Genomic DNA, 141,028 nt, shown 5'->3' on the forward strand with positions numbered 1-141,028 from the left:
TTTTTATTCATTTACCTGTTTTTGAGTTTTCTTTTCGTTTTACACTCTATAAAGTAATCAGTTTGCCACGCCCTATAGGCAATGCCACGCAAGGTGCACAATTTATCCTCTTCCACTATTCCTAGCCGTAGCAACTGATAGACAAGCCTTTGTAGAGTTATCAGCAGACAATGCATTTCGTTGTTTAATGTCACCAACTTTAATTTGTCCGATAAGTAGCGCCATCAATCGGAAACACAGGGAACCCGGGTGTGCAATGTCTTTGTTTGTAAAGGACGAAGCCCGAAGTCACACCCAGTGCACGACTCATGTTTCACCTTGGCTTGGCCAACAAACTGTATATCTGGGCCATAGGAGGTGGGGCTATTCAACTACTGAAGATACAACAATAACGATTACTTGCCCGCAAAGTCGTGAAAAGGTTAACACTTTAATTAGAAGAAAACCTTTTGATGTCTTTGAAGTCCCAATGTCGTGTACCGCACACACGGAAAACTGGACTTTTCAAGCAAGCTTCAGGAAGAATGTCAAATATGCACTGAACAACGCGTCACTGCCGTCGCTCACCGAACTTGAAAAAGTAGGGCAAGTTTGAAAGCGCCCGAAGCTAGTGAGACTATACTAGAAAATGACGGGGGGGGGGGGGCAAGAACCCAGAATAGCCAGCCGATACTGACCGCCCGTGCGATGATTCAAGGTCGCGTAGCCCTTATGGGGGAACATCTTCGTATCATTGAGGAAGAAGAGAAAGCTAGGTGGGGCGCGGGGCAATCCGAAACAGTTCGGTACCCTTTCGAATTAATAGCAGTTATAGCGATTTTATTCTTTGGTTTGGGAGCAATTCTATTCGTTCGTTTGCGCCAAACCGGGGTATCCATAATAGCCTTGACTCAACGCATAGTCGAATTGGAAGGTCGGTTGACTATTCATGAGGCCGAAGTGGAGGAGCGTTTAAACTGTGACCCGACCCGTTATATTTGTTTTTTTTTTCTCTCTCTCTCTCCCCTATTCTTTTCAATGCAATTATTTTGGTGTTTCTTGTGTGCCATTTCTTTCTCTTCTCAATAGCTATTTGTAGCTGTTATTTTTGTTTCATGCTTGTTTTATTGGTAATTTGTATTTTTTTTTGCTTTAATGTCTATTGGTTTGACCAGTAACCCTTCTAGCATTCTGTTATGAAATTTGTTTACATTGAATTTGTCATTCATTTGTTTTCATTTACTTTTGGCTGAAAATTGTTTCTTTGCATTGATTTTTTGCCGAAAACGGCTCGTGTCTCTTCTGTTTTCGGTTTTTTTTTTTCTTGTTCTTCGTCGTCATAGTGCGATCGGGACGAGTCGCAGGCTGAAGGGGGGATGTAGCGTTTACGCATCATTCGTAAGAGAACTCTCACCATCCGTTATAGCTGTAACGGATAGACAAACGACCGACGGAAGTGTCATTCGAGCGTCATCCAATTTCTGACACATCGGATTTGCCGACTGACTCTTTCCCACGCCTGGAAGACTATAAATGGGACTGTAGTGTAGACCTTCGGGGCCAGTAGTTTAATAGAACAGTCGTGTTTACTTTGTGTAGTGCTTGAGTGTTGTAGAGATTCAGAAATACACCGAATCCATCGACGATAACTCGTTACAATATGTATCCAACCTAAAGTTTAGTAAACATACCTAAACCAAAGTAACACAGTTTCAAATTGAATTTAATGGTTCTTTCCTCAAAGCAAATAGATCAACTGGTATCTCACTATCTAGCATTGGATCATTTCTCATGTTTCTTGCATTCATCACTGCGACAAGAAAATCAAAACGAGCTGTTAAGAAATGTTTAGAAGCACCAATCAAGATTATTATGGTCAAATGGTGTACAAAGGTGTGAAGGGCTTGGTGTCGGAACACGATGATTTCAATAGCCAGGTGTTGGGTGCTGGTGTTCGAGTTGTACCAACAGCACTAGAATTCGGAGAAATAAGAAAATGGCTTGCTTCGTCATCAGCATTTAAAGAGTCACGAGAAGTTGTTTAAACTACAAGTTCAGTTGAAGTGTGGTTGCAATTCTTATTAGATATGTCTCTTTTAATGTCTCCCACTTCAATATCATTTTCACTACTGTCAGGTGCTAATGTTTGTACAGCTCTTAATAAACCAAAAAGAAACGATTTTGATATTTCAAAATAAAAAAATTAGAATAAAATTAAATTACGCAAGGGTTATGAATTCAAAACTTGTCCCAGGAATATAATCATCCCTATTAACTGTTAGTTCACGTTCGGTCGATGTCTCTTGGTTTTCGGAAAAGTACGGGATGGCAAACCATAACCAGTTTTACTTTCCACACCTCCCTAACAAGTTATGTGCAGTTAATAATACATGAATTATTGTAAAACTTACGAGAAAAACTTGTAGCTGTAACCACCTGAATCATATTTAAAAAAAAAAATTTTTTTTCAAAACTATGCTAATACATCTTAGTATGTATTGGCTTCATAACATGTTCTACACCTCCACCTCAATAAAGACAGAATTTAATAAAATTATAGAAGTGAAACAAAGACAATATTTTTTTACCTGTATCAGTCAAAGATTTCTTGTGTTGAGCTATGTTTAGTTTGGCAGCATTCTTCAAATTATTCCGTTTCTTTTTCATTTCTGCGCCATTTTTTGGCTTGTCATGAGAGCACGAAAGATTTATTTCTTCTAACACTTCCTCCCAAGCTTTTTGTAGGCGTTTTTTGGTTACTGTAGCAATGAATTTGCTAATCACGTAACTATATTTAAAAATAATGATTACAATTTTGTTGGGACAATAGTTTTTGAAAAAACTTACCTTTCGAATAATTATTTCTTCAATAAGAATTTCCATCTGTCTTATTTTTCGCCGTTTATAAACACTTTTGTTTACACACAAGTTTTGTTTTCATACAGACGACGTTTATGTCAGAAAATTTTAATACGTCCCTCCTACTTGGCTAAATAGTGTACTTCTCTTTCTATTTACTGTACAAAGTATGCCTAAAATATTTGAAAATATCCCGTCGGAATTTGATTAGAACTACAAAGTCAAGTTCACATTTAAGCTTACTTCAAAAAGTCTGCTGTGGATGACTGATCTAGTTAGTTAACTTTAAAATTGAGTCCCTATTCGGAATACGGCTCCTGAACTGAAATCGGAATTACTACTTGAATTAGACTCGGAATCTGACATTTTCACTTGTTTGTAATCTTAGGATAGGATTTCAAACTATGACTGTGTTGGGCAAGAGCCGAAAAAAGTCTTTAAAAGAATAGTAAAAGGGGCGTATTTCAATATTCAAGGCTGGGTCCAAAAAAAGTCTACATTCAAGGTCGAGAAAATTTAATTGCATGGAATTTAGGTTAATTTCTAGCTGCCTGTACAATATTTTGTCGTTACCAATGGCGTATCTGTAGGGATTCTGAGTGTGATGCTGGATATCAGTGTTTATTCCTTGATAAAAAGTTGAATAATAGTTGTATATTTTAAAAAATTTCGCGTTTATCTATAAAACAATTTTTTCATAAAGCACACGTTCTAAGGGAATTAATTGGAGGCAATATTGGATTTGGTGAATTTTGCCGGATTTGGCAGATCCAAATCATTTCAACGATTTCCAAATCCAAATCAAATCATTTTGTAAAAACTCTAAGAATTTCCAATCAAATCAAATGAAGAAAATTCAAATCCAAATCAATCATAAATTGATTTATTTTTGTCAAATCCTGGAAATCAAATCAAAATAAAAAAAATAAAACAAAGTAAGAAACAAACAAGTTTATTCTGAGTACTTCCTTAAAAGGTTCAGGTTAGGAATTGGGAATTTTTTGCATTCTTTCCTAACAAGGAAATTTGTAATTGGGAACTGCAGCGGCCATTAAATGCCAAAACCCCTCTCGCTGTAAAATCATAAGTGGTAGGTTGTGCTTACAGACCATTAACGTAACCAATTTATAAATTGTTCTTTTTTGGCATTTGAAGTTTTCTTTCCGTTAAAAACAAACAATATCATCGATGATTGGTTGAGACTGGATTTTGGAGACACTTTGGTAAAAATGTTGCTGTATTCCTCAACATGATTCCTTTTGATATTTCTTAAGAAGTTTGAAAACGAGTCTCTGTTTCCAGAATGATAGCCACCAGAACTGAAGAACTTGCAATTAGCAAATACTTTACCCGATGATGTATGTCAATCTGTCCAACCGGTTTTCCTCCATTCTGGCCATTTTCTAAGTTCAAAAAATCGGGATTGAATGCGCACCTTCTGGTAACTTGGACGTGGAAGGTAGTTGTGCAGTTTCTTGGTCTGATTGCATATCTTCCGTTTCCATACTTCCATTAAGTAGCTCGTTATCTTTTTCTTCAGGTTATCGTACATGTTCTTATCTTCTTGAGAAAAGTCTTGAGCAAGAGCAGTATTAGTAACATTTGTAGAACGAATGGTAGGCCCATTGCCTGAGCTTCCACGTCCTTGTAAGCTTCCACGTCCTCGTGAACCACCACCACCTCGTGATCCGTTTTTGTTTCCTCTTGTACTCATTTAAAATGTCAGTTTAAGAAGGATTGATGAATTTACATCTCTACAATATTAGTCGTTCAAGTATTACCTTAATGATCTGAACTACAGAACTAGACCTGGCTAATAAGTTGCAATAAAAATTTAAAATTGTTTCGCAGTAACACCATGTGCACAGAAAGAAACATAACTTGTAGACCTAACTAATCTAAAAAGGAAAACTTATTACGCGTTGAAACATGGAGTATAAACAGGAATTATACACTTTTAACCTAAATGGACTTATACTACTCAATCACGTTCACGATATCACGTTCACGTAGTGCCAATCTAATGAAAAGGAGAACATATAATACCGAGTAGGAAATAGTAATAGGAATTAAATATTTATACCTGAGCAGAGAAGCATGCAGAGAAGATCATAGTATAGTACAATATAAAATGTATTTTAATAAACCACCTAATCAACGATATATTCAATGTTACACACAATCGTGGCTGGTTACAAACACTCTCGCGTCAAACTAATTTTTATTGAAAAAAGGAATGAGTAATAAAATGTGGAAAAACTGCCGAGCGGAAGGCGTCAGGGAAGTTGGACCTCTGGTTGCCACTGGTTTAGCTACTCTTAATGATTTGGATTTGAAATTGATTTGATTTTACCGACGATTTGCGTCAAGTCCAAATCAAATCACTGTTTTTCCCAAAATCGAAAATCTAATCAAAATTCTCAAAGTTTTCGGATTTGATCTGAATTTGAGGGATTTGTTGGCCCCAAATCCAATGAACTGGCCAAAACTCATCAAAATAAATGTAAACAACTAGTCAGCTGATTGGAAAACTGTTCTTTAATTAATTATAGTAAATAAAATAGAGGTTATTTCCAAATGAACATTTTAAAACTAAATTGCTATTACTATGGGGCACATTTCTGTAGAACATTTCGTTTTTTTACCTACTACAAGTATATATTATAGCGGATAAGGTAACATTGCCCCATAAAACTGCCCTGCAAAGTTGCTAACCCGACTGCGAGATATAGAAAGATGCCCCATCCTACAATATATAAGAGTATTTATCCGGGAAAGAAATCTAGAATTCATTTAAAAATCAGAGACATCCCACAATTATTATAAATAAGTAGAGGAGTCAAAAAACAATGAGAGAGTTAGTCCCTAAGTCGTGCGTCTCCCTGATCGACGTTTACGGTACGTGTATCTTAGAGAAGTTTAGTCTTCTTTGTTGTGGAGTGTTTCCTTTGTTGAGTTTTTTTATGTGTCGTGTAGCCGTGCTTCAATACAACGGATTCTAGTTCGGGATGTGCCCGTTACATGGTGGAGATGTAGGGGTAGGCCTTTCTAATATTGAGATTAGACGAATTGTGTCGGTAGACAGAGTTAAGCGGAAAAACTAAGAGGCAGGTACTATTTGGAGGTCCTTGGGAATTGAGACCAGCGGGTATTTGTATCTTAAACTGCTCGGGCATAGGACCACAATCTTGAACGAAATTATCCCTTTTCCAAGAGTCACTGACAAATTTAGGCCTACCGAAAAGGTCCGTTCAGTTGAAGAATATGGAAGGTAGATGAATACTGGTCAACTTCGACAGAGAAAGCGAATTCAGGGAATAGAAGGGTGGCCTGTGAGTGAGGTAGGATCACTCGGTAAGAAAGTAAGCGACGCAGGAGCGAGACCGAATGTTTTACCATAACGCGAGGTGGAAACGCGAGGTGTCTCGAGAGATTGGCCATTCAAACCCGCACCAAGGGAGTGAATCCTTGAACCCGATCGAAAGCACCGACCCGAAGACGAACCCAACGTGCAACTACCGGAAGCTTCTGCTTCAACAGAAACCAAGGGACAGTGGACTAGGGGAAGAGTCCGTGGTCGAACCGGCTAATCCGTGGGAGGAAACCGCGGTTGGAGCAGAAACAACTATCGAAGAAGGGGAAAGCGAAGATTGGTCGAAAGGTTCGCGTAGTCCGGACCTACCTGCGGGAAGAAACCGTGTTGGACCAGGTCGAGGCCGTGGACTCGTCGGTGGTGGGGATCGAAGAAGCGGAACCAAGATGAAGAAGAGAACAGGTGGTGGCAGAGAGTTTAATGGCGGTGACGGTAGACAGTGAGGGTTTTGCTCCGGCTTCTACGCAAGATAGCTGGCGCATCCCGCGTCAAGTTTTTCGGGCTCAAGTCACCCAGAATCTTCCCCCGTCGGACGACGAAAATCTGGTGGACCTTCTCCAGGAATTCGACACCTGTTTTGCACTAAAGGACCGTTCAACGACAAGGATGAGATGTTGGAGAAAGGCATGATTGAGTCATCAAGCAGCCCCGGGACGTCGCCAGTCGTACTGGTGAAGAAAAAAGATGGTAGTTGGCGATTTTGCGTCGACTACCACCGGTTGAATGCCATCTCGGACAAAGACGTTTATCCTTTGCCGAGGATCGAAGAAACGTTGTCCCGGATGGGCAACACCTGTGTCTTCTCTACAATTGATCTGGAAAGTGGGTACTGGAAAGTACCCATGCAAGAGGATGCAAAGGTCAAGACAGCCCTTGTGACTCCCGGTGTCCTCTACCAATTCTTAGTAATGCCCTTCGGTTTAGCCTCCTCACCTGGTACATTCTAGTGGATGATGGATCTTGTCTTAGCTGGACTTCGGTGGACCATCTGCCCTGTCTACCTCGACGACATCGTCATCTACGCTGCGGGAGTTGACGAGCATCTTCAACGAGTGCGGCAGGTACTAAAGTCACTGTAAGTGGTGGGATTAAAGATCAAGTTAGTGAAGTGTCAGTTCGGGGCCCGAGAAGTAAAGGCACTGGGCCCGGTGATTAGGGGCGAAGGTATTCGTCCCGACCCGGAGAAAATTTGGCCTGTTGAAAACTTCCCATCTCCCACAACATTGGTCAAGCCCAACGAACAACTCAAATGCGTACGCAGTTTCGTGGGATTATGCTCCTATTATAGAAGATTCATTCCACAGTTTGCGCAAGTCGCCAAACCATTGACGGACTTGTTCAAGAAAGCTGGCTGCTTCGTGTGGGATAAACCCCAAGAAGACAGTTTCGAGTATCTGAAACAGGCATTGGTGAGAGCCGCTACGCTAGCATACCCGGATTTCTCCAGGCCATTCGAAACACACCCGGACACGTGTGACTACGGCTTGGGATCCAGACTGCTGCAGCGCGTGGACAACGTCGAGAGGCCGCTTGCTTTTGCAAGCCGTCTTCTGTTCAAAAGTAAAGCAAACTACTCTATCACTGAGAAGGAGTATCTCGCCTTGGTGTGGGCAGTAAAGATATTCTGAAACTATATCTGGAAAATGGAGACCCTGGTAGTAACGGATTACCACGCTTTGTGCTTGTTGCTGACCAAAAAGAACCTAGCAGGCCGTTTGGCTCGTTGGAGCCTCCAACTACAAGAGTTCCTGCTAAGAATTTCTCATAATAGTGGGAGACTGCAATCCGACGTGGACACCTTCTCACGCTATCCAATAGGTGCTGCGACAGAACTAGTCAAAGAAATGCACTGTGTGTTAGCCGCTTTGAGTATAGATGCCGATAGGAAGATAGAGCTACAGTGGGCACAGCGGGAGCAGTGGGGACATCTTTTTACCGCCCTAGAAAAGGGAAAGCACCCTAGACAGTATGGTGCTTGGTTGTTTACTAAGACTGTGCGTGCCTAATTCCTTCAAAGACGAGATCATGCGATCGTGTCATCCCGACATCACGGCGGGCAATCTAGGTACGACGCGCACCCTAGCGAAAATACGCGCTCGATACTACGGGGAAGAAATGAAGGAGGATGTGCGTTAATTCGTTCGGGAGTGCAGAGAGTGCTTGTCAAGAAAGCCGGTGTACCAGCGTCCACCCAGATTCATGGAAATCAAGCGGGCGGAACAACCGTTCGAGAGGATCAGGATGGATATCCTGGTCCCCTTCCCCCTACCAAAAGTTGGAAATAGACACATAGTCGTGGCTGTTGACTACGTAATGAAATGGGCCGAAACGCTGGGCGCTACCCACAACAGATGCAGTTGAAGTGGCCGACGTCTTAGTCAAGGCAGTGCTGCTCCGGCATGGTACTCCCAACAGCTGAATACCGATAGTGGCTTCATCGCGGAAGTCACGTAGAAAGTGCTATGAGCCCTGGAGACCAATCATCCGACCACTACGGCGTATAGACCTCAAGCAAACGGATTGGTAGAGCGCCTCACCCATATGTTGGCAGATATGCTGTCGATAAATGTTAGCTCTAACCATCGTGACTGGGACGAATCGCTATCTTTTGTAACGTTTGCATACAACACCAGTCGACAAGAGAGCACGGGAAAGACTCCATTTTATCTCGTGTACGGGAGAGAAGCCGTCCTTCCCATTGACAGCACCCTGAATGCAGATCCGGACTCAGCGTTCAGTTCGGAAGGAGCAAGAGCAAAAAGAACCCTAGTCGACTGTGGAGGAAAAATTCTGAATTGGCTCTTCGGAGTGTCCACCCAAGAAGATCTGGAACATGTTAACGACCACATAGAGAATTATCATCCGAAACAACGCCAATCGTGCACGCAATGGAAGTGCATGTTTCACTTATCAACGAGACGCTGTGGGAAAACAAGGCCGTGGCAGACAACGTAGTCGAACTGCAGACCGTGTTTGCTCAGGTGGAGAATGAAGCCAAAGAGATAGACCAAAAGATCGGCGGGATAACCCATGAAATCGAGAGACCGAGGTTGGTTGCCGTTTATGTCGAAAATGCCTTCCGAAAAATCGAGTCTGCGATCGCCTGGATAGTCGATCGTAAACGTCGCGATTGGTCTGGCTACAATGGCTCTGAAAAGACTTCCGGCATCGCTTTTCCCACCTCTAAGACCCACATAGCACAGGTCGGTCCCACGGACATCCGCAGTTCATCCAACACGGATAAGGGGGATATCCAACGGATATCCGTGGAACTGCCCGATTTCCGAACCGGATATCCATCGGGTATCGATTGCATATTACAAGACGTGCCGGGAAGATGCCATCGGACATTCTAAGAACATCCGAAAGGACTTGTTTTGGCTATAAATAAGACATTATAAGGAAAATGAACACACCCGAGTCAGGATTCGGACCCGGGTCTCCCGCGTCGTAGTCGGATACTCTGATTATTTTGCCATCCCATTCACATTCATTTTAATTATATTTTGTTACCAAATCTAAATATTGTGAAATCCTTTTGAAATGTTTGCTGCTGGCGATGCCCAGCAGCTGTCTTAAACAGTCATACGTGGAAGTTTCTTTAGCAGGCAAATGGGTCTATATCCTTCTATTTATTTTTTATGGAGGGGATAGTTTGGTGCCTACCGTACCCCTTTATGCTATTCCTATTTCTCTTTCTTTGCAACCCGCGAAAAAGGTGCAACATTAAAAGTAGGAAAATTGACTGAAACGTAGAGGAAGAGAAGAATGGAAAGAAAACGAGGGTATGGTAGGCACCATAGTATCCCTTCCGTCCAAACAAAATGAAAGGATATAGACCCATTTGCCTGCTAAAGAAACTTGCACGCATGACTGTATAATTATATGCTTAGTACAATTTTTAAAACTTGCATAGACTTGTATTATTTTCATTCTATTATTTATATTTTGCTGTTCTTGTTACACTACGAATCGGTCATACAAATTATCGAGCACATCGATATAAAAAATGTAAATAAAATGGTAAAACCTAACTCCTCAGTAAAAAATGTGTTTTTTTATTTTTTCAAAAATTTTATTAAAAGCCAAGTGTTTGTCTGAAACCCCAACCAAACCCCCCCAAATCCAAGCTAGTCCTTCCGTATGCCAATCCAAGCACGTTGTGGTGGAAAATTGAAGTCCCCCGTAGTTTTAAACAAAATTTATTTTGTCATTCAAAAACAAAACATTAAAAATCTTCTTTGCTGTTGGATTGGCGTCCTTAGAATCAAATTTTTGAACATCCATTTGCACTTCAATTGTTACTATCCTACGGACATCCCTAGAACTACTGATAGAGTACATGGATACCAAACGGATGTTCGGCTATGAATCGGACATCCGACGGCAAAAGTGTGCTATTTAGGAAGTGCAAGCAGTACTGAGAGACATTAAGGCGATCCTGCCGGCAGGATGGTTGTTAAGCCCATCAGTCCAGGCGGGTGACACATGGAATGTTTACAAAGAAGCAAAAGTGATTGGGGCAGCGATAAATAATGTGTTAAGAATTTTTATTCATCTCCCAGTGTTTGAATTTCCATTGAGCTTCACACTGTACGAAGTAATAAGCTTACCACCCCTTGTAAACAACTCAACGCAAGGGGCACAATTCCATCCACTCCTCTCCTCTCTGGCCATTGCAAGCGATCATCAGGCGTTCGTGAAATTAACGGCACCCGACTCGTCCCGCTGCTTGTCATCAACGACGTCCATTTGTCCCATCAGTCGGGCGATAAACAGGAATAATCAGGAATCTAGCTGCGCTATGGCCTTATTCCTGAAAGACGATAAGAAGAGCCGTACTCAATGCTCTATGCGCTTAGCACAATGGACAGTCCAACAAACGGTGTATTTGGGACACCGCTGGTGGGGCTATTCGACGGTCGAGGAAAAACCAGCACACTGATCAAGCGAGAGCCGTATGATGTGTTTAAAGTGCCAATGGCTTGCACCGCTCACACAGACGACTGGATTTTTAAAGCAAGCCTTAAGAAAAACGTCAGACATTCGTTAAACAACGAATCACTTCCTCCTCTAGCGGAGTTGGAGGAAGTAGGAAAAGTTCCACAAGAGCCGAATTCTAAGGAAATTGAACCAGCCATGGAGCCAAAGATGAAAAATTGGAAAAATAAACCGCGGATATCGCGTCATGTTACGACTCAAAGCCGTGTGACGCTCATGGGAAAACATCTGCGCATCATAGAAGAAGATGAAAAAACAAGACGAAGCAGCAATCGCCATGGGGTTTTTCGTTATCCCGTCGAAATTATCGCAGTCGTAGCCGTGCTGTTTTCCAGCTTTGCTCTACTGTTATTTTTGTTAAGCGCCAAAATCAATCTTCGTTATCAGGTTTAAAGGAACAAGTGATGAACTGGAAAAGCGATTGGAATCGCATGCATTGGAAGTAGAAGAGTGCGTATAAGCCTTGCCCTAGGATCGCTTTCTGAAGAAACCTTATTCTTTTCCATATAATAACCTTTTGTGTGATTGGCATTGTCAAATATGGTTATGGTTATGTTTAGCTGTTTTATTGGGCTAACTGGGGCAGGCGGTGCGATTGGGGCGATTCGCAGGTTGAGAGGGGGGATGTAGCGGATAAGGGAACATTGCCCCAAAAAACAGCCCAGCAAGATTGCTACCCCGACTGCGAGATATAGAAAGACGCCCCATCATTGAATAGATAAGAGTAGTTATCAGGGAAAGTAGTCTAGAATTCATTTAAAAGTCAGGAACATCCTACCATTATTAGGATATAAGTAGAGGAGTCGAAAAACAATGAGAGAGTTAGTCCCTAAGTCGTGCGTCTGCCTGACCGACGTTTACGGTTCATGCATATTAGAGGCGCGTTTTGGCGTCTACCTGGTTGAGTTGAACTCAACCATAAGGTTGACACCAAAATGGATTTTAGATCAACTCGGTTGGTCGAAGTCGGACTAACCAAGTTTACATTTCAGTTGACACCAAAATGAAAGTTGAGCCGAAGTCACGCCCACCACTTCATTATTCGGCGAAAACCACAATTTTCATAAAATGTGGCAGTGGTGTCCCCTCTCCCCTTCTCTCTATCTTAGGTTTTCTGCTATGTGCTGTCAATATTTATTAATTTTATAATTTATACGCTGTCGATTCTCGATTCAGTGTGCCGAACTGATTACTGCATCAGGTTGGAAAGTTTTGTTAATTCTTTTATTTTCTTGTTCCTAATTTTACCCCTTCTATTTTTTTCCGCCAGTCATCAAGAAAAATTGTGGACAAGGGAAAATGAAAAAAAAATAACGTCTGCTAGTTTTTTTTAATTATTCGTGAATGCTTTGTTGCCATATAACAATTGTATTCGGCAAAGAAAAAGGGGTTGGGTCGTCTGCTTCGGTTCTGGTTCTACCATGCTCTAGGACCATGGTAAAACTCGGCCATATAGACTGGCGGTTGAAGTTGAACCTCAACCAAGGGGGGAAATATCAGTTGTCGTCAAAACATTGGTTCAGTTCAACCAGGTTGACACAAAAATGCGGTTGATCGCAACTCAACCTCATTCCTGATCAACCAGGTAGACGCCAAAACGCGCCTTAGATAAGTTTAGTCTTCTTTGTTGTGGAGTGTTTCCCTTGTTGAGTTGTTTTATGTGTCGTGTAGCCGTGCTTCAATAAAACGGATTCTAGTTCTGGATTTGCCCGTTACAATATAATAATTTAAAAACCACTTTTCTTCCTATAGGCACGAGAAGACCGACATCACCGAGCCATTCTGAAACTTTGCAACTCAGCATCCGACACAGGTCTATTGGACACTACGCTAAATTCAACGGGGAAAAATTTTTCTAATTTTTACCCCAATTATTATATTTTTTTTTCAATAACTGAAGAAATAACCATAGGATATAAATGAAATTATACATAATTTAAGTTTACACTAATTCTAATCACATATCAAAAAATAAATTCTACTATTTTAAAATCCACTAACCTGGTACAGTTTCCAATATGGGTCAGGTCTCTCCTACCATACAACACTGTAATTGCAACCAATAATTGAGTATGCAAAATATATAATATTATATCTTAACTTTGAAAAAAACAAAATTTTTTTATTATTTTCGGAAGGGACTGTACGTTGGATGCTCTAGCAGTAAACGACTTAAGAGCAAATAATGCTGCCAGCAACTCTAGTCTGTTAATATGCCAATCTCTGTTTTTTCCCGTCTACATGTCCATTGCCGATGCGCTATTCAGTGTTGCTCCCCAACAAGCAAGCGAAGCAACCAAATAGATGGTAAAATCTGAGCTGTTGACTGACATCGATCTCCCATTACATTTTGCCAGTTAAGCCTTCCACTTCAACAAATGTTGATGGGACTCTTCATTCAAAATTACCATAGACTGTAGGTCTTCCTGCAACCAACTTGCGTGCTCAATATAGAACTGTAGGGGCGCCCTAAAGTAAGCTTGTGGGAACTGAATCGACTAAATTGTGCTCTGTTACACGGCCTTGCAATTTTCTCTACTTTCCTATACAACAGCGATTAACGCAATTTCTCGGAATTGATTATCAATCCTAAGTATTCAATTACCTTTGTTCCTTTTCAACCAATTTTTCAAAATTGATGAAAACCAGCAAGTTTAAGATTTGAGCCACCATAAAAAAATGTGGTTCAACCCCTTTCTTTGAGTGATTAAAAAAGGAGATATCGTTTAGGTAAATTATCAGTCTCATCCCTTACTTCAGAAAAAAAGGACTATCGGCTTTAGTACCTCAGTAAACGCCCACGGAGCTGAAACGAGCCCAAGGTACAATGACAAAAACTTATATACTCTACCCCACCACTCTCTGGAGAAATTGCTGGTCGTCATGGTGGAGAGGAATGGTAAGGTAGGCGTCCTACAAGCCGATTTTTCAAAAACAATATTCTTCTCCAACAAAATCCTTCAAAACGCCTAGCCCCTCCATTTTTATAAAGCTGTGGCTCCACGGAACGATTCACAATCCCGTTATATCACGTTCACAATTGTGTGTGTATTGGAAACGCCAATACATTGAACATAAATCTGAAGCTGTACCTGAAATAAAATTTTAAGATGGTGAAACCAATCATTAAATCTAAATAATATTCGTTAGATGATAAAGAATTTCATTAATTAAATAATAACAAAATTGCCTTACTACTCAATACCTAATTAATTATTTAATTCGTAAAAAAACCAGGTGCTAACATTTTTTTTCATTTCTTAAGTGTATTCTAAGTGAAGGAAAACATACACAAATTTTGTATTGCTAAATAAGTGCGAAAAAGCTAAAAAAAGCTTTTAAGTGTAGATATACAATTCAGCCAAAGGAGAAGAGGGACTTGGGAATGAAGAGGCTTCGATATCTAGCTCATATCCCAGAGCCAACCGTTTGGGTTTGGCGTAGGTGACGGAGACCAAGTTGGGAGGTACAGTGTATAAGTACAGTATGTTCCATAATAATCCGACTACTCTTTAAAAAAAAAACCCTATTAACGAGTAGTACAATTACATCAAATTTTTGGCCGAGTGTTGGAATACTGTAAGATTCAGCAACAGTAGAAATTGTCATGGAATCGAGACATTCATGTATGAGCTGGAATCCTTACATCACTAAGGGGTGGGAAAAATTGCCGCCTGGAATAGTGAAGAATTTTTTCAAACTACTACAAATTTTCTTTCTATTGGGCTACGAGAGACAGACTTCAGGAAGTCTCATTCTTGGGTTACTAACTTTATAAATAATGGCATACGCGCAGCTTGTTCTAATGTTTGTTCTTATGCTAATAATTGGTATGAAAGAGGGGATTGGCTTATAAAAATGATTCAGTTCAATAAAATGTTTCGCCAAAATAGCGCAAAAAATTAACTGTAGCAGCAAGAAGCTCTGTGGTATCGTTAGGCCTATCAGGGAACTCAATAAATCACATTTTTTGACAATTAGGCTGCAACAGGGCTAACGTAGTGCTCTGGAAAAATCATTTTGCCGAAACCCAAGCCGTTAAATGTGAAAAAGGATCGGGAAGGCCAAAAAAACTACCGCACTGGAAGGTCAACGTCTCTTCACTGCTGTTGGAAACCAACCAATCACAACCTCTAGGGAAATAGCAGGCATATTTTTTAATAAATCAGTTACAATTTTGGCTTTACCTCAGTTACCTGCAACCCGGCTGAGTACCGCGAGATACTGGCGCAATAAACGTAAAATTCAGATTTGCAACAGTATCTTCCATTAGTAAGCCGGGTTGCAGGTAATCGGGGCCGAACACTTTTTCAACCTTGGTGGCCATTTAGTTTCAACATTTCCTGATGGTTTCTAATGCAGACACCACTGCCGTTAACATTGACAAGCAAACAGCGATCCAGTGAATGAAGGAGATAAATCTCTATCCGATACGCGTGACAAGAACGTTTGTCTTAACCTAAAGGTATGCGGAGAATCGGCTTTAATTTGCGCTTGATTACCACAATTTTACTGCTGAATGGTGGGGTGAAATGTAATTTATAGCGATAAAAAGACTTTCCGGCAGACTAAACAATAGATCGCCGACTCACGAGCGTCGCTCGCTCCTTCGCTCGCTAAAAATCAAAAGAGCTATAGCTCGCGCTCACACTAACAAACTCACCCAAAAAAATGTCATCAAAATCATCATAAATCTTAATAAAAGCTATACAAAATTACTTTTCTTTTCGTTTAGTTCCACACACTTCATCACAGCAATTTGACAGATCAATGTTGTTGATGGTTTCATTTTCTAGTTGTTACACACATTTCAATTTAGTATCATGAATGTGAACTTATCAAAGTTACTGTTAGAGAGAAGTGACCTTTCAATAGTGTAAATGAGACCAGCAGTGCTGAAAAGGCGTTTACAGGTGGCTGAAGAGGGAAGGGACGAGTTTCGTTCTCTGCTTAAAAATAATTCAAACACAACATTAGGAATTATATAATTAGTTTTCATAATATCTATTTACATGTAAATTTATTTGATTTTGGGGAATCTGTTTAACTGACTGACGTCCCCAACGCCTTCACTCAAATACAGAATTTGCTCTTCAAAATCGTCGGAGGCCTTTCAACCGGAAGATCAAAGGACTTGAGAAAATTACTTCCATTATCGGTGGTTGTTTCCGTAGTGATACTAGTGATCATGAATTCAGAGGTGATATTTTCCATTGCACGGAAAAAAACTAGATACAGTATGTGCCACAATTATCCGAACACCGCACGTTTTAGGGCCATTTTAGCACGGGTTCGTATAGCGATGGATGTCTTGCGCAGTTTGGCAAAATTTGTTTTTAAAATATCCTTAAGGTTTTGAAATTTATTTTTGGAGCTTGTAAATGAATAAGCGACCTGACAAAAAAATTTTTTTCAAAATGTTCGAACTTACGGCTGCCAGTGGGCATATCAGTATAAAAATATAAAAACATAAAATTTTCCCCTGTTTTCGTATGGCACTACGCCCTATTTTTTAAAAATTTCCTACCTAAAAAAATACGTAAAATGTTATACAATTTTTAGTCGTTAGATACCAGACACAGGTAAGCAACATTGTAAAAAAACTGGATTTTTTATACCATGTCATTTCCCCCTAGTATTTTTTATGTGGCACCCATAAATTTTTGCTGATTTTCTCACCCAACGGAAAATGTTTACACGGTAGGTGTTACGTACGGAACGTGGGTTCGGAGGTGACAGATAGGTGTCACCCCATGCGCTAGTGTGGGGAGGGCAAGCTGGTCGATCTCGGGGAACAACAGTTGGTTTTGAGTTCTCTTATGGTGCAGGCTGATTGTTCTCGTGTGAGCAGAATACACTTGCCGGCTTACGGCTCCTGAAACACAACAGTAGGCATAGCGAGCCCCTGAGAAAATTTTTTTCATGCAACAACAAAAATCTGACGAAAAAATGGCATGGTATAAAAAATCCAAATCGTTAGGTTCACCATCACTCATTTGTTCATCTATTTCAATAACGTTGAAATACGGCATATATTTCACTCACATGTGTGAAGTGTGCCCGCCCTTAAAACAGCAGACAACATTTACTGTTTAACAATGAAGTGTTAATTTTACCGCTAGATGGCTTTGTCAACGACGAGCTATCGCTCATTTTGCCATATTTTACCGCTCATTTCCAGCGCAATAGCTCATCGCTCATGGAAATTCGAGTGAATCTCAGAAGCGCACTCATTTTCGAACGTCGCTCGTGTTAAGTCTGCTTTCGGGTATAGTTATATTGTAACGAGTTATCGCCGATGGGTTCGGTGAATCAATATCGGTGTATTCAATCTCTTCAACACTCAAACACTACACAAAGTAAACATAACTGTTCTATCTAACTACTGACCACGAAGGTCTACACTACAGTCCCATTTATAGTCTTTTAGGCGTGGGAAAGGGTCAGTCGGCGAATCCGATGCATCAGCTATCGGATGACACTCGAATGAAACTTCCGTCGGTCGTTTGTCTATCCGTTACAGTTATAACCGATGGCGAGAGTTTTCTTACAATGATGCGTGAACGCTACATCCCCCCCTTCAGCCTGCGACTCGTCCCGATCGCACTATGACGACGAAGAACAAGGAGAAAAAATAAACATAAACCCCAAAACAGAAGAGACACGAGCAATTTTTTCGGCAAAAAAAAAATCAGGGCAAAGAAACAATTTTCAGCCAAAAGTAAATGAAAACCAATGAATGCAAAATTCAATGTAAACAAATTTCACAACAAATGCTAGATGGGTTACTGGTCGGACCAATGGACATTAATGCAAAACATTAAAAAAAACCAAATTACCAATAAAACAAGCATGAAACAAAATAACAGCTACAAATAGCTATTGAGAAGAAAAAGAAAAGTTACACAAGAAACACCAAAATAATTTCAGCAATTCGAATAATTTCTAACAAAATAGGGGAGAGAGAAAGAGAAAAACAAAACAAATACAACGGGTCGGGTAACAGTTATAAACGCTCTTCAACCTCGGCCTCAGGAATAGTCAACCGACCTTCCAATTCGACTATGCGTTGAGTCAAGGCTTTTATGGTTGCCCCGGTTTGACGCAAATAAACGAACAGATTTGCTCCCAAACCAAAGAATAAAATCGCTATAACTGCTACTAATTCAAACGGGTACCGAACTGTTTCGGGTTGCCCCGCGCCCAATCTAGCTTTCTCTTCTTCCTCAATGATACGCAGATGTTCCCCCATGAGGGCTACGCGACCTTGAATCATCGCACGGCGCGTCAGTATCGGCTGGCTTTTCTGGGTTCTTGTCCCCCCCTCCCTTTCTAGTATAGTCTCACTAGCCTCGGGCGCTTTCAAAACTTGCCCTACTTTTTCAAGCTCAGTGAGCGACGGCAGTGACGCGTTGTTCAGTGCATACTTGACATTCTTCCTAAGGCTTGCTTGAAAAATCCAATTATCCAGGTGTGCGGTACACGACATTGGAACTTCAAAGACATCAAAAGGTTTTCTTCTAATTAAAGTGTTAACCTTTTCACGACTTTGCGGGCAAGTTATTGTTATTTTTGTATCTTCAGTAGTTGAATAACCCCACCTCCTATGGCCTAGATATACAGTTTGTTGGCCAAGCCAAGGTGAAACATGAGTCGTGCACTGGGTGCGACCAAGGGCCTCGTCCTTTACAAACAAAGACATTGCACACCCGGGTTCCCTGTGTTTCCGATTAATAGCGCAACTTATCGGACAAATTAAAGCCGGTGACATTAAACAACGAAATGCATCGTCTGCTGATAACTCTACAAAGGCTTGTCTATCAGTTGCTACTGCAAGAAATGGTGGAAGAGGATAAAATTGTGCACGTTGTGTGGCATTGTCTATAGGGCGCGGCAAACTGATTACTTTATAGAGTGTAAAACGAAAAGGAAACTCAAAAACAGGTAAATGAATAAAAATTCTAAGACCATTATTAACCGCAGCCACGACTACTTTAGCTTCAGTGTACACCTTCCAGACATCGCCCTTCTGAATGGATGGACTCAAGGACCATCCTGACGGCAGCACAGATTTAATTTCTTTCAGGGCGGCTTGAACTTGCGGGGGAAGAAGGGTAGCTGGTAGACGTTCCATAGCCATAGCAGCCAATCCAACGGCAAAGTTATCCATCACCTCTTCGATCCATCCCACGGCGGACCCAATTTGACGGAACGCATCTCCAACTTTCGTGGTAGCAATCCATTGCCTTTCGATCTCTTTCACCCCCCCCCGTCCATTTTGTTGTCCATTTTCCAGGCTTCTCGTTCAATTTTTGCAAAAGCTATCTGTAGCTCGGCTACGGCGTCGCCACTTGCCTTAGTATCCCACAGCGTCTCGTTAATGAGAGAAGCATGAACTTCCAGGGCATGCACAATGGATGTTGTCTCCGTCGAAAGCTTATTGATCCGGCCATTCACGTGTTCAAGATCTTCTTGGGTATAGACCCCAAAAAGCCAGTTAAGAAGTCGACCTCCTCCATTCACTAGGCCACGTTTCACTCTGGCCTCTTGCCCACCGACGGCTGTTTTTAGTTCATTCCAGCGCTGATGAACCTTCCGTAATTTCAACAATTCTTCTTGTGCCCGTTCTTTCACATGTTGTTGCAATGCCTGTTTAAACTGTGATTTAACTCCGTCGTAGTGATCGGACATGGCATTCACTCGAATGTCTAACCACTCGTATAACGATTTTACCACTTGATCGACTGGATCAAACGTAAAATCTGTCACTACGACCCACTCCGAGTCGGAAAAGGCTAAGTCTCCTTCCGACTTGAAGATCACCCCTTGATAGGCGACGATTTCGCTGGCAGCTACCGGACCCGGACCTGACAATACGGTAAGTAAAAACATCAACGGGAAAGCCAGTAAGAATGTTTTCCTCGGTGCCCGTATTCTCGTAGAGCGTCGAAGGCCGACGCCTTCGGGTGCGATGGCTGTAGCATGTGACGGCCCATCACGTGCAGCAGGAGTGTCAGCCGGAGAGTTCCGATTCACTCCTCTCGGTTCAGGTTTACGGACTCCTGATGAGCTCCCAACGGCAGCTTCTCGTTCCGGCGGCGTAATGCTAACGCAATCGACGAACGGTTTCATACGTTCCACATGAACGATTTCGGTTTTAACCGTTCGTCCCAGCCGCAGCTCGTAGTTACTAGGAGTGGTCTGTCGTACGACCGTGTACGGTCCCAACCAACGATGTAAAAGCTTCTCAGATTTTCCTACCTTTCTGATAGGCTTGTAGATGAGTACCTCTTCTCCAGGCAGATATGTCGTCGCCTCCCTCCGGCCCTCGTCGTAATTTTTTTTTCTGCTTCCGCTGCACAGCAGCAGCGCGAGCCTGTACTTTCAATCGGGCCTGTTGAAGACGTTCCACCCCCCACTCGGATGGATCCCGGTTAGGTGGAGGTACACCCGAGTCCATTAATATGTGCCCCCTCGGAATGGCGGGAAAACTTTAGCACCGCTGTAAATTTCGAAGACGGATAGTATTTTGCAGCGGCATGAATAATAGCTGTTTTCCGGTATTCTTGGTCCCCGAAAATTAGGTAAAAATATGGTTTTCGAAGCAACCAGAGGTTGGGGAAGGGGATAGAAAAACAAAAACAAAAAAACGAAAACTGATGAAAAACAAAAGAATTTTATTTCAATATAATAGAAAAAGTATAGCTTGTCATAAGGCTTCTGTTTTTTTTCTTATTTGTTAATATCTTGTCCATCCACCTTCAGCATCAATAACCTTCTGAAGACGTTCTGGCATACTTTCAATTAAATGTTGAAGAATGTTCTCGTTATCAGCAAGTTTTTCCCATTCATTGCGCACTAATTCAAATAACAAATTAGCGTTGTTGGCATCACGCGCGTGATACGGCAACCCGTCTCCGGTTCTAGATTTCGTTAATTTGCAGACGAGATAACCCCAAATATTTTCAATCGGGTTCGTATCTGCACCTTTCGTCGGCCAATCTAGGGCAATGAGCTGTGGATGCAAAGCTAGCCATTCTCTAGTATGCCGTGCATTGTGAATTGCCGAACTAAATGCAAAAATATTAGTATAGTAAAATGACATAAAGTAGTAGCGTATTACTTGTCTTGGACGAAAACAACGGGGTCTACACCTGGAAACTCCGCCAGCACGTAGGGTAATAAAGTTTGTTCTAATACGTAATATGTATTGAGCCGAAGTTAAATTGTTGGTAACGCGATAAAGTGGCGTTATTCCACCCAACCACATCCCACCCCAAACGCTTACCGTTGTTCTGCCGCTTCTTTTAATCGAATAAATATTTTTCCGATCGAATCTTTCGTTGGCTGATCGGCGAACCCTGAGTTGTCCGTGCGCGGCCGATGACCATGATTTTTCATCCGTGAAAACTACCCATCGCCAAAATTCTAATGGGTAATGAACGTATCGCCTTGCGAAATGTAAGCATGCTGCTCGATGTTCACCGGTTAGAATGTCCTTAACTGCAGCAATACGTGAATTCATCCCACAGTTGTTCAGCCGCCTCGTAATGGAATTCTTTGATAAATGATCAAGTCTGACATGTGCCGCAATATCCCGAGAATTTCTGAAATTGTTAAGAACCGCTGCGGATAAAAAAAATCGTCAAAACTGATAAAATATAAGTTTAAATAACAAATTTCAAACCTGAACAAGCTAATAAAAAATCTTCGTTTTCCGTCGTATGTCTAGGCTGACCATTAACATTAAATTTAGGTTCTAAATTTTTTCTTTCTTTGTAACGATCAATCCAGCGGACAACCGATACCTTATGGATATTTAAATGTTTAGCGATTCTTTTCGCACTTCCAAAATTATTCCTGTATAGTCTTATTATTTCTATACGAATTGCTGGGGATAATCTATAACTGTCACGATGTAATTCGGGTAAAGGCCCGATAAATCATCCAACGTGTTCTAATACCCTTGCCATTTCTAATACTGAACAAAATTTTTTTTTAACTAAACGACAGTTACTCCTTTTCATTTTTTTTTTCGTTTTTTTGTTTTTCTATCCCTTTCCCCAACCTCTGGTTGCTTCGAAAACCATATTTTTACCTAATTTTCGGGGACCAACAATACCGGAACACAGCTATTATTCATGCCGCTGCAAAATACTATCCGTCTTCGAAATTTACAGCGGTGCTAAAGTTTTCCCGCCATTCCGAGGGGGCACATATTAATGGACTCGGGTGTACCAAATTGGGATCCGCGTTCAGAGCGCCATCGATGGGGAGAACAGCTTCTCTTCCGTACACCAGGTAGAATGGAGTGCGTCCCGTACTTTCATGACGGCTGGTGTTGTAAGCGAACGTTACGAAAGGTAACGACTCGTCCCAATCCTTATGGTCGGAGCTAACATACATGGACAGCATGTCAGCTAGGGTGCGGTTCAACCTTTCCACCAAACCATTTGCCTAGGGACGATAAGCCGTTGTCGTACGATGGTTCGTCTCCAGGGCCTGCAACACCTTTTGAGTTACCTCAGCAGTGAAGCAACGCCCCTGGTCGGTCGTCAACTGGCGTGGAGCTCCATGTCTTAACAGCACAAATTTCACCAAAAAATCTGCTACCTCCGACGCATCTGCTGAAGGTAGAGCTCGAGTCCTCGCCCACTTGGTGACGTAATCTACGGCTACCACAATACTTTTATTCCCAGTCTTGGACAGTGGAAAAGGTCCCAGAATATCCATTCCCAGTCTCTCAAATGGACGTTCACTTCTGTGAATTTCCATAAACCCCGCTGGTCGCTGGTAGACTGGTTTTCGGGACTGGCACTCCCGACCCGCCCGCACAAAATTACGCACGTCCTCGGCCAAGGCCCACCAGTAATATCTACCCCTCACTTTGTCAAGAGTACGAGTGACACCTAGGTGGCCGGCGGTAATGTCATGATGGCAAGAGCGCATTATCTCGTTTTTAAAGGTTTGAGGCACACTTAGCCTTAGTAGGAGGCCGTCGTCAACGACCTTGGTCTGGAACAGCAGACCGTCCTTAAGGCGATACTGGCTGTATTTTCTTCCTTTCTCCAGCCCCGCGAAGACTTGGTCCTACTCCACTTGCTGCGCTTGCTGAAACTCACTCTTACTTTCAGTTTCAATACTGAAGGCAGCTAGAGTACAATACAGCTGTTCGTCGAGCTCCTGCGGTGCGTCGACCGGATAGCGGGAAAACGCATCTGCATCCGTATGAAGTCTTCGATTTCGGTGTATGATCCGTAGAAGAAATTCCTGAAGCTGTAGGCTCCAGCGAGCTAAACGTCCGGCTAGATCCTTCTTGGTGAGTAACCAACACAGAGCGTGGTGATCGCTCACCACCAAAGTATCCATTCCCCATATGTAAGTCCGGAATTTCTTCACGGCCCAAACCAAAGCGAGACACTCTTTCTCCGTGATCGAGTAATTCGACTCACTTGGAGACAAGAGGCGACTCGCGTAGGCCAGGTGCCACTCAATGTTATTTACGCGTTGTAAGAAACACCGCTCCTAAACCGTAGTCACAGGCGTCAGGGTGTATCACGAACGGCCTTGTAAAATCGGGATAGGCCAAAGTGGCCGCACTCACTAGCGCCTGCTTCATCAGCTCAAAGCTGACTTCTTGCGACCCTTCCCACACGAAGCAACTACCCTTTTTAAACATGTCCGTCAGGGGTTTGGCTGTGTGTGCAAACTGAGGAATGAACCGGCGATAATACGAGCAAAGTCCCACAAAGCTACGTACGCACTTCAACTGTTCACTTGGCTTACACAGGGTCGACGGAGAAGGAAAGTTTGCGACCACATTAATTTTTTCTGGGTCAGGCCTAAAACCATCCCCACTAATGACGTGGCCCAAAGCCTTGACTTCGCTGGCCCCAAACTGACACTTCACCAACTTAATTTTCAACCCGGCCTTCCGCAGGGCGGTCAACACTTGTCGCACTCGCACCAAGTGTTCCTCCGCATCAGCCGCGTAGATGATGATGTCGTCCAGGTAAACGAGACAAATCGTCCATCTCAGACCGGTTAAAACCAAATCCATCATGCGTTGGAACGTCCCCGGTGCGGAGGCCAACCCGAAGGGCATAACCAGAAACTGATAAAGCCCGTCGGGGGTGACAAACGCCGTCTTGACTTTATCCTCTTCGTTTAGTGCTACTTGCCAGTACCCACTCTCCGGATCCAGCGTCGAGAAGATGCTAGCGTTCCCAATCCGAGACAGCGTCTCTTCGATCCTCGGCAACGGGTAAACATCCTTTACGGATATGGCGTTGAGGCGCCGATAGTCGACACAAAAATGCCAACTTCCATCCTTTTTCTTCGCTAAGACCACAGGTGATGCCCACGGGCTTGTTGAACGTTCAATTACACTTCTGCTCAGCATTTCGTCCACTTGTTTCTGCACAATAGCCTTCTCTTTCCAAGCACTCTTGTAGGGAGACTGATGTACTGGCGTGGCTGTACCAGTATTTATCCGATGCTCTGCAATCTTGCACACCCCCAGTTCTCCCTCCTTCAACAAAAAACTAGTGTCAAATTCCTCGAGTAGCTCAACCATCTTCTTCACATCAGCAGGGGGAAGCGTCGATGCTACTTGAGCCCGAAAAGCTTGACGAGGAATAGAGGTCACTCTCGGCGTAGAATCTGAGTCGCTTATTGACTCAGTTGAGTCCTCCCCAACATCGTCACCGAGTGAATCTGGCGTTTCCCCTTCATCCACTGCGACAATGGAGGGTTCCACAGTCTCCATCTGCCCCAAAACGGTTTCCTCCCTTAGATAGGCGCGCCGATTGGTTAAGTTAACCATCAACACTTGTCCTAACGGTTGATCCGAAGACACCAGCCCTTTACCCGCCATCAGCCCCTTGGTTTGAGCCAGATGTTCCGAAGGTTCAATCATCCACGTTGCTTCATTGAGAGTCGTGGTTTCTATCTCCACCGGAACAATGGCTCTGGGCGGAAGCATTCTACCCGTCTTCATGACCAATCTAGGTGCTTTCACGGCCTCCTGTTCTTCGATTACGTTCACCAGTAACTCTCCGAGCAATAATTCAGCGCCATTTGGGACGTAATTTATTTGGAGCCGCTTGAACTGGCTCAAAAAATCGTTGCCCAGCAGTAACTCAATCCCTCTCATTTCCAATAGAATTACTTTTCCACTGGCCTTCATTCCTCTATGCTCGATTTCTAGCTCGAGAGCTCCTAGCGGGGGAGCTCTCTGGCCGTTTACCATGACTACAGACGGTCCGTCCCATCCCATTTGACGAGCTCCTAGTTTCTCTTGCAAGCTCGGAGACGCCACCGACACCACCGCTCCGGTGTCAATCACGGCCTTGATCCTTATTCCTCGGCACACTACCTCTTCGGTTATCAGGCGGGAAGAGTCGATAAGCAGTATGGCCGCCTCTCCTGAGTCGTCTTCGTCGGCCGACACCATACCCACGGTATTCCGGTCATCCTCTTCGGAGTCCCGTCACCTAGCCTGCCAGGCCTTTCCATCTTCCTTGCGCCGATCGTTTCTCCATCTGTTCTCTTCCTCGTCTCGACGATCACTCCCCTGACCGCCCTTCCCATCTTATTTCGGGGCCGTACTTTTCTGGTCTTGGCCCTTCTCCGCTCTACAGAAACGAGCAATGTGCCCCGCTTTGGCACAATTATGACAGATAGGCTTCCCATCCGAAGTCCGAGATGCGAACGACACATTATTTTGAGGTCGCCCCGAGTTTCCCCGTCCACCCTCCTGCCTAGGAGATTCTGACACGCGTTTTAACTCGGCGATCTCAGCTTTCAATTCCAACACCAGGTCTCTCAATTCGGTCCCAGCTTCCTCCTTTGGAGGAGGTAACCCCTTCATTGGTCCCAACACGCTCACAGCCCATTCTGGTCGAATAGCTAACTCCGACGCTTCCGTGTGCAGCTGCACCGCAGTCCAAAATTCCGCCATAGTTCTCGGGCTAGTGACCCAGATCTTCTCGACAAGGGTAGGCTTCAAACCACGAAACAGATAATCCACTTTTGCCTCTTCCAACATCCCTGGGTCTACCCTCCGACACAAATCGATGACGTCGTAGAAGTATTCCACCACTGATTCGTCTATCCCCTGCTTCCGCTGTCGTAACTTTGCCTCTTGATAGCGGCCATAATGTTGTGGCTGAAAGGCGCGAAGAAATCTCGTTCGTAGTCCGTCCGCCCCAGGCACAGCCACCACCCCCGGTGCTGCTGCCACTGCCGGTGTATCCCGCCACACCGCCGGCGCTCCTGAGCAGAGAAACCATTTCCTAGCTGCTCCATCCAGCTGCATCCCAAAATTCTCGGCCATTTCAGCTGCTCCCCACCGGTTATACAGAGCCGATCTCTCATAACGCTCTAGCCAATCCACTGCATCCTGATCCTCCCGTAGAAGATCGGAGGAGCCCGGTACTTCAATTGGGGAGCAGGTGGTCGTTGGGCCATGACTACTGGTGACGTGGCCCGAGAACCCGCTGAACTGCCTGACGACTCACTCGCAAGCTCCTCTTCGTCTACCGACTCTGCAAGTGATGACTCTCTCGAGGATATGGGTCGGCTTCTCCAACCGTGCCAATCCAAGTCCTCCTGGTTGGCGCCCTCTTCCGGCTCGGAAGTCGCTCTGAGCCCTACCGCGTCCTCTCGTAGGTCGCCGGAATCCCACTGAAGTGACTCCGTGTAGTAGGCCCCTTCTATCCCCGCTTCCACCAAGTTAAGCCTACTCTCGGTCCTACTACCTGGCAGGGGTGGATAGGTAGCGGATCGCTCTCTTGCGCCCGCCTCTTCTCCTGAGTCGTCTGGATCTACGACCGTCCGTTCCCCTAGACCGCTGTCTCTCGGCCTCCGCTGTAGCAAGAACTTCCGATAATTGCACCCCCGATTCGCCCTCTCTCGAGAACTCCCAACCAGATTCCCTGATTCAGCTCCGAGGCTCGGGGCGGGGTTACTAATCGCTAGAGAGGTTTGCGTCCCAGTACTAACACAAACTTTGGTCGTAACTTCCGTTTGAGCTTCCGTTACGTTGGCCCCCCTACGTTCCCTTACTTCGCCCTCGGGTGACGCTTCAATCCCCCTTAACCGTTTACTTTGCCGCAGTGGACCAGTACTCATCTACACCCGATCATTCAGGATCGACGAACCCCCCGGTAGACCTATTCTAACCCGCATAAAACAAGACAAGATCTGCTCTCTTGCTTGAGTTGTGGACGTTACCGAATAAGAAGCTCGGCCAGATCTGTGGTCCTATACCCAAGCAATTTAAGGTACCAATACCCGCTGGTCACACCTTCCAAGGACCTCTCAACAGCACCTGCCTCCTAGTTTCTTACTCTCTCACTTCGTCCCCTAACAACTCAGAATCAAGCACAATGATCTTACCTTATTTTACCAGGAAGGTCTACCCTGCATCTCCACCATGTAACGAGTTATCGCCGATGGGTTCGGTGAATCAATATCGGTGTATTCAATCTCTTCAACACTCAAACACTACACAAAGTAAACATAACTGTTCTATCTAACTACTGACCACGAAGGTCTACACTACAGTCCCATTTATAGTCTTTTAGGCGTGGGAAAGGGTCAGTCGGCGAATCCGATGCATCAGCTATCGGATGACACTCGAATGACACTTCCGTCGGTCGTTTTTCTATCCATTACAGTTATAACGGATAGCGAGAGTTTTCTTACAATGATGCGTGAACGCTACAATATAGTTTATCTATCTATTTAAGACATAATTGTTTTGCGGCCGTAATACTTTTTTAACGCTTACTTTTTATATCATATTGATAAATTAAACTACTTGGAAAATGGTTGGAATAGCTCCGAACTATCGCTGATATTTGGCATAAGTGGATGGGTCAACAGGACTGCTTAACCTTTATTACACTCCGTTTATTCAGCCGCTTGCCGCTTGGTGTGTGTCAGCCATAGCTCCATGGCATTTCTTTTTACCACACTATGCTCAATAATGGTTAAAAAGACAACCCAACGGGATAATGGGAGGGATTTTGTGTGTGTGTGTGCTCAAGAGGAGGATGTAATAAATATATAATAAATTTCTTGTTCATAGGTCTGACGAGTGCGGCCGTGTTTTTTCCTACAGGCCAAAAGGGAACGAGGTTCGACCGCTAACACGTTCAAGTTTATGACCGCAGCGGAAGAAAAACCATTCCCTTGAGGGTATGCTTTTTGTCCACCGCTGGAGCCGGTCCATTTATAAAAATAAATTTGCCGGTTTTTTAAAGAAAAATATATTGAAATCTTGGAAGATTAACTTCTTCCATGGGTTCGCCAACATTGTGGCGATTTCCTCCTTTTCGGACAGAAATAGTAGGTGTCTGCTGGGAAGACAAAAGTTCTGGAAAAACGTGCAAGAGCACTCGGTCAGATCCGTTTTTGCAGTGTAGCGCCCAGTGTGACTTGCTACAATATATGTGTTCCTGTCCTGCAAGGGTAGGTAATTAAGAAGTCTGAGTGGCTAAATCATTGATAACGAATTTACCTTAATTATGTTGTAGGATGTAGTTGTTGCCGCAAGTTGGTCAACTACACGATCCACCGCGTATGGCGTGTACACTTTACACAATCTTTCGAGAACAGGATTCAATTCTTGAACAGGAAACCGGATCTTCATTTCATTACCCTTCTTTTTTCGGTCGAACTCCCTCAATTGACTAATGTCAAGCAATACCTGGATTAACTCGGGGAATCTGAGTTTACGGTTCCGTAAGTTTTTCTTTAAAGTTGAATGGTACCTAAATAGGGAAAGAACTTAATTGTGATGTATCATCACTATAGGTTAGGATAAATACCGTTCGATCCTGTTTGTGGTGTTATTGCCCAACGTGAGCAAGTCTCGCCGAAAAAACATGGCCGAATATTCAGTTATATTAAACCAGTGTGTTTTGAAATAGTGTCCTAGTCCATCGTATGTTCCGTCTTCGTCATCCTCATCTACGTAAGACTGGATTAGAATGGAAAATATCAGTAAATTAAAAATATTGTTACCTAATCCACAAAGGAATGCTTCACAGTCTCTTATAATTTTTTCTGATTTTTTTTCTGAAGTGGCGTAGACGGCTTCCTCAAATTTCTTGTAGATTTCTTCCTGAAGATTCCTGCGTAACTTCGCTTGAGAAAGACGTTTATCTACAGCTGCTAACACATGGAAAAGGCACAATCACAAAACTGCAGAAGTGAAAATCTTCTGAACTGCATTCATCTCTTTACAGTCTTTATCTGTAAGGACTACTTTCGTTTAGTTGATGTCATTGTGCCAGATTTTAAATTACGGTTGAATTTTTAATCGTTTACGTTTGAATATTAGAACTAATACCTCGGCGAATAATTGAAGACTGGTATTGATGCTAATTGTCGTTTCTTCTCGCCAAAAAATGTAGCATATAGATTGATCAATGCCAAAATTGTCTTCGACTAAAATGGTGTATAGTGGCATGCTGGTTTTGGTCACCCTGTAAGTCCCATCGATCTCTACCAAATCGCCGAATTTCTTGAATAACTCGCACTGTCCCTTCGTTTGGATAAGAATTTGAGCTACTTCGTTGTTTTCATCATGAACAACTTTGACGACACTGCCACGTGTATCACGGACAACGTTTAGTATATCCACGGTGTTCTTCCATTCGTCTCGTGGAAGTCTTGAAGTCATAAAGGTAAGTGAACTTGCTTATCAGCATAAATAAATATTGTTAACTTACCAATGACTTTGGCTGTTGAATACACGCCAATGTATTTAAGTCTGAGTCGAGTGAGAGGCGAGACCTTCACTATGAAACAACGAAATGGCGACTGACCCCGGGAAACAGAGCTGAGGGTGAGAAGACTGAAGGATGCAGGGTTGCAACACATTCCACGTCCCTTTTTTTTTTTTTTTTAATAGACGATTAAGCAGTGGTAATTGACAAGTGAAACGAGATGACAGCTTAATGTCTAGTACACAGCATTATTTCGACCATGTATGGGGAGGATACGAAGATGATGGCTTCGGGGCCCGCACTGAACGTTGTGGAGGAGGATCCTCTCCACCTTGGTCAACCGGAGCTGGATCCAATGCCGGACACGGAGCGACCGCTTGTCCAGGGATTGCCGGAGGGGCTGGGGGTGCGGGTGCGGTTGGTGGCACTACGGCTGCAGGCATCACTGGAACTCGACGACGTAGAAATCGCCGGTTTCGCCGGAACACACGTCCAGCTGGAGTTTTGACTAGATAGTCACGGTTCGGTCCGACTTCGACAATGATGCCGGGTGTTGACCAGCATTTCGAGATCGGGTGCTGGATTAGAATTGCATTGCCGACCTGGAGAGGCGGCAAAGGATGTGCTCGGTGATTGAAATGTTCTGTCCTCAGCTCCTTCGCGCGTCTTGCCCTTTTTTAACGGACGTCAGCATCTTTCTGCCAATCGGCGGCGAATGAACGGCGATGGGCTGGGAGGAAGTCGCGCATGGGGTGATTTAAGACAATTTGGGCTGGTGACCGACCACCGGAAATGGCGGTGTTGCGGAAGAGGAGAAGTGACTGTCCAAGTTTGTTGGGGTCGAATGAACCGGATGTGAAGGATCCGGCGATCAGCTTTTTTCATGGATTTCACTCCGGCTTCCGCGATTCCATTAGACTGGTGGAAATGAGGGGAAGACACTCCGAGTGATACTTCCCATTCGTTTAAAATTGTTTAAATTCTGCTGAAGGGAATTGAGGGCCACCATCTGACCAGTATTTAACGGGCACACCGACATTGATGAACAGCTCCCTGGCGACGTTGATGCCTTTCTTGGAGGAAATGTGGGCGTCCGGAAAATAGACGACATGAGGCCAGCCGCTGTATGAATAGACTTGGAGAAAATGAAGGCCATTGAGTTCGCAGAGGTCCGCATGGATCTGTTTGAAGGGCCGAGAAGCTGGCTCATGAGGTTGAAGAGGTTCAGGTGGGTGTGATGGAAGGCGAGAGATGCACTCCTCACATGCTCCGGCGAGACTTACGATTTCGGCATGCATGTTGGGCCAAAAGACGGACAGTCGTGCCCATTGTCGCAGTTTGGTGGTGCCTTGGTTGGTGCATTTTCAGTAGGTCGCGCAGTAAATCTCTTTGCAAAGCCTTTGGAATGACGACTCGGGCTCCCATGACGATCATCCCGTCTTCTTCGTCGATAGCCAGATGATGCCGAATGCGCCAAAAGTGTCGAAGAGCCAGCGAAAGGTTGCACTATTCGTTCGGAAAACCGTTGAGGATCACTTCTCGAAGCTCTTTCAGGACAGGATCAGTGTCGGCGGCAGCTTTTACCTTTTCCAGAACGGGTTCGATGACCTTTGGATCCGACCCGTCGATAGCACATAGCAGAGCGATCCTGGGAGGAGCAAAGGAAGCTCCCTCGGACAGCTCGTCCTGAGAAGTTGCTGCCGCAATAGGGGCTCTGCTCAACGCGTCTGAGTCTTGATTCTCTTTTCCCGGGATCCACCTCGCCGTAAACGCGTAGCGCTGCATTTTAAGCCGCAATCGGAGGAGACGGGGGCTGTCCAGCTTGTCCAGTGCATAGCTGTTGAGGATCGGGATTAGAGGCTTGTGATCCGTGATCAATTCGAAAGACGGCAGTCCTTCCAGGAATTGGCGACACTTGTGCATTCCCCACGCGGTGGCCAGGCACTCGAGCTCAATCATCGCGTACCGAGATTCGGCGGATGACAGGAAGCGGGATCCGGCTTGAACGACCTTCCACTGCGCATCGGTTCCTTTTTGTTTCAGGAGAAACCCCAGGCCGTGAGGACGGGAGGCGTCGACGGGGAGAGAAGTTGGTAGAGCAGGATCGTAGAAGGTTAAGCTGTGATGAGCTGATAGGGCCGTGCGTGCTGCTGTGAAGACTTCGTTGTGAGTTGAAGTCCATTCGAAGATGAGCCCCTTTTTCAAAAGAGGAGAGAGAGGACCAAGTGCACTAGAGATGTCGTGCGAAACATTTCCGAGCTGCTGGCAGAGGCTGAAAACGGCTCTGAGATCAGTAATGTTCAGCGGCGTCGGGAATTGTGAAATCGCACTGAGAAGAGCAGGGTCCGGGCGGAAACCTTCCGCGTCGACAATGAATCCGCCGAACGGAGCAGATGACTCAGCAAAGACCACTTTACGAGGATTGAGAGAGATGCCATGCTCCTTCGCGCGGGCAAACACTTGACGGACTGTCTCCATGTGTTCCTCGTAGGAAAAAGAAAAAATCAGGATATCTTCTACGACGTGTGTTTGGGATGTCGTCGAACACGTCGGAAACTCGTCTGCCAAAGTCGTCACCGGCGTGAGTGATGCCCAAGGGGAGTCGGACGTAATGGAACCTGCCAAATGATGTCGAGAAAGTCGTGAGAGCGGATGATTCATCGTCCAGTGGAACTTGATGGTAGCCTTTGAGTGCGTCGACTACGGTAAAGAACCGCATACCTTTTGGTATAGTGTGAACGGCTTGGAACGGGTTGAGTGATTAAAAGCGTGGGCGGATGATGTTGTCGTTTAGAGAACGGAAATCCGCAGTGATCCGGATTCCGCCACACTTCTTTGGCACCACGACCATTGGATGAACCCAAGCTGTTGGTACGGTAACTTTAAGGATGAGGCCTTGTCTTTCCTGGAGCTCGAGCTAATCTCTGAGCATCTGCATGACTGGAACCGCTACTGGGCGTGATCCGCGCATCGAGACCGGTGTGGCGTCTGCTTTCAGTTCAAAATGACAAGGCGGGACTTTCATCGGGCGGCAAACGCCGTCAAAAATAAGCCGGAAATTGGTCAAAAAGTTCTTGAGATCGGCCGCTTTCCGTTCACCTGTGATGCCTGGCTCGAGCGATGCGACTGTCATTGGTGCCGACATGGGGCGCGAGAGGAGGTGAGGAAAGAGGAGGGATGGAATCGGACTGCTGTCCGTCCCGACATCTGTGAAGGCCGACGAGGTGAGTGTGCTCAATCGAGCGTGAGGGTACGATTCTGGCCACATACCCAGCTTCTTTTGGGACGATTTTGAGAGCTCGGCCTGCTTAAGATCCTGCAGAACGTGAACTGTTGTAGTGATGGGCCGTCTCTCATCGTCATCTGCATTCCAGTTGAGTGTAGCGCTGAAAGTACCAAAATTCATGATCGGGGATCCTGTTGCGGTCTCTGGAGAAGCGGCTGGAACAAGTTTGACACCTTTAAAGACTCGACGAAACGTTTCGCGAGGGATGGCGTCGAGTTCCGCCCCTGTATCTGGTAGGAAAAGCACCTGGGCAGCGGACGCGGAAGGACCTTTCGGGGCGACGGAGATGTCAACCAGCTCAGCTACTGTGACTGCGCCGACTGTGACTGAGTGCACGCTGATGGAGCGCACATCGCCTGACTTCTTTTTCTTCCCCTTGTCCCGGCAGACGTGCAAAAAGTGGCCTGTTTTGCCACAGGCGTGGCACTCCTATCCAGCTGCTGGACAATCCGCCTTCTTGTGGTATTCCTTGCTGCCACAGTTGAAGCATCCACCGACTTTCAATGCGCCACCATGCTTGGTAGCAGGCGAAGGCGTATCCGTCTTCGTATCGAAGGAGACCTTCTTTTGGTGATTGCTGTTCTTGTTCTTTTTGTATGTGGATTGGGACATCCGAAAAATGGAACTGGCGTCACCGCCTTTTAAATTTGCCGACTGTTTTCGGGTAGCTTCTGTGAGGCGCAACGTCTTGAGAGCGTCGTCCAACTTCAAAGTGGGCCCTAGCTCTAACAGCTTCCGCCTGTCGTCGTCGCTGCAGACGCCGAAAACGAGTTGGCCCAGAATCCGGGTGGGTTCACAAGCGGCACAACAATCAGTCCCAAACTCGCATTTGCTGGAGATAGAGCGCAGATCACATAGCCAGTCATCGATAGCTTCTTTTTCCCGTTGAACACGAGACGAGAATTGCTGGCGCCAAACATGGCAGTTGCGGCCAGCGTTGCATCTATCTTTTAGCGCCGTGATAATAGCGACAGGATCTTGAAGATCGGCAGCCGACATTCCAAAAGTAAGGAGCGCTGTGAGAGTGGACTTCGACATGCAAGACTTAAGAACGTTGGCCTTGTAGCGTGGCCGTTCGGCTGCATCGAGAGCTGTATCAATAGTGGAGAGCTCGAGGAAGATTTTCCATTGGGCTTGCCAAATCTCGAACGAGTCTTTGTAATCGTCCATGTCAAATGGCGGAGGAGTGCCGTAAGGCCGGAAAGGTCGCACGTTAGCAACAGCCATTGTAGAATCCCAGAGCCAACCGATGAAACAGTCCCCGTCGAAAACGTCTATCGGCTCGTTCATGCAAGGTAAACACTAATCAAGCGCCTCTAGTGGCACTTAAAAGAAGAAATTGTCGTTAAATTTAGGGGGTCGCTTTCTCACCCCTCCACCCTCTCCCATACCCAGCGGCATAGCCGCGGGTAGGGACAACGAATGCAGAACAATTTCGGGGGGGATCCAATATTTCAAAATGATCCTTTTCCCCATATAACAACTATACTTTTTATAAATAAAAAATCAGAAAGATAAAGACTAGTTCTTTATCTTTCTGATAAAAAAAATATAACCTCGTACGAGCAATCTTAGTATTTTTTAAAAATTCCCGCGCGAGACACCGTTAGGCCTATCTCGCGCGGTTTAAAACGCCTTTTTTGGACCGAGGTGATCCAATACCTGGCTTGGGTACTGTATATGGACAGTTACACGCATATACTTTTTGATCAGGGCGCAATCCTTTTGAGCGGTTTCGATGGACCCCATGATGTGAACAAAGAATTTTTGCAGATTGATATTTCCACAGTTCTCCGTCAATCTTCTGTGACCCTGACTAGTTAGCATATTTAGTTTTCGTCAAATGGAATCATGATTGGATTCGTTTACTAACCTTTTTGTTGTGTGACGCCACTGAACGTTTTTCAACAACCAAGGTATAAAACAGCACTTCACGTAACTGCTTCACGTAAGCGTCAACCTCTTCCATAGTTTTCAAAAATCGACCTACGTAAAGAGGTTCAACAGCCATGATTGTAAGAGAAAACTTCTAGATATGAAAAATGGGAGCGCATTTGATAGGTCTGTGATGTATGAAAACACGAATACATGATTGAATGTCTTCCATCTCCAGCATCTCGCTCTTCCTGATTCATGATTCAACATTTCAGTCATCTTTTGCGACACCCGCAAATTGTTATCTACAAGCAGTTCCAAAGGGAATATAGGTTCGTGAACGGTCGAGATCTTATACAACTTTCGAAACTCGATTCCGAGGTGACCTTCCTAGAATTCTTTTCATCGAGCCGGAACATCCAATGTTCAAATCCGATGAATGCCCAGCTTTGAGTATCTCTTTTCATGCAATTTGTAACGAAGTGAAATACTAAAATAATATTTAAAATCAAAAGTGTCCTAGTGAGAGGTGTTCCGGTTCCATAAGGTTAGACATATGGCTTTTCCGAGAACTTGGTTCGGTTAACCTTTTTGAATAACCTTGATTGTAACCCGTTGTAAGCTACGACCAGCAACGTGACTCACTTTTAACCGACTTTTAGATTTTATATTGTATTTCCCTACCCGCGGCTATGCCGTCGGGTATGGGAGAGGGTCGAGGGTGATCCAATATTTCAAAATGATCCTTTTTCCCATATAACAACTATACTTTTTACAAATTAAAAATCAGAAAGATAAAGACTAGTTCTTTATCTGTCTGATTTTCAAAAAATTAACCTCGTACAAGCGATCTTAGTATTTTAAAAAAATTCACGCGCGAGACACCGTTAGGCCTATCTCACGCGGGTTAAAACGCTTATTTTGGACCGAGGTGATCCAATACCTGGCGTAGGTACTGTATTATATATTTTATAGTAATAATACGTAGTAACACGTAAACTGTTTACGAATTAAATGTGAAGTATGTGTTGGACCGGAAAAGAATCGATTGTTTGGAAGGCCCTATCCTTTAGCATTGGCGTATTTATCGTCTGCACGTTAAGACGTCGTCTCAGCTCTCAGAGGGGTTGCTGACAGTAGAACTCCAACACAGTAGAACTACAAAAATAGTAGAATTCCAAGACATTAGAACCCCACTTTTAAAAATATTTTTTAAAATTGTTGGTAAATCTGACAGTAGAACTCCATGTACAATAGAACTCCAAACACATTAGAACCCCACTTTTAAAAATGTATTTAAAAATTGTTGATAAATCTGACAGTAGAACTCCATGTACAGTATGTTCCAAAAAAATCCGACTACCCCCCTTTTAAAAAAATGCCACCTACTAGCGTGTGGTCAAATAACATGGAGTTTTTGGCCGAATATTGGGGTCGGATAAAATGCGGGAGGGCAAAAGTAAAAATTGCCATGGAAACGAGACATGCAAGTTGCCCTACCCTCCCGCTCTTAGTTTCATAATTTTTGTCTTTTGAAATTTATCTAAGAGCGGAAGGGTAGGGCCACTTGCCGTTAGGCATAGCCAACTATTTTTGCAAACTACTAATTTTTTTTTCAACTGCGCTACGAGACACAGACTTAGGGATGGGAAGTCTCGTCGCTATGGTAACTAATTTAATGAATAGTAGCATGCGCGCCGTTTTTTGTAATCTTTGTTCTTATGCTACTAATTGATATAAAAGCGGGGATTGGCTTGTAAGGCTGATTCAGTTCAATAAAATGTTTCGCGAAAATAGCGCAAAAAAATTTAGTGTTGCGGAACGAGGTTCGGTGGTTTCATTAGGCCTAGCCGGGCACTCAATAAATCAAATTTCCCGTCAATTAGGCTGCAGCAGGGCTACCGTGGTGCTCTGGAAAAATCGTTTTTCTGAAACCGAAGACATTAAACGTAAGGAGGGATCAGAAAGGCCAAAAAAAACCACAGCACGGGAAGATCAGCGTCTCTTTGCTGCTGTTACTAACAAGCCAATCACAACAGCTGGTGAAATTGCAGGTAATTATTTAGTATAAATCGGTTGCAACTTCGGCTCTGCCCCGATTTCCTGCAACCCGGGTAACTATCGGGAGATAGCGGTGCGATACAACATTTGGTATCTGGTATCGCACCACTATCTCCCGATAGTTACCAGGGTTGCAGGCAATCGGGGCAGAGCCCAAGTTGCAACCATGATGGTTATTTAATTGCAACATTTTAGAAATATATTTTTCCAATGCAGACACTGCCTCCGTTAACATAAGCAAGCAAACCGTTATACGGAGAATGAAGGAGATAAATCTTTATCCAAGACGCGCTGCCAGAAAGTTTTCATTAACTGAAAGACATGCGGAGAACCGGATTCAATTTGCTCTTCAATACCGCAATTACCCTGCAGAATGGTGGGGCAATGTTATTTTCAGTGATGAAAAAACTTTCGGGTAGAGAAATACAGTTTATCTATCTATTTAAGACATTTGTTTTAACTAACTTATCCCGTTTTCTTTATAAAACACCCATTTTGCATTTCGCGTTGATGAAAAAATTACCTGAAAAAGGATTGGAAAACGTCCGGCTGGCATTTGAGCGGGTGGGTAAACGGGGTGATCAGGCAACCCCGTTTACCCCCCGCTCAAATGGCAGCCGGACGTTTTCCAATCCTAATAATTTATAATAGTTTTGATAATAATGTTGTTGTTATTAGGTCTGACGAGTGTCGCCGTGTTTTTGCCTATAGGCCAAATGGAACGAGGTTCAATCGCGAACACGTTCAAGTGTATGACACCAGCGGCAGAAAAAACGTTCCCGTTCGGGCTTGTTTTTCGTCCGTCGCTGGAGCCGGGCCATTTATAAAAATTAATGGCCGATTTGTTAAAGAAAAATATATAGAAATTTTGGAAGAGGAATTTCTTCCATGGGTTCGCCAACATTATGGCGAACAACAAGTTCATTTTGTGCAGGATAAGTCTCCCATACACACAGCCCGCATCATCACTCAATGGTATCGTGAGCACCCTCAAATTGACTTACTGCCGTGGCCTTCCAAGGGTGCGGACATGAACCCCATCGAAAATGTGTGGGGCGACATTGTTAAAGATTTTGACTGCCGCCATGCCAGGACCGCAGATGACGTCTTCAATCATGCTAGGGCTCGGCCCCGATCACGTTCTTATCGGGGACACCGCTAAGCTTCCCCGATTAATATGAATCGGGGAAGTTCGGCGCGGGGAATTTTTTTTCGGTGCTGAACGGTGCTATAATCGGTGCTGCACCGCTAGCACCGACAAGAAATGCGTCTAAAGTGATGGGAAAAAAGGTGACGCCATGTTTGACTATTCAATGTTTCTCATTGGTCAATCAGGACCACGTGACTAGTGTGCGATTTGTTATTGTTTTCGTTCGATGGTGACTAACATTTCTGAGTTGTTTACGAATCGTGGGATTAATAGTTTGACTCCTTTCGTAGTGTAATTTTTATTTGATTAATCTAAAGGCGATTTTTCTACTAAAATGCCACCGAAGAATTCACGTGTTCATAAAAGATCGGTGTCGGCTTTGTCCAATGCGTCGAACGTCAGTACACAAAGCACAATTAGCATTGAATTTTACGACAGTGCAGATGAAAGTGCTGAAATGCAATCAACAAATGAAGCATGTAGTCTTGCAGGTCAGTTCTCTTCTCTATTCTAATTCTGTGAGGAGAAATTAAGTAATTTAAGAAATACTTGCCCACGGGCACATCTACGTCAACATCATATTCTCAGTCTACAGAATCAGCTGCAAGCTCCTCTATATCAAGAACGAGGAAAAGAAAATCCTTGACTTGGTTGCATTTCGATGAAATTGGCACAAGTAAAACTTGCAAGTGTAAATATTGCCCAGCTACTTTCGTCATCAGTGGTACGGGCACAATGTCGAAACATATGCATACCAAACATTCAGATATGATTGGTATTACAAATCTAACCACAGCAGTGGATGGTGAAGGTATAGCTGTAAAGGCATTTAAGGTAAACATAACCTGTTTTGCATTCTATTCAATAAAGCTATTATAATGGAAATGTTTCTATTTTCAGTATGACGTTGCTGAAGCCCATAAGGCATTTTTGGAGTTTATTGTGAAAAATAGCCATGCATTTACTCTTGGGGAAGAGCCTTCATTTAGAAATTTTATTTCCAAATTACATCCATCGTACAGACCCTTAGGAGGAACCGCTGTAAAAGTCAGATTAATGAAAACGTATATTGCAATGAAACACAAGGTTACGGAGAAAATAGGAAGAAGAAAAGTGGCGTTCACTACCGACCTTTGGACAACACCAAATAATTTTGCAGTAATGGGTATTACAGTGGCAACATGGAACGAGAAGTTTCAGCCTGTCGACGTCATAATTGGCTTTAAACAAGTTAATGGGGAACATTCCGGTAAAAATTTGGCAGAGCAATTTTACGATATCGTTTCGTCATTTCAACTGAATGAGCAGGTAATAATATTCCATTACTAGTTTTGTTTTATTAACACAAATTTTATTAACCACTCTACGTATCCCCACCAGATGTTGGCAATAACAACGGATAACGCCAGCTCAAATGGGACGTTTATTGACCACATTATATATTTAAGTCGTAATACCTACCGTCCTTTCAAAAAAGAATACTGGATTCGTTGCTTCGCACACGTAATTAATCTTTGTGTGAAATCCGCTCTTGATGTGATGCGTGTACTTCTGCAAAAGGTGAAAAAAGTACTATGTTAAAAATTTTAAATACCTTAATTAATAGATTTTCTGATATTTTGAACAGCTCCGCGATCTCGTTGTGGGAATAAGATCTTCACCACAACGGATTGAAAAATTTAAAAGAATTGCAAAATATTGTGAAGTAGAAGATGAAGAACTGGACTACGAAGAAGACGAAAAACTCTTTTTAGACGGTGGACTAATACCAACCGATCTACTTCCAATCCTTGATTGCCCAACGAGATGGAGCTCAACGTATTTTTTTCTGAAACGAGCTTTGAAGATTAAAAATGCTCTTAATGAAATAGCAAAGGAACAAGAGCTCCGGATGTACGAACTTCAAGAAGATGTATGGATTATTCTTAGCCAAGTGTTTGCATTTCTAGAGGACTTTGCGGTAGTGACTACCTATGTAGAGGCTAGTCAATACCCCACATTGTCTCTTGTAGTGCCAATGTATACTCGTCTTTTAGATCAACTTGAAGAAGCATCCTGTGATCACAGCAAGCATCCCTTGCTTGTACAGGGAGCTGCCGCTGGATTTGCAAAATTATCCTCATATTACGATAAGGCGTCCCCCTTAGTAATGGCAGCCACCTTCGTCGATCCAAGATGCAAGATGAAGTATTTCATTGACAACGGATGGAGTACTGGCGGTGAGACCTACGATGCTTACATAAAAAGCCAGCGTAAAAAGCATAAAGCCAGCGTAATCCACTTTTAAATTTAAATGTATTCATCATTTATTATATAACAATAAACTTTTCATTTTCAGAATACAACAAATTTGGGATGAATATAACACTGCGTGCTCCAACAATCCAACACCATCATGCAGCATTGCCAAGCGGCCTAGGGGAAAAGAGAATTCTCCTATCGGAATGAAAAGCCACGTCAACACAAAATCAAAAATCAACCAAACATATATTTCAAAATTTATTTTAGGACGCAATCGAACACCTGTTGAGAGACAACAAAAGGATGAATTAAAGGAGTATGAGGCAGAAGAGACAGAACCCGCTGACGGTGATCCTACTAATATTTTTTATTATTGGGCCGTGAAATCTACTAAATGGCCAAAATTGTGCAACATGGCCAAAGACCTCCTTTCGATTCCTGCAACGAGCGCTGCCTGTGAAAGATCTTTTAGTGCGGGGAAAGATGTTTTTGGTATTTCCCGCATGAGCTTGAATCCCGAAACCATTGAAGCTCTTGTGTGTTTGCGCTCATGGTATAGGGCAGGATTGGTTAACGGGATTGAAGTCGACGAGTTTATCGAAGATATGCATAACAATTAAATTAACATGTGTAAAATTCGTGTGAATTGGTATAATGTAATTACGTTTAAGTTGTTACATTTTGTTATTGCCCTTGTTCCATTAATGCGTTTCGTGTTGTCACACGGTAATACAGTTGCCATACAGAAAGAAATGAAATATAATTACATTTTAATTTTCGGAGTGAACTGATATATTTATGGTTTCCCGTTTTGACTTATTACATGCTTTTAAGACAGGTTGATATAAAAAGAATAGTAACATTTTAGTAAAAAAATATTCTGGATAAATATTTTTTATTACTAATTCAAGTTTAATTACGTAGTGATGGTGTATTCTTCTAATTTTTTTTCAAAGTTATGCCACACATCCAAAATCGTTGTCTTAAGTTTCCTAATCGGGGATCGTAATCGGGGATCGTAATCGGGGAATACTTCTTATTGATAATCGGGGAAGGCACCGAGCACCGAAATCACCGCACCGAGCACCGATATGACTTCCCCGATTAAGATTATCCCCGCACCGGATCGACTAAAAAGCTCCCCGATTGGCGTGGGGCCGAGCGCTAAATCACGCCCGTGATAACTGGATCCGTTATAACCAGAGACCAAACTATTGGCAGATTCTGTCTAATTCGATGCCAAAGCGATTAAATTTAGTCGTAGAGGCCAATGGTTTTTGGACAAAATATTAAAAATGAAATTTACAAAATGTTGTCTTTGTAAATATTTTTAATGAAATAAACAAAAACAAATTGTTGAATTAATTATTTATTTTTTGGTTCTGAATATCCCTTACAACAAATGTCTGGTTACCATAGCGACGAGACTTCCCATCCCTAATTCTGTGTCTCGTAGCATAGTTGAAAAAAAATTTAGTAGTTTGCAAAAATAGTTGGCTATGCCTAATGACAAGTTGCCCTACCCTCCCGCTCTTAGATAAATTTCAAAAGACAAAAATTGTGAAACTAAGAGCGGTAGGGTAGGGCAACTTGCATGTCTCGTTTCCATGGCAATTTTTACTTTTGTCCTCCCGCATTTTATCCGACCCCAATATTCGGCCAAAAACTCCATGTAAATTGACCACACGCTAGTAGGTGGCATTTTTTTTAAAGGGGGGTAGTCGGATTTTTTTGGAACATACTGTACAATCCCATATAGCACATTTCTGCCGTCGGATGTCCGAATCATGGCCGAATATCCGTTAGATATCCATGTACTCAACGGGTAGTTCCAGGGATGTCCGTCGGCTAGTCACCTTGGAAGTGCAATGGATGTGCGGAAATTATATTCTATGGACCTCCTTCCAACAGCCAAGAAGATTTTCAATGGTTTCATTTAAGGATCGGCCTCGAGCCAATCGGGGCGCTTTTTTGCAAATCGGGTTTCTCATTTCGGGCCATCGAGGCGTGGCTCAGGGTGGAAAATTCTTCTCCTCGAATTCAATTGGGGTTTGCAATCAATTGGATTGCAATCAATCGATTCATCAATGCAAAAAACATTATCGATTGACTGTTTCACCCGATCTATCCGATAACAACCCCGAATAGCTCATTCTACCCGCTTGCCCCGATTTTTCTTCTGAAACCGAAAGAAAAGCATTTTTTAAAAATTGCGTTGGGGCAACGGGTTAACCTCAAAATTTTCCCCGCACCGCCCCGGTTGAAAAAGTGGCACCTCAATTCAACCCTGAATGCACTTTATCGGTGCGGGGCGGTTAACTTGATTAGAACTAATTGGGGCCGATCACTAAGTTTCATTATTAATTGTCAAAATTTCTTTGTTTCCAAAAGGGGAGAACTTAAACATGTTCAAATTTTTCCCTTGGACGTATTTTTATTTTAAGTCCAGCATTTAATACGAAAAATAAAAAAAAATAAGGAGTAATTATCTATTTCCCGGATGGTTTATTTAAAATTTATTACAAAAAATGAATAAAATATATGTTAGTCGTGATTTTGTTTGCACAGGCTTTCCGTTTAGCTTACGGGAACCAAGCCATTGGAAATTAACTTACAGAAGATAAATATTATTCAGCATTTAATAATATTCAAAGCAAGTATACTTATGATAGGATTATAATTTCAAATAATAAAAAACTACTTTAAACTTAATAAATCATGCTGAAGTTTAAAATTCAAAAAATATTTAGCATAAATTGTTTAATTGCAATTTATACACTTCAGGTTTAACCTATGTTCGACATCATCTTGACTTCTTAAAAATCCTGTATGTGATTTGTTATCGAAAAAAACGCAAGTGTTTTGCAACAATTCGATTGTATTGTTCGAAAACGAACATTATTATTGCTTTAGATTGGCACAGTGGAATAATATTCGACTGTGGTGCGGGAGACCCGCGTTCGTATCCTTATATAGCCTGATATTTTTTCAAGATTAGAGGCCCAATACATGTCATATTTATAGCCAAATGAAAGCCCGTTTGGAAATCCTTAGAATGTCCGACGGCGCTGTTGAGGGCGGTCAAAACCAAAAAAAATTACACCCATAGGACATCCAAATCAGATATCAGGCTGTCCGGAGGATATCAAAAAGATGTACTCAACATCCGACCCCGACATCTGTCGGACATCCGACGGACTGCATTGTGTTATTTGGGATAGAACTCCAAAGACATTAGAACCCCACAAAAAAAATAAATAAAAATAACAAATAGCATGAGACAATAGAACTCTTCTGTCCGACAATAGCACTCCAATGCTCGACAACAGAACTCCAAGGATTTTTATAAAATATCAAATGCCCGACAGTAGAACTCTAGCAACCAACATTAGAACTCTTTATGGTAAAAATTTTTTTTTTCCGGACGATAGAACTCCAATCATTTAAATATTGCATTATTTACCCGACAGTAGTACCCCGCCACCCGACAGTAGAACACCACCACCCGACAGTAGAACTAATATGATTAAAAAAATATATTTTTTTGTCCGACAATAGAACTCCAATACCTTAAATATGATATTTAATGCCCGACAGTAGAACTCCAACACCCGACAGTAGAACCCCGACACCCGCCAGTAGGACCTTCAGTAGAACCTCATTTCAATAAAAGTCATAAAAGTAGGGATCGGCCCCGATCACGTTCTAATCGGGTACACCGCTAACGTTCACCGTTAAAAATTAATCGGGAAGCTTGACGCGGGGATTTTTTTGTCGTTGTTAGAATCGGTGCTGCACCGATTGCACCGTCTTAGCCCAACTTGGTCTCCGCGAGACCATCACCGTTACATCCCAGAGGGACTATCCCGGCCCTCTGATTGGCTCTCTCCCTCTCCTCACCCTATAAACCCTCCACCCCTTCTGCTTGTGGTGTGTGGCCTGTGGGGCTGTGGCGTGTGTGGAGTAGTCGGGCTGCCGCCTTCATTTGTTTGTTTTTCATGTTTATTTATTTATTATTATTTATGTTTACATTTATTGTTTCTAACTTACTATTTTGTTAATAAACTATTTATACCTTCATTATATCGTTTTAAATTTTATAGCACAGGAATAAATTAAATATTGGTGTGTTTTCATTACAACTATTGTGAATTGTCATTCACGGGCAATTGGGTTGGTGCGGGTCGGAGAAAAAAGGTTCAAAACCCGATTTTGGGAGAATCGGGAAAACTATATGTCCAAAAGTTTTAATACTTATAGGAATGGATAAATCTTGATAAGGTCTATCCAATTCTGCAAAAATATTGCTTAGGGTGTACTAATTAGGAAAGTAAACCGCTTCGCCATTTTACGGGTAGGTCAGTGCGGTTTAGCGGGTCAAAGGAACCCCCCTCATAAAAATACGTAATATTTCAATAATTTATTGCGGGAAAACTATAAGGAAAAAATTTATAAATTTTGCAGAAATGGATAGCTCTTAGTAAGCGCTATCCATTTCTGTAAAATGATTAACATAATTTTCATAAACAAACAAATTTTGGACAAGACGTTGTTTGTAGTTTTTGCGCTCTAGATATATACTAGATCCAAATCATCCAATAGACTTAACTAACAATATTAATTTTTTTTTTAACTTTTTTGTGTATGAAAATCTTGTCGTTATTGTTCCTTTTTTTGTTTTTAATTTATTAATTTATGCTATTACACTACTTATACCTTTATTAAATCGCTTTTCAATTTATAAAACAGGAATGAATTAAACATCGGTGTGTTTCCATCAGAATTATTGTGAATGATCTCTCATGGGCAACTGGGTTGGTGCGGGCTGGAGAAAAACGGTTTCAACACCCGATTTTGGGACAATCGGGAAAACTATAAGTCCAAAAGTTTTAACAATTATAGGAATGGATATATCTTGATAAGATCTATCCATTTCTGTAAAAATGTTGCTCAAAATTTCCTTATTGGAGAAGTAAACCGCTTCGGCATTTTTCAGGTAGGTCGGTGCAGTTTAGCGGGTCTAAGTTAACCCTCATCTCCCAGTAATACGTTAAATTTAAATAATTTTTTTCGGGGAAACTATAGGACCAAAATTAATAAATTTTATATAAATGGATAGCTCTTGATAAGGGCTATCTATTTCTCTATAATTTATAAAAATATTCATACACTAAAAAGTTTCAAAAACAATGAAAATTATTACTTAAGTCTATAGGATCGAGTATATCTCTAGAGCGCAAAAACTACAAAAAAGTTCTTGTCCAAAAATATTTTTGTTTATGAAAATTGTCTTAACTATTTTACAGAAATGGATAGCTCTTATCAAGAGCTGTCCATTTCTGTAAAATTTATTAATTTTGGTCTTATAGTTTTCTCGCAAAAAATTATTTAAATATTAAGTATTATTCGGGGGTGGGGAATTACCGGATACCCGCTAAACCGCACCGACCTTCCGGAAAAATGGCAAATCGGGTTACTCTTCCAATAAGTAGTTTTTAAGCAATATTTTTGCAGAAATGGACAGATCTTATCCAGATATATCCATTCCTATAAGTTTTTTAAGTTTTGGACATATAGTTTCCCCGATCATTACAAGATCAGGTTTTGGAACCGCCAACCCAAGGCCCATGGGATGACAATTTACACTAATTTAAGAAAACACACCGGTAATTAATTCAATCTATTATATAAAATGAAAAAAAACAATTAATTTAAGTAAAAATATTGTATTTGTAAAACTTAATAAAGAACAAACAATAAATGTAAATAACAAAAATACACGAAAGAAACAAACAAATCAAAGCGGCAGCCCCACGGAAAACCACACTGTGTACATCAGGAAAATGTGGGAGCGGAAAGCAGAAAGACATAGAAGGATGTAAGGGTGAAGAGAGCCAATCAGAGGGCCGGAATAGTCCCTCTGGGATGTAGCGGTGACGGTCTCGACCCTTCGCGGAATCTCGACCCTTCGCGGACCGTCTCGCGGAGACCAAGTTGCATCCGAAATCGACACTTGTTGCGAAATCTAGTTGATTTTTTCAGGGCCAGTCCGCACCCAAAGTCCGCATTTTACCCGATGTGCAGTGCGCGTCTGCACTTTACTCTGGCAGGGACTAAGCTTCTCAATCTCAAGAGGAAAAGCTCAGGAAAAGAAATAAAGAAAAGAAAACTACTTTTTACACGAAACTCGAATCCACCAGTGCGATGGTATGTGATAAATGTGAAAAAAAGTTGGGTAAAATTATTACTCCGGATCCATGGAAAACGGGAGCTCGAAATACTACAGAAAATGGTGGACGCAAACTCAACGAAAACAAAGCTCTTACATCGTCCAAAAACCGTTTTAACCCATACACACCTAAGTTTGAAGGTTGCAGAATATGTAAGCAGAAAGTTCATCAAAGTGGATCCTACTATTGTAAGCACCACAACTTTTTAGGCCTTTTTAAGTCAATTTAACAGCATCTTCGAAATATCATAGGTCAACCCTGTGCTTATAAAAAAGGAATCTGTTCGATGTGTGGAAAAAAGATAATTGATACCAAAAGCTACAAACAGTCATCCACTTAATCATCTTACTATTACCTATTATCATCTAACATTCTCATTCCTTTTGTGCCTCTTGATATTTAAATAAACGAAATTCAATGGAATAGTCTTAAAAATCCAAAATTATATCCACAATTGCATTGTGTGACAAGGAAGTATTTTTGAAATTTTAGTTTTTAAAATTATTTTTTATATATTTAAATAATTTCTCTGTGCTTCTAGACTAGAAATCATGAAGTAGCAGGAGATTCTGGATATTCAGAACTGTCATGAAAAATTTTATTTCTTTGCTGGACTGCAAAATCTAGCCTGGTAATGTTGGATGACACTAAATTTAACCTTTTAATGATTCCCTCTTTCCTCTAATTTTTCATTGTGCTACAGCATAAATCTTCAAATTAATTCATTTAATATGTTGCAAATTTATAAGTTTTAATTTAGGAAATATTTTTACTCTTCATATCAATAGAGGAATGATGATCCCCTTTTAACTGTGAGCATATCCATAGAAGCAAATAAATCTTCACAGGGGAAAAGGAACTATTGGAAGACCATTCTTTATAAAGCTAAGGATTGATAACATTGCTTTTTGGAATAATTAACCTGGATTTTAATTGCTAATTTAGCATTTCAGTATTAATCATGTTAACATAGAATGTATGTAACTTACACGCCAGCCGTAGTAGAAATGAACTGCAGTACTTAATGTCGATCTTCTGATAAATAACAAATTTAATTTGATGTCTGATATAATTAAAAACGAAATATTTTTGTATGATATTTTTTTATTCTAGGTAAAAACTGTACTTTTAGTTTATTTATTAATTTTGTTTTGTTTGTGTTTGATAAGGCTTTCTTTCGTGACATTAATTATTATTATTATAAATTTATCCTGGTAAAGTGAAATTGAATTTGTATTATTTTGCTTTGAAAAATTAGAATGACAAGGGACGTCTAGAGGATTGGATATGTTGGTCATAATTGTGCACATCATGTGACGCTTATTTTCGTCTTCATTCAATATGCTATTGTTATTCCACACATCATCAGTAAAATTTGGTGCAAGTCTAGAAGTTTCTCTTTTTCCCATTTATAATCCGAGAGAACAAAGCAGTCTACATCTTCATATTTGCTATTAAAGTAAAATATCTATGATGTTAGCAATTCTGGAAAGGCACAATTTCATGACACCAGTGTACTATTCTTATCTTAATCGTTATCGCTCGTCTAGCTTATCGAGCCGTCTAACTTATCAAATTTTGTTATCTAACAAACGAGGGAGTCGTACTTCATTAGTTTCAAATATCTTGATGTAAAAGGACCAACAGGTAACATACCATTGTAGATCACGTAGCAAAAGAAGTCGTGAAATTCATCGCGCTTAGTCAGCCAGTGTCTTATACAAGGAAGTGCCTTCGCCAGAGTAGTGTCCGCGATTAGCTTTAGGATGGCATACCCGTTTTGCGTAGCCCTTTTCGTCCTAACAACCCTGTGTATGACAGAAAGCCAGTCCGATGGCTCTCAGTTTAGCTCAATGATAGATTTCTCACAAACGCCGGTAAGTGAAACTACCGGAAGCGAAAACGTTCCTGATGCTCGTAATTTGTCCGGATTGGATCTTACTTCTACCCAACTACCAAACGCAAACGGCGAAGAGAATCCGTTTCAATCGACAATTTGCCAGCTCTGCACTTGCCAAGATGTTAACCCGTTGTTCCTCATAGACTGCAACGGAAAAAGTTTGAAAAAGCCGTTTTTGGTTTCTGAATGGCCAAATGATATCTATGGCTATAGCATTGAGGCCAAGTTTGATTCAAATGAGTATATGGAATTGGCGCAGTTCCCAGAATTATCGCTTTCCCGCTTAAGCTATCGTGGAAACGGTATTCTGTTTATACAAAAAGCGGCGTTCAAATTTCTTAAAAAGCTCGAATATTTGGATCTCAGCGAAAATGGTTTAACTCACGAATCGATAAATGAAAATATATTTGAAGGACAGTTTAACGAAGAAGACTACGAACCAATTCCGCTTAAAACCCTAAAACTTGGATATAACAAGATAATTTCGATCGACAAGGATGCTTTTAACCATTTATCTCATCTCGAAATACTTGAACTGAACAACAATCCTCTGAAAGTGATTGATCATCAAACGGCGATAGCCATTACGACTTTGAGGAAGCTAAAGGTATAAATAGTACACATAAAAGCCTGTTGATTAAAAGAAAGGGATTCAAAATCTTTTTATCGATTTCCGTTCAGATATTGAATTTGGCGGAAACAGGATTGGCTTCTGTGCCTAGTGGATTCTTCCATGCATTACTCGCGTTGAAAATGCTGATTCTTGCCGGAAATCAATTTACCACTTTGCCCGAGGAGTTGCAGCACGCCATCCATTTGGAATACCTTAATTTCAACAATAACCCAACCAAGTCACTTGATGCAAATTCATTTCAAGGGCTGAGCCAACTGAAGCATTTGAACGTGTCTAGCATGCACTTGTTAGAACGGATCGCCGCAAATACTTTTACCCCGCTGACATCTATGACTCATCTTTGGTGCTCGTTCAATCCACTCCTTAAAGAAATTCATCCTGGGGCTTTCAACAACATGGCTGAAAGCGACGGAACTTTACGATTAAGCGAGGTTTAATGATAACCTTCATCATTTCCTATGACAGCTAAAATACTGATTTATAAGCAAAATTCTCTAATCCGCAGTTTCATTTTCGGGGAAACAACCTCCAAAATTTGCCGCTCTCTCTGCTTCCTTGGACTAGCTTAGAGCAAGTCGATGTTGGAGAAAATCCATTTAAGTGCGACTGCAATGTCGGATGGATGGTGACAGAACTACTGCCGTTTATCTCGGAAAAAACACCCGAATTAACTACAGCCCTACGGTAATTTTTATTGTAACGAAGAGACGGATTAAAAAAATTTCATAACTACCTAAGTATATATATGACGAACTTTTTTAAGAAAACACGTTTGAATTCATTCTAATTTAACAGTTGCGCTGAACCAGAAGATTACAAGGATGTATTGCTAGATTCTCTGGAAGGTGACGCAAAAATTGTTAATTGTAGCAATCCCGCTGATAACACTACTTCCGGCCAAGATAGTAGTCATGGCACTAGTGACGGAGGGTCCAGAAATCCAAAGATTTCTTCAAACAAAGGTTTGATTATTGTTTCGTTGTTTGGAATTATATCGATCGTCGGCGGAATGGCTTGCTTTGTTCTTCTTGCGGTGAGGAAATCTCATCTTCGTCAGTTGTATGATACCAGTTCTGGACAAATAGTACATTATGTACGAACGTCAGGCGGGTCGGGTAAGCGAGAGGACGAGCAAGCAATTGTGCACAAAGAGTTTAATCATTATCACCAAGAACCATGAAACCAAAATGATAGAAAAAAGGCTTTTATCGTTATTCACTAATTCACTATGTCAACAAGCTGTGACATCTCCTATTTCCCTAATTATACGGCTTCTGCATATTTGGAATCAATTCTTGTTGTTTCCGGTGGTGAAACCAAAAAATGAAATAAAATAAACCGTGCTAATATTTGATATTTCCATTGAAGGATAATTTTTAAAGACAAATATCAATTATGGTTGTTCGGCACCAAACGATGTGCGCTTCTGCATCAGCCAACAGAACATCGTCCTTTCCTGCAAGACCATAGAGAGTTGAATTACCGCATGTGATTTCAAGTCCCTCATCATAGAGAAGCTATCTGAAGGCTGAAAGCAAAGAAAAAGAAAATCGAGTGCATCAACTCCGTTCTTTGATTCTTTTCATCTCGGTGAATTTCGCTTTCACATTCGGCACCATTCAAAAATGGTATGTATACATGTAAACAAAAGAGCAGCTGATCTACTGTAAATGATTACAGTGATAGGGCACGGATAAACGTATTGTGCAGTATAGTTTGCCATTAGTTATGATCCACGAACAAAGATGACGACAATTGTCTGGGTATTTCTGGATCTTAGTCATCTTTTTGTCCCATTGATAAGCAGTAAGTAGAAAGGAATGAAAGCTCTAATGGGGCCATTTCAGTATACAGTTATCCTTGTCATCTTCCATTGATCTGGGCACGGATACTCATTTTGTTACCCACTTGACGGGCTGATGCCTCGTCAACTCGCAATGTATGCATAACGAGCTTTCAAATCAATAATATGCGATTACGAAAAGATAACAGCTACATTCGTGTTGCCATTAACTATACAAGATAGATATATACGCGGGTAAAATAGGACTGCAACACGACATTATTGTAACGACATTCTTCTGTGCTCTTGTTCACGTGATGGAAAAAAAAATACGTTATCACCTTTCGATAATCAGCAAAGGTATAGTAAACGGTGACGGTATTCCGCCAGACTCGCGTTGCCTACGTTCTAGTAGCGGAAATGGTGGCCTGCATTTCAGAACGGACGTCACTATTTCGGAATGGTTAGAGGCGCGTAGGCTGCCAAGACAGTGATACCGGTACCATGAGTACCATTGTCAAGCAGACTATCTATACCCAGCACCTGAACCTTTTCATCCTCTTTGCTGATTCTCTTGGTAAAGCATCTCGTCAGCTTCGCCATTCACGTTCTCACTTTGCCCTTCCTATCCTTCTTTAAGCAGGTTGATCTGTTTTGCTCACTTGTACGGCAAATGTTCCTTCTAATATCGTACAGTCCGCATTATGAGATGTGACTTACAATGGATCAAAACAGGTTTGTTTGTATTATAACTAAGGTGGAAAAAAATGATACCTTTTCGAATTTTTGGAGAACCGAGACCTGTTCCTTAAATAGTGGAGGGTGGGCACGTTGTTTAACTAACAACAATTCCGTTATTTGGCAAATACACAAAAAACCGATAGCTGGGTAAAAAAGAAACTGTATTCCATCTGTTTTCTTTGTAAACGCCGTGCAGCGATATTTTCAAAGAATTTGAAATGACAATTACCTTTGTGACCTGGCCATCACTTGTCCTCAACAATAGGCAGAGTAAACAGAAACACGGGTGCAACGCGCTTCGCTGGTTGCGTGGGGAGATCGCTAAGTTTGGCAAAATACCCCCTATGCTCTTCCCCACAAGTATTGATTCATGCGCAGGCGTGAAACCATAGCTGATTTTCCTGGTTGAGGTCCGACACGAGAAAAGAAGAATAAAGTCACCAATCAGCTTCTTCTCGCTGAAGGATTGGCTTGTACGTGAATCGATCGGACATCCGGATTGGTTGTGCTTTACACGACTTTCGTTACAATGTTCCACCTTCTTTGTTTCTCCATTCTTTTCCTACACGCAACTTATGTGCATTAGCTCTGTGCCAAACGATTTCTCTTCGACAAGCACATCATCGAGCACTTTTATCACAGATGTTATTGACGCTAGCAACCTCGTCACGGCGGTTGCCTAAAAGACATCCGGGTGCACCATTTTCAAAAACGTTTTCCTAACGATGGAATCCCGCGAATCAGTTAATCACACATCAAAGCCGAAGACATCATTTTTGATAGAGGATATTCTTTTTCAACGCCCTAAGGTAAGATTGAGTCAATATATTAGAAGGTTCAATAACGGTTCTACAATTCTTCGAATAATTTAAGATGAAGTTAGAAATAGTCACTATCTAAATCTTTCTACAAATCTAGCAGTCATTTGGAGAAGTACCTGTAAGTAGAGATACCACATTCCACAGGCACCCGTCGTCTAATAGTGCGTCTGAAATTAGTAACCGGTGTTACGAGATGCTGTTGTCCAATGGAGGAAACAGTGGGTTACAGCAGCAGCAGGCCAATATTTCCAATAACGCTTCAGATTACACCTTCTTTCCAAATGCTTTGGCAGCCGCTTTCCTCTGCCCCGCTCCTCCGACCACCTTTAACCTCAACAATCAACGCTGTAACAAGGTGGATGCGCAACATCCCGCTCCTCTGTTCTTTCAAGCCACAGGTATTTTGCTTCTGCAGACTTCTTTTATTGGAAAAATTATATTGAAATAGCATTGTTGTTCATTACAAGTTTTGGATTTCTAGTTATAAGTGTGCTGTTTTACGGATTATAGTAATGCATAATTCTGCGATCAGGGTTGCCTTTAACGGCTCTACTGGCTGCCGATGCGGGAGCTAAACACGGACGCAGGCGGAAAGCTCGCACGGTGTTTTCCGATCACCAGCTACATGGACTGGAGCGGCGTTTTGAAAAACAACGCTATTTGTCGACTCCTGAACGTGTTGAATTGGCTCACGCATTGCACCTCAGCGAAACACAAGTTAAAACATGGTTCCAGAATCGAAGAATGAAGCACAAAAAACAGTTACGTAGACACGAGGACAAAAAACATGGGTGCAATACCACATCGTCAAGTGGCCAACTAGATCATTCTGTGCAAGGTAAACTCTTGTTACATGTTACGGTTCCTTTTCTACTGAATTTTCAAACAAAATATTGATGCCTACGGAATTCTCTGAAAATGCATCAGAAATTTTTTTTTCTCTAAGCACATTTTGCAACGCTTTCTTTTCTATGTGTTTTTTTAAATACTGAAATCATTCAGCATACTTTGATACAATTTACGCAACTTTATCCCTTTTCCATCTTCTTGAGCTTTATTAGTCTACATTTAGTCGTTCTTCCATAACTTTTCGGTTTAAACCGTTCCTGCTTCGCTTTTCAAATATGGGTTTCTCTTTTGTCTTCTCAGCATACGACACATTTGAATTGATTACTTCCGACGTGCCTCTGCACTGTTTGATGTAAAAATTATTCGTTTCTTTGGGGAGAAGAACGTTTGACCTTCCGTGTTCAATACAAGCCAGCAGTCTATGTGCCGTTACGGTACGGTACATGTAAAAATTTAAAATGCCATCGTCCGTTAACAAAAAGGTCAACATAAAACTGTAAACGTTAGAGCTAAAGTCGCAAATTATATGTAGCTTGCCATATTATTAATTTTAACTACTTTTGTTTGTAGATGGTCCGGCCGATCTATCCTTTCGCGGTGCGTTACAGTCCAACGACATATCGTCCGAGTCCGAATGCTCCGACAGCCTACTCGAAGATGATGTTGACGTTATGAGTGATGATACATAATTTTTTTGATTTTATGGTTTAAGTGTAACTTTAAACTTTGTTCTCCTACTTTCATCTTGAAATGTTATGTAAAATTGAAATCATACTCATCAGAAATATAATAAGATCCATAGCTCATTTTGGAAAATTTCATTTACTTAAAATTCATCTCTAACAACTTCTGAATATGTCAAAACAGCTACGGAACTACGTAAGCAAATTTTAGGTATATCTTTTCTAAACAATGACGCCAACCATAGAGACGTGGAATTAAAGAAAATTTGTACCATTATTTAATCACAGTGGCAAAACAACATTGGTAGAAAAAAAAAAAACTATTGGTGATCAATTTAACAAAAATGCCAAGCAGACTGTTTATACGAATACATTTTTCCTATTGACTTACTACTTAAACGTGAAGGAATTACGAGATAATGAAAAAAAAATTGGTCATACTACTATACTAGCATTGCAAGATCATATTTGGTCTTTCACTTACTGAAGCCTTTAGTATAAGCGAAAATGTGTTGATTGATTTTGGTTATCCAAGCTGCAGTACATGTTGTCAACTGGAATAAGTGACATTTAATTGAGCTCGCCGTGATTGACGGATATTATGTTGGCTCTAGTGCGGTGTCGTGATATCTGAAGCGAAGTGGACAAAAGTCATCTGATGAAGCATTGACGGGAAACTTTTTTTTTATAAACGTAAACACCAGTAAGAGCACATCACGGAGCAGCGTACTAGCGGCAGGGAAGGTCTAATTGGTAGAAGAGGGGAGATAATGAGATACTAGGGGAACGCGGAAAGCAATGGTCCAATACAGCAACGTTGTTAGAAATCGGATCAATTCTGATCAAAAGCAAATTATGCCAGTCATTTAGACGCACGTTCTTACGTGTATACAACCACCAGTTTCCAATAAGATGGCACTTAGTCTAGGGAATGCAGGGACAGCGTCCTCTGCTGATTAAGTTGCAGGCCCTGGGAATAATGAAAAATAGGGCTGGGACAGGCTCGAACAGAAATGCTGCAAAGAGAGGAGGCGACGGACGAAGGGTGGGAGGGAAAGAAACACGCTGATGTTCGTCAGAAAGCGTTCAGCTGGTGTTGGCCACGTGACTTCGCTCATATATTCACTTCCAGTCTTGAATGCTTCCGAATTGGACTGCTGACGAAATAAAAACTTTTTCAAAAGATCGATGGGGGCGTCAAATTGACCCCTAGGACACACCTCACGGTTCAGGTTATTTATGTAAGACCTACCTTATATTTCACACGTTTAAATAAGGTAGCCTATTCGTGTAATATTTTGCATTCGTTAACCGCCGTGTTTAGACTTTTTAACGCTTACAAGTTTATGTAGGTGTACTGTGCTCGTTCATTTTTCAGTTTGTTTCAAAAACCAGATTCAGAGGAATGGTAACTAACCTATAGCAGACAACATCTAAATTTTAGGAACATCTAAAACTGCACCTCCTTGCTTGTGCAAAAACCAATGCTACTCTTCAACACACAACTAAGCGACTGATATAAATTAGCACAAGGCTATGCAGAATTGACGCCATGCTCATATTTTAGCTTTCCTTGTTTTCCATCTATGGTTTTATGTTAGATAAATAAATGAGTTACGTATATAAAAGGATTCTGACATCTTCGGCCGAAATCTTCTTTGACCAAAACCTTTTTTTTTTTGGTGGGGGGTGGGGGGACGTGGAGGGTTGTTTCAGTTGATTTTAAAGCTTCTACGAAACAGAACGTGAAATGTTAAATTCCCATTAAAACGGTGATTTCAAACCAGAATTGTCCTCCTCAGCATTTCTATTGTTTGTTAACCAATCTGTAGACTTTATAGATTTGTATGTAGATAAGAGCATTTTGTGGAATGTATAATGTAAAGAGGGATTGACTTAGCACTATAGCTTTTCATAAAGAGCGGAGAATTAATGTTTGAAAGAAAAAAAACGATGCTTACCGATGAAATCTTCTTCACTGCAAGCTAACTACTAAGTATATATTAAAGACTATAGCTACATTGACTCATTCGTCTTTCAATCAAAGTTAAGTTGCAAAATAATCTGCAGCTGAAATCTCAGTTTTTTAAATCTTTTGGCATCAAACGCGCAAGTATTTTATTTTACACACGGCCTCTACTATCTCTGTCGCCATCGTTCTACTCACCCAGTGCGCACAATGGCTAACAAATTCACCGCGTTAATTATCTTTCCATTTGCCTTAAGTACAGAGAACGCCCACAGGATCTTGCAACCAACTTTGAAATACATAATGAAATACTTTAAATGCTTTTAGGAAGAAACCAGAACAGCAACGGAGACAGCAAAAATAACTTTAATTGCCTCTATCCGCATTTGATCGCCAAAAGGTTGTCAATTTGTTAACTCGATTGGCTAATGCTACGTCCCTTGCGCCGGGAAAGCCGCCCTTAATGAGGCGGATTGTGTGATGCTACCCCCAACTCTTCGAATAGACAGCAGTTGTCTGACTACGCATTCACATTTGTGCCTACTGTACGACAATATCATTACGAGTAGTTGCGCAATAGCCCGATTTTATTTCCCCCAAAGTTTCCTTTTATTTTCCCTCAGATAAAGACAAGCGATGCACTACATATCTACTTCCAATCACGTCTAAGCTGTATGAATCGACTCTCTTTATAACTTACGGCGGGCTTTTAAGGGTCCTAAGTCGTTTTCGTAAACGCTGTCGAATTAAGCTTGGGCTAACGGGAACCTGATCCTTTCTAATACATGTTAACAACCAAGCATTATACCAGTCTACTCGTTAGAAAGTACGTCATTAAGTCAAGGAAGAATGCATCAACCTCTTTACAAATCAATTTGAGTGATTCATACATCGATTCATGATGTTTCAAGCATAAATTGTTCATCAAATCGAATTTTTGGTAACAGTTTCTATGGGCATTACTACATACATAATATCTATTCACGTTTCAGACACTGAGCGTAACCATTAAGTTTTATTGGAAGTGCTGGAAGGTGCAGAATACAAAACGGTCACTGTTTCCAACAACGTAGCTCAGCCTTTCATGACGGCAACCGGCGCCATGTAATTAAGTCAAATCACTTGTAGTAACAAGGCTTTCACAAATATATTAGCAACAAATTAACTCCCAGGCTTCTCACAGACGACGAGTAGAAGCAGTACTGGCTATAAACACGAGGCCATTTTTGCTGCAAAGAGTCCTACAAATCCGCTTAGAGTCCATCAGGGACAAAAGCGAAAAGGGTCGTATTCCTGAAGTAACTACCGAAGGGGGACAGTAACTGGGTGAATGGACTTTCAATAAAAACGACGGGCCCAGTGCAGAACTTAGTTCTAGCCAGCGCTCTATGTACGCAAAGTGAAAGAGCCAAAAGGTACCTAACGCAATAAACATTTAAGTGAAGAGCATGATCTAACAATAGACACTATCTTTCCGCCTTTGCCCAATTCTTTCATCTCCCTGTAGAGGCACTGGCAAACCCTTTTGATTCGTAACTTGTTCATATCAAAGGAAAATGCTATTCGCTTATTTTACCGTGTTGGTATGACTATAACGCTCACGAACTATCTTTCCGTTCAGCAATTAGCCCAAAGATGCATGACTACCATTCAAGAACTATGTAGTGCTCTATACCATACGTGTTCTCGGATATATTATTGTTCTACGGACGAGGTTAATATGGATTCTTTTTAGTGACAAATAAACCACTGAGCTCATTAATTATATACCATGTAATACATCTGTATACTTACACACATCTATGGTTACACTGTCTCAAAATACCAAATTTGTTGCAGCAGTCAAAGTTACGAACATATTTATGAACAGTGCTCTGTCGACTAAATCTTTCCGAACAAAAAAAATTTGAATAAGATTAAAGAAAAACTGATTTTCTGTTCCTTATTCGTTATAAATTTTGTCTTATTCCACTCGTTATTTGGATTCGTTTTGAGTTCTGATTTTAGCCGAATTTTTTTTTCGAAAATACAAATTCGCATACAACTTCGATAAACTCTGTTTTTTAAGCAGTTAAGAATCAGTTTGCTAAAACTTGGGCGCTCCACAGTTTGCCACCCACAATAGTCAAGTTGAGACACTCTATCGGACTGCATTTCAAAATGAGAGTAAAAATGAGACCCGCCTTAATCTTACGCAAGCTTTTTGTCTATTGTACGCTTTACCTGGCTAACAAGAAAAACAGTTGCCAACAAAACGTAAACGTCAACAAAAAAAGTTTCAATCTCCAAAAAAACAAACAACTGAAGTAGTCAAAACTCTGACGAGACTTCGTCTACTTTTGTGTTAATACGGCTCGGTCCCGATTCCCCGAGACTCGACTTCCTACAGGAAGATACTAGCGCGAAGCTGAAACAAAAAAAGACACACACTTTCCGTGTGTCGCGCCAGTATCTTCCGGTAGTAAGCCATTGTTAATTTGTTATAACTATATTTCGCTCAACAATCGACCAAAAATGTTATGTATTTTTTAAACGTATGAAAACGAAGAAAAATTATGTAAAAAAAAAAAAAAAAAAAAAACGTAAAAGTGCATCATACATAAAGCGTAGAAAAAATAGATGTAGTCTTAACCTAGCTTTATAAAGGATGTTCAACGAAAGTGATATTTTAACTGAAAAGTTAAAAACATAAACCTAACCAGCATAGTTTATTTCGTTTTGTATGGTTTTGGTTGATTGAAACAGAAAATTTTCAGGAGAATCAATTATAAAAGTTCTGGTAACGAATTCTGCGCAGCAACCCAGGCCACTCCCCACTTCAAATTTGTTAACATGAATTTCAGCGCCTTGGTCCACTGCTCTTCGGAATTGAATTGAATCTTGATGGAATACCATTGACGAGTTGCACGATCTTCGATGCGACCGCGTTCCATCCTTAATGCAGACAAGATTGTTCAAAAACGTCCCAATTAAACCAACAGTACTAAGCTTGGTCTATTTAAAAATACTAATTCACCTGTAAGGAAATTGAAAATTAAGGCGCCGTGTATCATTCTCAGATTGTTGCGCCCCTTCAACTTTCTGTTGGAACTGTTGCAAACAATCAAGAAATGCACACATTCCAGAATCAAATTTTGCATCCCACAGGAATCGAAATCCTCCTGATCCGTACAAGGGGTACACCTTATTTTCCACAAGATCTTCAATACAGGATTGGCTACCAAACGGCAACAATTTATAACGTTGAAAAACAAGGTTAACTTTTCGTGCCAACGCCGACAGAAGAATAGTCACTTGGCCCCAGGCAGCATTAATCTCGGTCCAGTCAACTGGAACAGACGGCAATCGACCCATTCTCAAACCGTTTATGGTGCCAAAGTGTCCAACATGCCACAAATGAAATGCAGCATTAAACGCATTTGTTTGCTTTAGACGGTCTAAATTTGACCGAGTGAATTTCAACTGGCACTCAAGGCTTAGCTGTTCATCAAGTACTTGAAACTGTTGGTTGCGGTGAACACTGTAGGACTTCCAAAATTTATCTTCCTCTTGTTTCACATTGTTTTCCTCTTCACTTTCAGTTTCAATTTCTTTACTGACTATTTCATGTTTATGAACTAGTTCACTTAGTTCAGATTTCAATTCCAGCTCTTCATTTTGCAAAGATTTAAGTTCTTTTTCTATTATGTCCAGACTTATTGAATTCTCATCTTCAGTTTCTTTGGTGATCTTGGTAAGAAATTGCTTATATTCTTGACATTCTTCTTCACTATAAGATTGAATAAATATCAGGTAACATTATGTTATCACTATAGACTGATAAATGAAAATACCTTTGAAAAAGCTGTTCTTCCAGAAGTATTAAAAGTGAGTCTGAACAGTCTTCACAAAGAGGATGATCAATGTCTGAGGTGCTAGAAACCAGATCAAACAATCTAGCTGATTTTTTTACAAAATGACTAAGATGCCCAACATTATTGGTATTTCCAGCAGTTCTCACAATATTATGACCAACAAATGTAAAACCTTGATGAGTGGACAAGTAATCTTGACGACTAGGAACATAGTTATCTAAACTTGAAGCTTGTGATGTGTAATCTAGTTCAGGTGTACGAACAGCTGGCAAAGATAATTCTGCGATGGTGTGTTCATCCAACGAGCAACTAAAACCCGTGTCTAGTTTCAACGGTGTCCAGCATCTTTGACAACAAAACAGTACATGCCCATCGTCTTGCATTTCTGTCCAAATCAAGGATGAGACGAAAAATGAGTTTCTCTTCTGACTTGTACGGTTTACCATAACCTACTCGTTAGATAAAACAGTGTGTTGGTAAATATTTACATTTTTTCCAGCCATTATCGATATCTAACAGTAATCGTCAAATTTTCGAAACTTTGCAACAAGGGGCGCGTCACAACAAGGTCTCTGAGACGGCGTCTTAACGTGCAGACGATAAATACGCCAATGCTAAAGGATAGGGCCTTCCAAAGAATCGATTCTTTTCCGGTCTTTTAACGATTCAATACTTCACCATCTAGCCAACACATACTAGAGTTGGCTAACGTCCGAAGTTGCCAGTTCGATGAAATTGTGAAAAAAAAATTGGACACGAACTAGTAACAGTTCTTGCATGGCGGCTTACGGAGTTTCGCCCGTTGTAGTTTTAGTTTTAATTTTTTCCATTGAAATTATCTTCCGTTCCATTCATAATTGGATTACGAAATTCCTTCGTTATCAGGTAATCTTGTAATTTTTATTTGACCTCGATATAGACTGTACTTTATTTATTATTAATTTTTTTGTAGACGTGTTTACTTTCTGTAGCAGACAAATGGATGTTGTAGAGGAAACTGGCGGGCTGATAAGGGAGCCCATAATAACAATCTGTGAATTAAGTGACTATGCACAAGGACTTGATGAAAAAGACAAACGACAGTATGTAGAAAAACTAGTTAAATGTGAAATAGATTGCCCATTATAATTAATTAATTAATTATTATAACGAAGGGCACAGTTTTTCAATAACAGCGGCTTCCACTACCCACATTTGTTGTGGAATAAAAAATGGGCAATCTATATCACTAAACCGATTGGCTATTTTTTGTGTAGGTCGGTGTGGTTTGACGGGTCTCAGGGAATTTCCTGCCCCAATATAAGTCATAATCGGGAAAAGAATTAGTTAAATTTTTAAAAAAATTGACGAAATGGATAGCTCTTGATAACCTCTATCCATTTTTGTAAAATAATTGTTTTAAAAAAATTACTCGAATGGTAAACCGAATAGCCATTTTTAGGACAGGTCGGTGCACCGACCTACACAAAAAACAGCCAATCGGTTTACTACTCAAGTAGATCCTTTTAAAGCGATAATTTAACAGAAATGGATACGTCTTGATGAGGGCTATCCATTTCTGTAAAATTTGTCTATTCCATATTTATATTTTTACGGATAACGTTAAGTTATTAATACATATTATACGTATCATATAGGATATATAGGATGTAAATATATAAGGATATATATAATATATGGGACGTAATATATAGGAATAATACGTATTATATATTTTATAGTAATAATACGTAGTAACACGTAAACTGTTTACGGATTAAATGTGGAGTATGTGTTGGCTAGATGGTGAAGTATTGAATCGTTAAAAGACCGGAAAAAAATTGATTCTTTGGAAGGCCCTATCTTTTAGCATTGGCGTATTTATCATCTACACGTTAAGACGCCGTCTCAGAAACCTTGTTGCAAGCATAGGATAGCCCACTGAATGTAATAGTTCAAGCCTGAAGGTTCCCTATCTCGGCCGTTCAATCGTTTTGACGGGATCAGGATAAAATGCAGACGTGGACCGCGAACTGCGGACAGGAGAAACTGCGGACTTTCACCTGCGGACTGGCCCGAAATTTTTGACTGATTTTTCGTGGACTTTGGGATAAAATGCGGATCGTTTCGTACACGGAGCGATTGAATGTGCGGAACGGGCATGATAAACTGCGGACTGGTATCTGCGAACTCCATTCCCATATAAAATTTTTAATTTCAAACTAAAAAAAGTATTTAAAAGTCAACATATGTATTATTCAAAATATGAAAGTAAAGGACAGTTTATATCACATGGGCAAATAAAACATGTAATAAACTTAAAGGCATTTGGGGCATTTCCAAGGGGTTTTTTAAGACTCCTGAAAGGCATAATGCTGTTTTTTTGGAAGACATTCCTTGGGGTACCATTCTTTGCAAAGTTTGGTACCACACTGCTGCCTACTGAAGAACGACTTACATACGCTACGGTTGTCTAATTCAAATTCTTAGTTATGCTTTGTGCGTAAAAGAAAATAGAATATAATGGATTTGGCCTGAAGGAAGAAATAAATAAAATGGTCAACTGCTAAGAGCTGTGCGCATTTTTATTTTTTTTTCATTGGAATTGTTGCATGCATACATATTTTTTAAAAGCAACAGTTATCGAACAAAAGCCAATGCGTGACAAAAATGAGGTTGATCTGTCTTGACTAGAGTAAATTCAATGCCTGTGAAAAACTAATGTTAAATTTTTCTGCAATATATATTATGAAGTTTTAGTGTTCAATACTATTATGACATGAAGACTTTACTTTCCGATTTTTGGCCTTACACACATATCTGTATGGAATGCTGTATCCCCGTATAATACGCGTACTGCGGACAGCTGCCCTGTGGAGAAACTGCGGACTGCTGTAAAAAATTTTGGGCCAGTCCGCAGGGGAAAGTCCTCAGTTTCTCCTGTCCGCAGTCCGCGGTCCGCATTTTATCCTGGCCCGTTTTGACGCACTCCCTACCTCCTTTTTTCCAACTTGGAATGGACTTCAGCGCGTTCTACTGGTGTCGAAGAACAAAATTTTTCAAAATATAAACATGCTTTTTTTTCAAATACTTCGCCAAATATATAACAATTGTGTTTTACGTTTATTTTCACATTTTTTTTTCGTTGTATGAATACAAATGTAATGTAATTATTTTTGAAATTTTCGTTTATTTAATGGAAATATTGTGTAAAAGGGTGCTATCACTGAAAAAAAGGCAAGGATCAGATAGGTCTGAACCTGATACGGTATCAGGATAACGGTGATTTTGATTTAAAAAAACGATTCATTTTCGCATAAATCATATCGAAAATCGCAAAATTTAAAAATAATTTAAATCAAAATTAAAATCATGAAAAAATGATTTAAATCGCAATAGATTTCGACAACACTGCTAATAAGATAATTATACTACTAATAAGAATAACAATTAGTCTTTTTCTATTGAAAATTTTTTATTCTTGATATTACAGGGCCTTTTCGTAACTTGACGTTTAGCAATAATAAACACAAGATAAAATTCATGCTTAAAAATTTTTTTTACTTACATCCTTGTTATTCAATAGAGCAGTAAAACATCCTGCGTTGTGCGTTTTCCACAAATGTGAAAATCTCATTTGTGTCCAAGTTGGTCTACTGCGGCTGCAGGGTCTTATTGAGAAACCATCTTCTTCGCGTTTATGATTAAGTTTTCATAACTATAATTTAGATTTCACCCCTTTCTTTCTAGCAGTGGGTACCGTATTTATTTTTTCATTTCCCATTTTTTTTTCTAGTCCCAGTTCTATCTGGTTTATTTTTATTTTACTATTTTTTGTAAGTGGCTCGTCTCTTTTAGCCAAAGAATTTTATTTGTTGCCAGAAATTCATCTGCTACAAGGGGATGAGCAACAAACCATTCACAAATAATAGCCAAATAAAAATCTAGCTATTATTTCATTAGTATAATGCCACATTTTTAAAATGTTCCTCGACTTCTTCGTGATGGCTAACTGTAAAAAAAAGTCAACAAATTTATTAAAAACAATACAAAAAACAGTAAACCAAAATAGGTAATAATGAAAAAAAAAAAAAAAGTAATAATGGGAAAAAAAGTATTAAGTAACATTCGCTTCATCATGAAGAGGGCCAAGCACGTGAAGAGATGATTCCCCGGCGTGCCTCCCTTGATGAGGGTGCGCTTGGCGTGCGCCCACATTCCCTCGACGGTGTTGGTGTGAGCGCCGGTGATAGGGTCTTTGAAGTGCTTGGAATGGTTAACGGTGAGGTGGATATAACCATGTGTTCTGTAAGAAAAAAATGCAAACAAAAAATTAGATCAATATTGTAACGCACAGCTGACGTAGGGTTATGCAACCTATAGAATTTATCTCATGGTTAACTCCCGAGAGTGAGATAAACTGACGATTTTTAATGTCACAGGAAGGTTATCACCCAATTACTTAAATCCCTAGAACAGGAGAAAACGCCCAACGATGGTATAAAAGAAGACCACTCGGCTGGATCTGGGTTCCTTCCGTCTTAGTTATTCTTATGTGTCAAACTTGTTTAAACTTTGTTTCCCTTATTCTTAGTTTACTCTGTAGTCAATTCTCTTTGATTTCCAAATAAACGGCTCTGACGTCGATCGTCCGTTACATGGTGGAGATGCAGGGTAGGCCTTTTTGGTAAAGCAAGGTAAGACCAAGTTCTGATGAAGCTGAAGTTCTAGATCCGTGAATCTAGCGTAAAGAAAGAGACTCGGAGGCAGGTACTGTTGAGAGGTCCTTGGAAAGTGTGACCAGCTGGTATAACTACCTTAAATTGCTTGGGCATAGGACCACAGGCCTGACCAAGTTTCTTGTCTATTTTTTTTGAGATTCACGAATAAGTGGTCTTTTGCTTCTCCTTGTTAATTAGAGCCTACCGTAGGGCCCGTAAAAATTTTGAAAATTGTTAGGGATAGATGAATCCTAGTGAAACTAGGCAAAGTAAGCGAATTAAGGGATTAGAAGCGTCACCCGTCAGTGAACTGAAGGGACGCGGTAAGAACAGTGAAACAGGAGCGAGACCAAAGGAGTCAACGAAGGAAGGCGTCGAGAAGGAGAGTAGAACGGCTAAAGAGATCGGCCATTCCGTCCAAAGTTCTGGAGCGGAATCTTTGAACCCGATCGGAAGCTCAAGTACAAAATCAACACCACGGTGCGGATTTCAAAAACTTGTGCTTCAAAAGAAAGTAAGGGACAGTGGTTTTGGGGAAAAGCGATTGTCGAAGAAGACAAATCGTATGAGGAAGTGACGGTAGAAAGACGTACTTCCATCTATCCACCTGAACAAGACAGGTTCGAATCATTCGAAGAAGGGATAGAAGAAGCCCCAACAGTCTCATCTCGTTCCTCGTCCTCGCTCGTCATCGGTTGCAGAATCAGGAGACGAAGGTGAAAATTTTGAAGTTTCACGAGAACCATCTCCCGAAGCCATGGCTCAACGGCAGCTTATTCCGAAATTTAAATACAGAGAGCCGCCGATCTTCTGCGGGAAGAAAAATGAAGACGCTACAGATTGGTTGGAAGTGCGTTACGCAAGTGTTGCAGCGCACAACCGGTGGGGGGACGATGAGTAACGAGAAAACTTCGGAATGTCCCTAGAAGGAACTGCTAGAAAATGGTTCCTCTTGGCTGGGAACTTTACCCAATGGGAGGATACGCCAGCAGTTGCCGCAGCGGCAGGAGTCCAAGCTGCTACCGCTGTGGTAGGCTTGCGAACGAAATTTCTTAGTGAATTTCAACCGCAGCACTACACCCGTTATCAAGAAGCAAAACTTCGACAGCGGAAGCAAGGAATCGATGAACCAGGGGAAGACTATTTTTATGACATCATCGATTTGTGCCGCAAAGTAGATCCAAGAATGACAGAAGAGGCAAAAGTAGATTACCTATTCAAAGGATTGAAAGCTACTTTGTTGGAAAAAATGTGGGTCGTCAACCCGGCGACGACTCAAGAATTTTTGGCAGCGCTAAAGCTTCATACTGAAGCTTTGGAAGTTGCTGCTCGACCAGATTGGGTAGTGAGCATGCTTGGCCCTGATGGGAGAAGACCACCACCCAAAGAAGAAAGAAAAGATGATCTTCGAGATCTTGTATTAGAATTGAAGGCAGAAATAGAAGAGATGAGACGAACTTCTAAGCCTAGCAAGCCTTGGGCTGGAAAGGATAGGCCTAAGCCATCGCGCATGACAGATGGAAAACCGATTTGCCATCGTTGTGGAAAGGCAGGACACATCGCACGCGTTTGTCGAACCGATCTAAAGCAAGAGAATAAAAAGCCAGATTTTCCTAAAGGAGACGAAAGAAGACCAGCCAAAAGAGACGAAAGAAAAGTTCCACGAAATGAACAACAAGACGAACCAGCATCGGTCGGAATAGTGTCGACAGATGAAGAGGAAGATAAACAATCTACCATACTCATTATCCAACCGGCCAAGCTGATTACTGAAGAAGTTGTTTCTCAAGGGATGGAGCTTAAAGCTGTCATCGATACAGGAGCTGTATTATCTGTAGTATCACCAAGCCTGCGAGAGAAGTTACAAGCAAAATGGGTTTCCTGCAAAGTACCCTCTGTTGTGACAGCCAGTGGACAAAAGGTACTTCCAATGGGAGCCATCGAGATAGAAGTGGAACCTCGGGGAATGAAGGCCAAAGGAAAAGTAATTGTCCTTGCCATGAAAAACATTGAATTACTGCTAGGAAATGACTTCCTGAAACAATTCCACAGATTGGAGATAAATTACGATGGTAATGGACCAGACTTGATGTTGGGAAGAATGCCCATCAACATCATCGAAGAAGAAGAAGTGACGTCCACACAAAAGCTGATTACAAAAACTGGAAAAATGTTACCTCCAAGAACAATTGTGTCAGTGGAAATTGAACCGGCTAGTTTGCAAGAAAGCACCGGAATGATAGAACCATCAGAACATCTAGCTAGAGTGAAGGGTGTAACGTCAGGAAAAGTTTTGGTGTCAACCGTACAACCGTTGGGACAGGTGCTGATGGTTAACTTAAACAACCATCAGACTTATATTCAAGAAGGGACAGTACTTGGACAAATAGAGCCTATAAACTCACCGATCGTAGCTGTGGACGAACGGGAGCAGACAGAAAAGACCGAAGAGCACCACGAAAAAGATGAAGCAATCCTTGTACTGAAGGAAGAAAACGTTACGCAAAGAGAAATGGAGTTGATTCCACGTCAAGCTTTTCGAGCACAAATAGCAGAGAACTTCCCACAACAAGAAACGGAAGAATTAGTAGATGTCCTACTAGAGTTCAGTTCCTGTTTTGCGCTGAAAAATAGCGGACTTGGGATGTGTAAGGTAGCTGAACACGAGATTCACACTGGAATGTCAGCACCGGTACATCAAGTTCCTTATAAAAGCGCATGGAAGGAAAGGTCCATCATACAAAAACAAGTAGAAGAAATGCTGGAGAAACAAGTGATCGAACCATCCAACAGCCCTTGGGCAGCGCCAGTGGTTCTGGTAAAGAAAAAGGACGGCAGCTGGAAATTTTGTGTTGACTACCGTCGTCTAAATGCTATTTCGGTAAAGGATGTGTACCCATTACCAAGAATTGAAGAGACATTGTCCCGGATGGGCAATGCCTGCATCTTCTCTACAATGGACCTGGAGAGTGGGTATTGGCAAGTACCCATGCATGAGGAACACAAAGCTAAAACGGCGTTCGTAACACCAGATGGCCTTTACCAGTTTCTGGTAATGCCGTTTGGATTGGCATCAGCCCCAGGCACCTTCCAGAGGATGATGGATCTAGTGTTGTCAGGTCTAAGGTGGACGATTTGCTTAGTCTACCTAGACGACATCATCATCTACGCGGGAAGTGCAAACGAACATCTAGTGCGCATTCGATAAGTGCTAACAGCACTGCATAACGCAGGACTAAAGATTAAACTAGTGAAGGGTCAGTTTGCCGCCCAAGAAGTGAAGGCTTTAGGCCATGTGATTAACGGAGAAGGCCTTCGCCCTGACCCAGAAAAACTAAAAGCTATAGAAAACTTCCCGTCACCAAGTTCGTTACAGAAACCGGCTGAACAGCTGAAGTGCGTTCGCAGTTTTATAGGATTGTGTTCCTATTACAGACGGTTTATTACTCAATTCGCTCACGTAGTTAAGCCCCTGACAGACATGTTCAAGAAGGGAGGAAGCTTCGTGTGGGAAGTGCCGCAAGAAGAAAGCTTCAAGACATTAAAGCAAGCGTTAGTGAAAGCCGCTACACTAGCTTATCCCGATTTCAAAAAGCCTTTCGAAATTCACCCAGATGCGTGTGATTACGGTCTTGGGGCAGTGCTGCTACAAAGAGTGGACAACGTAGAAAGACCTCTGGCCTATGCAAGCCGCCTCTTGGCAAAAAGTGAAAATAACTATTCCATAACGGAAAAAGAATGCCTTGCGTTGGTCTGGGCAGTGAAGAAGTTTCGAATTTACATCTGAGGAATTGAAACCATCGTAGTAACCGATCACCACGCCCTGTGCTGGCTACTCAGCAAAAAGGATTTGGCAGGACGTTTAGCACGCTGGAGTCTTCAACTACAGGAGTTTCTCCTAAGAATCGTGCATGGCAACGGAAGATTGCACACAGACGCAGATGCGCTATCACGCTACCCCGTGAATGTCGTAAAAAGTTCAGACGAGGGTTTAACATACATTCTGGCCGCGTTAAGCATCGACCAGGACACTAAGAAAGAATTCCAGCGCGCTCAACAAGAAGAATGGAGTGAAGCGTTTGCCGCCATCAAAAAAGGAAAAGTGTCGGGACGCTATCGAATTAAAGATGACTTGCTGTTCTATGAGAAGATCGTGGACGACGGACGTCTTTTAAAATTGTGTGTAACACAGTCGTTTAAAGAGGAAGTTATGCGTTCGTGCCATCATGACATTACCGCAGGTCACCTAGGATTAACGCGTACTTTAGCGAAAGTACGTGCTCGTTATCATTGGTGGGCAATGGCCGAAGACGTAAGTGAATTTGTGCGTAGTTGTCGAGATTGCCAATCTCGCAAACTGTGTACCAGCGACCCGCAGGATTTATGGAAGTAAAAAGAACTGAAAGCCCGTTCGAGAGACTAGGATTGGATATCCTAGGCCCGTTCCCACTATCAGGGAAAGGGAACAAGCAAATTATCGTGGCAGTCGATTACGTAACAAAATGGGCCGAAACGAAATCACTTCCGACTGCTGACGCAAACGAAATAGCTGATTTCCTAGTGAAAAGTATTTTGTTAAGACATGGATCACCACGTCAATTAACAACAGATCAAGGCCGCTGTTTTACTGCAGAAGTGACACAAAAAGTGATACAGGCGCTCGAAACGAATCATCGTACCACGACAGCTTATCGTGCGCAAGCCAACGGACTAGTGGAACGTTTAAACCATACATTGGCAGACATGTTGTCAATGTACGTGAGTGCTGACCATCGTGATTGGGACGAGTCGTTACCATTCGTAACATTCGCCTACAACACAACCCGGCACGAAACTACGGGAAAAACTCCATTCTACTTGGTCTACGGAAGAGAAGCTGTACTTCCGATAGACGTTACGTTGAATGCAGACCCAAACCCAATACCACCTGAAAATCGTGATTCATCGGAATAGGCAATTCAACGTCTGCAGCAGGCTCGACTAGAAGTACAAGCCAGAGCTGCCGCAGTACAACAAAAACAAAAGAAATCTACGATGAAAATCGTAGAGAAGCAACCATGTACCTACCAAATGAGGAGGTACTGGTCTACAAACCCATTAGAAAAGTGAGCAAGTCAGAGAAACTTCTACATCGTTGGTTTGGACCCTATACAGTGGTGAGGCAAACAACGCAAAGCAACTACGAGCTTCGATTAGGCAAATCACCAAAAACAGAAATTGTGCATGTCGAACGAATGAAACCATTCATTGACATGACTAGTGTTGCAAATGTACCAAAAATCCAGTGCCTTCTGAAGATTTGCAAGAAAATCAAAATAAGGGGCCAGAAAAAGAAGCATCTGCCAATGCTCAAGATCAAGAACAATCAGAAGAAACAAATACAAGGCCCTCAGAGGAAAATGGTACACAGTCAGAAACTGCAGAAATAAATACTGACGTACCAACCGTACCGCCAACAAGACAAGGAAGACAAGAAACCGTGCAAATGGCAAGAGCAGAAAACGCAGGCATACGAAGATCTGCTCGCATAGCTCAAAGAAAAACAGTGATGTTGACCCTACCTTTGATGCTGCTGCTTTCCGTGATGTCAGGACCAACAACTTCCAAAGAGATACTCGCCTATCAAGGCGTTATCTTCAAATCTGAAGGAGAGATAGCCATTTCAGACTCTGAGTGGGTAGTCGTCACCGACTTCACATTCAATCCTTTAGAAACCGTCATTAAAACTCTACATGATGTATTAGGAAGAAAGGTCAACACTCTGAACTTCAGATACGAAGGTCCAAACGACGGGTTAAAAAAACGGATAAAAGAAGAGGTCGAGGAACGAGCACGAGCAGAATTAAAAAACCTGAAAAAGAGTCAAGAAAGACTTAGAGAACTAAAACAAGCAGTAAATATAGGCAGTACCCGTAAGAAAAGAGGCCTAATCGATGGAGGAGGAAAAGTTCTCAATTGGCTCTTTGGGGTGTCAACTGAAGAAGATCTAGAACACGTCAACAATCATGTTGAAAAGTTATCAACAGAAACCACTTCAATCGCTCACGCATTGGAAGTGCACGCGTCACTAATCAACGAGACGCTTTGGGAAACAAAAGCAACGTCGAACGCCGTTGAAGAACTGCAAAACGCTTTTGAAAAACTAGAACGTGAGGCGTGGAAAACAGATCACAAAATTGATGGAATTACCCAAGAAGTTGAAAAACATGAAATAGCCAGAGCAGCCATTGAAAACACCTTTCGTTAAATCAAGTCAGCCTTGGCATGGCTGGACGAATCGATTGAAGATTTTGCGGTCGGCCTAGCAACAATGGCAATGGAAAGACTTCCAGCACTACTTTTCCCACCTATGCAAATCCAAGCAGTGTTAAAGGAAATAAAAGCAATTTTGCCATCTGGATGGTCATTGAGCCCTTCTATTCAAATGGGAGACACCTGGCAAGTTTATAAAGACGCAAAAGTAGCTGTGGCAGCAATTGAAGACAATTGAAGAATTTTCATTCACTTACCTGTGTTCGAGTTCCCATTTGGATTCACACTATACGAGGTAATAAGCTTGCCAAGACCAACGAAAAACACCACCCAAGGGGCACAGTTTCATCCGTTACCGGCATTCTTAGCTGTGGCAAACGATAGACAAGCGTTTACCGAATTGTCAACACACGAAGCACATCGCTGCATGATGACAACCACATCGATTTGCCCTATCAGCAAAGCAATAAACAAAAGGCATAGGGAACCAAGCTGCGCAATGGCATTGTTTCTAAAAGATGAGAAAAGAAGCCGCGTACAATGTTCAACAAAATTATCTCCATGGACCGGACAACAAACTGTATACCTGGGACACCGAAGATGGGGATACACCTCAGCACAAGAAATGACAATCACCATAACTTGTCCAAACAGCAGAGGAAAAACTAACACAGTGATTAAACGTGAACCTTTTGACGTGTTTGAAGTTCCAACAACATGTACGGCATACACAGAAGATTGGATTTTTCAAGCAAGCTTCAAGAAGAACGTCAAACATTCGTTGAACAACGTTACACTACCGCCGCTATCCGAATTGGAAAATGCAGACCTCATTCCACAAGAGTATGAAACGCGGAATATGGAAACGGCAGAGCCAGAAATGAGAAAATGGAAAAATAGGCCTCAGGCAACAAGCAAGACCTCAATACAAAGCCGCGTTACTCTTATGGGGCAACATTTACGGATAATAGAAGAAGAAGAAAAAGAAAGAAAGAACACCGAACGTACAATCAACGTCCGGTATCCCTTCGAAATTATCGCTGCTATAGCCACACTGTTTCTCAGCCTGGCAAAAGCACTATTTCTTAGCAGACGACAAAACAAAGTTGTTCTGTCAAATCTGACTAAACGAGTGAATGAACTCGAAAGTCGACTGAAAAAACACGAAGAGGAAGTTGAAGAGCAGCTGTAAAATGTTCTTCATACGTCAGCAAAATTTTTTTTTTCTCTCCCTCTTCTTGCTTCTTAAACTTTATATTCCGATTCCCATTTTGAATGTTCCTATAGTATAGGCATAGGAAAATTAAAAGAAAAATATTTCTTTCGATATAGAATTAGAAATTCTATTGTTAAAATGTTCTTTTTGAAAAATTTTTAGACTAAATGTTCCAAATGTTATCAATAGAAATAGGAAATTCCCTAAAATAACCCCAATATGAATGTTTCTCTCAAATAACTAGAAAATAACATAGTTATTTTGAGCTGTGCTAAAATTGTATTGCAATCGGGACGAGTTGCAGTCTGAGAGGGGGGATGTAACGCACAGCTGACGTAGGGTTATGCAACCTATAGAATTTATCTCATGGTTAACTCCCGAGAGTTAGATAAACTGATGATTATTAAATGTCACAGGAAGGTTATCACCCAATTACTTAAATCCCTAGAACAGGAGAAAACGCCCAACGATGGTATAAAAGAAGACCACTCGGCTGAATCTGGGTTCCTTCCGTCTTAGTTATTCTTATGTGTAAAACTTGTTTAAACCTTGTTTCCCTTATTCTTAGTTTACTCTGTAGTCAATTCTCTTTGATTTCCAAATAAACGGCTCTGACGTCGATCGTCCGTTACAATATTGGTATAAACTATACGATACGACAAATAATTGAAAGAAAGGTTTAATTACCCAAGACACTTGTATGCCCTCCATTCGTCCGAAATAATAGTTGTGCCAGGCGCGATGTATTGCTTGATGATGGCAAGCAACGTTTTTCGTTTCCGGTCGGGCACTATCACCAGGAAGCAGCGATTCGTCCCACGTTCCACACCACCAAACACCCACTCGCCTTTTTTGTAGTTCCCGCGTCGATATTTGCCTGCATGTACAAATTAAAATGCACGAGTTAGTTAATGTGTAAAAAAAACGTTAATTAAAATTTTATTATGCTTATGTTTTTTGCCGAACAAGGATTCGTCAATCTCGACGGTCTTTCCAACCCCACCAATCTGGGTGAATTGGGCAGAAAGGCCGAAGACGAGATGGAAAACTACTTCTCGGAGATATTTCGTCCGTCGACCGATTGTCTCGTTGTTGGCTATCTTCATCTTCTCTTTCATCTGGGAGTAGCTCTGAGAATTCACGAAGAAGCACAAAAAGAAAAACGTCTAGAAACACAGAAAAAATGAAAGAGTTAAATAAATAGTTCATTAAAAAATTGATTTCATGTAATATTACCAGTTCCGGGATCGAAAGCCTGGATCGTTCGTACAACGTACCGGTGCGCACGGACGAAGTCGAACCCTTGCAGGGGCGTTTGTTCTTTGGGTTGCGATAGGTGCATTTCCAGTAGCAACCATCGACGTATCCTGTAGATTGATGTAATGCCATAGTTTGATTACACAAAGAACAGTTGCGATGAGGGAGAATGCCGTCGGAGACAAGCCTCTTGATTGCGTCGACACCTGTAATCACAAAATCACAAAATAAATGTTAGTGGGGTTGTTTAAAATAGGTTGAAAAAAAAACATGAAACCAATTAACTAATAGAGTAGGGTCCGTCGGTGATAAGTTCCCGGTGGGGATGAGCAGCTGCCAAATTTTGCCTTCGTCCCATCTATCATCCTGAATGGGGCGCCTAAAAGAAAGGATTGTAATTAGCCTTAGAACGAGAGATAGTGTGAAATGTAGCCATTGCGAAATATTGGTTGGTTGGTTGAGTTGGTTTTTTAACTGGCGAACATCAGGCTGTGTGGCCTATTCTCGCCAGGATTTTGACAGGAGGTTCTCTTATTCTTTGCTGCTCCGATTCAGCAAACCTGTTTTCTTGAAGAAGAATAGGACTGCTCTCCGGGTTTCTTTGGTTTGGAATTTTAGGAGGGTGGACAAAGATATTTCTTCTTGGGTTTTCTGGTTTACACTTTTGTACATTTTTTTTCTTTCTTCTCCGTAGCGCGGGCACTCCATCAGTGCATGTTCGGTGTTTTCGTACTTCTTACACGTGTCGCAAAGGCCCGTCGGGTGAAGATTTTCCTTAAATAGCTTGTAATTAAGGTTGAGCTTGTCAAGGCGAATTCTGGAGAGAGACAATTGTTCTGCTCTCAATTCCCCAAAGAAAGCTGGGCGGAAAAGCGCAGTTGGGGAGTGTTTTATGTAGAACTTGCCGACGGAGGTTTTCGGCGATGACCACTGCCTCTGCCACGTTTTCTTGGCGTGCTCGTCTAACCTGCTTTTTTGGGTATCTACCGATGGTCTGATGCTCATGATTACTGGTAATCCAGCTGCCATTTTTGCTGCCCGGTCCGCCTCTTCGTTGCCTCTAATGCTTGAGTGGCCTTTGATCCATGCAAATTCTAGGTGACTGCCTCTGCCATTTACTTCTTTCCATATGTTTTGGATGCATCTTGCGGTTGTGGATGTCTGGCTCACTGTGATTGATGATATTTTTCCTAAGGCTGGTCTTCAGTCAGACATTATTACGGCCATATCAGTGACGTTTTGCTCCACCCACTTCGTTGCCATAAGAATGGCTGTCAATTCTCCCTCCTCCGTTGACTCTATATTTCCGAGTGGAAAGAGTTCTCTTATTCCCATCTCTGGGACCACGAAGGCCGCTCCGTAGCTTCCGTCGCGTCTTCTTGCTGCATCAGTGAAGATGATAGTATGTTTTCCCCACCTTTCTTTGATAAAATCATTTGCCTCTGCTGAAATAGCGGGAGCTATAACGATCCCGGGTGCTGTCATCCGCCATGGGGGCTTTGAATGGACGTGGAATTTGTCGGTTGTTTTTAGATCGATCCCTGCTGCCTCGATGAAACGGGAGGCTCTTTCGATGAAACAGGATTCTTGATTCCATTCTCTCTTGAACAGCGGCTAGTCTATCTCTTAATATTACGAAATGTTAATGCTCAAACCTAAATTGTTGCCTTATAGGCTATATGAACTCATAGCCTTAGACCTAACAGAAAGAAAGCTTTCGGATTCGCTCGGCATCCCAAAAGGAGATCATCATTCGATCTTTTCAGCTTATGATTTTCTCGGTGAAAAACAGAAGAAGGATTATAGTTGGACTTAGACTCTGTAAGGCCAGTCATAATCCCCGTAATCCATGATGTCATCAAGTTATAATCTTAATGTATTTAACATAACATCCCTTTCACTCCCCTCTCCCACGGGAGCTTTTGGAACGCGCAGTCCCCCGTCCCCTTAACAGTGAGTCATCAACAAAGAAGTTGAGGTAGGGGAGACTGGAGTATGCCGGGACACCGGGTCAAGAGGGACAGTAGGGGGAAAAATAGTAGATTTTAATAAAATTAAAATTTTTTTTAGTATGTTATTTAGATACATACAATCTACTTTGGCATGGAATTTGGTTGAGTCTTGTCAATAACTGTATCAGTTATTAACAAAACTAAAAAAAGGTTTTTTTTAGTTAATTTTGTCTCCGCCATTTAATGTTTCTAGAAAAAAGTAATCGCAAAGGGCATGTAAATTTAATATGGAAATGAAGCTTAATCATTTCTTTATTGTTAAAAACAAAAATTATAATTTTCGATCAATTACTGTAGATAATATTAACGTTTTAAAAAAATAGTCTTTATCGGGAAATCGGGACAGCTGTTTTTGACTAAAATGGGACATTAGTGGGAGGGTTTGGCCTTCAAGCCCATCAATCATCACCGAGCTCATGACGCCATTACTGTTCCTTACAATGATCACAAGCAATCGATTATTCAGCATATTAATCGATTACAATAAGCCCAACCCCCACCTATCTTGTAATAAGGGTTTTTTATCATATAAGAAAATTTTTTTATTAACACAATAATCAAATTGAAACATTTATTAACTTATAGAGTCTATGCAGTGGGACGCTATTTCAATTTGTACAAATTTTTTTTAATGAATTTTAAGGCGAAAACGGAGAACGTCCCTCACCACCCACCCTAGTGTCCTCACTTACCCCTCAAAATAGGCTCCTCCCACAAATCTAAGAAAACTTTAAAGGTCTTATATGGGAAAATGGTTTATTATTAAATTATATAAAAAATATGGGGGGTACATTACCGTATGGAATACATAAAAACAAAATAATAAATTAATTTAATGATTAGTTTGGGAGATATAGGGGGAAAACAAAAACCGTCCCGACTTACTCCAGTCTCCCCTACACTTTTACAATGTGACAATATACTCATTTTATAGCTTAGGTTCATCTGTGTCTTCTTCTCTTTTCCCGTCATGACTCATCACGATCCCGCTCGCGCTAGTGAACCATTAGTATTTACCACTGATCCTCAACTTCCATCGAGACCAGACACTTTTTAAGACTTGCTAACATGTCGACAAAAATATTTACTACGTATTGCGACTCGCTATCCATTAGCCAAGAAATTGACTTATGTAGTGAAACATGTAGCGGCATGATATTGCAGTATTTGATGCTGTTGTATTTTTCAATTTTCAATCAAATTTTTTGAAATATTCATCTAGTTTTTATCGAGATTCGAACCACGGACCTATCGCATCACCGGCTATCCGGCTAACCATTGCACCACCGTTAACATGTGAGGCAAAGGGAAAACATGGGGCCGTATGGTGTGGCTCAGGTAAACCCCCCTTCACTGACCCCTCCCATGGGTACGCGCAATCCCCCCCGCCCGACCCCCCTTCTGGCCGGCTTGGGCAGCGCGTCAGTTCCGTAAAACTCGAAATTTTGTACGCATTTTACGGACACTTCCGTTCATTTGTACACCCTAAACCCTATAATAAAAATGATCAGCGTAAAAAGATCTACAACCCTGTATTAATCGTTTTTGGATTAGAGAAAACTTGTCTTGCTGGGTAAGAGCCTAGAGGCAAATCCGGCATTTTATTGTTACAAATTTTTCATGTTGATGTTTTACGTCTGCTACTCCACACTGATAAATATATTAAAAAATTTCAGCGAATTTCAATAAACTACGTAATACTATTATCAATATTTTTGAAAAATTTACAGACACCGTTATTTCCTAAAGGTACGTTCACACGACAGTCTTACGTACAATCTTACGTACTACGTATTGCGTTTTTGCGTTACGAATTGCGTTTGTCGAAACGGCAAAGTGTTCACACACAATGCTCTACGTAGTACGTAATTCGTAAACTCAAAACGGAGTGAAAACGAAGTCAAAACGTAACTACGTAAAAATGAGATTGATCTCATTTTTACATAAGATTTTTGAAGGTTATCGCACTACGTAGTCAAAATATAACACGCTTGTCTTCATTCTTTTTTTTTGTATTATTGTTGTTTATAGGTTGTTCTTATACCTTAAATCTCACCACTGTTTACTTCTGTTATCTCAATTTTTAAATTCTGCTATTCTATTCTATTCTTTGATGTTGATATTATTAACAAGTACTCAAATTGACAAACACTACATCTATGAGTAGAAAGTGAAAGTTTGAATTAACGTTAAAAAACGACTTACGTAAGTGCAGAGTGCTGTAGTGTGAACAGACTACGAAGATTTTAACGTAAATTTTGGTTCGTAAAAAACAAAATTAAATTTACGTAGGAAAAACGTAAACGAAGATCGTAATACGTTGTACGCAATACGCAGAAAAGAGCTGTCGTGTGAACGATACTTAAAACAACTATTTTTTTCTATTTCTATCAAATTTACAATTAAGCATTTCTTAAAGGGATGGGACAGGAGGAGGAGCTTTCCACATGCAGAGATCAATTTTCGTTTTATGGTTAACTGCGTTGTTCAACCAAAAATTTCTACTCAACCAACGTAAAAACCGTTTTATGGTCAACCAAAAAGTTGAGCAGTTCAACTAAAGGTTGACGATAAAACGCACCCCTATTACATCTAGTGGGCTGCGTCAAGTGGCAATTAGACGAATCTTGATTTTCCATAAGACCCTGTACAAAGTTTAGTACAAACTGATTACCGCCAGGAGGCTGCAGAGATTAGAGGCGCATTTTTGCGCAATAATTCACTTCAGCTGTTTTTCAGCTGAAAAAATGAAGAAAGCAATTTTTTCATTTAAATTTGGTACCTTGATTTTGTTCAATAATTTTTGAATAGTTTTTATTTGTTTTGTAGGATACCAGAATTGTCATTAAAATTTGGTACCTTCATTTTGTGCAACAACGTTTGATTGGTACTTTATTTATTTTATAGGAAACCAGAATTGTTGGTGAGAATCGTCATGAAACAAATTGTATCGTAATTCGTAAAGTGTCGTCGTAACCCTTTTTTGTCTGATTGGCTCTTACTAGGGAACGCCTCCCCACCATAGGAGGTATTCAAGTTTACAGGCCTTAACCATTAAGTAGGCCTTGCTAAGAGACCTTGTTGGTGATAATATACGGGATATCGATCCAACACCGTCTTCACCCGTGAACGGATTCAGATCCAAGTATGTTATTCCATGAAAACGGATGCCGCGAATGGTGACCAACGGATTCGTTTCCCTTCACTGATGAGCAAGTAATCGCGCCACCTTTTCTCCGTACATGTGAGTATAATAGTTCGAAGGCACTCAGATTTGAATCCATTCACGAAAGTATAAAGTCATGTTTCCTTTTTTCAGAGTTTGAATGTTGAATTTCCGTTCACGGATTGTATTTCAATTTTTAGTGTATTACAAGTATTACAATGTTTACAGGATTTGTTTCCGTTTAGAAAATGAGTATTATTTGTAAGTTTTAATGCCTTGAACTCAAAAAACAGCCCATCTCCAAAAATTATCTCATAAGACTTGCAGCTCTTATAATTATTCATATCGTTAGCTGTATAAAACTGTTTTCTGTAGACTAGATAGTTCCAAACATCTTCAAATTCAACTGATGGTAATATTGTTTCTAGCTCTTGTGTACTGGAAGTCCAATACTCATTTTCTATGACGTAAGGACAGTCACACTGTACTTCATTAAGCTTAGCAACATATCTTTCTTTAGCATCGTTTGGCAAAGTTGAAGAATAATCAGATAAGTCAAATAATTCAATAACTGAATCATGTAAAAGATCTTCTGCATCCTCAGAAGACATTTACATTCCTAATTATACCAAGAAATTTAAGTTTTATAAGAAAATTACACATTTTTTAAAGTTACCATTTGCTGTTGACTGTTTGTTATTGTTTCAAATGTTGATAGCCCTTCACTGTAACGATGATTTGAAGTACTAGTTGTAGCGAATTCTTGAAAATTTGGCACTTGAAATGTTGGCAATATCCTGACGTACAACTTGCCACAATAATTTTGCTCCTGGTAGCAAAATTAATGGGAGAAATCAGTCCTCAAAGTCGTTAGCCTATGTTAAATCCACCTAAACAAGGCTAAGTAAGACTACAGATGGCGGCTTGCAGGGTTGCCGGACTACATGAATACTGCTTTTCGCAACGTGAAAATGGTCTATAATTTCTATTTGGTTCTCGTATCGATACGTATCGATATATTGAACTTCATCTCGTCCCTACTTCCCACTTTTTGAACATGCAGGGGTGGCATAGTGGTATGGTACCGGATAATAAACCGGGAGTCGATAGACCAGTTTCGGATGCTGCGTTGCAAAATTTAAAAAAATCCAAGGGGGTTTCGATTGCAGGGGGAGATAGGAAAAAAGGGGGTTTTTGTAGGGCTCGGCCCCGATCACGTTCTTATCGGGGACACCGCTAAGCTTCCCCGATTAAAATGAATCGGGGAAGTTCGGCGCGGGGAATTTTTTTTTTCGGTGCTGAACGGTGCTATTATCGGTGCTGCACCGCAAGCACCGACAAGAAATGCGTCTGAAGTGATGGAAAAAAAGGTGACGCCATGTTTGACTATTCAATGTTTCTCATTGGTCAATCAGGACCACGTGACTAGTTTGCGATTTGTTATTGTTTTCGTTCGATGGTGACTTACATTTCTGAGTTGTTTACGAATCGTGGGATTAATAGTTTTACTCCTTTCGTAGTGTAATTTTTATTTGATTAACCTAAAGGCGATTTTTCTACTAAAATGCCACCGAAGAATTCACGTGTTCATAAAAGATCGGTGTCGGCTTTGTCCAATGCGTCTAACGTCAGTACACAAAGCACAATTAGCATTAAATTTTACGACAGTGCATTTTATGAAAGTGCTGAAATGCAATCAACAAATGAAGCATGTAGTCTTGCAGGTCAGTTTGCTTCTCAATTCCAATTCTGTGAGGAGAAATTAAGTAATTTAAGAAATACTTGTCCACAGGCACATCTACGTCAACATCATCTTCTCAGTCTACAGAATCAGCTGCAATGCTCCTCTGTATCAAGAACGAGGAAAAGAAAATCCTGGACTTGGTTGCATTTCGATGAAATTGGAACAAGTAAAACTTTCAAGTGTAAATATTGCCCAGCTACTTATAACAATTAAATTAATATATGTTAAATTCGTGTGAATTGGTATTATGTAATTACGTTTAAGTTGTTACATTTTGTTATTGCCCTTGTTCAATTAATTCGTTTCGTGTTGTCACACGGTAATACAATTGTCATACAGAGAGAAATGAAATATAATTACATTTTAATTTTCGGAGTGAACTGATATATTTATGGTTTCCCGTTTTGACTTATTACATGCTTTTAAGACAGGTTGATATAAGAAAAATAGTAACATTTTAGTAAAAAAGTATTCTGAATGACTATTTTTTATTACTAATTCAAGTTTAATTACGTAGTGATGGTGTATTCTTCTAATTTTTATTCGAAGTTATGCCACACATCCAAAATCGTTGTCTTAAGTTTCCTAATCGGGGATCGTAATCGGGGAAGGCACCGAGCACCGAAATCACCGCACCGAGCACCGATATGACTTCCCCGATTAAGATTATCCCGCACCGGATCGACTAAAAAGGTCCCCGATTGGCGCGGGGCCGAGCGCTAGGTTTTTGATTTATTTACCCTAGTAATACTTTTCCAATTCAGGAAATGTTCTAGAATACTACACTTTAAGACATTCTGCGTCTTCTCCAGTCTTTATAAATAATTAATCATCCCTAGTTTATAGACCAAGATCGGATGCTGAGTTGCCAAGGCTGAATTCCGACCTGGGGTATTTTTCCTCTCGGGCCCTATAGGAGAGAAATGAAAAATAATATATTTAATTAAGTTGTAGTTAGTTTTATTACAAAATCTTTTGGAATCGTGTACTATACCTCTGTGCTGATATAATACAAAAAATTTTATCTCCAAAAAAGCTGTTATTTTTCCAGGAAACTTTTTGAAAGGTACTTGTTTACCTTTCCACAACACCCCCCCCCCCTCCCCGTATTACAACTGTAGAACAAGAAGCAGACGTTTTTCTAAGTAAATTTCTTTTTCCTTATGAATAAGTCCTTTAGTATAATCAGATAACTTAAAAAGACTAATTGTGTCAAATAACTCATTACTGACATCACAAACTACACTACTCATGACATAAAAAACGAAAACAGTTTGACACTACAGTCATTAGTCACAGTCAATCACTTTACGTCTGCTACGGTACATTGTAAACAAGTACCTTTCAAAAAGTTTCCTGGAAAAATAACAGCTTTTTTGGAGGTAAAATTTTTTGTAGGGTAAAAAAAAATAAAAAACCCCCTTTTTTCCTATCTCCCCCTGCAATCGAAACCCCCCTGGATTTTTTTAAATTTTGCAACGCAGCATCCGAAACTGGTCTATGGTTCAAGTCCCAAGATTTAAGATGAAATGGTCATGTAATATTTCTGCTAGGTTGTTTTGTTAAAGATATCTGTACTGGAGGATGAAGAGGAGGATTCGTCATAAATCGGCAATATAAGTATATCTATTATACTATATATTGCCGGTTATCGAGTTTTTATTTCCACCGCTAGATGGCGCTGATCCGATATATAGATACATCGGAATCGGATCGTATCGATATCGAATATCTAAAATTATAGATACATCGCTGTACACCCGTATCGGCCATCGGGTGTGCCTAAAATGCGCGCAACGCGCCTGCGCGCCTGAACCCCCTAAACTGCGCGCAATCCCAGCGCGCTTGGACCACTAAAATGCGCGCCTTCATTTGCGCGCATTTCGCCCAAATTTGCGCGCATTTCTCCCAATTTTGTGCGCAATTCGCCCAAATTTGCGTGGATTATAGCAAAAGTAATTTAAAATTTCTTTAAAAAAACACAACTCGTTAGGGTAACGTGATGGTAGCCTACATGTATTCCACGTTTCATAAATGTTGCACACATGCTGACATTAAAATTTTATTTTGCACAAATTCTGCAGAACCATTTAATATCTTCTGGGGTTTCAGGCCATAATTCACACTTGCGGTGGAACCATTCTTTACATCCGTCGCACTGGATGAGATCCCACGGTGGTTCTTTTCCTATAGCTTTTTTATCAGAAGCTGCACTTTTTTGTTTTCAACAGTTTTCACTGTTGCTATGCTAAAAAACTAAGTGCCTCTAATACTAGCGCCCATAGAATAAACTTCGAGAACATTATAATTTTATAATTTAGTTTATTTACTTATACATCATTTTTATTACACAGTGAAATAGGGGGTACACGATTTCATATTGCGCGCAAATGAAAGCGCGCATTTTAGTGGTCGAAGCGCGCTGGGATTGCGCGCAGTTTAGGGGGTTCAGGTGCGCAGGCGCGTTGCGCGCATTTTAGGCACACCCCGTATCGGTATCGGTATCCCCAACACTAGTAAAAACAAGTAAGTGTGCCGTAGCTCTTTTATATCATAATTGAATTTATAGATTAGCTCTATATTAAAAGTTTCCTCTTTTGAAATTTCTCGAGTCAATGATTGTGACTGTTGTATAGCAGTGTTTAAAGATCTCCATGGGTAAAGCAAACTGGTTACGCTCATTAGCGTCAGGGATTCCGATAGGAATCAGTTTTGTCTCGTCGGTCTGTTACATAGCTAAGGTCAACGGCGTATCGATGCAACCAGTGAGAATTGTTAAATCTTTGTAAGTTTTTTCAAGAAATTTCATACAAACTCTGTTTATCTCGTGTCCTGATTAGATCCTGAATCCAGATAGTGCAACTTGTGATTATGTTCTTCTAAATCGTTGGGCTGTCAGGGATTTCCACATTCAAAGAGGAGACATTGTGTCATTAGTTTCACCACGGAATCCAGATGCATGTCTGATCAAACGTATTATTGGCTTAGAAGGAGATGTCATTAAACCTAAAAGTCAAAGCCAGTCATATGTTGAAGTGCCCAGAGGGTTTTGTTGGATTGAAGGAGAAAATCATTCTCAGTCTATGGATTCTAATTTCTTTGGTCCAATTCCCCTAGGTTTAATAACTGCTAAAGCTACCCACATTGTATGGCCACTTAACAGAGCTTGTAGGCTTATGTTCCCAAACAATTAGTTGTCATCTTAACATGAACATTTTTTATAACACTTAATGTTACATTACTGAATGATTTGGCGTTTAATCTAGACTTGAAATACAATGAGAGCTGTATCGTATGTGGAGCGCCTTGAATTTGATTTTCCTGGGTCCGTTTTCAAAAATGCTTTTTTGTTTGGCGATGTCGATAATGACAAAAGCGATGAGCTTGTGGTGGGGAACGAAAATGGCGATGTATTCATCTACAAGGGCAACGCTAGCAAATGTTGGAGAAGAGCTAATGATTTAGGAATGGTGAGTTACATTCTGATGTTGATATTCAACGTTTTATCTTTTTATCAAACCCATAAATGGTCTTATAATTAAAAGATCTAGTATTGAAAGCGTTCTTTTTTGACAGGTAACTGCCATAGGTGTCGGAGACATATTCAATGTGGTAAGTTTCTAAATTATCCAAGATTACAGTATCAATTTGATCGACTGACAATCTTGAATAAAACAAAAAAAAAATTAAAGGGACGGAACTCCTTGGTAGTTGTCAATGGAGAAGGGTGGTGTTATATTTTCGATTTTCTCACCGATACGTGCAGTGATGGGGAACTTCCTATGAAACCAACACACGTACAGCGAATACCTGCTAATACTAAAGTTCTTCTTCTTCATGACGTGAATTCAGACGGAATGAGTAAGAACCATCCAATGAAGCTAGAATTATGCTTTTACCCAATTATGCATAAACACAAAGAGATTTATTGTAAATTTTTGTTTTATAGTTGAACTTGTGATTGGCCTGACGGACCGGGTCGTCCGTACATATCAGTGGATTAACACAAAGCTAGTCGGCCTGAACAAATGGGAATTTGCCAACCAAATCGGCACTGTGGCCATAAATGATATGGCTAATCGTACTCCATCGTTATTGGTTGCCCATCCTGGGGGAACCTTCATCCGTCTAAAATGTAAGCCGTTGGAAAACAGTGAGGAGCATGACAAGGAAGAATCAAGGTAATATTCTGTAACTGAACAGCGATATCTTGATTTTAACGAATAACGCGTACATTTAAAAAATTTAGTATGTTACTCTTTTAACAGAGAGCTATTGTCTAAAATGTCCATTGACTATCATCCTCTTGCATATTCACATATGCGCAATCCTAACGTTTCTACCGAGATATTGGGTAATATATCTCAAGGAATGTCACATCAAGACGAACATCAAGGAGCCCTTTATGCTGTTGGTTAGCGTACAATAATGAACTTAAGCTATGATACAGTTGTAACTCTTGACGTTTTCAGCAACACTGGATGGTACCCTGATGATGGTACGAGATGAGCAAATTTTATGGTAATAGGTTTCCTTTTCTTATGTCTCCGCAAATCGAATATTAAATAACTGTTCCATAAACCCAAATTTATCGAAACTATAGCAAAGTTATTAGTGTAAATACCTTTGTTTTAGTAAATTATTATTATTTTTTATTCATTAAACGCCAGTGTATGGGTTCGAGAAATTTTTGGCATGATGTGCAAAATATTGAAGATTATGTTTCAATTTAGGTCGTTGCAGGTTGATCATCAGCTATTTGCGCTTTCAAAACTTGACATTACAGGTGACGGTCGAGAAGAAGTGGTCGCTTGCTCTTGGGTGATAAGAATGCAGAAATGAATGTGCAGTGACTATCATAGTGAGCAATTTTGTTTTACAGGATGGACAGACCTATATTGTAAACCAAGAGAAACAGACTGTTAGATTTCAGTTTGACCAATCAGTCTCCGCCTTTACCGCAGGATACTATTCCCTGAATTCCCAAGCCCCTTCACTGCCTGCATTTGCTTATGCAACATTCCATAATAAAATTTACCTATATTACAACGTTTCTCTTCCAAGGATAACTCTTCGCACTTCGAGCGAATTCCTTGAAGAAAAATCAAAAAATGGAGATGACAACTTCGTGAAGTATCTAACAGAAACCTCAAAACTCAGCGAAATGTTTAGCAAAATTCTGTATCAAACACAGTTGTAAATTTTTCTTCTTCGGTTTTGTAGCCCGGAATGAAAATTAAATGCTTTGCTGTGTATCCATGTCGTTGTCATCTTAGGTGGTATCGCCACGGTATTTATTTACTACCAGATGGATGTTGGTGAGCCTCATTGACTATGCAGGAGATAATAAGCGAGGCTTCCTCTAGACAGAAATCATGCGAATATACTGGAAAAAGCAAATATTCGACCATCATCTTTAGATGGGCATTCTAAACTGTGGGCAATTACAATTTGATTTCTAGGTTTTTTGCGGGAAAAGATTTTTTAGTTAATACAATGTTGTAAAGAACAAGTTTTATTCATAACATTATTTAATAAATTGTATTAAACCATAGTCTCCTTTAGTCATCCAATCTTTGTCCAATAATTCCAATTCGCTCACCTTAGTTGATGGTATATCACAAATGATTTCTGCTTTTATAGTCCTTAATGCAACAAGCGGTGCCGGCTTGAAGCCCTGCAAAAACTTCTCGAAAGTGGTGGTGGACGGCCAGTCGATATCCGCACCTAGCTTTCTATAGTTCAGATCACCTAATTGAAGGGAGTGGGAGAAATAAGACTAGGTTGTCCCATCAGAAAATTACAAATTATCATTTTCTTTTTTACCTTTAAAGATAAGAAGCTGACTCTGACTTAGTTTATTGTAAAGGTCGGGGTCTTCCTTATTCATAACATGATACGGCAGCGGCAACGTGAAGTAGCCCTCCTCTACCACCTGAAATTGTTGTGAGTCCAAGTAACCAAGGCATTTACTTGCAAAACATTGCATTTCTGGGACATCTTTCTCCATGTAATGAAGTGCCCATTGCAGATCGTCAAAAGTTGTGTCAGAGACAAACCAAGGAATTTTTTTCACGTAGAAAATAACACGATCGAAGAGCTGGTGAGATATGCAGTATACTGCAAGGCAAAGATCAGCCACCATTTCCAATCCAGAGTTGTCCATTATAATGCCGAGCTCTTTGTTCCGAAAATCTTTTTGAACTTGTTCCACATAAAGCCAAAGTTCATTGGCATTATTAACTAGAATATGTGAACTGAGTTGTTCAACGTCATCTAAAAATGAGCCTGGCTTTGTCTCTGCATTTCCGCCCGACAGAGATAAGTCGTTGCGATTCGCCCACAGACTTATCTAACACGGAAATTAATGTATAAATACAAGGCTTCTAACACAGCCAGGTTTAAGAAATAACCTCTAGTAGTTTCATGAAGTTGGCTTGCAAGTGTGAAGCACTGGTAATTGTTTGGCTTAAATCATTTGTGTAGGCAACAAGCTGACTGAGGACATATTTTTGGGAAATTATTAATTCTTCTTTCATGTGACTAAAGGGATCAAGTCTCTTCAGGTGGATGCTAAGGTAGGAAAAAAAAACCATTGGTTTCAAAAGTTTTTCATCACAAACTCAACTGAATATACCTGTTTTCAAAAATGCAATAGATAGCCCTGTACATGTAACACTCCACCAGCAGCCAGGGTGAGCTAAACCACTGTGGTGAACTACTGTCTTTCGCTTCAATTAATTCATTATTCCATTTTGCACCATCTCTAAGATGAGAGGAAGATATTTCTAGTGGACGTAAGGTTTTGTTTGTTTGCATTTCACTTCTGAGCTGAGATAGTTTTCCAATTATCAATTTCAGGTCTTCTATTGATCCTGCCTAGGATTATGTGGACAGTAATTATAAATCTTCACTAATATTTGGGTGACATAACAGACTACTGTGGTAGTACCTCTGCAGTAGAACTTTCCAGAATTTCGTGTTTATTGCGGCAAAGAAAATCTATCACTTTAGTGAGAATCACTGGCATTCTATCTTTGACTGTTCTGTAGGCAAAAGAGCTGAGAAAAATAAGCATTAGACCAGGAAAAGTATGATTGGGATAAATAAGTTTTCTTTCAACCTACCCCGGCACCCCAGCAGATAAGTAGGGATATGGGGAGCAGCTTCCAAACGTTGAAGTCATAATTATTAGTTATTATTAAACAAGAGTCGTATCGAGATAACACAGGACACAGCCCCCAATGAGCATTTAGAGTTTTAGACACGATAAAATAGTAGGGTACACGATCGCCTGTCCCTAAAACCAGCGGGTGTTTACAGCATGGTTCCAAAATTCCCCGCTAGTTTCACTAGTCTAGCAGGCCGATCTGGGGATAGGGACTTTTGGGCTAGTTGCCCAAAGGACTCCAGGTTTTCCGACACTTGGACTTCTGGCACTCGACACTTGGACGACCGGTTCGCGACAGGAGGACATCTGTCTAGCGACGTTAGGACTACTGGTTCCCGACGTTTGGGCGCGACAATCAATGTTGCTGAACCCAGCAAGTCCTTTACGAGATTACGACCAGTGAACTCCCGGGCCAGCGACGTTTGGACTCTTTTTCTTTCGGTAAGTATTTTAAATTCGATTGGTCTTCATATTTCATTGTAATTATTGTCTAGCTTATATTTATCTTATATTTATAGCTTGGATTTATCGGCTAGATTATAGATTCTCTTATTACTGTAATGTAAAAAAATTGAATACAATTACGTGAGTTTAGAGCAACTTGCAATAATTGTGTCATTGTTTTATCTACTTTTTGGACATGTCCTTTAACGAAAACCAAAGTGTTGTTTACGAATTAGTCGAGAATTTTGTGAAATCGCAAGAATGTCTGGCCAGCGAAGGCCTGGAGTTCGTGGACGGCAAGCAGTTGTTTAAGGGGCTTCCTTGCCTGTGTTATTTTTTAAGTCTTGTGTTATTTTTTAAGTTATTATTTTTTTTTCCTTATGTCCTGCCGAAGTGTAACCAAGCGCTGTTTAAATTTACGTTTGATCGTGATTGCCATATGTAAATCTACCCAGAAAAATTGTACAACCGTGAACGAAGAATTTTGTATTTATGTTGTTTAATACATTAACATTTGAACTACAATCTGTTTGTGTTCTGAAGTCTGACTGGAACAAACACGGTTACCCATGTTCGTTCCATTTCAGAATGCAAGAAGGGAAAGAAGTCTGACTGGAACAAACATGGTTACCCATGTTCGTTCCATTTCAGAGTACAATATTTACATAATTGTAATTAAACTTTTCTTCTATAATAAAAATAAATAAGTTATCCAGCCGATAAATGTAAGCACAAATATCTATACAATAATCATAGTCAATTAAAAATACCTATGTTCTTAACGATCCTTCAGCTGCAACAAATAAGCAAATCCGTGCGTCACTGGATTGGGAGTCCTTTTGTCGCTGGATGAGGAGTTCCTATGTCGTAAAGAACACTCGAAAAAAAAGAAAACAAAAACAAAAAGATTCCAAACGTCTATTACCCGGGAGTTCGAACGTCGATTGCCTGGGAGTCCACTCGTCGTTTAACTGGAAGTCTTTTCGTCGCTGAGTACTGGTCGAGTATTCTGCTAATTGGGTTCAGCAACATTTTGTTGTGTGTCCAAATGTCGGGAACCACTAGTCCTAATGTCGATGGGCAGATGTCCTGGCGTCGTGTGCCAGATGTCCAAGTGTCGGAAACCTGCAACCAAAAGTCGTTTACCCTGGAGTCCTTTTGGTAACTCGCCCAAAAGAGTGCATGCCCCTGGAGTCCTTTTGGTAACTCGCCCAAAAGAGTGCATGCCGGGGGGCTTACAGACCCCGTAAAAAAGTCATCGTCTCTGAGAGAATTCCCCGCCATATGTCTGCAGTAACCATAGGTTTGATGACTCTGCTATCACCCGTGTAGCAGATCGGCCTGCTAGACTAGGCATGCACTCTTTTGGGCGAGTTACCAAAAGGAATCCACGAATGAAAGCTGTTATACAGGCCAAAGGAGGTCATACAAAGTACTGATTCAACCCTTTCATCATTGTTTGATTATTTTGTGTGTCAACTTGGATGCATGAGAAATAAAATTTTTCTTTTGTTTTAGTAAAAAAGTTTCCTTTTAATTTTCCCGGGTATTAAAGAGCTGTGCAAGGATGGTAAAGCGAGGGAAAAAAATTTGAAACATGGAACGTAACGTGCGCGCGGAACAAAGGTTCAAAGGGTGGTACTGGGAGTATGCCAGAGGGGGGAACACCGGGCCGATTCGCTTAAATTAGACCTGCGTCGACAAAAATTAATTCAGGGAATTTAAATTATAAGTTAGTACCAGGGAATTTCTAGCATCTACAGAGGAATGAGATCCGCATCGATGCTAACAAACGGCATGTAAATTGTTCAAGCCGTTCTTATACAATTACAGAAATAAAAGCATCCATTTCCCCATAAGCTAGCATGCAAATGACACCATGTTCAAAGATAGCTGGGTTTTACTTTGACGTAAAATCCAGCAATCACAAAAACTTTTCAATCACGCAACTAAATAAAACATTTTCTTAGCTATAATTTCATATTAGTTTAAAAGATATAGCTTAAATGTTAGACCACAATACGCGGGTCTGAATCATGCGCGTTTTACACGGGCGCTTATGGTAAAACGCGCAAGCGTTTAAAGTGAATGATGACTACTGTAGGTATTCGTAATATTGGATTTATCGGCTAAATAACTTTTTCATTTTTATTATAGAAGAAAATTTGAATAACAATTATGTGAAAATTGTATATGTGTATTGTAATTATGTGTTTGAAACTTCTTTCCCTTGTATTCTGAAATGGAACGAACATGGGTAACCATGTTTGTTTCAGTCAGACTTATTTCCCTTCTTGTATTCTGAAATGGAACGAACATGGGTAACCATGTTTGTTCAATTCAGACTTACAGTAGGTGCCAAAAGTATCCGAACACTTCGAGTTTTCGGACCATTTTAGCATGGGTTCAAATGACGGAGGGCGCTTAGCGCGATTGCGAAAAAAAGGGATAAAAAACCCGTCTAAGTGCATGAAAATAATTTTGTGACCTAATAATAAACTAAGGTATCTAAAGAATTTTTTTTTAATTTTTTTTTACTTGTAGCCGCTAGCCGGCATATCAGTGCACAATTATCCGAACGCGGGGTTTTCCGCCGTGCTTCCTTATGGCACTACGTGTCTTCTTTATTATTTTTTAAAATATACTAAATATAAGACTATCAAAGACTAACTAGGCTTACTATGTGTACAAATACGTAATCTACTTATTCCGGCCATTTGTTATACTTAAACTTAAATCCATTTTTGGTAATTAATTTTTCCGTGGCCGGCTATGTGTCATTTTCTGATTTTTTTTCGTCAGAAAAATAGTTATACATGCTGCAACTAGGGGCGCGCGGGTATGCGCTCCTTTGTGGGATTTCGCGCATTCAAGAAAAAGCGGAAAGCAAAATTAAATGATAAAACAATTGCGAAATGATATAAAATGTTTAATCAGATGTGTACATTTACATAAACGGCGTCGTCAGTAGCGAGTATGGCCACCTTTTGCATCAATTACGGCCTGGCAACGTCTAGGCATACTAAATATATATTTTTTAAATACATCATTTGTTATACCATGCCATGCATTTTCAAGACTCTTGAAAACATTTGCGGCCGACGTTCTGGGATTTTTTTGCAGCATACGGTCCAAATGATCCCAGATTTGCTCTATTGGGTTTAGATCGGGGCTCTGGGGCGGCCATATCATTCGTTTTAAGATGCCTTTAAGTATTAATTTTTTATACCCTGGTATTTTTCTAAATATTAAACCTTAAGAAAAAACATACCTTTCGATTCCTTACGCTCAATATACCCCCTACACATCTTTGATGAATGCTTAGGATCGTTGTCCTCCTGATACACGAAACCCTCCCCCAATAGTGATAAGCCACCAGGAATAGTCTGGCGGACAAGGATATTATGATAAACTTTTTTATAATTTTTTCCATAATTCCTTCAATTCTTTTCAGGCTTGTTACGCCATTTGCAGAAATGCCGCCCCAGACCATCACTGACCCGCCACCGTGTTTTACGGTGGGAATGATACAATATTTTCGGTACCTTTCGCCGGGCATGCGGTGGACAAAACCCCGGCGGTTATTACCGAATAAACAAAATTTGCTTTCGTCAGTAAATAATACCTAAGAAAAACAAATTGTAATAATATCTTGGTAGTTAGATAATATAACGAAAATACCTTTGACCATTGCGCACTAGTCCATTTAACATGTTCCTTCGCAAAAGCTAACAGTTGTTTTACTTACAGTAATTTTTCGAGTAATATTAAATTCCTGGGCTATTACACCTGCTGTTTTTCGCCTATCCCTTTTCGAAATATTGCGAATATACAGTTTATCACGGTCGCTCAGTTTACTTTTCCGCCCACGACCTGGTCGATTGGTATTACTTCCCGTTTCATTAAAGCGATCAATAGTATTTTCAACTGTACTCACTCCACAATTAACTAATAAAGCTATCGCCCTAAACGATGTTCCACTTTTACGCAACCTTCCAATTTCTTCTCTCTGATGCACACTTAATTCCCTTCGCTTAGGCATTTTAGGTTACGCGAACACAAAAGTTAGTGCCAGACTGACCTTTTTCCATGATTTAAAAAAACCTTTTTTGTTTTTCTACTTGAAAATCATGCAAATTTCGGTTGCATTTGTCTCCAAATGCGCGAAATCTGACAAACAATGACGCATACCCGCGTGCCCCTAGTTGCAGTATGTATAAATATTTTTCTGGCGGTAAAAAATCAGAAAATGACACATAGCCGGCCACGGAAAAATTAATTACCAAAAATGGATTTAAGTTTAAGTATAACAAATGGCCGGAATAAGTAGATTACGTATTTGTACACATAATAAGCCTAGTTAGTCTTTGATAGTCTTATATTTGGTATATTAAAAAAAAAATAAAGAAGACACGTAGTGCCATAAGGAAGCAAGGCGGAAAACCCCGCGTTCGGATAATTGTGCACTGATATGCCGGCTAGCGGCTACAAGTCAAAAAAATTAAAAAAAAAATTCTTTAGATACCTTAGTTTATTATTAGGTCACAAAATTATTTTCATGCACTTAGACGGGTTTTTTATCCCTTTTTTTCGCAATCGCGCTAAGCGCCCTCCGTCATTTGAACCCATGGTCCGAAAACTCGAAGTGTTCGGATACTTTTGGCACCTACTGTATAGTAACTCTGGCCACAGGTCCACAGTGGCACAGCCAGTCAGCCACATTACTAAGGTTTTGCTAGACCTGAAAACATAAATAATTTTTTGTTGTATGTAAGATAAGTGTAGGTGATGTGTTATAGACTTGGCAATAACTGAAAATGTGCAAAAAAAAATTTAACAAAAATGGCCTGGCTTTGTACCTCATGTTTTTGTATAAGATAAAATGAATGTAAACAAAATGGTTTGTAGCTCATTGTTTTTTAAATATCTAACATAAAATACTAAATTCTTCCGTCTCGGCTCGGCAATTATTCTGGGTTCGTTCAGAGGATTGAAATCACGATCAAACGTGGATTTCAATAATACTAGGTTAGATTTGGGCAGCACAAAAGTTTAAAAACAATAACTTCAAAGAAAAAATAGTTTTTATATTATTTCAAAACAAAAAATAGTCCAAAGGTCGCTGCCACAGAAGTCCATTTGTCGCTTGCCCGGGAGTTCACTTGTCGTAAAGTATAGGACTTGCTGGGTTCAGCAACATTTCATTGTCGCGCCCAAACGTCGGGAACCAATAGTCCAAACGTCGCTAGACAGATGTCCTCATGTCGCGAACCGCTCGTCCAAGTGTCGAGGGACAAAAGTCCAAGTGTCCGAAAACCTGGAGTCCTTTTGGCAACTAGCCCAAATTTCGCTATCCCAGCCCCCCCCCCCCCTCCAGCAAACTCTATTCCGCCTCCTCACTTCCGCCATCTAATTATCCATCTAGTGAGTAAACTTTGAATTTATTTTTACAATCATTAATTTTGTAAAATGGCTTCTCGTGCCTTGTTGGAAACCAAATGACAATGGAAAGTGCCCAATATTTAAATAAGAACTGCATATTTCCAAATTGTTTATTACCTAGTGCAGGAAATAAGATATCGCTTTTCTCTGTTCCCCCAAATAGTTTTATTAGATGGAAAGAGTTAATACCGAATGCAAAATTCAGTAGTAAATCTAGGATTTGTAGTTAGCATTTCGAAGAATGTGACGTTAAAAAGGGGGAATATCTTCTCAGTGACTTTTACCCTTATTCCAGATGGAGATTGAATGCTGGTGCTTAACCAAAGCACTTTCTTGGTAATTATAAAACATCATAACATTTAATAATAACTAAATAATTTCCCTACTGGTTTTCTAGAGTTGCCGTCTCTTAAGACCATAAAAAAGGCAAGTTCTTTCCAACATTTCAAATGGTTGTCCCTTTTTCAATATCTGTAAGGCATCAGCAAGACATGCCATTACCTGTGTGCGAACCTAAACGCATAAAAAGAAAGGAAAAGAATGGTGTTACAAGAACATCAGCGTCAAAAGGTAGTTCTTCACAATCAAAGGCACCTCTTTCCGTATCAACCAATGAAAATTTCACAGCTGTATCATTGTCTGTAAATGATATTTCATCTCATAACATTTCATCTCATATTTATGGCAGTACTGCCACACCAGAAAGTGTAATTAGTTTACTTTCACCAGACGGTAACTACTTTTAATTAAACTAAACTCACCAATATCATAATGAACTCTTTCATATCAGTAGTGAATGTGGAAGAGCATCACATCACTACACCTGTAGAGAAACTCCCCTCCCCCTGCTTGCTCAACTTGCCTTCTGAAGGACAACTGAGCATTTTGATTGATTCTGCAATGTTTTGTGATAAGGATTTGCCAAATGTCGAAATCTGTTCAGAAACAACAAAAAATCAAAGAAGTTTGCTTGTGTAACGAAACGCCAAGCGAAGCCCCTTCTTGCCCCTTTTTTTTTTGCTTAATTAAACTAAGACCTTAATTCTTAAACTCTCCTTAACTTAATACCGCACTAGTTGACCTAGTTATTAGACTTTCTAGAAAATATAACAAGCGGAGAGAACAAGTCTCGGCACGCCCGTTATAAATAGAAACTTTTATGATTTGTCCAAAGCCGCCCAAAACGGCCTTAACCTGCCGTAGCTAAAAATAGATATATTTTTGTCTGTTGGGAATTGCCCGAAACGGCCCGAAACTGCCCGGCCTATTTTTAACAATCGTCCAAATTCGCCCGATACCGCTCGAATTTGTCCGCCTATACCTCTTCGTGACGTCCAAAATCGCCCGATACCGCCCGATTTCGTCCGCCTATACCTTAACATTGATCCGTATGTCCCCGACGGGATGATAACTAACATATAAATAGCCACCGCAAACTCCCAAAAGTCAGTCAGATCTATTCTGCCTGTTCCGTGTGCCAACTTAGGCCTCTGCCGCTCTCCCGCCGAGCCCGCTACCGTAACTCTTGCAAGCCGCAGAATAAGTAACCTTTAAGTAATCACTAAGTAGCTGATTGACTATTACTTTATTACGTCTATGCCTTGAAGTTAGTACCCATTGGTAACCTTAAAGTGTCATGAGTCTTCTTCCCTCAATTTACGAGCTTGTTTAATTATTCTACGGCGACCTGTTGCAAATCGGTTTATAATACACGGCTTTTTATTTATTGTGTGCGTGTTGTTCTATGCTTGCTAAGTATACAAGACATTGTGAGTAAAGACGCCGCATTGAATTAAACTTTTCCGTATTGGAGAAAACATGACAACGTCGTGTACTCCTTTACATCTGGTGGCAGCGGTTTTCGAACTCACTTACAGTGTCGTTGTGTACTGGTGTTTAGCCTAAGACAAGACGTACCTTTTTTTTTTTTTCAACAGCCAACTAAGACTGAAAATATGTCTATCGAGTCAATGGAAATATTACCAATATCAGCTAATACTGCTGAACATGACTCCTTGTTGTCCGAAAGGAAAACGAGCTTTCAAAAAAGGCCAACTCATTTTACTATGAACACTGTATCCTTGACCCAAGTGGATAGACCTAAGACTCTTTTATCTGACACGCAGTCAACCCTAACTAGAATAACCAAAGCGTCGTTTCTAAAAAGAATTGCTATTTTTTTTACGTCTAGAAAATCTACCAAACAAATTAAGTTACAAACAAGTAGCAACGTTTCTTTTCATAAATTCGAACCCTTAACGGAAGGACAAAGCGCCGTCAATCTTTTTCCCCAAAGTAGCATTGCTTCCGAATTAAGTAGCTTAAACGTAAAATCGAAAATTGACCAAGTAACAATTCAGTGCAATGATAAGCCGAATGGAGATGTCATTAACAACGGAAACCTGTCTATCACATCCCACGATATTCTAACAGACAACAAAATAAAAAATTTAGATATTGCAAACAGGCAGATTGGCAAAACCACAAGAGAAAGTGTAATTTCAAAGAATCCCAGTTATTCCTCTTTAGCGTCAGATTCGTTTTCCGATGTTGTCGACCAGACCATAGAATGTTTTCCGATTCTACAATCGACTAATAATACTCTTCAATCCTACAGTTTCTATCACACCCCAAATTCTGTCTCTGAGACAACCGAGTATACTATGCACGAAACAAAACAATTTACAAATTTGAACAATAAAATAGACAGATTAATAGACCTCATGGAAAATCTAGACAGCTTGATACAGTTTAACCTCTGGCAAGAAAACGGGGCGGTTCTCCCACCAAAGGGAAGGCACAATTATGCGTCGAACCAATCAAAACAAATCAATTTTCCAAAGCCCTCCTCCTCAAAAACTTTCACTAGACAAAAACAAGCCTACGGCTACCGACAGATACACGTAAAGCCTTTCAGAAAGACTAACCGAAACAACTCAGGTCAAGATAGTTTTAGACAAAACAATAGGTTTATGCAGTCTGCCATAGGGTGTGCAAATTGCGGCCTTGCAAACCACAACATCGAGATGTGTTTTCAATATTCAAGAAAAAATAAAGTACGGGAAAAACCGCCTTCTTGTTATTTTTGTCAACAAGAAGGACATAAAGCAAATTCGTGCCGAGGTAGAGACACTCTGATTAGGTCTAACGTATCTACCCCTTTACTAAACCAGAAAAACAAGTAGTACCAGCTGTAAAATAGGGTTAGTTTGAACAAAACAAAATTAATAATAATAATAAAAAAAAAAAATGGATCCCACGAAAGTTAAATCAGTCGCAAAATAAAAAAAAAAAATATTTATTTAAATAATCAAAATAATAATAATACAGCATCAAATTCACAAATAGCTCAAAGAACTCTATGGAAAACTAAGGTATACTTCAATCAAAGCATCATTTGATCCTGGTGACAAGAAAATCCGTTACACAAAAATATTTGTAACGCAAACAAAAAGTGTCGAAACATCAATAAGATGGCTTTGAGTCCGACACAGAAATTATATGAGGGACACGATAAGAAAATATTACTTTGAACAATTTCTCTTGCCATTTCTTACTTCGCTGCGGGCTGCGAAACGACGGCTAATACAGTCATTATCACAGTTAAAAGGGTATTTAATATCTCAAAGAACTGTCAGGTAGTATATACCACAATCTGGAAGCAGGGTGATAGTTTAGTCACCGGCTCTCATTTTCTATTGTTTTCGGTATGGATTTACTGGAAGGCGTGGAAGTTATGCGATACTGCCGCAGCCAGAAAACTCTACCCATAGATATCTTTAATAAAAGCGCGTCGGAACATTAATGAAAATTGCTCTGAGTCCAACGTAGATTTTTCTAAGTCTAGAACTTCTTAAGTGTAGAGGCCACAATAAAGGAGCAGGGTGATAAATTAGGCACTAGTGTAAAGGAGTACACGACGTTGTCATGTTGTCTCCAATACGGAAAAGTTTAATTTAATGCGGCGTCTTTACTCACAATGTCTTGTATACTTAGCAAGCATAAAACAACACGCACGCAATAAATAAAAAGCCGTGTATTATAAACCGATTTGCAACAGGTCGCCGTAGAATAATTAAACAAGCTCGTAAATTGAGGGAAGAAGACTCATGACACTTTAAGGTTACCAATGGGTACTAACTTCAAGGCATAGACGTAATAAAGTAATAGTCAATCAGTTTCTTAGTGATTACTTAAAGGGTACTTATTCTGCGGCTTGCAAGAGTTACGGTAGCGGGCTCGGTGGGATAGCGGCAGAGGCCTAAGTTGGCACACGGAACAGGCAGAGTAGATCTGACTGACTTTTGGGAGTTTGCGGTGGCTTTTTATATGTTAGTCATCATCCCGTGGGGGACATACGGGACAATGTTAAGGTATAGGCGGACAAAATCGGGCGGTATCGGGCGAATTTGGACGTCACGAAGAGGTATAGGCGGACAAATTCAAGCGGTATCGGGCGAATTTGGACGATTGTTAAAAATAGGCCGGGCAGTTTCGGGCCGTTTCGGGCAATTCCCAACAGACAAAAATATATCTATTTTTAGCTACGGCAGGTTAAGGCCGATTTGGGCGGCTTTGGACAAATCATAAAAGTTTCTATTTATAACGGGCGTGCCGAGACTTGTTCTCTCCGCTTGTTATATTTTCTAGAAAGTCTAATAACTAGGTCAACTAGTGGGGTATTAAGTTAAGGGGAGTTTAAGAAATAAGGTCTTAGTTTAATTAAGCAAAAAAATAAAAGGGCAAGAAGGGGCTTCGCTTGGCGTTTCGTTACATCGCTCCCCGTCATACTAGATTGCGTCCCGCAATCCAAAAGAAAATTCAGGGACCTGTGGGTCGGCTGCTTCTCGGCTGGTAAACCGCCGTAGGGGAGGACGTGGGGGCTTACAGCAACATTTCCATATCAAACCACAAAATCCGAGGGCGTAACAAACACGAGCGATCAGTAGGAAAATAGCGATGAGCAGGATGATGAATGAGTAGACTTTAAAATTCTCGAACCAATTGGTAATGGTTCCGAGACCTGCTTTCTCGGCTGCGGATACGACGATAGCCGATGTCCCTGTAATTTGATTGGGGACAGTCAGGGAATGTTCGTTCATGGAGGCTGTGATATCGGCCATTATATCCATTGGGCTAATGAGGGCTTCTGTATAAGCGGGGTTGGTTTGATGTTGATATTCGAAGAAGTTGACGTCTTGATATCGGAAAGCGTCAGCCAAATCACGCTGTGGGATGACGACGGATGCTTCGACCGGTTGCCACGTGTTATTGCGATAGGCGTGAGGTTTGTCGTTAAAATTCACGATACCTCCAGCCCAGTAGCATGGCGTAAAAGCAGTGAGTTCCCAACCGGACCGGCCAATGGTGAAATTGTTGAACCGCGGTTGAGGTCCACAAGTGGTTGTATCCATCGTGAAATTTACTGTTGTAGGGGTGCATTGTAGGGCTGAGACGATGTTTCCGGTGGCGATCAGTTTGATGCATTGCCGAAGACCCAGCTGTGCGGCTGCCAGCCATCCATTGTATTGGGCAGTTGACACGGCTTGTGCGTGCTTAGCACGTCGTTGGTCACACTGCATGCTCTGGATGACGCGGATAAGTTCATTTTCGTGACGGATGGCGGCGTCCTCCAAATACTGGATTCTTGCGTTTTGTCGGATGTTGATATCTAAAGGGTCATTTCTTTTTGTCACAATATCCTTGATGATGGATGGTACGGTAACTGCGGAAGGTCCCAATGGGTATTTAATGATGAACAAATGGTTGTCTCCGATCACGGTCCAACTGTCTATTTTTTTGTCGCATTTCACGGTTTGGCAGCGTGACGTCAACCGTACGTGAAAGTCCAACTGTTTGGAGTCGTCTTGGAGGATCCAAGTCCCGTTCGTTGAAGATTCGTACCAGAATCCCACGCCTTTCTCTAATTGTCGGATTACGATATCAGTTGGTTTTCCGTAGGTGTCGATCCAAAATAATGTTAGATGGTTATGGGATAGAGATCCATGAGATACGTTGGTTTTTCCTAGTGGCGTGTTTATCATGTCTCCTTCGTCAATTCGGGAAAGGACGACTTCTTCTTACATACAGTTGACTGTAACCACAGTGGTGGTTCTTAGCCAATAACCGAAGTTCTCCGGTTCTTGGTTAAATATCCATTTGTTTTCTGATTTCATCATTGGGCTCTCGTTGCATCGCCTCGATTGTCTCATGATATCACACTCTACCGCCGTCGTTTCCATGGCGATGCGTTCCGGAACGGTAATAACTTGTCCTACGAAATTGATCGTGATATGCTTAATTGATTTCCATCTACCACAGATGTATCCCGGGAAGTTAAAAGCTGCCTTTTTGTCGGTCATGACTCGATAGTCGACTTTCGTATTCGAATTGCGTGTGGCAGGTTCGCAGGAGCCATCGGAAAATTGGAGGAGTCCGACTCCGCTTGGTTTGTTGCAGTCACATGTCGTGGTCTGGAATGCATTGGTTGAGGAGAGCAGTAGGAGTAGCGTGACGAGGGTCGGCATTATCTAAGGTAATCATAAAAACACCTTGATTTACTACCGTATTTCCAGGCCGTAAATGTTTTTTTTTTTTTTTTGCTTTTTTTGTTTTGTTTTTGTTTTTGTTTTTTGTTTGTTTGTTTGTTTGTTTTGTTTTTTGTTTTTTGTTTTTTTTTAATACTTATAGGGTTTTGGGGGGGGTTGGACATATATGTGGAGAGCAATGGCATATGGCCGTATATTAATATTATTATCTATCTGTATCTAAAACATCCTATCTTATATGGGGTAATAAGCATTAGGGGTCGATGGTCGGATAAGGGGAGCTACAGGGGGAAACATGGCGTTGTCGCAGGGGGCAATGGGGGAAAGTAAGATGAAGATGGAGGGAGAAGTGAGAGATGGCGAAATGGACTGCCGCAACGTACGTTTGCATACGCTGTTTGTATCCGGCTTTATTCCCGACATCCTAAATTGTGGGGGGGAGGGAGGTGGTTGTGGTGGGAGTTCGTTTATTGAGGGGTTTACACGAAAAAAAAGCGATTCACTATTGCAGGAGCGTGCAGAGGGGTAAGGAGTGGGGTTGGGCGGCTAATAGTATCGGATGGCTGAAAATGTAGCCTATTGAATCGTATAGCTGTTGGAGCCTTATCCGTTTTTATCGCAAGCATCCTATGGTATGAAGGGGTGGGGAACAGTCTACGTGACAGTCGTGTCACGGAGGGTTATTATGGAAATATGGCAGGTTGATTTTTCGTTTACCGTAGGAGTGGGAAAAAGGAATGCAAGGGGAGTGCTATATGGCTATATGAATAAAAGGGGTGAAAATATCATAGAGGGCGCACCATATGGTTGCCTGGGGCGTTTCCCCGAGATATATGTACGGCAAAAATTTTACGGGGTGGAAGTTGGGTAAAGGCAGAATGAGCAAGGGTGATATAGAGCAAGGAGATGGGGAAAAACGGTAGACGAGCTTAGAGTTAGCGTATCAACTATAATTTTATTGCTAGTTTCATCCGCGTTTATCGGGCGCATCCTATATGATGGCCGATACGGACTCTCGGGAGTTTATGCAGCATTAACAGTGTCTCCCGAAAAACAACCCAGTTATTATTATTTATTTATTAAGTATTTATATTTATTTATTTATTATTATTATTCTTATTATTATTTTTATTTATTTTTTTTTTGTTGTGTTTTGTTTTTTATTTTATTATTATTTTTTTTTCTTGTGTTTTTTGTTTTGTTTGTTTTGTTTAGTTTTTTTTTGTTTGTTTTATTTGTGTTTTTTTTTGTATTTTTTTGTTGTTGTTTTTTTGTTGTTTTTTTGTCTTTGTTTTTGTTTTGTTTGTTTTTTTGTTTTTTTTTTTGTATTCAATTGACAAAGTTTTTTATTTATTTATTTATTTTTTTATTGAAAAAGCGAGAAAAACATTTTTTTGTTGTTGTGTTACATAGTTATAACACATACATAGTGTATAAAACAAAAGCTAGCACTAAGGAAAGTAACATAAAGAAGAGCTCCCTGTGGTTTATGCCTGGACGTGTTGGGGCCATGAATAGTCCCGGTGATGGAGTTGCTCTCGGCAGCTGTAGGTCCATCGTGGACATCCGGCTGTAGGAGGCCGGTGGCCACGCTGCTGGGGGGAGGCCGAATGGTGTCCATCTCCGCTCGCTATCTCCACCCGGTTGGGTGAGCCGCCCCACGTAGCGGTCTAGGGCGAAGATGTTCTCCCAGTTGGGAGTTCCATCCGGATGGCTGGTTATGCTCGGAAGAGCGTTCCGGTTCACGAAGTACTCATCCAGAGCATCATCGGAAACGTAATGCCCCAACTCCGCGGAAAGGGAGCGGGTTTCTGGGAGGCTGACGGTGTCGTCGTCCTCCGTGATGGTATCGTCCAGCTCAACGGTGTCGTTGAGCGACGTTTCCATCCTCCAGATGTCCTCGATGAGACTCCAGTCCTCATCCGAGATGATTTGGGGAGTAGACATGTTTGCTGTAAGTTTGTTGGGGAAGGAATGGATGCTTGACGTTCGTTTTCGAGGTCCTTAAATACTCATTTCTCCGCCATTCGTCAGCGTGTTGTAGAGTTAGTGAACTTTCGTTGGAGGATCTTGACCTAGGCTGTTCGGTTGTAAACGGCTAATTGTCCCACGAGTGTCGTCCAATGTGCAGCACTGAACTTTTATGTCCTCTCTTGACCTCGATTTGTTTATTTATTAGGTTTTTGAATTTCGGCGATGAGACGCGTCTTTGGTCTAATTGTCGACCTGGCGCGTAGCCGTGGAAGATTTTTACTTGAAACACATGTTTCAGTGGGAGTGTCACACATGTGTTCGGGAACCATGTCGTCCACTGTTTGCAAGGTTACACTCGGAGGTGTTGAAGTCGCGTCACTTTGAGATTCACTACTTTCCCCTTCCGTGTCTTCCATAATATTGTTTTGTTCCGTCACGTCGTGCTCGTAATCATTTTCACTTTCCTGTTGTTTTTCTGTATTAGTCTGGGTGGCGATGTGTTTCCGGAATCGGTCTCTTGTTTCGACCGATGATTCGATATCCGGTATCGGATCGTCCATCCATAACATAGTTTCGTACAACGGCTTAAGCCTGTTACAATGCACTAGTTGGCAGTTGTATGAATTGTCTGCTATATCCACTGTGCGGTTGGGGTATACTTTCACGACACGATAAGGTCCTCGGAATTTCGAAGTGAACTTCCTGTTGTCGCCTTTTTGAACAACTCTGACGTCTAGTAAGACTCGATCTCCCGGTTTGTCATCGAAGACTTTCGCCCTTTTGTTATATTGTTGTCTTTGTCGTTCCCTGGCTTTTTCGTTTTCCTCTCGTGCCCGGTGGAAGCTGTATCGTAGTCTTTCTAGGAGTTTGTCCACGTAACCACCTGATGAGGGTACGGCTTCGGGAACTGCCCCTAAAATTTTGTTTATGGGAAAATTGCAATCCCGGCCGTGCATCATGTAGTATGGAGATTCGTTTGTGGAAGAATGGACGGACGCTCGGTATGCAAAACAGATTTCCCCCAGCACATCTTCCCAATTATGATGTTGGCCGTCGACGAGTTCTTTTCTTAGCATATTCGTTAGGGTACGATTAAATCTCTCCGTCTCCCCATTGCTCGCTGGATTGTATGCTGTGGTGAATCTTTGTTCGATGTTGAGTTGCTTGCAGAAGTATTTAAATAACCCGGACGTAAAATTCGGTCCTCTATCTGAGACGATGGCCAGTGGGGGCCCATGGGTCAACACAACGTGTTTATACACGCATTCTGCCGTAGTACGGGCAGTTTGATCGGGTAGGGCGACAGCGATCACGTACTTTGTGAAGTAATCGGTGATGACGCAAATACAGTTGTTTCCATTAGGGGACACGGGTTGGATAGGGCCTAAAAAGTCTATCCCGATTACTTGAAACGGGAATTTTGCTAGCTCATGAGGAAAAAGGAAAGCTCTGAGAGTAGAGTTGGTGTTTGCTATGCAAACTTCGCAAGCGGTACAATATTCTTTTATATCTTTTCTCATCGTGGGCCAGTAGTAATGATTTTTAACTTTTAAATAAGTCCTGAGATATGCCAGATGACCGGAAATGGGTTCGTCGTGCATCTGCTTCAACACTGTTCGGCGTAAGGTAAGGGGTAGAACCACTTGGGGATTTAAAAAATTTCTTCTGCTTTTCGACGTTGGAGTTTCTATTCGGTAGAGTATGCCGTTTGTAACTTGGTAGAGGCTAATTTCCTTTGCCCAGATTGGCATATTTTTTTCGTTTTCTTCCGAAAGAACTCCATCGTTGAGGTATTCCTTTATTGACTGACATAACGGGTCCGTGGCCTGGCTTGCTAAAATGTCCGGGTACGTCTCGCTCGTTCGAATATGGGCTACACGGAGGCGAGACAGACAATCCGCGTTTTGGTGCACACGTCCTGGTCGATATTTAATTTTGTAATTCGTGCCGGCTAGTAAAATAGCCCATCTGCCTAATCTTCCGTTGTTGTCTTTCTGTTCCTCTAACCACTGTAAGGGACGGTGATCGCTGATGACCGTAAATGGTTTATCCAACAAGTAGTGTCGGAAATGTTTAATAGAGAATACGACGGCTAAGGCTTCCTTTTCTACAGTGGCGTACTTCTGCTCGGCTGGTTTTAATTGGCGACTGGCGTATGCGATAGGTTTTTCGACACCGTCTTGTATTTGCGAAAGGACGGAGCCGATTCCATAATCGCAAGCATCAGTGAAGAGCAGAAATTCAAGCTCGAAGTTAGGGTACGCAAGTAGTGGGGGGGTGATTATGCAAGTACGGAGTTTTTCGAAAGCAATTTGGTCTTTATCGGCGTTTAGACCAGCGTGATGGGGGTAAACAGTGTATTACCTCGATTCGAGTCGGGAGGGGACGAGAGCACAACGTGATGAATACACTAGCTAGCCAAGACTGACTCCCTTGCTCCTCTCAGCGTCGTCTGCTTGACTCGTCGTCTGCGGAGTCAATACATGCCCTTTCTTTCCGTGGTTGTTTGTTTGTTAAATTTTTTTTTTTTTTTTTTTTTTTTTTTTGAGGCTTCAATTGGCGAGGGAAACGGATGAGAATGGTTTGAGGGACACATAGCGTTTGGATACATACATGGCCTGGTAGCCATACTAGGTTTGAGGCGGGGGGCATGAATAATAAAAGGAGCCGAAATGAGAATGCTGGTTTGTTGAGACGAAGGGGGACAAAACAACATAGACGGAGCGGGGGGGTTAAAAAAAAAAGAAAAACCCGTGTTGCAGCTCGCGTGTTCCGGCGCTAGGCCGGGTAGCGAAGCGGGGCGCTGTGTGTTCTGGCTGAACGTCGAGTTGCCGGGCCGTAGTTCCTGGGCCGACGTTGTTGTCTCTGGCGCGGCTCGATGTCTGGCTCCGGGGCTGGAGCTGGGGCGATTTGGGCTGGGACGTTCGTCGGTACCGCGGTTCCCGGCATGACCACCACGCGTTGGCGGAGTAGGCGGCGGTTTCGGCGGTATAGGCGTCCTGATGCCGTTTTGACGATGTAGTCGCGGTTGTCGCCTACCTCTACGACGACGGCGGGGGTGTCCCATCGCTTTGTCGCGTGATGCTGTACGAGCACATGAGCGCCAAGCGGGAATGCGGCTAAATGATGAGCGGTGGCGTTATAGCGGGATGTTGTTCGCGCCAATGCGCGATGCATCCGCTGTTCCAGAACGTCAGCTGCCCTCTGCCACTCGGGGGCGAAAGATCGTCGGTGGGCGGGCAAGCTGTCACGGATGGGCCGGTTGAACACTAGCTGGGCCGGGGAGGCCCCACCATAACGCGGGGCGTTTCGAAACAGCAAAATGGCCTTTGCCAGCTTGTCCGGATCCGGTTGGCCCCCGGTTCTGGAGCCGATGACGAGCTTTTTCATAGATTTTATGGCCGCTTCCGCCCTGCCGTTGGATTGGTGATAGTGGGGGGAGGACGATCCGAATGAAACGCCCCAGTCTCGCAGGAAGGATTGGAGTTCAGCTGCTCCAAATGGGCTGTTGTCAGCGTAAATCTTTACTGGGGCTCCCCCGGTGTCCATAAAGAATGCACGGAACGCGTTGATGAGACGCCGGGCGGTTGTGTTTTTGTCTGCGAACATGATGACGGCCGGCCAACCACTGAACTGGTCGACTATGACCAGGAAGTGCCGGCCTTCTACCTCCCCGAGATCCGCGTGAAGAAATTCAAACGGCCGAGTCGCTGGTTCGTGGTGTTGCAGGGGTTCCGCCAGTAAAGAGGGAAGTTGGCTTACGCATTCTTCGCATGAGGCTGCGGCGTGGGCAATATCGACGTCCATGTGGGGCCAGTAGAGCGATAGCCTGGCTCGTTGGCGCATCTTTGAGGCGCCCTGGTGCATGCCGACGAGTGTCTGGAGCGTTTCTTTCACCATGGATCGTGGAAGGACGATGCGTGCGCCATAAACGAGCATGTCATCGGCGTCGTCTATGGCGAGTTGGTGGCGAGCGTCCCAGTATGGGCGAAGGGCGAGAGGCAGATTGTTCTTTTCGTTTGGAAAACCTTCCCGTATGGTGGTGCGCAGCGCCACTAATACTGGATCTGCTGCGGCTGCTAGTTTCACTTTTTCGAGCGTAATGTCGATGTTTGTGGCGGGAGATTCGGCAATGACCCCGATCATGGCGATCCTGGCCGTGAATGTTTGGGGTCCCTCCCCTAGCTCGTCCGCGGGTGTGCCTGGAGAAATTGGTGAACGCGAGAGGGCGTCGGCCTCGATATTGCGGTTTCCCGGCACCCACCGAGCGGTAAAATTGTATCGCGCCATCTGAAGACGTAGACGGAGGAGCCGCGGGTTGTCGAGCTTGTTTAAAGCGTAGTCGTTGAGGATCGGCACTAGGGGGCGGTGATCTGTAACCAAGTCGAAATTGGGGAGACCTTCTATGAATTGGCGGCTTTGTTTCATGCCCCAAGATGCGGCCAGGCATTCCAGCTCTATCATGGCGTATCTCGTTTCCGGCGGGCGGAGGAATCTGGAGCCAGCTTGTACGACGTGCCACGTACCAGACTCGTTTTGTTGCTTTAAGATAAATCCAAGGCCGTTTAACAGAGATGCGTCGACTGCTAAAGATGTTGGACGGCTCGGGTCGTAAAAGGCGAGGTCTGGAACGATGGCTAGTGTACTGCGGGCGGCGCAGAATGCTTGTTCATGATCGGCGGACCACTCCCAGGCGATATTCTTCTTTAAAAGTGGAGATAAAGGGGCCAAAGCTGCCGCGATCTTGTCGCTGAAATTCCCCACTTGTTGGCAAAGGCCGTAAAACGAACGCAGGTCTGTGACGTTGGACGGCCGGGGGAATTCCCGGATGGCTCGTGTGAGTTCCGGGTTGGGCCGGAATCCGTCCGCTGAGATTTCGTAGCCAGCGAAAATAGCTGTTGTTTTGGTCGTAGACCGTTTTTCTCTTGTTGAATGATAAATTGTTGTATTTGGCCGTTCTAAAAAGGATGCGTAGCAGGTCGACGTGTTCTTCATAGGTGCGCGAATATATCACCAGGTCTTCCATGCAGCGGGCGGTGTTGGGGATATGTCCGAAAATGTCGGAAAATCGGCGACCGTAATCATCGCCGGCGTGGCATATTCCCATGGGAAGGCGTGTGTACTGGTAGAGGCCCTCCGGCGTGGAGAACGTGGTGAGCGCCATGGATTCCTCGTCGAGCGCGCATTGGTGATAGCCCTTTAGTGCATCCACCACCGTAAAAAAATTCATTCCTTGGGGGATGGAACGCACCGATTGGAAAGGCGTCGGGTTGTCGAACTTCGAGCCAATGAGAAATTCGTTGATCGGGCGATAGTCGGGGCAAAAGCGAATGCCGCCCTGTTTCTTAGGGACGACGACTACCCTGTGTATCCAGGGCGTAACTTCTTCGGGTCGTACTTTCCGGTTTATTCCTTGTTTGAGTTGGCCCGCCAGTTCGTCGCGAAAAGGTGCTCGGAGTGGTTCTGATATCGGGCGGGAGCCACGAATTTTCACGGGGACTGCTCCTTCTTTCAACACAAAGTGGCAAGGAGGTCCAGCCATCACCCGACAGACTCCATCAAACACGCGTGGGACTTCTGCCATGAGTGACGCCAGGTCCGCTTCTTTCTGCGCCTCCGATGGCTGGAACGTGGGTCTAGCAGTTATGTGGTTGATGCGGGCGTGCGGGTATTTGGAGTGGAGCATGCCTAGTTTTCTCTGAGTCTCTGAGCAGAGTACCGGCTGTTGTAGGTCTTCCAGCACGTATAGGGTGGTGGCGACCGGGCGGGACACCCCGTCGTCTGCTAGCCAATCGACTGTTGCGGCGAATGATCCGACGCACGTGATAGCGTTTCCCGTGGCGGTGCGAGCTGCAACCCCTGGGCGAAGTGGAATATCTGGGAATGAAATACGGTAGAGCGAGTGTGGGATGGCATCTAATTGAGAGCCGGTGTCTGGTAGCCCTCAGGTGGTGCACTGTTGGCCCATTTGGATGGGCCGCGATGCTAATGGCCACTGACTCCTCCTCGGTGATCGCTGCCACTCGTTGAACGTGAATGCTGCCCACATTCTTGGGTTCGCTCTCACACACCGACGCAAAGTGGTTGTCTTTTCCGCAATTGTCGCAGATTTTCCCGAACGCCGGGCACTGAGTTGTGCCGTGTCGTCGGGGCCCGCCACAATATCGGCATGGAGCAGACGTACGGCCGCGAGACTTGTTGTCCGATGCAAAACGTGTCTGTTTGTCGTCGCGCGTTGGTGACTTGCTGGATTTATAAGCGGAGCGGCGGATAGCGTTGATAGCGTGGTCGCTTTGTTGAAGTGATGCGGCCTGCAGGCGAGATGTTTCGGCCGATCGGAGTATGGTTAGCGCCTGATCGAGGGTAAGTGCGTCACCTAGTTCTAATAGCTTGATGCGGACTGTGTTGTCTGCTACGCCGGAAATCAGTTGGCCCAGGATGCGAGTTGGTTCGCATCGGGCACAGCAGTCTGATCCAAAGTCGCATTTGCGGCTGATGTCGCGAAGGTTGCATAGCCAGTTATCCGCTGATTGATTGGGCAGCTGGAAGCATAACGCAAACTGGTGTCGCCATACGTGCCGATTTCGACCGGCGTTGCAGCGGGTGCGGAGAAGGTTGATGATTTCAAGATGGTCTGCCAGTTGGGCTGCCGTAAGCCCCGCTGATAGGACGGCCTGCAACGTAGCGGTTGACAGGCACGATTTCAGTTGGTTCGTTTTGTAGGCGGGGCGTGCGGCAGCGTCGAGTACTTCATCTATTGTGGACAGGGCCAAAAAGATGTTCCATCTTTCTTCCCATACCGGAAAGGAATCGCGTTCAGCTTCCAGGTCAAACGGTGGTGGTGAGCCGTAAGGCTTAAACGCCCTTGGTGGATTGACTGGTGGTGCTTGATGGGCTGCTGCGGCTGCTGCTGCTATTGCGTTGGCCATAGTCGATAATCTCGTTGCCTGAGATTGTTAAAGTGCCACAATGGTAAGTCACTCGGCTGTGATGCTGGATTGGCGTGATGGCTCACGGAATCGAATGAAAAGCAAAAGCAATGCTGTGGTGTGTACCTTGCGGCGCTCCTGGCGGGGGCGTGGGGTAACTACCGCGGAAAGCTGCGAATGGCGGGAACAGCGTCACCGTTGTCGCGTGTGAGGCCCGGTTTGACGATGGCGGTCAACGGGAGAGAAAGCTTGAATTCCGACACGCTGTGAAGGGAATAAAACGTTTCTCGTCAACTCGATTGTACAATAAGGTAGCTGTTGGGAGGGGGGCAATATTAACCGGTGGGAACTGGACTTTGGTGTTGCGCACCTAGCGGCCGAAATGTGCGGCGCCACGTGAGGTGAACTTTTGCCGGCGAAAACACGAAAGAAACAACTAGGATATTAAATCAACACGGTTAGGACCACCTTAAGGTCGAGAGAAATAGGTAAGCACCAACTGCGCCATGTTTAGACCAGCGTGATGGGGGTAAACAGTGTATTACCTCGATTCGAGTCGGGAGGGGACGAGAGCACAACGTGATGAATACACTAGCTAGCCAAGACTGACTCCCTTGCTCCTCTCAGCGTCGTCTGCTTGACTCGTCGTCTGCGGAGTCAATACAATCGGTCCAGGTGAAGGGTTTTTTCAATGCGTCTTTGTGTGTCTTTGCGGTTAAAGGTTGCGCAATAGATCCAAAATTTTCGATAAAGCGTCTGTAATACCCAGCTAGGCCTAAGAACGATCGTACTTCTTCCGCTGATGTTGGAACTTTATAAGTGGCAATTTTGTCTATTTTAGCGGAATCAGGGCCGATGCCGTCAGTAGAAATGACATGCCCCAGATTCACTGATTGTTTCATGAATTGACATTTCTTTAATTTTAATTTAAGTCCTGCGCCTTTAATTAGGGAAAAGACTTCTCGTATGTCATTCAGATGGCTCTCGAAGGAATCGGAAAAAATTATTACGTCATCTAAGTAAACTAAAGCTTTTTGTCCTGCTACGTCCCTAAGTATATGGTTCATTAAGCGCTGAAAAGTCGCGGGTGCATTACATAGACCAAAAGGCATCTTAACAAATTCGTATAGATTATTTTCTACAATAAAAGCAGTTTTTTCTTTAGAGGATTTCTCTAGTTCGATCTGCCAGTATCCTGATGCCAGATCTAAGGTCGTAAAGAATTTTTTTCCATACAGCCTATCGAGGGTGCCGTCGATTCTCGGAAGTGGATAAGAGTCTTTTTTTGTTAAATTATTTAATTTCCTATAGTCAATGCAAAAACGCAATTCCCCCGATTTTTTTACCACTAAAATTACTGGAGCTGCCCATGGGGACGTCGAATGTCGTATTACGTTTGCTTGTAGCATTTCTTTTATCTGTTTTTCTAATTCTTCTCTTTGGCCTTGGCCTGTGCGATAGGGTCGAAGTCGAATAGGTCCTTTTCCTTCCGTATCAATAAAATGTTTTATTAATCCTGTACTCCCTAAACCAGAGTCTTTTGTCGCGAATAAATCAGTAAATTCATTTAGAAGCGCAGCTAACGGCTTTTTATATTGTGGGTCAACATCCACATCTGTTTCAGGAACACACCCTTCAGTGGAAACGGTCTCCCGAGAAGCAGAGTCTTGACCTGATGATACTTTGCCTATCAGTTGACAAGAGAATTCTACCTCACCCAGGGGACTATCTCTCGGTAGAGTGTGTGATATATTGGAATTATTTTCTACAACAATCTGATATTTTCTGTTTTCGTTCGTAGCGTTTACGAAATTGCCTATGTATATTCCCTCTGGTAAATCCATACTCTGGGAAAATAAAAAGAGAGAGCTAGTGCCTAATTTATCACCCTGCTCTTTTAATGTGGCCTCTACAACTTGAGAAGATCTAGGGGCAATTAAAACCTTCCTAACTAGAGTCATGGCTACGTTGACCGTTGACTCTTGGCTCGTCGGTAATAACCCATCTTGTTTAACTTCCTGATTACCTTCCAGTTTGTCACGGGCAAGGAATATAGTTTTAGAGCGGCCATCAAAAATAAACTCGTGTTTGTCTGCGGCGTCCAGACCCAATATACATGATTCTGATATACCGTTCGTGACGATAAATTCTTGGTCTAGTAAATTGGCTCCGTAAACAACTGGTAGAGAAACTAACCCTAACGTGAACAATTTTTTGTTGTGCACATCGTATAGTTCTACGTCGGACTCAGAGCAATTCACTTGCTCTTCCAACGCTATCCGATTAAAAATATCTATATGTAAAAGGCTCCGCGCTGCACCCGTATCGAATAATGCTTTAAACGGAATATCGTGAATTTTCACAGAAAGTCGAGGGGCTGCTGATTTACTGAAAGCTGTAATTTTTGCGACTGATGGTATGGTTTTGGGGCTTAATGACCTATTCTCCGTTAACCCCATTTTACGGCTGGCCTTTATTCGTTTCCCTGGTTCGGTGAAGCGTCAGTTTCGTTAGGCTTAATTAAGTTTTTCTTCTCGGGGCAAAATTTCGCTACGTGGCCTACTTGTTGACAAAAGTAACAGGTAGGTGGCGTCTCTGGTGTCGATTGCGGTTTTATAAATCGAAAGCAACTTTCGATGCTGTGGTTGGTAAGGCCGCAGTTTGAGCAGCCAGCGGCATTTTGCGTTGCCCTATTTCGTTGGAAAGGTTGCTGACCTGAGTTATTTTCGTTAGGCCTGCCGAAAGTGTTGCCGACTGGTTGTCGGAACCCGTTCATTGGGCCTTGGCGGTTGAAACTGTTTTGGGGGGCGTGGTTTGAGAAATTTCCGTGTCTTGATTGGTTCGGGGGATAGCTGGAATTATTTCTGGGGGGTTGACGTATCTCATTTGTTTGGCGAATGCTAGCCTGCATGATGCTGCCGAGGTTTGTTATGACGTCCGTTAAACGGTCAATTTTTCCGCTCAAGTCGGGCGATGTGCTTGTTTCTTGTAGAGCAGGTTCAGTGGTGGCTAATTTCAGGCAGGATGCGATTGAGTTTATGTGTTCACTTTGTTTTTCGATTGCTTGTAGGATAGCTGTTTCGTTTTGAGTGCTAGCTACCGCATTAACAAATATCCTTTTGTCTTTTTCTATCGTATCCGATTGGACGCGCTTTGCGTACTTCTGTGTGATAGATACAAGTTCTTCGAATGTTGATACTGATTTGTGTCTTACGATGTTTTGAAGTTCTGGTTCCAGTCCTTGCAAAAATTTTTGTCGAAGTATCTTAGTTGCGTGGTTTTTTCTTCGGGTGTTTCCTGGTTATTGGAGGGATAGGCACGTGTGTATAGCGTTTTAAGTCTGTAGGCATAATTTAAAATATTTTCTTTTGGCTTCCGTTGTATCTCGTCGAATTGGTTTTGATAAAAATCAATGTCTTCGGATCCATGGTAGTTTTCTTGGAAGAGTTTCTTGATATCTTCGTATTCGTAAGTATCGCTGGATTCCAAGATGTTTTGTAGTAAGTCGTATGCTTCGCCCGACATTTTAGTTGATAGCATACTGATTATTTCTGCATTGTCCCAGTTTGACATGGCTACGACGTTATCGAAAAGCTTAATCCAACGATCGAAGCGAACAGCGGGGCTGCCTGAGAAATTTTGCAGTTGATTCAGCATGGTGATGGCTTCCCTGCCCTTACGGTGGTCATTTTTCCGGTAATAATTTGGGGGTGATGCCATTTCTTGGTTTTTTGTGATGTTTATGTTGTTGATTCCTTTTTCGTTAAATAAACACTCTTGGTCTTCGCTTTTCTTTTCGTCCCGTGTGACGTCAGTGGGTGAGTAATTTGTGCAGTTTACCCGAGCTTTTTTGTGTGTGCTGTTCTCGGGAGTTTGATAGCTCGCTTCTTTCGGGTAAGGCGTATATGCCTCGGTTTGTTTTAGAGTGTCAGCTCGGTTTGTATCAAACCAGAGACGGTGAGGATTTTGTGTTTTTTGTGGGGGGTAATAAACTGGTCCGTACGTATTTGGAAAATGAGGGATCGGATTCTGATCTTCAAGGGTGACGGCAGGGGTGTAACGTGGTTGAGGTCGAACAGGGGTTTGATCAGTTGACTGAATTTTGTACGAAATAGCGTGATCCCGATCCGGTGTTTTGTGTTCAGTGTTATTGCTAGGGTTTCGAGTGGCTGGATGAGAGAGTAGGTTCCTTGTCGTGTCGTGTGTTTGGTACTCGCTTCTTTCCGGAGCGCTGTGGTGTAAATCTGCGCTACGACCGCGAATTGGCCCGTTATTTTCACAAAGTGGAGAATGGATCTTATTTCGTTGACTGCAGCGGTCACAAATGCACACAAAAGGGCTGTCAGCTCGCTCGCTTCGTGCTGCCAGAGTTGTAGAGCTTTCGTGAATTTCTTCCTTTCCACGAGTTTGGTTAAGTTGTGCAATAGTTCTGAAAAGTGGGGCTGGAGTGGAAAGTGGGAATGATGGTCGCACGTCTCTAGATATGCACGCTGAATGGCCTGTCAGAGGGGATGGATTTGCTGTTTGGATGGGGTGCTCTCTAGCTCCGTTGTTATCCAATCGATTATTGCACTGGCTTGTGGATACGCTGGGCGTATGTGTTTCAGCTCTTGCCGGAGTAGATGGGCGTACTGTTTGTGCAATGTCGCAATCCTCGTCGTGGTGTTCCACTTTTACATGCGTGGAAATTGTTCTTAAAGGGTATTCTATGATATCGGGGCTTATTTCGTCTCCGCCGATAGCGTTGCTGTGTTGGCTTAGGGCTGTCAGGATGTGTTCGATTTCGATGTAGGGCGTGAAAGGTAGGGGATTATTGATGGCGTTTGTGGTGGAGTTGAGCGTGTTAGGTGTAATGTTTCCTTGGGGAGTACTGGTATTTGGTGGTGGAATATGGAGATGCCCTGTGAGACGGTCGACTAATTCGAAAAATGAGTTGCTAGTGGGCGGGGGAAGGTCTGAAGTGTTTGGAATTATGGTCGAGAGTGCTTCTTCGATAGTCTGGTTGTCTACACGATCTTGGTGGAATGTGGTGGCCTCGTTATTTATTACACAGATATTTTGTATTGGCTGGTCAGTGTTAGTTTCGTCGGATGGGGTGTTATTTGTTAGGACCTTGCTGTTTGCTGGGTCCGTTTTTTCACTTACTGAATTGATAGTGGGCGTTGTGTTTGCACTATGTGATTCAGGGATGACAGTAATTTTCGGGGCTTGGGAAATAAGGCTTAATTGCGTAGTTATGGTTTCTGTTTTAATACTGCCTTCGTTGGAGCTTTCGGTACTTATTGATAAATTGGTTAGATTTGTCACTTTTTTGGGTGTAAGGAAATTTGCAATCCTGGTTATAAGTGACGGATTTACGTTGTCAGTGTTTTGGATGCGTATCTTCTTAGATCGTAAAATAGCCTCAGGATTATCTACTTGCTCTAAAGGTACGTAATTTAGCGTTGAACGAGTAGGTCTCTTATGGGAAGGAGGGAAATTGTGAGGAGTGTACGTATTAGGCTGAGTCAGATCAGCCGTGAAAGGTGGAATTTCAGAGAGTTCAACGGGAGCGTTATCAGTTTTATTAGATTTTTGGAAGAAGGTACGTCCAGTTTTGGGCTTAGCACCCGTATACAGCGACATTGTAAGTGAGTTCGAAAACCGCTGCCACCAGATGTAAAGGAGTACACGACGTTGTCATGTTGTCTCCAATAAGGAAAAGTTTAATTTAATGCGGCGTCTTTACTCACAATGTCTTGTATACTTAGCAAGCATAAAACAACACGCACGCAATAAATAAAAAGCCGTGTATTATAAACCGATTTGCAACAGGTCACCGTAGAATAATTAAACAAGCTCGTAAATTGAGGGAAGAAGACTCATGACACTTTAAGGTTACCAATGGGTACTAACTTCAAGGCATAGACGTAATAAAGTAATAGTCAATCAGTTTCTTAGTGATTACTTAAAGGGTACTTATTCTGCGGCTTGCAAGAGTTACGGTAGCGGGCTCGGCGGGAGAGCGGCAGAGGCCTAAGTTGGCACACGGAACAGGCAGAGTAGATCTGACTGACTTTTGGGAGTTTGCGGTGGCTTTTTATATGTTAGTCATCATCCCGTGGGGGACATACGGGACAATGTTAAGGTATAGGCGGACAAAATCGGGCGGTATCGGGCGAATTTGGACGTCACGAAGAGGTATAGGCGGACAAATTCAAGCGGTATCGGGCGAATTTGGACGATTGTTAAAAATAGGCCGGGCAGTTTCGGGCCGTTTCGGGCAATTCCCAACAGACAAAAATATATCTATTTTTAGCTACGGCAGGTTAAGGCCGTTTTGGGCGGCTTTGGACAAATCATAAAAGTTTCTATTTATAACGGGCGTGCCGAGACTTGTTCTCTCCGCTTGTTATATTTTCTAGAAAGTCTAATAACTAGGTCAACTAGTGGGGTATTAAGTTAAGGGGAGTTTAAGAAATAAGGTCTTAGTTTAATTAAGCAAAAAAATAAAAGGGCAAGAAGGGGCTTCGCTTGGCGTTTCGTTACACTAGCTCTCTCTTTTTATTCTCCCGGAGTATGGATTTACCCGAGGGAATATATAAAAGCAATTTCGTAAACGCTACGAACGAAAACAGAAAATATCAGATTGTTGTAGAAAACAATTATAATATGGCACACACTCTACCGAGAGATAGTCCCCTTGGTGGATTAGAATTCTCTTGTCAGCTGATAGGCTTAGTATCTACAAGTCAAGAATTTGTTTCCATGAAGTAAATGTCAGAAATCGAGTTTAAATCAGAAACAGATGGAGACCGCTAATATAAAACGACCACAACATGGTTGTGTCAACTGGCAGGCAAAGTATCTCCAGGTCAAGAATTCGTTTTCCTGAAGGAAATTTCAAAATTAAATTTTTAAACAGAAACGAAAGTAAACGGCTAAAAAAAAAAAAAAAAAAAAAAAAAAACGCAAATATTTCGCTTCCACACAAAACTATTAAAATATTGCGACAGATTCTAGATTGGGACATTCAAGAAAAAAAAAGTAATTAGGAAAAAAAGAAACAAAAAAAAAACATTACGAATTGAAAATAAAAGTAAACTTCTATCGACATCGAAAAGAAACAATCTTTTTAACTTTGACCTTATTACACGGGCCAAGGCCAGTAAGAATTGAAACGATGGGTAAAAGAAATGTTGCATTCAAATGCAATGGGATCCCTCTGGATGGACATAGTAAATTTAGTTGTTAAAACAGAGAGCTTTGTTTCGAAGCAATCAAAGGAAGCTCAATAATTTTTACGAAAAGAGTTTCATTTCCACAATAAAGATTCGATGGAACTTTGGACAAGCTTTACGAAAAAACGTATTATAACGTTTGATCTTGCCACAAGCACTAGAAAATTCAAGCTTGAAGAATCATCTAAAGCCCAACCTTGACTAGAAAAAAAAATGTTGGAATTGGCTAAGAATACAATTCATTTGTGAACTATCCCAAAAGATCAATGAGTCACATTCGAAGAGTTGTCTGAAAAAAATAAAATAGAAACAATCATACACATGCACAAAATGAGACAGAGCAAAGACAAAAAAATAATAATAAGGAAAAAAAATAAAACTGAAACAAAAAACAAATCAAAACAAAAGAAACAGAACAATGCAAAAAAAAAATCAATGAGGACAAACAAAGCCAAAAAAAAAACACAAAAAAACACAAAAAACAAAGAGACAAAACAAAACAAGAAAAAATGCAAAAAAAAATACAAGAAAAAAAAATAATAATAATAATACTAATACCATGATAAATAGTTACAAAAGAAACCAATGGAACCCAATCTAAAAGTAAAAGTATAACTGGTGTGTTGTTTTCGGGGGCCACCCTACTAATGCTGCATAAACTCCCGAGAGTCCGTATCGGCCATCATATAGGATGCGCCCGATAAACGCGGATGAAACTTGCAATACAATTATAGTTGATACGCGAACTCTAAGCTCGTCTACCGTCTTCCCCATCTCCTTGCTCTATATCACCCTTGCTCATTCTGCCTTTACCCAACTTCCACCCCGTAAAATTTTGGCCGTACACATATCTCGGGGAAACGCCCCAGGCAACAATATGGTGCGCCCTCTATGATATTTTCAACCCCTTTATTCATACAGCCATATAGCACTCCCCTTGTATTCCTTTTTCCCACTCCTACGGTGAACGAAAAACCAACCTGCCATATTTCCATAATAACCCTGCGTGACACGACTGTCACGTAGACTGTTCCCCACCCCTTCATACCATAGGATGCTTCCGATAAAAACAGATAACGCTCCAACAGCCATACAATTCAATAGGCTACATTATCAGCCATCCGTATACTATAACCCACCCAACCCCACTCCTTACCCTTCTGCACGCTCCTGCAATAGTGAATCGCTTTTCTTCGTGTAAACCCCCCGATAAACGAACTCCCACCACAACCACCTCCCTCCCCCCCACAATTTAGGATGTCGGGAATAAAGCCGGATACAAACAGCGTATGCAAACGTACGTTGCGGCAGTCCATTTCGCCATCTCTCACTTCTCCCTCCATCTTCATCTTACTCACTTTCCCCCATTGCCCTCCCCCCTCCCCGCGACAACGCCATGTTTCCCCCTGTAACTTTCCTTATCCAAACATCAACCCCTAATACTAATAATCCCATGTAAGATAGGATGTTTAAGTTATAGATAGATAAAAATATTCAACCACTCAGCGGCATATCAACGTATACGGCCCCATATGCTCTGTTTACCCCATTGTTCTCCATGTACATGTCCAACCCAACCCTATAAGTATTATGCCGACCCTCGTCACGCTACTCCTACTGCTCTCCTCAACCAATGCATTCCAGACCATGACATGCGACTGCAACAAACCAAGCGGAGTCGGACTCCTCCAATTTTCCGATGGCTCCTGCGAACCTGCCACACGCAATTCGAATACGAAAGTCGACTATCGAGTCATGACCGACAAAAAGGCAGCTTTTAACTTCCCGGGATACATCTGTGGTAGATGGAAATCAATTAAGCATATCACGATCAATTTCGTAGGACAAGTTATTACCGTTCCGGAACGCATCGCCATGGAAACGACGGTGGTAGAGTGTGATATAATGAGACAGTCGAGGCGATGCAACGAGAGCCCAATGATGAAATCAGAAAATAAATGGATATTTAACCAAGAACCGGAGGACTTCGGATATTGGCTAAGAACCACCACTGTGGTTACAGTGAACTGTATGTTAGAAGAAGTCGTCCTTTCCCGAATTGACGAAGGAGACATGATAAACACGCCACTAGGAAAAACCAACGTATCCCATGGATCTCTATCCCATAACCATCTAACATTATTTTGGATCGACACCTAAGGAAAACCAACTGATATCGCAATCCGACAATTAGAGAAAGGCGTGGGATTCTGGTACGAATCTTCAACGAACGGGACTTGGATCCTCCAAGACGACTCCAAACAGTTGGACTTTCACGTACGGTTGACGTCACGCTGCCAAACCGTGAAATGCGACAAAAAATAGACACTTGGACCGTGATCGGAGAAAACCATTTGTTCATCATTAAATACCCATTGGGACCGTCCGCAGTTACCGTACCATCAATCATCAAGGATATTGTGACAAAAAGAAATGACCCTTTAGATATCAACATCCGACAAAACGCAAGAATCCAGTATTTGGAGGACGCCGCCATCCGTCACGAAAATGAACTTATCCGCGTCATCCAGAGCATGCAGTGCGACCAACGACGTGCTAAACACGCACAAGCCGTGTCAACTGCCCAATACAATGGATGGCTGGCAGCCGCACAGCTGGGTCATCGGCAATGCACCAAACTGATCGCCACCGGAAACATCGTCTCAGCCCTACAATGCACCCCTACAACAGTAAATTTCACGACGGATACAACCACTTGTGGACCTCAACCGCGGTTCAACAATTTCACCATTGGCCGGTCCGGTTGGGAACTCACTGCTTTCACGCCATGCTACTGGGCTGGAGGTATCGTGAATTTTAACGACAAACCTCACGCCTATCGCAATAACACGTGGCAACCGGTCGAAGCATCCGTCGTCATCCCACAGCGTGATTTGGCTGACGCTTCCCGATATCAAGACGTCAACTTCTTCGAATATCAACATCAAACCAATCCCGCTTATACGGAAGTCCTCATTAGCCCAATGGATATAATGGCCGATATCACAGCCTCCATGAACGAACACTCTCTGACTGTCCCCAATCAAATTACAGGGACATCGGCTATCGTCATATCCGCAGCCGAGAAAGCAGGTCTTGGAACCTTTACCAATTGGTTCGAGAATTTTAAAGTCTACTCACTCATCATCCTGCTCATCGCTATCTTCCTACTGATCGCTCGTGCTTGTTACGCCCTCGGATTTTGTGGTTTGATATGGAAATGTTGCTGTAAGCCCCCACGTCCTCCCCCTACGGCGGTTTACCAGCCGAGAAGCAGCCGACCCACAGGTCCCTGAATTTTCTTTTGGATTGCGGGACGCAATCTAGTATGACGGGGAGCGATGTAACGAAACACCAAGCGAAGCCCCTTCTTGCCCCTTTTATTTCGCTTAATTAAACTAAGACCTTAATTCTTAAACTCTCCTTAACTTAATACCGCACTAGTTGACCTAGTTATTAGACTTTCTAGAAAATATAACAAGCGGAGAGAACAAGTCTCGGCACGCCCGTTATAAATAGAAACTTTTGTGATTTGTCCAAAGCCGCCCAAAACGGCCTTAACCTGCCGTAGCTAAAAATAGATATTGTCACACGAGTTGTATTGGAACAAGAATACACGTATACAACAAGTGATGACTTAAATTCTAAACAATGGTTTAACTCAAACAAAAGGGATAACCATTACCAAAAGTTGGAGAAGCGTCTGAAGAACTCTAGGGAAACCAGGGAACTCCTCCTACGGAGCCCAGCTCCGGGAGCTCACCCGATGGAGACTCATCACACGCAGATTCGGGGCAGCGTTTTATACCGTCACGCGAATTACTCCCCTTCCGGACTGCGTATCTGCGTATCTTTCTTAGAGCGAACTTCTCCCGATAATTTCTTCACCACGATCGCAGCGTTGTCCAAGGAGCGGATGACTCATCTCTGCGAAGAGATAACCAATCTCCCTTTTCACCCGCGACAATATATTTTTGTCTGTTGGGAATTGCCCGAAACGGCCCGAAACTGCCCGGCCTATTTTTAACAATCGTCCAAATTCGCCCGATACCGCTCGAATTTGTCCGCCTATACCTCTTCGTGACGTCCAAAATCGCCCGATACCGCCCGATTTCGTCCGCCTATACCTTAACATTGATCCGTATGTCCCCGACGGGATGATGACTAACATATAAAAAGCCACCGCAAACTCCCAAAAGTCAGTCAGATCTACTCTGCCTGTTCCGTGTGCCAACTTAGGCCTCTGCCGCTCTCCCGCCGAGCCCGCTACCGTAACTCTTGCAAGCCGCAGAATAAGTACCCTTTAAGTAATCACTAAGTAGCTGATTGACTATTACTTTATTACGTCTATGCCTTGAAGTTAGTACCCATTGGTAACCTTAAAGTGTCATGAGTCTTCTTCCCTCAATTTACGAGCTTGTTTAATTATTCTACGGCGACCTGTTGCAAATCGGTTTATAATACACGGCTTTTTATTTATTGTGTGCGTGTTGTTCTATGCTTGCTAAGTATACAAGACATTGTGAGTAAAGACGCCGCATTAAATTAAACTTTTCCGTATTGGAGACAACATGACAACGTCGTGTACTCCTTTACACTTGCACCGGATGGTATCTACTTTTCATTAAATTACAGTACCAAGTATTTTTAAATTTCTTCTTTAATTACAGTAGTGACCTTGGAGGATCATCACACCATTGCACTTGCAGAGAAACTGTTATGCCCCTGCTTGCTTAACCTGCCTCCTGATGAAGGACAACCAAGCGTGCAGATTGACTCTGAAATAGTTAGTGCTGACAGATTGTTAAATTACGAAATATGTTTAGCAACGTCGGAAACCCAAACGTGTTTACCTGCACCAGAAGGGAGCTATACTTCTCGTTAAGTTACAATGACCAGTATTACAAGGGATTCTTCTTGCAATTTATTAGAGAACATGGAAGAGACTCATATAGATTTAGCTCTAGAGAAAATCTCACCCTTCTGCTCGCTCAACCTGCCACCTGATGAAGAACAACAAAGCATGTTGTATGATTCTGAAATGTTCTGTGATGACGACTTTCGTAGTGTCGAAACCTGTTCAACAACGCCGGAAAGTGAAGCCAGTTTGCTTGTACAAGAAGGTAATTAATATTTGATGAATTAAAATGATCAATATTACAAGGCCATTTTAATGATCCAAACCATTTTTATGTCGTAGACACATTTGAAGTGTGCATCACAAAAATGTCAGGCACACATTTAATGGAAATTTTTTGTGAGGAACATCGCGAAGAAATGATATGTTATTTAGCAATGGAGTACGCAAAGATTCGGCATCACTTTGAACAAAAGCGATTGAACAACCTTCTATTGTCAAAGTCTAAGGCTAAAGTAAAATCGAAGTCAAAGGAAGCCAAAAATGCATAAGTTGTTTTATCACATGCGTTTGAAGAAAACATGGAAAAACTGTTGATTTACTTTGAATACATTTTTGAATTGAAAACTTGTTTATTTGTCAGTTATTGTTTAGTAAACTGAAGAGTAATGTTTAAATGAATAACTGATATGAAATCAAAATTTAAAAAGATGACAAACGTTGGGAAATAACAATGGCAGACGACAGTGAGATCTCAATAAACCAATATTTTGAGTTTCCCACTATTTTGTCAACGAGTACATCACACACCCACCAGAGGGATACAACAGCTAGATTTTGCAAATGGTCATCGAGGGCTTATGGAAGGATTTAACGTTGAGCGAAGTAACCATAGGTTTGATGACTCTGGTGATAGGGAAAAACACGTCTTTTCATTTACTCAATTTTAGGTAAAATCAGAGTCATAGACCCCTGGTTGCTCCACTATGGCTATTTTCTCTCTCAGAAAAGGGGTACACTCTTGTGGGGATTGCTATACAAAAAACGGGGGTTTTGGCTCGGGGCGAAAGAGTGATTTTCCGCCCGGTGGGAGCGCCTCTTGCGGGTGTGTGGTTTCACTCCACGCAGAGACTCATTTGTCAATAGATGGCAGTCCCACCGGGCGGAAAATCACTCATACTATGCTCCGACCAAAAACCTTTGTTTTTGTGGATAGTAATCCCCGCAAGAGGGTACCCCTTTTCTGAGAGGGAAAATAGCCATAGTGGAGCAACCAGGGGTCTATAACTCTTTGTATCTATAACTCTTAATATCCCTGAGAGATTTACCTTGGTAAAGATGGAAGGCTATGCCGTGGTTATTGGGCCCCAAAATGTTTATTGTTTCCCCATGGGTTCCAGCCGGGTTTTGATTGGCTGAAAATTATTGTGCGTAAACAGGGGAGTTGTTCGTTTTCATTTATTTTTTATCTGGTTCGCCGTGTTCAACTTCGTGCCTATGGGTTGTTTCTAAATATGTAGGTTTGTTTGTTAATTCTATATATATATATTTTGATCAAAATTCAAATTTCGGTTGTGAAAGTCGGGTTCTGATTGTTTGGTGGCAGGTTGGTGGATTTAGGGACCCTCCTGTGCCGCGGGTTTTCGTTGTTTGGGTAAAAATTTATTACAGTTGGATTCTCCATGTAAAACTGTATGGAATAGGGTATTTTTGGTGATGAAAGGTTGGTTTGTTAATTTTTAATTTGTGTTGGCTTACAAACGACGAGGGCGGCTGTCGTAGTGGTGGCAACCTAGTTTTTTTTTTTTACTAGGTATTACTAGGTCAAATACCTAGTTTTTTTACAAAACTAGGTATTACTAGGTTATTTACCTAGTTTTCGCAAAAACTAGGTACGGTAATTGCAAAAAAAAACTAGGTACTAGGTAGGCCTACTAGTAAAAGTAATAAAAAAAACTAGGTAAAATTTTTAACTAGGTAATTACCTAGTTATTTAGGTACCTAGTTTCAAAATTCAAACTAGGTACAAATTTTAAACTAGGTTCTTCAAAAATGTTTAATTTACCAAAAAATCAAATGTAAGCTGCAGTACCCATACCAAATAAAAAATTACCATATAATTCGATTTTGAATCTCTTTGTATTCACTAATTTGAATTACTGAAAAGAAGAAAACAGATTAAGGGTTTATGTCAAATTTCTTATTGAATCTGCAAAGCGTTTGCGATTCTAGTAAAACTGATGACACGTTTATTTTGGCGCGAAAAAAAGTTGAGCAGCCTGCGAAAAGAAATATCAAGTGTGTCACATAAAAATGAATAAAAAACATCGTTGCCATTATTTCGACAACGCTGCATAAAAATCAAAATTACCTAGGTAATTATCTAGGTAATCATTTTAAAAAACTAGGTATTACTATTACTAGGTAATTTCTAGGTAGAAAAATGGACCAAAAACTAGGTAAAAGTAGAGAAAAAAAAACTAGGTAATACTAGGTAACTAGGTAAAACTAGGTAATACTACCTAGTATTGCCACCACTAGGCTGTCGTTTGTCATTTATTTTTTATGCTGTAGTGGAGAGAATCGGAAAACGTCAGGTTTTTCGACGGTTCAGCCCAGTGTTCTGCCGAATAAAGCTCTTTCGAAAAAAAAACGTATTCTGAATAAGAATACGAATAAAATCTTATTCTTTATTTCGAATAAATTTTTATTCGATTTATTCTTATTCTTTATTCTCGAATATTTTTTACCTGTATTTTTTTTTTTTTTTATTCGATAATCCAAAATTAAAATGGAAAAATCGAATAAAAAATAAAGTTCCTCTAAGTTTAAAAATCTTTGTTTCCGCTAGCCGTTGCTCTTTTGTTTGGAGTTATTTTTTCCGTTTAGCCATTGAAAATGTCATGAGGCCAATAATTGTCTGCTACTAGCACACTCTTGAATTAGTGATACTACTTCTGGAAGAACTTAAAGTATAAAACTAAGCTGTTACGTTTACGTATTAATTTGGACTTGTTTTAATTTTTTTTTCCGTTTCCATTTTCTACTGTTCTATGAATCTGGATTCCGTTGATTTTGAAGTTTTTTTTGTTTGATTTGATTGGACTGGCTGTGTCACCAAAATAAAGAAATCACTTGCTTAATTATTTATTATTAATTGTTTTTAATTTTATGATTCAAAAATCGAAACATCATCCTTAAATTAAGAAAATCATTAGAATTTATTTTATTCGAAAATTTATTCGAAAATTTATTCGAAATACGAATAAAAATAAATTTTATTTTTATTCTTTATTCTTTATTCTTCATTTTTTATTTTTATTCTTTATTCTTATTCTTTATTCGATTCAATTTTCATTTTATTCGTATTCATATTCAAATAATTTTTTTCCTTATTCGGCAGAACACTGGTTCAGCCCACGCAGTCCCACATAAATCTCGAAGGCCGACACCCAGTGGCGTTATTTTAATTGAAAATTTATTCGTTATTCGAATATTATTCGTATTCGTGAATAAAACGTCCTTTTTATTCGTTATTCGTTATTCGTATAGGTTTGTAGAGCTTATTCGTGTTCGTTTACAAAACGAATCAAGTTTTTCCTTATTCGACAGAACACTGCGAATTCGTCTATTCCCCCCCCCCCCCGGCAGCAAAAGGGCGCTGTGCCCTTTGCGAAGCCTGTGCTGCATAGACAGACGAATTAAATGTGTATTTAAAACCTAATCTGTATTACTTAAAATCCTAATCAAATGTATTTTTACATTTAAGAAACACAGAGAAATTTGACTCATAGTTGCTATCTTATGTATTGGGTACTCGTTTTTACCGAAATTAAAATATCAAATGAAATAAAATTAAACATCAAGCAAGCTACTTGTTATATAATTTTATTTTTTACCGGTCGTTTTTTTTTACTTGAAGCAGGGGTCAGTGTTGACTCTGCTTGAAGTAAGAAATAGCGATCGGCCCCGATTAGCCAAAATCGGGTAAACCGCCCCACTCCACCCCGAAAAAATGCAATCGGGGCAGAATCGGGGTGCCACTTCGTCATCTGGGGCGGGGGGGGGGGAAATCGAGAGTAACCCGCTTGCCCCGACGCCATTTGCAAAAATAGCGCCTAATTCAAACTAAGAAATTGGGTCGGGTTTTTATCAGGGCAACCGGGGTGAACTCCCCGATTTTCATCATAATAATCGATTTTGATCGATCGATTATGTTTTTGCATCCCCGATTAGGGACCCCGATACAACCCCGATTGAGATCAGGGTTCAAAAATTTTCACCCCGAACGCCCCGCCCCGAGCACCGAATTTTGAAACCCGATTGGCAAAATGCGCCCCGATTAGGGTCGGGGCCGATCCCTATAACAACTACTGTGTTTTCCCGTAGCATCCACCTGATTGTGTTCACTGATTCAGGTGTGCGATAGCTATTTTAACACCAACGCCCCTACTGGCCGGGGGGAAATAGACAGTTTTGTCACTAGCGCCCCCCCCCCCGGCTGCCGACGGGAAATAGGTGTGACCTAAATTTTATACTGCCAGTCAATGTGCGAGATAAAAGAATGCTTTACTTTAAGCTTCTTTTCATTCCTCATATTTAGGGACCAGATTCATTAATGTCGTGTAATTTGGGGGTGTTTTATCTATAAAACAACTGTTCTAAATGTTTTTAAAAAGCAGTCCTATTTCTAGAAGAGAAATACGACTGAAAATTGATGAGGATTGGGTCATCGTTTGACCGACTCTGTATTTATATTTTTAGCAATAGCCTAAAATGAAATAAAAAAAGGAATCAATAAGCCATCTTCGAAGTATTTTATTCTATATTATTAAGTTATAACAATACAATGTATTTTAATAGCGGGTGTGACCACGTTTGGCCATAAGAAACGCTTTTTTTGGACGTTTTTTCTTCGTGGATTTTATGTATTTCCTTAGGATTTTCCGAGGAATGGTATTCCAGGTTTGTTAAACGTTCCTCTGTATACAATCTGGAGACGTTCGTTGAGTCTTATCTAATATATAATCGACGTAACCTTATCCCACATTGCCTCGATTGGAATAAGATTGGGCTCCGAGGAGACCGAATAATACGCATAACATTACCTAATATGAAATAGTTGGTAAATAATAGGTACTAAAGAGGAAAGGAGGGAAAAACTATCTAGGCAAGCCACTCTCAGAGAAGCGCTGTTTCCTAATAGGAAACAGTTGTTTAGATATATCTAAACAAGAGTCGTTTGCCACCGCCTCCGAGACATCGGAGTTTTCAAACTACAGGGATGATTAATTATTTATAAAGACTGGAGAAGACGCAGAATGTCTTAAAGTGTAGTATTCTAGAACATTTCCTGAATTGGAAAAGTATTACTAGGGTAAATAAATCAAAAACCCCCTTTTTTCCTATCTCCCCCTGGAATCGAAACCCCCCTGGATTTTTTTAAATTTTGCAACGCAGCATCCGAAACTGGTCTATTGCATTTTCCAGATTTTTTTTTAAATACTATGATGTATTAAAAACAAGTAAAGAAGGAGTCATTTTCACTGTTTATTTTGAAAACCAAAAACAAAGGAACACAATTCTTTTGGCTTCTTCGACGGGGTCGTGGAAGGAGTTATTTCGAAAAGCGATTCAAGAAATCCGAACACAAATTTCAATAATGGTGGGAAATTAATATCGAGAATGTGGTAATACATTAGGAGGTAACCTATTGCTTTGTCAAAACATTTGGTATCAAGTGCGACTGCTGTTTTATCAATCTTGATGAAATATGCCCCATTATCTAAAACACCAGGTAACTCAATGGTGTGTGCACGAGTTGCTGCGTCTTCCGGAAGTAATATTTCCTAGAATGAAATATATGGAAATATGGAGTGATTGGAAAAATGTATGATAGTTTTAAAAAAAGAAAATTTTTACGTGGAAGGACTGGAAAAGGACGGGCCATGCATCCGCTGTCGACCCGTTTTTTTTGGGGGCCGGCTGTATGTTGGCTGCAGCGTGAAGTAGCACATGAAAGGCGCATTTCGTTTGTTCAACCACATCTGAGAAAAAAAGTTGTCATGAAGTGTTAGGGGCTCAATATTTATAGGTTATACTAACCGAACTGTCCTACAGCTTCCTCCCGTCTCTTTAAGATTGCCGAAATGGCCAAATTTCTTATCAATCTCTGCTTGGCAAACTCTATTAATTGACTTTCCGCCTTTCGCCAATTTGACAGGAAGGTTTCAATAAGTCCTTTCTTGAGTAAAAAGAATTCTTCTTTTATCTAAAAAATGAAATATTAAAAAAATTGTATAGTAACTAAACCTCATGTCCATCAAAACAGAAAATCTTACGGCCACCGTCATATCTTTCAGACGCGGGTATTTTTTTTTTAATACCATCGCTCCAACAAGACTGCTGTTCTTGAGAAAATCGCGTCAGCTTTGATAAGTTATTTTTATCAAACGTAGCATTTCGTTGCGATTGTGATTTCTTGTATCATAAGAATCTAAATGCGTCAACCTCATGTGTTCCTCGGCCTCCATTTGTTCTTCTGCTGTGTAAGAATTGCATTCTGGAAACATGACCGTTGTACACTGCCTACAAAATATTCTAGATGTAAGATACTTAAATAAAATTATAAAAGACAAAAAGTTTTTACCGTTTAGTACGTTTGTCTGACAATAGTTTCCTGAAACTTTTCCCTCGCATGTAGGATTCCATGGAGCCTTTACGGGTATATGGATCATATAACATATCCTGCAATAATTATGTAAACCTCTTACATGCTGCATGGAAACATTGTTTATGTCGACTCACCCATGGTGTCTCGGTATTGAAGCTCCCAGCCGATGGGAAGTAAAAAACTATGGACTTGGCCATTTTCAGAATCTCGTCGCTACTAGGAAAGTTTTTTCGCCTATAAAACAATATTTAAGTTAGCGTAATAATTTTGTGAAAATATAGTATTAAATTAAAGCTTACATTTCATAATTTCTCATCAGCCAGGTGCCTGAAGTCCAAATGAGGTATGACAGGTCTTTTTGAGAGCATCGTCTGCTCGGGAAATCGACTGCGTTGAGACGGGCAATAATTTCCTCGCTTGTATCTCCCTTTACCCCAATCCTGCCTTCTTTAAGAATGTCTGCCACAGAGAAAAGTTTTTCCTGAGCAAATGAGAATGATTTTAATTCCTAACAGAGACGATAACAGTAAATTTGACAAAATATGTATACCGGCTGAATACTTTCCGCAGCTCCTTCCTCAACTGGCCCAACAAGTGGCCCAATAATTTCTTGATCCAGTTGAAGTGTAGGCTCTGCTGCAATAACAATCAACTGGATTGCCTCATTTTCTTCAGTCACAGCAGGTGCAGCAGGTTCATTGGTCACGACGCCAACAAATTCAAGCAAAGAAGCATTATTGCCTTTTTTGATTTGCCGTATATAAAGGACCTCTGATTGGTCGTTAAGAAGAAATAACACTTCATCATCTGAAAGAATGTCTTCAGATGATGTGATTATTTCGCACTTGCCTTCAAGGCAAAACGCAGTGGCACCTTAAAATTAAAAGACAATATTCTGCATAAGTCAGCAAGCAGTATGGGAAATTTTCTATTGATAACTACTTACCTTTGGAAAGAAGTTCAGCAAGGGTGGAGACAAAAAACAATTAAGCCTTGGTGTTTTCACGAGCAAAGTCGAATAGTTTTACAACGTGTTTCGACATGTTGTTTAGGTTTTTAAGAGAAGACGGCTAACGGTAACTAACACACGGCCTGCACTGATAGTTTTTCAATTTAACAAAAGAGATGTATCACTTTCTAGATTCAGAATGAGACTAACGAAAAGAACAAAAGAAACAAAAAGTTTTTTCGCTGGAAGGAAGGGTTCGGATTTTTTTATGTTAGCCGTATTGCCAAACTTCTAATACGTCACAACATTTTAGGCAATTGAAGAACTTTATTTTACAGTGAAGCTCCACATAAAATATGGTAGTGGAGTCGAATAAAATGTTTTTCATTTCTTGTGTACATATCGAGAGGATGATAGTCGCAAATGTCTTTGATAGTGCAAAGTCTTGAAATGGCAGGAGCTCTCGGCATTACGAAATAACTATGCGATGGGGAATGAAATTTGACGGTGTCAAACAATTGAACTAGGAAAATTGGATCCCTTTCGCTTTCAAAAATGACACAAAATTTTGCCAAAAATGAAACCGTATTTCCCCAATCCCATAACAAGTACTGAATTTCTTTTATAGGTCGTGCCATTGATTACGACGCTTTCCCCGATTGTGATATTGTCCATTACAAAATCATACTGAGAGAAGTTCTCAGCGGTTGAGACCTCATCCGTCGGGATGTCGCTTGCCCTTTTCGGAAGAGAAACGAAATCGCGACTTGTTTTTCTCTCTATAAGTAAAGAGAGTGACGCGCATTGCCTTTTGTAAGCTGTAGTGAATAAAGGATTTTTAGAATTTTTCATGACATGCACAGGAACTTTGACGGCACCATTTAAGCGCTTAAAGTTCATGCACCAAATTTCTTAAGGGACCATTTTTTTTTACTATGGAAGGATAATGGATAAGGAAATGCATTTTTGGCCTTATATTTTCGTGTGGATAACAAGCTTTAAATTTGGAAATGAAGGAAGCAATTAGAGACGAAAAATATGGCAAAAATGAATCAGTTAATTTGTGCGCAAATACAAGGTCAAATATTTCTTGTAATGTAAGAAGCAAATCAATATAAGGAAAACAAGCCTCCTCATTTTCTAAAAGCACACACAACACGTGTGGCAAATAACGCATAAAAGCTAAAGACTGTGCCGCACTCATTTTTGGTGAAAAGCCGTCGCCAGGCGGTAGCAGTTGTTTAAGTTCACACGGCGCGTTACGTTTATCGACAATCAAAGAACCAAAAATTTTTGCAAATTCTAGATAAATATTGCCCACTGTTACTTTATCTTCTATCTCAGAGATTGAGTCCAATACATTCCCAGAAACCACTGGGAAAAGCCCTCAAGAACAGAATGCATAGAATCATTGATACAGTTTAACATTACGTGGTAGTACTCAAGGTCGTTTAAGGCGCATACTGACTTTACACCGCGAAAGTGAGTTCTCCCTGGAGCAGAGTTGGGAGTAGCTCACTGATTTGAGAGTACGCTCAGAGCTTTCCGCTCAGTGCTGAAAAGTGAGCGTAGCTCAGCTCTCGCTCGCAAAAAAAAAGAGTGAGTGCGCTCTCGCTCGCGCTCACGCTCTTCGCTCACGTACAAAAAATGCCACATGCTGAATTGCTGAGCCCAGTATTGAAGCGTCGTCTGAGTGAGAGTATGCATTTGGAAATATTCCGTCATCCAATTAGTTTTAAATATTGACCACTAGATGGCGTTGCAGTCATTGAGCTTCCGCTCAGGAGGTCTTCGCTCGCGCTCTTGCTCACGTTTTTCCAGTTTGAGCGACTTCGCTCGTCGCTCTCGAAAAGAGCGCGCTCCCCCCAACTCTGCCCTGGAGGTAAATTCTCTAACATTGAAATGTAAATTTCATATTCTCTTGGACAACGCAATTCGAATTCTTCTTCTGTTTCATACGTCTGCATGTCTTCGCGAGTTGCATAACAAAGAATACAACAGTAGTCACCAGAAAAACTTTCCACCAATCCGAAAATTTTGTTCATGCCTAAATTGTCTGCTGTGAATTGCCCAAGGTTCACGTACAGTGTCATTTTCTCACCGTCATTAGTTTCAATAGCGATCCCATTTTTCCCTAAATCTTTTAATTCTGAAACGATTTTACTCAACAGTTGGTTAAGGGCGTCTTTATTTTTTATATCATTTGTGTGGCACATAGCAAGGAGGTGGATGTTAGCTAGCGTACTGTTGTATCTTGGGGAAAGGGATAGATTCGTAAAGTAAAACATTCCGCTGTTGTTTTTGGTCTCCCCCGCCTTTAGGGGATTTGTGAGTCCAAGGCCGTCGTAAAAAATTTTAATGTATGATACAATTCCTTGTGGGCCATTAGCGGACAACTCCCTAAATCTTGAACCACTTTGAAAGCAAGAATAAATACCATTTTCAACTTCAGGTTCTTTCATGAGATTTTTTAGGTAATTTGGGTCCTTAGACAACGACAAAAAAGTTTTTTTGATTGAAACGTATTGCGCAATCCGAGGTTTCTCAACAATTGATACGCCTGACTCCCCTTCATTCAAAACATGTTCAACCGCATGATAGCTGCCTATCACTATTGGTTCGGGTGAAACAAAACGAGGGTGATTTTCAAATAATTTCCGAATTCGGTATTCCGATCCAAATTTATCAAAAATAGTTTTCAAGCTATTAAAAGCAAGATTTGTTTCTACAACTTTATTGTGAACATCAGGATCATCAAACGGAGCAAAAAGTGTTGATATCACGTCGCAAGTTTTATCTACCATGATATGCAAGATATTTTTGAAATAGTTTATCACGTCGATGGTTGCATTAAAAGGCACATTCCCCCTCCCTCGTAAATCTATAATCATGTTCGTAATTTCGGTCTCCATTGTTTCTTTCAGTGAAAAAATTTGTTGTGGTAATGAGGTGGAGTTATTGTCTCTACCTTGAGCATTTCCGTTTATCTCGACTTCCCTCCCTTCTCCCTCGTTTCTTTCTACACTTAAATTTACGGTGCCGTTTTCAAGGCCAATATCAAGATCATGCATGACAACATCACACTCGTTTGTTTGAAAATTATATTAATGAAATCGCTCAAAATGCCTACCGAAATTTAAAATGTTGTCGGCCGTCGTTTGGCAATAAGGTTCGCAACATCGAATGGGGAAATCCAATTCTCCGTATAGCTTATGATGGCTTAAGTGCACCTTGATATCCTTTATGGAGTTCACTTGAACCCTTTTTTTACACGAGGGACAATTAAACATGTTGGCAGCACTAGTTATTAAATGTCACTTATAATCAATTAATCCAAAGCGCAATTACAAGCATACTATCACATAAAACAACGAGCTAGCATTTTAAAATAATGTACAGTATCCTGCACAAAAATCCGAACACCGATTTAATTTTTTAAAGCCACCTATTGGCGGGCTAGCGGTTTTTTTTGGTTTTTTTTAAGGGGGAGGGTAGACGGGGTGATGGACACGACAGGGTAGGGTTGGGTAAGTCTAGACATAAAAAAAATGCCTTAAGGTATTACGCTTTAAGGCAAGTTACAGGTCAGGACATTTTTGCAACCCCCAGGGTGGTGTGTTTTTTTAAACAACAGTTGGAAATTTCGGGCTTGGGCTTGGTAATGTTGCTTACCAAAACAATTTAGTTTATGTTCCAGCTGCCTGTGAATGTTTACGTCGTTGTCAATGGCGTAGGTGTACCCTTTCTGAATGTGATGCTGGAGATCGGTGTTCGATTCCAGATGAGGTGATGAATTATTGTAGATAGCTTACGAGAAATTCTCGTTCATATATAAAACAAATTTTCATCGAGCAATATGTTTTTTTTTTTGTTTATTAAATAACTTAAAAAAATAATAATTCACTTCGTTCTAAAAAAAATAATATTCCCAGCATATGCGAATGAAGAATATTATAAAGATACCAAATATATTGTAATTCTTTATCGGGAATCGAACACTGACCTCCGGCATGGCAATCAGAGGCTCTACGCATATGCCATCGGTATCGACAAATTTGTGCACAGGCAGCTGTGTAATTTATTTTGGGTAAGGAATATTACACAGCCTAAATCCAACATTTCCAACTGTCGTTTAAAAAAAACACATCACCCTGGGAGTTGCAAAAATGTCCCGACCTGTTACTTGCCTTAAAGCGTAATACCTTAAGGCATAAAAAAAAATTTTAGACTTACCCAACCCTGCCCTATGTGTCCATCACCCCGTCTACCCTCCCTCTTAAAGAAAAACAAACAAAAAACCCTTTACCCCGCCAATAGGTGGCTTTAAAAAATTAAATTGGTGTTCGGATTTTTGTACAGGATACTGTACAATGATGTATGGTCACACAAACGATTCCTTGCTCCAGGCAGTAGAGGGGAGGGAACAGATAATTTTTTTATAAGCCGTTGCTGGAAAATTCTTTGTTTTCTAAAAGGAAACCTGATGTTTAGAATTTTTCAAAACATGCCCATGTTTACCTATTTCAAAGCAGCGCTTCTCTGAGAGCAGATTTTTACTGTTCTTCCAAATAATTTCGACAAAGTTTAACGAATTCTTAGAATCATTATCCTCTTGATACACGAATCCTTTTTCTATCATGCGTTTACCTTACGTGAGGGCAGTTTGTATGAATATGGAATAATACATCTTTCCACAGCCTAGGTATTCCAGGTCCAAATCATTTATCTACGTCATATAATTACTGTATTTTTGTATATTCTTTAAAAAACGCGTTTTCCCGTAAGTTTCTCTCAGCTGTTCAGAAACTCTGTGTAGTTACTATAGATTTGGTGCCCTTCGTTTGCCTTCGTTATTCAAAGAGATATCAGTTCTGGCATGGCTGTTGAAGGAGACTTTGGGAGGTAACTCCAAAACAGCAATGCTGGTACTTTTACCTGTAGTAGACTATCCACATTCCGGTACTCCTTGGTAAAAACGCTTATACGAAAGCCTTTATTGAAAAAAAACGTAATTTATTTAAACAGGCCAGTAAAAATGTAAATGCTGGGCGCGTTGTCAACTCGAAAACATATTCGTACAAACCCAATATTTTTAAGCAAAAAATACGAAAAATACAAGAAAATACAAAAAAATATAAAAATAAACAAAAATAAAAATATATATATAAATTATAAATCCAGAATAGTTATACTTAATATATTGAGATTCTCATATGGGAACAGTTATGATCCTAACTGAAATAGGTAAATAGAAGAACCCTACCGTAAAATAAGATATACGCCGAAAAATAAGTTTTTTTGACAAAATTTTGAAGTGGACCCAACATATGCCTTCAAACTGTAACAGGTCATCGCGGTCAGCGCGATCTTCGCGTCAAACTGGCACAGGTCAACAATAACATTACATCAAAGCTTATCTCGCGTCCAAGAATTGAATTTCGAAATTTTTTTTGGGTCGGGTGGGTCGGGATTTCGGTAAATCTGGGCGCCCCGCGCCCCGCACCCCACAATCATTTTTATTGACGAACCGTCAATGACGGTTTAGGCATGGTCTATAACAACACAGTCTTCATCTGTCCAAGGAAACAGATCCGTTTAGATTGTCGGTCAAAAACGGATCCTCCAAGTGGTGGGGAACGGAAATGTTTCCGATCACTCTGCGTACGGCTTATTCCGATTCGTTTCCGTTCAACATAGTCTCCGTGGCGGACGTTCCAATTTTTTTTTTATTGTTTAGCTAGTTGTCATTATTTACGTATATTGTTTTTGTTTTTTTCTTTTGATTTGGTTTTAAAGTTAGTTGTATTTGTGTTTGTATTTTTAAAATCTATATACATGTTTAAAAAGAATAAACTTTTTTTGTGAAAAAAAATTTGCTGTAATTTATTTCTTTTAGAACCACGAAACAAATTTTGCATTAGAACAGAAGTAAGAATATATTATTATTTGATAGGTAATATTAATGAATTTCTTACCATTCAACGAATTTTATTTAGGATTAGTGAAATGCATGAAATTTTTACAGTGTTACTCAGCCAAAGCTTTAAATTTGCATTCAGTGTGTTGGCTGCGTTTTCCATCCACGTTGGGAAGTACACTTTTTTATTAAGAAGGTAATCTATTGTGGCATTGTAAAAAAATTAACACATTTATCAGACAGGTAACTTATTTCACAAAATTTTAATGTTATAGCCCTGACATCACTCTTTTATTTTCCATTTTCCAGGTATCGGAATCCCACTAGGTTGACCGGAGCAACAACCAACAATTGAATAGTCAATTAGAAAGCAACCTTCTAAGCCTTGCATCAATAACTAAGAATAAACCATTAAAGCTAATAAGGTATTTTTCAATGTAAAAATGTAATTAAATAATGAAATAATCAAAACAATTTGTTCATGTCACTCTTCACTCATTGTATTTGCTTTATGTTGTTTATGAATAAAACACTTGCTGCTTACTCTTTAAAACACATTGAGTTTTTATTTAAAATGTACTTGTGTTTACATACATTCTTGGTAATTTAAAACGTTGGAATAATAATAATGAGAAGTTATAATTAAAATTTGAATTACGCCCGTCAAAGGAGTCTCTTATGAAGGCGTTGTTTGTTTGAAAACATCGTCCCTTGCAAAATGATGTTAACGGGTCATTCCACGCCAAAACATCCAGAGCTCGTTGCGACCATCTCACGGATTTTGATAATTTTTGGTGGGTGGATTCTTTATAGTTAGAAAATAAGGTATGCCAAAGGATTTTACCCAAATATTATTCGTTCGGATGATATTTGGGTTCAAAGTTTCGATTTTTTCAAAAAAGTTGAAAATTGGGTATTGAGCGCAATAATTTTTAAAACCGATTTGAACTAAAGAATCAATTTTTTTAATGATTAGAATATAAAAAGGGTATAGAAAACTTAATTTTAAGACCATTTCGACCTTTATCAGAAGTTATTATCCCCCCAACGTCATCAGTTAAAAAAAATGAGTTTTTGACAACTTTCATAAGCTTTTTGAGGGTCTTAGAATCATTGTAGGTGTATGATTTTTCTACCAAGTATAGTTCATGGTAAAGACATTTGACTGAAGAAGAAGGTTTCAAAGTTCCCTTCCTAGGGATGAATTCATTCCAACGCTTCAATAACTTTCCATCCATAGGTGCACTAAACATGGTAATTTTATCAAGATATTTCAGGTAATCTGGGAAACCAGATTTACATACGGGGACATAACAACGGTTCGGCATCTTCTTTGACCTATTGCAAGGAAATGTTAAAATATTAGATTAAGAGAAAATAGCACTGCATAAGATTTGGGGATTCACATATCATGCTCATAGTGTCATTTACATCGAATAAAAACAAATAAACTAGAGCTGATGACATGAGATATTGAAAAATAGATAAACAACACGAATTAATTTGTAATTATTTTAGCTTAAAACCAATTTTTTGGATGATTAAACTACGAACTGAGACCACTCAGCCGTCCCTCTCCATGGTTTACGCGGCAAAATGATGACTAACCCGGGTAGTCAGCGCCTCTAGCGGATGCCCCAAAATTTTCTCAAGGTTTAGCAGACGAGACGAGAAAAACAGCCCTAGCAGACGACAGTTCTTCGACCTCCAGTTTATAGATTAAGGTTTAGGAGTCAAAAATTTTTATATTCGAAATTTTTATTCGTTATTCTTTTTTTTTGTTATTTTTTAAATATTTTTTTATTTGCGAAACGACTAACATTTTCTGTTATCCCACTATTACATTTTATCGATAGTGGTAGTTATATTGCTAAGGCAATAGAACAAGGGCGATGCGCGTACCTTTTTTTTACGAACGCACCTTACTATGTTAAGAGAGAAATTGCGACTGGTGGCCATGTTTGTATCTCGATACAAACATGGCTTCTAGCCGCAAAAGCTATCTTAAAACCATATGGTGCGTTCGAAAAACAAGGGGGGTACGCGCTTCGCTCTTGCTCTATTAGGGCATGGGATAGAGAATCTAGGGTTCTGAAGTTCAAGTCCCGGCGCTGATTCGCTTTTATTTTACAGTGAATTTAATTTTTGGCTTCATTTGCTGAAGAAAATGTACATTTTTAATTATTTAAGGGTTAATAGAGTTTTTTTGTAAGAAAGCACGAAAAACATGTAAAAAAACATCTAAAAAAGTTTCACAAAATTTTGCAAATCTGGAAAATAAAAAAAAAAATATGAAAAAATATGAAAAAATACGAGAAAATATAAAAAAATTTAAAAAAATATGAAAAAATACAAAAAGTATGAAAAAATACAAAAAATATGAAAAAATACGAAATATATTAAAAAATATATATATTTTTTTAATTCGTACACCAAAATGACGAGTCGACAACCCCCCGGCTGGAAGGATCTGTAAATTCCTAAAGCTTGTTCGAATGGTTGCTGGAAAAAAAAGCTGAAATGGTTGTAGCGACAAGTCACGTGAAAAATGGTCTTGTGCGAATCCAAGGGCTCGAAAGTACAATTCATGATATCAACGATTTCCTAGGGGAGGTAGAAAATAAGAATGGTTCTAAATGGAAAACAATGACACAAGCTGAATTGAAACCTATCGAAGCCAAGCAAGCTCTTTCCAATCGTAACCTTTCTACAGTTTCTAGTTAGGGGCTGTCCATAAAGTATGTCACGCTCAAGGGGGGGGGGGGAGGTCTTCGCTGTTGTGACGGGTTGTGACGGGGGGGGGGGGGGCTGTTCTAGAAAATGTGACGTCACAAGCCAAATTGCTCGAGGGAATCCGAGAGGATAACAGCTGGGGTGCAAATTTAGTCATTTCGCTAAGCCATTGTAGTAGCAATGGATCTAACCGAGTCTTACGAATCCCTAAAAAAAGCATTTGCTAAGGCTTATCCTAGTAAAAGCAAACAAATTGCTCAAAAAGAGATCAACAAAGTTTGGAATGATTTAAAATCAGACAAACCAAATTTATTGGAAAATTTAAGTCAACTATTAAACAAATATGAGTCGATAGCGTTGGAATCGAAGGGCAAACACATGCTTTTTTGGTCAAAGCAGACATCTAAATCTGTTAAAAAACCAGATCCCATTGAACAACCCATTTCCCTGGAATTCGAACCATCATCGTCCCAATTTGATGAGCCGACTGATTTTGCAGAAATAGTTGAGCCCACGCCATCTTCACCTTTAGCTGTTGTGGAAAATAAGTCTGTTATTTCACAAACATTAAGGACCAAAAGACAAGACGAACTTAGATGTGAAATTGATCTGTTAAATGGAGATTTGGTTGGATTGATGAAGCGAAAAAATACTGGCCATATTACTGATGCACAAGAGGACAGTGTTTCGGATTTTCTAAATTTGCCGGATTTGACTCAAATCCAAATCATTGCGTATGTTTTGAAATCCGTTCCAAATCCTAAGCTCAAAAAAATCAGCAAAATCCAATCCAAATCAAATCCAAATCCAAATAATTTTAAATTTGAGAAAATCCGATCCAAATCCGATCCAAATCCGATCCAAATCCAATCCAATTCACAATCAATTGTTAATTTTATGATTGCAACATGTAACACATAGTTACATACAAGTTCTTCTACATATTTCTGTGTCAAGGTAAAAATTTTTTAAATTTCCTTTTAATTTTTTTTACTTTAATCCCTAATTTAATATCAAATAAAAACCCAAGACTTAATTGGATTAGTTTACTTTTTAATAGAAGTTTTGCAAAAAAGTCTGTTCGACTTTTGATTTCTTACAAAATCCATATTTTTTTTTTTACTATAATAACAGGTTCCTTTAGATTTCTTAAGTTGGATTTAATCTTTTTATTTCTGAGTATTCTGACTGACAATGGTGAAAAGAGAGAGAAAAAAAAGAGTTAGCCACAATTCATCATTTGTGTTTGACAGGAGTCACAGGACTCATAAGTTTCATATTTCGCTTTATGAAAAGCATTTTCGCGAAGAGAGGAGGCTTAATGCGATTTATTTTAGCCGATGCAATGTCCGTGGCGGTGCTAAAGACCCGTTCGATCTCTCCTCCCGAAGCGGGCACCCCGAAGAGCTCCCTTGCTATCAAAGCCAACAACGGGAATCGATGGGCGTTTACTTTCCAATAACCCAAGGGACTAAAGCGCAAGTCAGAAGGACAATCATTGTCAGGAGAATGATTGTCCTTAGGATGGATATTGTCAGGATGCAGATATTGTCAGGATGATGATTTTTAGTGACCATAAAATAAAGATATGGCTGCCTAGTGCCTAGTGGAAAAAACGGCTAACTGGTAGCATTCCTTACCTTCTAATAGTTTTAATATACGATGACGAAATCACGAAATTTTTCAAACTAATAAAACGGTAAAGAGTATATGTCTGGTCTTACACACGATGGAGGTAAGAGGATCAAGTGCAGAGTCTGCAGACGACAAGAAAGGTAAATACTAAACAGTGGCTGGGTGGTACAGGAAAAAAATTCTAAATTGGAAAAAAATCCGAAACAAATCTTTATAAAGGATTTGGATTTGATTTGAAAAAATCCGGTTTTTTTTTGTGGGGATCAAATCCGATCCAAATCAAAGCCATTGAAAAATAAGGCAAATCCAAATCCCTTAAAAATCCGGGAGGATTTGGATTTGATTGGATTTGGATTTTGATTTGAAAAAAAAAATCCGAAACACTGCAAGAGGAAGAGCTGAAGTCGAAACAAAAAAAGAAAGAAAGCCTCGAGAGTGAATTGAAAAAGAAAAAGAAAGAACAAGAGAGACAGAAGAAAAGCAGAGCATCCAAACGAGAAAAAATCTCAAAATTGTGTGAAACACATCCCGAAGTAAAAGAAACGTTGAAGTTGAGAGGAAAAACTGGTCGTCTAAGAATTGAAATCGACCAGCCTCTGTTTCTGAAAGCCATTGTTGATATTGCCCTTCACGGGTCTGCCGCCCATGAAAAAAGAAGGTCGGATGTTTATCGCAGCATCAAGACGCTTGATGACCTAACAGATCAACTAAAATCCGATGGATTTATGGTATAAGTTCTGATTTGTTAAGTCTTCTTGTGGCTATAAATATTCAAGGTGAGTAGGAGCGCTGTTTATTTAAGGCTTTTACCAAAGCGCAGTGTTTCTATTGAAGGCAAAAGACATGTGTCTACTGTTCCTGTTCGCTTAATTCGTGCGCAAAATGATCATCATTCCAAACATGTGGACATGTGGTTTTGTTCGGCAACAATAAGGCGTTTAGAAGAATTGGCCTCTCTTCTGGGACCGATAATTGTTACTTTTCTAAGTCAAGACGACAAGGCAAAGGTCCCAATTGGCCTCACTGCTGCCAACAAACAAGCCCCACTTTTAATGCACGTTGAATATCGTGTAACACTCCCAGATCATGACTGGGTTATTGCAGGCAAGCATAAACTTACGCCCTCTGTTTATGCTGGAATTGATATAAAGGAGAATGGAATGGGGAAAATTGAGGCTGTCAGTTATTCAGGACCGACCTACATAGCTATACGCTCGGGGAAACACTGTTCATCAACGGCGCTATCTCATGGATTAGATTTTGAGCGTTTGCTTAGTATACCGGAATTCAAAGTTATTATGAAAGACACTTCAGGGAATGTAAAACCGATGGGCATTACTATTGTTGACGGGGGACCGGATGAAAACCCCAGGTATTTATTTTTTATATTAATGTTGAATTGTATGATGATTATTCAATTATTTTTAGGTATCAAAAAGTTATCGACGTATCAATTCATCACTTTATTCAAAATAATCTTGACGCCTTGTTTGTGGCAACGAATGCCCCAGGCCGTAGTGCTTTCAACAGAGTTGAACGAAGGATGGCTCCCTTAAGTCGAGAGTTGGCTGGTCTTATACTTTCGCACGATCACTATGGAAGTCACTTAGACAGCCAAGGAAAGACCATCGACGAAGAACTTGAGAAACAAAATTTTGAATTTGCTGGCAAAACATTGGCTGAACTCTGGTCACAGGTTGTCATAGATGGCGCTCCAACTATATCCGAATATATTGATCCTGAATTTGGAGAACTGAGAAGCGAAAGGCTACTTTCAAAAGATCTTGATTGGATGGTCGACCACGTTAGAACTAGCCAATATCTAACACAAATTGTCAAGTGTGCAGACATCGATTGCTCTGGCAAAAGAAGAAGCCCATATTTCAGTTTCGTTTCATCAAGATTCCTTCCTCCTCCTTTCCCACTGCAGCAAACTATTGATGGTGTAATCATTACACCTAAACAGATCCTTGGTGATGGAAATAAATTTCCGTCGCTTTCTCTCGCCCTTTCGTCAAATGTTGCTGATCTATTACCAGAAGCGAAAAAAGAATTCAAACGGATCCCCTATGATTTGTTTTGGATAAAGTCTATTTTACCCGACCAAAGTATACTTTATTGTTACTTTACTTTTACTTAATTCAGAGAAGCAAGTATAC

General features: G+C 41.1%; 13 protein-coding genes, 4 long non-coding RNA genes and 3 pseudogenes across 20 annotated transcripts; 8 read left to right on the forward strand and 12 right to left on the reverse strand.

Annotated features, from left to right (window-relative positions):
• Positions 1 to 20,940: 20,940 nt before the first annotated feature.
• Positions 20,941 to 22,945, reverse strand: LOC123475357. The gene is made up of 5 exons (XM_045177954.1): positions 22,736 to 22,945; positions 22,371 to 22,669; positions 21,900 to 22,057; positions 21,601 to 21,838; positions 20,941 to 21,282 (listed from the first exon to the last, which is right to left on the reverse strand). The coding sequence occupies exons 1-5, from the start codon at positions 22,943 to 22,945 to the stop codon at positions 20,952 to 20,954; spliced, it is 1,236 nt and encodes a 411-aa protein (XP_045033889.1). The 3' UTR covers positions 20,941 to 20,951.
• A 7,255-nt stretch (positions 22,946 to 30,200) lies between these two features.
• Positions 30,201 to 30,701, reverse strand: LOC116928921 (protein translocase subunit SecD-like). Its single transcript, XM_032936057.2, is given in 1 exon segment — positions 30,201 to 30,701. A coding segment is annotated over 1 exon segment (501 nt).
• Positions 30,702 to 32,869: 2,168 nt separating this feature from the next.
• Positions 32,870 to 35,249, reverse strand: LOC116928637. The gene is made up of 4 exons (XM_032935739.2): positions 35,112 to 35,249; positions 34,901 to 35,050; positions 34,292 to 34,540; positions 32,870 to 33,613 (listed from the first exon to the last, which is right to left on the reverse strand). Exons 1-4 carry the CDS (start codon positions 35,247 to 35,249, stop codon positions 32,870 to 32,872), a joined length of 1,281 nt encoding a protein of 426 aa, XP_032791630.2.
• Positions 35,250 to 47,128: 11,879 nt separating this feature from the next.
• LOC123475203 lies at positions 47,129 to 47,889 on the forward strand. The gene is made up of 2 exons (XR_006649989.1): positions 47,129 to 47,269; positions 47,337 to 47,889. It is a non-coding gene; the product is annotated as an uncharacterized LOC123475203 (long non-coding RNA).
• Positions 47,890 to 48,409: 520 nt separating this feature from the next.
• Positions 48,410 to 50,683, forward strand: LOC116929626 (leucine-rich repeat neuronal protein 1). Its single transcript, XM_032936898.2, has 4 exons — positions 48,410 to 49,302; positions 49,377 to 49,760; positions 49,835 to 50,013; positions 50,125 to 50,683. Exons 1-4 carry the CDS (start codon positions 48,562 to 48,564, stop codon positions 50,507 to 50,509), a joined length of 1,689 nt encoding a protein of 562 aa, XP_032792789.2. The 5' UTR covers positions 48,410 to 48,561; the 3' UTR covers positions 50,510 to 50,683.
• A 690-nt stretch (positions 50,684 to 51,373) lies between these two features.
• On the forward strand, positions 51,374 to 54,305 carry LOC116929627 (brain-specific homeobox protein homolog). 2 transcript variants are annotated; one of them, XM_032936901.2, is made up of 4 exons: positions 51,374 to 52,662; positions 52,775 to 53,072; positions 53,207 to 53,512; positions 54,094 to 54,305. In XM_032936901.2, exons 1-4 carry the CDS (start codon positions 52,579 to 52,581, stop codon positions 54,210 to 54,212), a joined length of 807 nt encoding a protein of 268 aa, XP_032792792.1. In that variant the 5' UTR covers positions 51,374 to 52,578; the 3' UTR covers positions 54,213 to 54,305. The 2 variants fall into 2 exon arrangements, with proteins under 2 accessions (XP_032792792.1, XP_032792790.1); XM_032936899.2 differs by having other exon boundaries at positions 51,375 to 52,662; positions 52,772 to 53,072.
• A 4,559-nt stretch (positions 54,306 to 58,864) lies between these two features.
• Positions 58,865 to 60,640, reverse strand: LOC116929885 (beclin-1-like protein). Of its 2 annotated transcripts, XM_032937236.2 has the most exons (4): positions 60,483 to 60,640; positions 60,009 to 60,414; positions 59,192 to 59,944; positions 58,865 to 59,109 (listed from the first exon to the last, which is right to left on the reverse strand). In XM_032937236.2, the coding sequence occupies exons 2-4, from the start codon at positions 60,410 to 60,412 to the stop codon at positions 58,941 to 58,943; spliced, it is 1,326 nt and encodes a 441-aa protein (XP_032793127.1). In that variant the 5' UTR covers positions 60,413 to 60,414; positions 60,483 to 60,640; the 3' UTR covers positions 58,865 to 58,940. The 2 variants fall into 2 exon arrangements, with proteins under 2 accessions (XP_032793127.1, XP_032793126.1); XM_032937235.2 differs by having other exon boundaries at positions 60,009 to 60,619.
• A 212-nt stretch (positions 60,641 to 60,852) lies between these two features.
• Positions 60,853 to 62,720, forward strand: LOC123475225. Its single transcript, XR_006650009.1, has 2 exons — positions 60,853 to 60,914; positions 60,982 to 62,720. It is a non-coding gene; the product is annotated as an uncharacterized LOC123475225 (long non-coding RNA).
• A 1,405-nt stretch (positions 62,721 to 64,125) lies between these two features.
• Positions 64,126 to 73,890, reverse strand: LOC116933413 (annotated as a pseudogene).
• Positions 73,891 to 79,048: 5,158 nt separating this feature from the next.
• On the reverse strand, positions 79,049 to 79,588 carry LOC116923623. The gene is made up of 2 exons (XR_004394605.2): positions 79,309 to 79,588; positions 79,049 to 79,251 (listed from the first exon to the last, which is right to left on the reverse strand). It is a non-coding gene; the product is annotated as an uncharacterized LOC116923623 (long non-coding RNA).
• A 3,189-nt stretch (positions 79,589 to 82,777) lies between these two features.
• LOC116923621 (KICSTOR complex protein ITFG2) lies at positions 82,778 to 85,631 on the forward strand. Of its 2 annotated transcripts, none has more exons than XM_032930094.1 (9): positions 82,778 to 82,902; positions 83,643 to 83,846; positions 83,953 to 83,988; positions 84,069 to 84,237; positions 84,326 to 84,557; positions 84,645 to 84,790; positions 84,849 to 84,897; positions 85,110 to 85,197; positions 85,259 to 85,631. In XM_032930094.1, exons 2-9 carry the CDS (start codon positions 83,655 to 83,657, stop codon positions 85,574 to 85,576), a joined length of 1,230 nt encoding a protein of 409 aa, XP_032785985.1. In that variant the 5' UTR covers positions 82,778 to 82,902; positions 83,643 to 83,654; the 3' UTR covers positions 85,577 to 85,631. The 2 variants fall into 2 exon arrangements, with proteins under 2 accessions (XP_032785985.1, XP_032785986.1); XM_032930095.2 differs by lacking the exon at positions 82,778 to 82,902 and adding an exon at positions 83,023 to 83,161.
• Positions 85,632 to 85,875: 244 nt separating this feature from the next.
• On the reverse strand, positions 85,876 to 87,712 carry LOC116923620 (damage-control phosphatase ARMT1). The gene is made up of 6 exons (XM_032930092.2): positions 87,504 to 87,712; positions 87,329 to 87,437; positions 87,014 to 87,255; positions 86,790 to 86,949; positions 86,203 to 86,728; positions 85,876 to 86,127 (listed from the first exon to the last, which is right to left on the reverse strand). Exons 1-6 carry the CDS (start codon positions 87,560 to 87,562, stop codon positions 85,904 to 85,906), a joined length of 1,320 nt encoding a protein of 439 aa, XP_032785983.1. The 5' UTR covers positions 87,563 to 87,712; the 3' UTR covers positions 85,876 to 85,903.
• Positions 87,713 to 87,865: 153 nt separating this feature from the next.
• On the forward strand, positions 87,866 to 88,516 carry LOC123475622. Its single transcript, XR_006650997.1, has 2 exons — positions 87,866 to 87,988; positions 88,211 to 88,516. It is a non-coding gene; the product is annotated as an uncharacterized LOC123475622 (long non-coding RNA).
• Positions 88,517 to 98,223: 9,707 nt separating this feature from the next.
• On the reverse strand, positions 98,224 to 99,888 carry LOC123475358 (annotated as a pseudogene).
• A 4,585-nt stretch (positions 99,889 to 104,473) lies between these two features.
• Positions 104,474 to 105,361, reverse strand: LOC123475623. The gene has a single exon (XM_045178583.1). The coding sequence runs from the start codon at positions 105,343 to 105,345 to the stop codon at positions 104,734 to 104,736; it is 612 nt and encodes a 203-aa protein (XP_045034518.1). The 5' UTR covers positions 105,346 to 105,361; the 3' UTR covers positions 104,474 to 104,733.
• A 5,996-nt stretch (positions 105,362 to 111,357) lies between these two features.
• Positions 111,358 to 112,858, reverse strand: LOC123475360. Its single transcript, XM_045177964.1, is given in 2 exon segments — positions 111,358 to 112,148; positions 112,151 to 112,858. Coding segments are annotated over 2 exon segments (1,245 nt in total). The 5' UTR covers positions 112,605 to 112,858.
• Positions 112,859 to 117,666: 4,808 nt separating this feature from the next.
• Positions 117,667 to 119,400, forward strand: LOC123475361 (annotated as a pseudogene).
• Positions 119,401 to 120,984: 1,584 nt separating this feature from the next.
• On the forward strand, positions 120,985 to 121,589 carry LOC116934680. Its single transcript, XM_032942150.2, has 2 exons — positions 120,985 to 121,227; positions 121,305 to 121,589. The coding sequence occupies exons 1-2, from the start codon at positions 120,996 to 120,998 to the stop codon at positions 121,511 to 121,513; spliced, it is 441 nt and encodes a 146-aa protein (XP_032798041.1). The 5' UTR covers positions 120,985 to 120,995; the 3' UTR covers positions 121,514 to 121,589.
• Positions 121,590 to 126,505: 4,916 nt separating this feature from the next.
• On the reverse strand, positions 126,506 to 130,291 carry LOC116929550. The gene is made up of 9 exons (XM_032936815.2): positions 130,210 to 130,291; positions 128,186 to 128,508; positions 127,935 to 128,116; positions 127,770 to 127,869; positions 127,612 to 127,709; positions 127,408 to 127,550; positions 127,068 to 127,235; positions 126,885 to 127,009; positions 126,506 to 126,811 (listed from the first exon to the last, which is right to left on the reverse strand). The coding sequence occupies exons 1-9, from the start codon at positions 130,289 to 130,291 to the stop codon at positions 126,506 to 126,508; spliced, it is 1,527 nt and encodes a 508-aa protein (XP_032792706.2).
• Positions 130,292 to 130,305: 14 nt separating this feature from the next.
• LOC116929552 lies at positions 130,306 to 131,496 on the reverse strand. The gene has a single exon (XM_032936816.1). The coding sequence runs from the start codon at positions 131,494 to 131,496 to the stop codon at positions 130,306 to 130,308; it is 1,191 nt and encodes a 396-aa protein (XP_032792707.1).
• Between the last annotated feature and the right edge of the window lie 9,532 nt (positions 131,497 to 141,028).

This window comes from Daphnia magna, linkage group LG8 (assembly GCF_020631705.1).
Source record: "Daphnia magna isolate NIES linkage group LG8, ASM2063170v1.1, whole genome shotgun sequence".
Lineage (NCBI taxonomy): Eukaryota > Metazoa > Arthropoda > Branchiopoda > Diplostraca > Daphniidae > Daphnia > Daphnia magna.

Coding starts and splice junctions, on each gene's coding strand:
- LOC116929885 (XM_032937235.2), bottom strand. CDS start 60,475: ATGGTAAACCGTACAAGTCAGAAGAGAAACTCATTTTTCGTCTCATCC. Junction 59,945..60,008: donor GAAGAACAGCTTTTTCAAAG/GTATTTTCATTT, acceptor TCAATCTTATAG/TGAAGAAGAATGTCAAGAAT. Junction 59,110..59,191: donor AATTTTCAATTTCCTTACAG/GTGAATTAGTAT, acceptor GTCTGCATTAAG/GATGGAACGCGGTCGCATCG.
- LOC116929550 (XM_032936815.2), bottom strand. CDS start 130,291: ATGCATACTCTCACTCAGACGACGCTTCAATACTGGGCTCAGCAATTC. Junction 127,710..127,769: donor TCAATACCGAGACACCATGG/GTGAGTCGACAT, acceptor TAATTATTGCAG/GATATGTTATATGATCCATA. Junction 127,236..127,407: donor CGAAATGCTACGTTTGATAA/AAATAACTTATC, acceptor ATTTCATTTTTT/AGATAAAAGAAGAATTCTTT.
- LOC116923620 (XM_032930092.2), bottom strand. CDS start 87,562: ATGACTTCAACGTTTGGAAGCTGCTCCCCATATCCCTACTTATCTGCT. Junction 87,438..87,503: donor TTATCTGCTGGGGTGCCGGG/GTAGGTTGAAAG, acceptor TATTTTTCTCAG/CTCTTTTGCCTACAGAACAG. Junction 87,256..87,328: donor TGGAAAGTTCTACTGCAGAG/GTACTACCACAG, acceptor ACATAATCCTAG/GCAGGATCAATAGAAGACCT.
- LOC123475357 (XM_045177954.1), bottom strand. CDS start 22,945: ATGGATATTCTGGGACCTTTTCCACTGTCCAAGACTGGGAATAAAAGT. Junction 22,058..22,370: donor GTAAATTTCGAAGACGGATA/GTATTTTGCAGC, acceptor TAATTTTGGAAG/TGCGAAAAGAATCGCTAAAC. Junction 21,283..21,600: donor TTCACGGATGAAAAATCATG/GTCATCGGCCGC, acceptor TTTTGCATTTAG/TTCGGCAATTCACAATGCAC.
- LOC123475623 (XM_045178583.1), bottom strand. CDS start 105,345: ATGAAAAAGCTCGTCATCGGCTCCAGAACCGGGGGCCAACCGGATCCG.
- LOC116929552 (XM_032936816.1), bottom strand. CDS start 131,496: ATGGAGACCGAAATTACGAACATGATTATAGATTTACGAGGGAGGGGG.
- LOC116934680 (XM_032942150.2), top strand. CDS start 120,996: ATGACCAGTATTACAAGGGATTCTTCTTGCAATTTATTAGAGAACATG. Junction 121,228..121,304: donor CAGTTTGCTTGTACAAGAAG/GTAATTAATATT, acceptor TTTATGTCGTAG/ACACATTTGAAGTGTGCATC.
- LOC116929627 (XM_032936899.2), top strand. CDS start 52,579: ATGGAATCCCGCGAATCAGTTAATCACACATCAAAGCCGAAGACATCA. Junction 52,663..52,771: donor TTCTTTTTCAACGCCCTAAG/GTAAGATTGAGT, acceptor CTACAAATCTAG/CAGTCATTTGGAGAAGTACC. Junction 53,073..53,206: donor TCTGTTCTTTCAAGCCACAG/GTATTTTGCTTC, acceptor TTCTGCGATCAG/GGTTGCCTTTAACGGCTCTA.
- LOC116929626 (XM_032936898.2), top strand. CDS start 48,562: ATGGCATACCCGTTTTGCGTAGCCCTTTTCGTCCTAACAACCCTGTGT. Junction 49,303..49,376: donor CGACTTTGAGGAAGCTAAAG/GTATAAATAGTA, acceptor ATTTCCGTTCAG/ATATTGAATTTGGCGGAAAC. Junction 49,761..49,834: donor GAACTTTACGATTAAGCGAG/GTTTAATGATAA, acceptor TCTAATCCGCAG/TTTCATTTTCGGGGAAACAA.
- LOC116923621 (XM_032930094.1), top strand. CDS start 83,655: ATGAGAGCTGTATCGTATGTGGAGCGCCTTGAATTTGATTTTCCTGGG. Junction 84,791..84,848: donor AGGAGCCCTTTATGCTGTTG/GTTAGCGTACAA, acceptor TGACGTTTTCAG/CAACACTGGATGGTACCCTG. Junction 85,198..85,258: donor AAGTGGTCGCTTGCTCTTGG/GTGATAAGAATG, acceptor TTTGTTTTACAG/GATGGACAGACCTATATTGT.
- LOC116928637 (XM_032935739.2), bottom strand. CDS start 35,249: ATGGCTGTTGAACCTCTTTACGTAGGTCGATTTTTGAAAACTATGGAA. Junction 34,541..34,900: donor ATATACAGTACCCAAGCCAG/GTATTGGATCAC, acceptor GCGCTTGATTAG/TGTTTACCTTGCATGAACGA. Junction 33,614..34,291: donor GGCCACGCTACAAGGCCAAC/GTTCTTAAGTCT, acceptor TGCCGGGACAAG/GGGAAGAAAAAGAAGTCAGG.